The sequence below is a fragment of the Mytilus edulis genome, chromosome 1, assembly GCF_963676685.1.
Source record: "Mytilus edulis chromosome 1, xbMytEdul2.2, whole genome shotgun sequence".
Lineage (NCBI taxonomy): Eukaryota > Metazoa > Mollusca > Bivalvia > Mytilida > Mytilidae > Mytilus > Mytilus edulis.
In genome coordinates, this window is record NC_092344.1 from 95,324,342 (window position 1) to 95,468,520 (window position 144,179).

The 144,179-nt window shown below is 32.3% G+C and overlaps 4 protein-coding genes across 9 annotated transcripts in view; 2 read left to right on the plus strand and 2 right to left on the minus strand.

The window, feature by feature from the left end:
* Positions 1 to 43,604: 43,604 nt before the first annotated feature.
* On the minus strand, positions 43,605 to 73,228 carry LOC139515802 (protein FAM91A1-like). Its single transcript, XM_071305503.1, has 21 exons — positions 73,045 to 73,228; positions 71,415 to 71,499; positions 70,463 to 70,672; positions 67,633 to 67,700; positions 67,175 to 67,291; positions 66,833 to 66,923; positions 66,532 to 66,594; positions 64,980 to 65,086; positions 62,253 to 62,291; positions 61,887 to 61,999; positions 61,525 to 61,643; positions 61,079 to 61,173; positions 59,118 to 59,204; positions 58,083 to 58,282; positions 51,979 to 52,066; positions 50,974 to 51,084; positions 50,511 to 50,624; positions 49,808 to 49,871; positions 47,191 to 47,749; positions 46,090 to 46,159; positions 43,605 to 45,572 (listed from the first exon to the last, which is right to left on the minus strand). The coding sequence occupies exons 1-21, from the start codon at positions 73,114 to 73,116 to the stop codon at positions 45,438 to 45,440; spliced, it is 2,607 nt and encodes an 868-aa protein (XP_071161604.1). The 5' UTR covers positions 73,117 to 73,228; the 3' UTR covers positions 43,605 to 45,437.
* Positions 73,229 to 73,252: 24 nt separating this feature from the next.
* LOC139515812 (calponin homology domain-containing protein DDB_G0272472-like) lies at positions 73,253 to 106,252 on the plus strand. 5 transcript variants are annotated; one of them, XM_071305515.1, is made up of 14 exons: positions 73,253 to 73,365; positions 80,999 to 81,167; positions 81,892 to 82,061; positions 82,608 to 82,789; positions 83,188 to 83,285; positions 83,645 to 83,696; positions 83,886 to 84,035; positions 96,079 to 96,116; positions 97,033 to 97,137; positions 99,127 to 99,175; positions 100,575 to 100,742; positions 102,997 to 103,277; positions 103,962 to 104,147; positions 104,717 to 106,252. In XM_071305515.1, the coding sequence occupies exons 2-14, from the start codon at positions 81,024 to 81,026 to the stop codon at positions 104,801 to 104,803; spliced, it is 1,710 nt and encodes a 569-aa protein (XP_071161616.1). In that variant the 5' UTR covers positions 73,253 to 73,365; positions 80,999 to 81,023; the 3' UTR covers positions 104,804 to 106,252. The 5 variants fall into 5 exon arrangements, with proteins under 5 accessions (XP_071161616.1, XP_071161642.1, XP_071161634.1 ...); XM_071305541.1 differs by lacking the exon at positions 83,886 to 84,035 and adding an exon at positions 87,298 to 87,321; XM_071305533.1 differs by lacking the exon at positions 83,886 to 84,035 and adding an exon at positions 93,731 to 93,781.
* A 15,033-nt stretch (positions 106,253 to 121,285) lies between these two features.
* On the plus strand, positions 121,286 to 127,559 carry LOC139495768 (growth/differentiation factor 8-like). Its single transcript, XM_071284151.1, has 3 exons — positions 121,286 to 122,204; positions 125,179 to 125,739; positions 126,343 to 127,559. The coding sequence occupies exons 1-3, from the start codon at positions 121,631 to 121,633 to the stop codon at positions 126,543 to 126,545; spliced, it is 1,338 nt and encodes a 445-aa protein (XP_071140252.1). The 5' UTR covers positions 121,286 to 121,630; the 3' UTR covers positions 126,546 to 127,559.
* Positions 127,560 to 134,596: 7,037 nt separating this feature from the next.
* LOC139495777 (uncharacterized) overlaps positions 134,597 to 144,179 on the minus strand; it is an 18,981-nt gene continuing 9,398 nt past the window's right edge. The window contains exons 10-16 of one of the 2 annotated variants that reach the window (XM_071284156.1): positions 143,369 to 143,525; positions 141,873 to 142,004; positions 141,304 to 141,462; positions 140,474 to 140,564; positions 139,733 to 139,826; positions 136,659 to 137,018; positions 134,597 to 135,581 (exon numbers count right to left, since the gene is read on the minus strand). In XM_071284156.1, the coding sequence (XP_071140257.1) occupies positions 134,871 to 135,581; positions 136,659 to 137,018; positions 139,733 to 139,826; positions 140,474 to 140,564; positions 141,304 to 141,462; positions 141,873 to 142,004; positions 143,369 to 143,525 (1,704 nt within the window). In that variant the 3' untranslated portion in view covers positions 134,597 to 134,870. The remainder of the gene's footprint in view (positions 135,582 to 136,658; positions 137,019 to 139,732; positions 139,827 to 140,473; positions 140,565 to 141,303; positions 141,463 to 141,872; positions 142,005 to 143,368; positions 143,526 to 144,179) is intronic. The other variant, XM_071284160.1, reaches the window with a different exon arrangement.

The window sequence follows — 144,179 nt, forward strand, 5'->3', positions numbered from 1 at the left end:
ATTAATTGAATGATTATTTATTTGGACTTCATTCACTTATGTATGTATTTGCCTTGATAGCTTGCTTTAACAAACTGACCAATAACTCATCAACTAAATGTATAATGAATATTTTTTATGCCCCACCTACGATAGTAGAGGGGCATTATGTTTTCTGGTCTGTGCGTCCGTTCGTCAGTCTGTCTGTCCGTTCGTCCGTCTGTCCCGCTCCAAGTTAAAGTTTTTGGTCAAGGTAGTTTTTGATGAAGTTGAAGTCCAATCGACTTCAAACTTACTACACATGTTCCCTATGATATGATCTTTCTAATTTTAATGCCAAATTAGAGTTTATACCCCAATTTCACGGTCCACTGAACATGGAAAATGATAGTGCTAGTGGGGCATTCGTGTACTGAGGACACATTCTTGTTTATGAATAAATGTGACTTGTGTTTATTTAAAAAGTGCTTTAAGATTAAAAATGTGATTCTTTTCTTTGAATCAAAGTCTTATATCTTTTGTGATGTGTATAGGTATACATATTTTAATGATGGGGATAAGTTTTTATTTTGATTTCCTATACAGATATTCAGAATACATCTTAACAAAACCAATTGGGGATAACCTACAATATGTTTGAAAAATAGAATTATTGGCTTTCCTTTTTCTCTAGGGGACATTTTTTTCTTCAACAACGATTTTGTGACGAAATAATGGCTTTTAAAGTAAATAGTGTAAATGATTTAAACTCTCACAGAGATGGTAAATATTTCTAAAATCAACAGTTTTTATCTTGAAAAAAAAAAACCCAACCGAACAATCAGGGTAGCTCCTTGATAGTTATTGCAATTCTTTCATTAAACTTTGAGAGGGAAAGTCAGATGTGTTGAATAGTCTGTAAAAAAATTCAACATGCACATTTGAGTATATTTCTTTATTAAGGTTGGAATAGTGTGATATTAAGAGACAGTATTAAGAAAATTGAAATGTAATTTCGGGGTCACTTTTTTTTGCCAAACAAAGCTTTTCATCTTTGTTACCACAATGTACAGGTCATACAGAAGTACATCTTGTGAATTTTCCTCTCACTTACCTCCCTTTTGTAAGGTATGCATTGAGTTGTATCAATTTTATTTCAACTGTCTTTTGTAGTTTAATGACTATATATATTGTTAAAACTGCTGTTGCCATATATTAATTGATGACAAAAAAAATAAATACAATTTTGCAAACTTAAATGTCCTTTACATGTCAAAACATCCGCTGCTTCAACTTTTCTACTCTTAATTTGTACTATTCAATTATTTCTAAATATATTGAATTTTGTGTTTTACAATTTATCACTTTTTCAATTCATATTACAAAATTGCAATGCAAAATCTTAGGCCATATTATCTATTGTGAACAATTAAATGAATATATGATTACCAATTGAAGTGAATTAGCCATCAGAGATACATAAGATGTGTTATGCAAAAATTCTTGAGATAAAAAAACAACCTGCATATGTGTCTTTATTTACAGAAATAGAAAAACTTAGTAAGGTGGGTAGGACCTTTATCAGGACTCCAGGATTGGTTGTTTTTAATCTCGGGATTTCGGGATGGACCCTTTCGTGTTCCGGGAATTATTTATTAAAAATTGCGGGATGTGGGGATTAAAATTTCTTTAAATTTCGGGACCTCAGAATTCCATGTTTTTAAGCCCGGGATTTTGGGATCAGGACCCCTCCAAACCCCCCTCTTAGATCCAAATGATAAATGATTAACTGTGGATGTTGTAATCCATGTTGACAAGTAGGAACACTTTCTCTACAAGACATTACACATTCTTAGGGTGAAGTTAAAAATCTGTCAATGTAGTCATATATCTATATAGATAATGGTAGGAGTGATGTACAATATTTTGTATCTTCTTGTTCACAGCTTGTGAATACTTGTATAATTTAGATTGTTTATATGTAGAAAATTTTAATACAATCAAATGGCTTTTATTTTTATAATTACAAATTAACATTTTATATTTGACGGCCATGAGAGGTTGTATAATTCATGTTTGAATTGAACACATCAGATAAATAGATTTGTTAGTCATTTTGGTTTATAAATAGAAGAAAGGATTTAGAATAACATGAAATTTTATAACAAAGTAATCTTTTCAGGTTTATTGATAAATACTATTGTAAAATATACTTCTGATATTGTACCTCATAATGAGGATTTTCTGTCTGCTTTGTTCTGTTTGTTTTGGTTTTTTTAGTCTCTCTCTTTGATGAGATTTTCCTAAAGTACAGATTCCCCCCCCCCCTCCTTATTGTCAAAGAGAGATAAAAGATAACCTGGTTATTGTTCTAATAAATGGTTAAGTAAAATTAGTTTGGCCATACAAAGAAAATAACATTATCAATATGGCATTATAGAAAAAGTAGAAATTACATGTATGGTGGGGCATTATATAAGAATTTAAAGGTCAACAGTTGATGCAAGCGAATGATGATTTGAGGCCACTGTTTTGTTTAAGTAATGTATAATTCCCTGAAGGCTATAAACCCAACATGTCTTCCTTTTTATGTTCAGTTCTTTATATTTTGCAGCTCAAATATTTCATAAATTAACGACTTAATTTCTTTAAAATGCACTAGTTACATCTTATTAAACATAACATTATTTTAAAAGACAAATATAATTACAAAATTGGAGAATATAGAAGTCAAATACAAGCTAAAAAAAATTTAGTCTTAATAAAAAAGACCAAAATGCAGTCACTTAGGTAATAAGACATATCATTCCAGAGTATGAAGGTTAATATCATTTGGAATCTTTGTACACATTATTACATCTATTATTTCGTCCCATAAAATCACTGGTCCAAATTTGGATTTTTTTTTCATTTTTTTTTATTTGTCAGGAAGAAGATTTGATTGAAGTGCTCAAAGTCTTTTTTATACATTTAGTTTATGTGACAGAATTTGTATGGCACACATAGATTGTAATAACACTGTTTTGCTACCATTCCAAATACCTCTCAACACTTCACTTCTTTTGTGCAATCAAAATCTGTCAGTATTAGGTCAGTTTATTATCTTGCCTTTGTGCCTTAATTGACGAGATTTTTTTGGTTTAGATAAGAAGCACATGTTTCTCAAAGTACTTATTAATCATTCTGGTGCAGATAGGAGTAGTTTTTAATATACAGAGTTACTGTCTCCTATTAGAAATTTCCTTAGTCTTTCCTTGTTTTACAAACGAGGTTATTGTTATATTGTTTGTCATTTATAAGTTTAAATTTGTATGAAGTGTATCATTAATCAGGACAATTTAAATTCATAGATGTTTTTACACAATTTGCATGAGAATTGTATATGGTTGCTAGTTGATTCTCTTTGTTACCAGGCAACAAAATTAAATTGTTTTGACAAGGGTAAATATTTACTCATGTTTATCATAATTGTCTTTGCTTCACCAATATGACGAAGCTGCAGCTGTTCACAAGAAATAAAAAAAAGATGCATTTTGAGTTATGCATATATTTAACCATTCTTATCTTATTTATTTTTGCCATATTATGAGTTTTTACTGTTCTTTTTCTAAAGGCTACATTTCTCTTAAAGCATGCATGTTTTTGTATTTGACTGCCTACAATTTTTATTTTGAGAACTTGGTTGAGTATATTCAAGAAAGTTGGAAACTTTGATCACATGTTTTAAAAAACTTCAACTTTTGATGTTGGACCAAGTTCTTGAGGGTTCCATCTGTCCAGTTTAAGCAACATCTGACATAATTCAATATATTAATAAGAAGATGTGGTATGATTGTACGTATCCTTACTACCTTATTTATTTAACATTTCATAAAGATACAGTTAGGTCTGCTTTATATGTCAATTCACATGTAGAAATTAATAAATTTCCTATCATGATTTCTGATAGAAGGCTCATGCCTATAATGAAGCTAGGGTTCAAAATGAGTAAATTGAAGCTTTCTGGTAGGTTGATTTCTTTGATTGTCATGAAAACTCTGGAGGTGGACCTTTGCTATGAAGTCAATGGTAGGGATGATTTGCTGGAAAAGGTCCCTATTTAAGCTCCATGATATGATGAGTGATGATTTAGATTGAATATGTATTTGATAAGGTTACTGATTATATTGTATGTATCGGAAACAACTAAATCAAATGTGCGTATTTATTAAAGATGTTCTAAATGCATCAGATATATATCTATATGTCTATTCTGCTAAAAATTTGTAACAGGATATGTATGTTTAAATATTTCCAATATATGATAAGTTGGGGATATTGATAGTATCAGCTGCTCACCATTACCACACACATATTGAAGTGCCTTCTTCCTCCTACTTACCGACTCCTTAAGGTCATCTACTTGTGATACTTAGACATTGAAAATCCACACAAGCTCCAGATTTAATTTCTGATCATTGTTTAGAGAATTTGTTTTCTTATCCTTATGAAATTGGATCGAATAGTAAATATCTTAAGTTGCTGTTGAATTCAGCATTTCAGTTGACTAGAAGAATTTAAGTGACCATTCCAGTCACATGTCCTATTCTCAAATAAACAGATGAATATATACTATGGTGCAGACTCCCTCCCGATGTATTGTTTTGAATTTGCTGCACTCAGTTGGGAAAAAAATGCTGACTTATTACTTTTGAGGTTTTTTTTTTAAACTGAGTGTGTTTCATGATGCTCCCCTCACCATATTTATATGAAAATGACGAGGAAGGGTTAATGAGTAGTAATGTGCAATTTCAGGGTATACATAAGATATTATGCGTCCGTTCTATCAGAAGAACAAAAACAAATACATCATGTTGAAATGGGTTGAAAAGATTCGAACTCTTCTTTTATTTCAACTATCTTGTGTTTAAATACTATGTACATCTTATCTTGACAATGTTGCCAGTCAATGTGAATGACTGGACTCTCTATTTTACATTTGGCTGTCAATGCAGTCAGAGCTGCACTACACTACAGAGAAAAAGATGATAAATAACAACATTTTCGTGAAGTTAAGATCGTAAGACCAAGATAACAAGCAATGAGCCGAACCCATGAGTGTAAAAGAAATGACCAGAATGTGTCCGTGCTGTAACTAGTGAACCGTTTAACCAAAACTTTTTTTTTAATATTTTGTTCCTGATAACAAATGGAGGTCAAGTTCAATATTGACGATTTTCACTTCACCATTCATCAGTTGTGGTTCTTGAAAGATAGAAAAAGAGTCTTCCAGTCGTGTCCTTGTAACTCGTGAACTGTTTAACCAAATAGTTATCAAAGGTACCAGGATTATATTTTTGTACGCCAGATGCGTGTTTCGTCTACATAAGACTCATCAGTGACGCTCATATAAAAGTTATTTGAGAATAAAAAAAATTCCAAAAAGTTGTGCTAAACACGGCTAAGGTAATCTTAGCCTGGGATAAGAAAATCATTTGTTTTTGGAAAATTCAAAGATTTGTAAACAGGAAATTTATAAAAATGACCACATAATTGATATTCATGTCAACACTGAAGTGCCGACTACTGGGCTGGTGATACCCTCGGGGACGAAACGTTCACTAACTAGCAGTGGCATCGACCAAAGCTTTTCAAATTTTGATGTTTTGTTACTGGTGACAACATGGAGACCAAGTTCAATATAAATGACTGTAACTTTTCCTGTCTAGGAGTTATGGTCCTTGTGATATTGAAAATGCCAGGACACAAATGTTAAAAAACGGTTTGAATTCACTCTGACAGTCTCTTTTTATAAAACTTAGCCCAGTGATAGGTTTTGTCGCAATCAATGAAAAAGTAAAAAGGTTAACGACCTGTTGTACTAATGTATGGTCATCTGATACAGGTGTCACATAACAGCCAGTAAAATCATCAGGATGTAGACTGTAAACCTTGCAATTTCCAAGGATGACTTCAAACCCTTTGCACTTCTAGTTCATTTGAATAGAGAAAGGACATCAATTTAATGGTTCCTTTCACAAGACATTTGTGTCTGCGTAGCCCATGATGTCATGAACCAAAGTAGGACATTCTTTCGATTTGTCTTTAAATCGAGTTTAGCAATACTGGTGTAAGGAAAAAGAAAAGTAGAAGTTTTATGCTGTCGCAAGAGGAGAGAGACTTAGATCGTTAGTATTCTTATGTTTTTTGTTTTAATTTATATATCAACATCAGATTCGCATCACCGAACAGGAGGTAGTTTCAGCGAATGGAGCCCGATTTCTGATCAAGTAAATGTTAATAATGTTGAAGATTCAACAGACTCGGTATTAATACGATATATAAAAACAGACATGTTCCTGTTGTCGTACCCACAATTCCGTCTCTTACTCAACTACGACATCACTTAACAGCTCTGTTCACAAATCTGCACTGACAAAGCACTGGATGCCACAACAGAACAGAACATTTAGTATTATCAACTTTTGCCGAGGAAGTTGCAGCCTTGAAAGAAGTTCACAAAAGCGATAAATAATTTTAGAATTGATGCCACTATAAAAGCACATTTGGTCTACACTTATACAGTTTTCAGACAGGTGAACTGTTCTAGTATGTACCCCTATATCATTTCATATGCTGCGGACACTTTATGCATTACTACCCTTTTTAAATGATAACACTTTTTTTTTCATAAGTATATTATTGTGCATTTGTAATAGATTTATCAGAGCAAGTGTATTTTGCAAAAATACCAATTAAAAAACTACTCTAATACTAGCCTTTAAAATTTGAACGCGTGACGCGCCTTTCGTTTACAAAAGACTAATAAGTCACGCTCGAATAAAAAAAGTTAACATGCCAAATAAAAGAATGAAGCTGAAGAGCATTGCGGACCAAACATTCCGAAAGTTTTGCCAAATACTGCTACGGTAATTTCTTCCTCAGGTAGAAATTCCTAAGTATTTTGAATATTTAAAAGTTTTATATAAAGTCAATTTTTTGATATCATCATTTCGATGGTAACTCATGTCAACACAGAGGTACTGACAACTTGGCCTGTGATACCTTTGGAGAAGTAACATCCACCACCAGTTATTATTAAAACAATCTAGCAATCATAGATACCAGAGTTATGCATAAAATCGCCAGCCACGCGTTTCGTAAAAGACACACCTGTGACGCTCGAAAAGTTAACATGTTAGATAAATTACGTAGATGAAGATCATTTAGGACGAACAATTCCGAAATGTTTTTCCAAATACAGCTAAGGTATTTTATCATTGGGACTGAATATCCTTGGTATTTCTAACAATTTAATGTTCTGTTAAACAGTTAATTTAGCTTTCATACCCTCTGCCTGTGTGTGTCCCTTTAAAACTTCGTAATTGAAGAACTGAATCTTCCAACACTATTGGATAACTAAACTACATTAGAGTCCTTACAAATAAAGGCAACAGTAGTATACCGCTGTTCAAAACTCATAAATCCATGGACAAATAACAAAATCGGGATAACAAACTAAAACCGAGGGAAACGCATTAAATATAAGAGGAGAACAACGACATAACACTAAAATGTAACACATATAGACAAAATCCCACGAGAAAAACAAATATAACATATATATATAACATCAAAACCAAATACATGAATTTGGGATAGACAAGTACCGTGACACGTCTTATCGCAATGTGAATTTACACTAAAAAATAAGAGAAAACAAACGACACAACGTTATAATGTAATACACACAGAAACGAATTATAATATAACAATGACCATATTCCTGACTTGGTACAGGGCATTTTTAAAGGAAAAAATGGTGGGTTGAACCTGCCAAACCTCGCACTTTTATGGCCATGTGAAATATAACATCAAAATGACAACACAGGACTACAATATAAATAAATTGGAGAACACAATAGACAAAGAATCACACGAACAACAGCCAACAAAAGGCAACAAGTTCAAAATTTTAATACGCCAGAAGTGTATTTTGTCCACACAAGACCTATGTGTGACGCACAGATACAAAAGTTTGAAAGCCGAAACGAGTACAAAGTTGAACAGCATCGAGGACCAAAAGATCAAAAAGGTTGTGCCAAAAACGGCAAGGGTTTTCCGTTAAGTTACCAGAAAATCCCTATAATTTAGAGTAATTTATACTTTTGCAAACAGTAAATTTAATAAAATGAATATTCAAAAGATGTACATGATTACAAAAAACGTTATATTGAAGGGTTTTCAAAGTGCTCGACGAAACCTCAATCTAAATTAGTTTTATCAGCAATTCAATTCGGGCTTCAAAGTTATTGCGAAACTCATATTCTAAAGGTGGCTTGAATCGGATGTGGATACTAAAAACTTCCAAAGATCTTTTAGAGTACATACAATCTAAAACTCTCTTATCTTGCAAAAGCAATAAAACATGTTTATTTTCCTACCCTTTACACAAGTATACCGCATTCCACTATAAAAAAACAATTGAAAGAGTTGGTCCTGCTTTGTTTCAGAAAAAAAGGAATTACAAAAGTAGAAACAAGTATCTTGTCTTAAGAAGTGATACAATGGTACTTTGTAAAAACGGCAAAATATTTTTTTACGTTTGGCGGACGTGTTTTTCGTTTTTGAACAAACAATCGGCATTGCCATGGGCACCACCTTTCTTCTCTATTTGTTTCATTTTTCATAGGACGCACACTTTATACAGAACCTACTCAGGAAAAGAAAAAGACGCGAGCAGTACCATTTAATTTCACTTTCAGCTATAAACATGAATTTTTGTCAGTAAATAATTTAAAATTTGGTAAAATTTGTTGTACGCATTTATTCCATCGAACTTTGGATAAAGGTTACAACAGATACATATCAGTCTGTCTAATAGTTTGACTTCGATCTAGAAATTGACAATGAGTATCAATTGAAAACAATACTTTATGAACAAAGAAATGATTTCAGCTTCCCAATTGTGAACATTCCATTTCTATGAAGCAACAGTCTAGAAACGCATTTATACGGAGTATATAGCTGTCAGTTAATACGATGTTCCAGGTGTCCATGCGTTACTGGATAAAGGATTGCTGCTTAAAAGGAAGCTAAAGAACGAAGAGTTCCAGAGGTGAAGTTACAATCGTCCATTCGTAAATTTTACTGACGCAATCATTAGTTGGTTGACAGTTATCGAATATCCGTTTCACAGATGAAAACGAATATGTTCTAATTGTCGTAAGTACTATCCCGTTCCACTTACCCCGAACGTGCTATTTCGTAAACTTATCAAAGGTTGTGTAATAACATGAGCACTACCTTCAACAACAAATAAAATCATGAGCATTATGACCATTCCAGAGCAACTAAGATCACCACCAGTATTTATTTGGGGGGGGGGGGGGGGAGGGGGGAGTCGTGTTGCCCAGTCTAGTTTTCTATGCTGTGTTGTATATGCTGTTGTTTGTCTGTTTTTTCTTTTCTTTTTGCCATGGCGTTGTCAATATACAAATAAGAAGATGTGGTATGATTGCTTCAGTCTATTTTCATCTTATGACCAGTTTCAATCCACTATTTTTTCTAAAAATTTCCTGTGCCAAGTCAGGAACATGGCAGTTGTAATCAAATAGTTCGTCTCTATGTATGTTGCATTGGCGTTTGTTTTTGTTGTTCCGTTGTTTTCTTCTTGTGGTTGGTGTGTTTCCCTCGGTTTTGGTTGGAAACACGGATTGGTTTACTTTCAATCGATTTATGACCATTGCACAGCGGTATACTACTGTTGTCTTTATTTATGAGATTGAATGTCCCTTTGGTATCCTTCGTTGTTTCTATTATACATTGCGATTGCGGATGGTTACACACTATTGACCTCTTTTACATCATTCTCCTCACACAAATACTGTTTCGACAGAGTTTTGAGCAAAAACGACCGAAGTAAGTATAATATTAGTTAACGGTCACCACCAATCATTTGGTTGTCCTTACGATATTTTAGTGTCTCAAATCTGTAGCGATGGGTTCCCACCATATTAGATTATTAGATACCAGAATAGTCGTCTGGTCTGTATTTTTACCTATTGTGTCCCATTCCTAATTGTACCATTTTTCTGATTGTGGGTTCGCATAGTAAGATCTAGTAAGTCTCGCTAACCTGATTGTTACCTGAATGTGTTTCTAAATCGATTTAAGAAATTGAACATCGACTAACTCCTTTTGCCCTAATAAAGAAGTTGTAGTAATATACATGGCAAAATTGTAACTGGAACAGAATCTATTTTAGTAGATTGTCAAATGAATATACAGGCTTAAACACAAAGTCACCACTCCAAATTCGTCGAGGCATTAACTTTTTATTTAGAAAGTTTCTTTTCTCTTATTGTTGTTGAAGGTAGTGAAAACAAATTAGATGGGAAATCAGAATAGTCAAACTAGTAACAAATATCCATAGACAAGACTCGACGTATAAAAAACATTCCAAGAAAATTTAACGACTAATATCATTTATATCTGTTAAAAATGTCAACATTTAATTTCATACTACTTAGTAGTTGACATAAAAAGCTTGGTACTTGATGACATTCAAACGATTCTGTGTGTTTTGTGGGATGGCAAAATAATTTTGGAATAGTGTTTATGCTATGACACAGAGTGTGTACTATAGGCAACGTGTTTAGCAATGTTCTGTGCCCAAAGAAAAACCAAAAATGTAGTACCATTTCAGTTCTAAGTCTCAGTGAAGTCAACAATTTAAGTGGTGTACGAATTTGTACAACAAAATTTTGTCCCTATCTCTGGTTTTCATGAATGACTACATAGTTAGCACAATTAAAGTTTTTATGAAATCAAGATAGGAAGTTTATTTCTAACTTTCTAATACATCCGATTTGCCAAAAAATAATAAGTTGTTCTTTTTAAAGATTATATATAATAAGACACAGCATTGTTTATGTAAGAAAAGTGAAAAATTAACTCATTGAATTTCAAAACCATTCAAAAAGAATGGGAGATTACTCGTGTCTATCAAATGAGAATTGGAAGTTAGGGTTGCATCCCGTGAAACAATTTCAAAATCTTTAACAAAAAATATACTACGGCAGATTTTCATTCAAAATCAATTTTAGGAGAACTGACTTATTATTTAAACAAGATTTTTTTTTGACTGAAACTATATAAAACAAATAAAAAACATCAATAAATCAATAGGTAATTAATATTATAAGTCTCAACCATCATCTGTTTTTACAAAATTATTTAACTACAAACAATTCAAAATTGAGATAACAGTCTTTAGGTAAGTGTAGTTCCTTTTGAATGTGCATTACTTGCAAAAAGTAAAATAACAAAAATGTCAAACTCCGAGGAAAACACGATATTCACCTGCTGCAGCTTCCGTTCCGGTAATACCAAGCACGATTTGTCAAGTTTTGTCATGTGGTAAAAAATCCAAATATGTACAAAGTTTTTATGTAGACGCTTGTTGTAAAATTAACAGTCCAGTCAAAGTAAAAAGTAAAATAATCAAACTCCGAAATCCTAGAAAATTCAAAACAGAAAGTCCGTAATCAAATGGCAAAATCACAAGCTCAAACTCATGAAACGAATGTATAACAAATGTCATACACATAAAAAGGTACAGGCATTTTCTTATGTAGGAAATGGTATATTAAACCTGATTTTATAGCCAGCTTAACCTCTCACTTGTATGACAGTCGCTCAAAATTTCATTTTATTGATAACGATGTTTGAACAAACCAAACAGACTTAATAGGTAAACAAGTCCCAATAAGGGGTACATCAGTCAACATTGTGTAATAACCTTAATCACAAAGATACCAAGTTTTATTCTGTTTGTAAACACTTGGTCGTTGTATCAAAAGTTAATTTTCCGTGAAATTATTTCGCACCAGGATTAGATTTCAGAGTCCTTAACATGCTATTTGAAAGCTTTTTTTTTATAAGTTTTAGAACACAAAATTAGTGATCGCATGGAAATTCAAAACAAAAACGAAAAAGTACCTTAAGAGTCTTTTACGTGCAATTTTGGTTCTGCATGGATAAAATATGTCCTGTATGGATTTTTAAAAAAGAATCTTTGAAGTACGATGTTTATTTTCTCATGTTCACTTGGTTTTATCAACTTCCTTATTTTGATTCTGCTAGATAAGAAATGGATTTGTTTTTCTTTTGAATGAAATTGTTTGACACCCTTTTAAGATATCACATCGAGTGAGCTTCGAAAATAGAGGCGGAAGATCCCAAAAGAATCGTCAAACTAATAAGTCGAAACTGACAACGCTCAAGGGAAAAAATAGACATAAATAAAAACATCAGTCTAAAAAGCAGCATAGAAAACTAAAAAAAACAATGAGGGGGTGAACTCCGATGCTCTGAAATGGTTAGCAGGTGCTGCTCCACCTGTGGCACTGGTCGTGTTGCACATACAAGTACAAATTTGGAGATATAAGGGACAAAAAGAACCTGGTTGTGTTTACGACAATAGAACTTATCTGTCATATGTGAAACAGATATTCCACAACGATCAATCAACTCGTGATGACGTCCTTAAAATTTTCGATTTGCATGACTTCAACTTCACCACTTTAAACTCAAAAGGAGTAGGTCCGGTAAGGGCCAATTTTTGCCTCAAATTTCAGGTTCATCTTACAAAAGATTTCTGACACTTTTTAAACATTTAAGTGTCTATTTCAATTGATTCAGTTAGTTTATGTGACAGATTTTAACTGAATAAGTCATTAAAACCCCTCCGATTCAAGCTAAAATATGCAAAATCTATCAAATATGCCAAAAATAGTCACTTTTCCGATGTTTTTTTTTTAAAATGAAAGTGTCCGCATCCATGTTCATCCTCAACCTTTATATATGTTATGTATTATCATCAAATGCAACTTACATTTCAATATTATGAATGAACACGAATGCGGCCACTTTCATTTAAGACGGAAAGCGTCTAAAATTTAACTAAAATGCTAAGATTGTGAAGATTTCAGTAATTTAGCATGCCTTAATGATGTTAGTACCCGATATATGTGCATTGTATTGTCAAAACAGCCCATATTTATGTAACAGAAACATTCTACTTTACAATAAATATCTTAAAGATTACATTTTCACAATTTTGCAAAACTGCTATATTTTGGGGCCGAAATAGGGTCTTACTGGACCAACTCATTTGATAGCTTCTTTGTAAGGAACAACTTCAAAAGATCAATGAACAACATTATAACATTGTTTTGAATATTGTTTTTTTTTTTTATTGTGGAGGATATCTGTCCTCTCCCGAATGAAGTTTAGTACCTCAGAAGACATTTCTTCGGCTTTTTTTTTAATACAAAAATTGGCGTTACTTCTATTTAGATTAAAAAATTATCAGTAATTAGGATACAACAGCTCTGATGTATAAGAATGATCATACCACAGTGGACAAAAATCTTGCTTGTTCTCCCTACATGTGGTTTAGATACATCTAGATACAATGCAATCACATTCGACTGACAAATAAACTCATCATAGATACCAGGATAACATTTTGTATTTACGCCAGACGCGCGTTTTGTCTACAAAAGACTCATCATTGACGCTCGAATCCAAAAAAGTTAAAAATGCTAAAAAAAGTACGAAGTTGAAGAGCATTGAGTACCTAAATCCAAAAGGTTTTGCCAAATACAGCTAAAATAATTTCTTCATGGGATAGAAAAGCCTTAGTATTTCAAAAAAAATAAATTTTGTAAACAGTTTAATTATAAACACGACTATATTCTTATTAAGAAAAAATTCACATCCCTAATTAACTGGGCATTTAAAAAGTCGGAATGCGAGTACATATGTTCAAACTCTTTTAGATCATTTTTTAGTAGCAATAAACAAAAGAACTATGTCAATTGGACATGCTTTGATACTATTTATGCACTTGAATTTTTACTTGATAACATTTTTGTTCGCTTTGGAGATTCCGTATATCGTCAAGTTATTGGAATTCTAATGGGGACTAACTGTGCACCACTTATTGCGGACCTGTTTTTGTATTGTTATGAGTTACAATTTATGACTAAAATTAGCAAAGACCCATCAAAACAATATTTGATACAAAAATTTAACAATACTTTTAGATATTTGGATGATATATTGGCTCTAAATAATGACGACTTCAGTATGTATACTAAAGAAATTTATCCTGTAGAACTTACTTTAAATAAAGCTAATGATAACAATGACCACTGCCCTTTCCTCGATCTTGATATCTATATCATAAACGGGAAGCTTAATACAAAAATTTATGATAAAAGAGATGATTTTTCATTTCCTATTGTTAATTATCCATTTTTAGATGGTGACGTTCCCTTGTCACCATCTTATGGTGTTTATATATCTCAACTTGTACGATTCGCTCGTGTATGTAACAATGTATTAGATTTTAGCGAGAGAAATTTATGTATTACTGAAAAATTATTACACCAGGGTTTTCGATATCACAAACTGGTCAAAACATTTACTAAATTTTATCACCGGTATAAGGAAATAATTCGTAAATATAACTCAACATGCAGACATCTTATACGTTCAGGTATTTCACATCCAAAATTTTATGGAAATATTCTTAATAAAGCACAAAAATGTCAGTATTCTCCTCAGAAACTAACAAAACCTTTAAATAGACTTATTAAAAGGGGATATAGTTACGATACTGTTGTCAGGTCATTAAAGATTGCATATTTTGGCTTTAACATTGATTCACTGATAGGGTCTTTGCATCGGAACTAAACACATTTATTTCTAAAAAAACAGTTGTTGGCATGACACGGGTTATGTTCTTCTCATATATTTTATGATAGTATGATACTAAACCCCTAACGGGAGGGATTGTACCTGATATTCATATGATGAAGACATAATCTTTCAATCAGTTTAATTGAGGTCTGGAGCTGGCATGTCAGTTAACTGCTAGTAGTCTGTTGTTATTTATGTATTATTGTCATTTTATTTATTTTCTTTTGTTACATCTTTTGACATCAGACTCGGACTTCTCTTGAACTGAATTTTAATGTGCGTATTGTTATTCTTTTACTTTTCTACATTGGCTAGAGGTATAGGGGGAGGGTTGAGATCTCATAAACATGTTTAACCCCGCCGCAATTTTGCGCCTGTCCCAAGTCAGGAGCCTCTGGCCTTTGTTAGTCTTGTATGATTTTAAATTTTAGTTTCTTGTGTATAATTCGGAGTTTAGTATGACGTCCATTATCACTGTACTATTATGCATATTTTAGGGGCCAGCTGAAGGACACCTACGGGTGCGGGAATTCTCGCTACATTGAAGACCCATTGGTTGCCTTCGGCTGTTGTTTGCTCTATGGTCGGGTGGTTGTCGCTTTGACATATTCACCATTTCCTTTCTCAATTTTATATCAATGATAATTCATGTCAGCACAGAAGTGTAGATTCATTACATTTAATTAGACTGACCTTTTTAACTATTTCCAAGGGACCAATATCAAGAACGGTTGTGGGTAATAATTGCAAACAAAATTTGACAATTTAAATCTGTTTTTTAAATATTCTTTTTTCAGTCCTTTGAATTAGGATCAACGGGTTAAATCCTTCAAGTTGGACTTGTTTTCAGAAAATTTGACGATTCTTTCTTTGATACGACGACCAGGCTCAAGCTAGCAGCCACTCGCTAGCAGCCACTACGCTACGACGTTGTTGTTTTTCTTTTACCTTTGATTTTTTTAATGTTGAACCTGTTTAACATAATTAAATGACTTTTTTATACTCTAATTTTTATTGTGCGTTCTTCTGTGTGCCATCTTTTGATCCAACGTATTTCACTTAATAGGCACCAATTGGCTACAATTTATGTTCAGATCTCGTAGATCTATTTTTAATATTCAAATTAAATGAAAACAGCTAAAGAAATCGAAAGTACTCATAAGGATAAAGACCGTGTTTTGGGAAAATGTAGGAACCTCCTGTATGCATAGCCCGCATTATCAATCTTAACTTGAAAAGTTAAAAAAAAAAAAACGATATCAAACAGGACACAATAGGATAATCTAAAAGTGTACTTTTCATTTGATTGTGAAAGAAAACGGTAGTTAAAATTAAATTAAAGTTTTCTGAAGAACATCTAGATGTTCCATGTCACACAGTAGTTTTTTTGTATTGTACTGAAAATGAGTTTGATATATCCTGATTTATCTATATTAGGCATGTTTCGCTAGTAACATATATTGTTATTATATAATCAGTATCGAATGGATGAACCTTTTATTGTTTCGCATGAATATGGACTTGCATTGAATGCAAGGACATCTAATGACAGCAAATAGACTATTGTAATTACAAAGCTATAATCATGTGTTGAACGAACATGCAGCAAAATATAAATAGGGATAAAAGACAATAGAGTGAAACGCTAAATAATAAATGGAAACGGCAAAAATATACCTGAGTAATAATACAGTCATCGCAGTGATGACGCTTTCATCTATGTTAATAAACCTCTACAAATCAATATGATGCCCCATTGAAGAGTAAAGTAATACAACAGACTAAACATTAAATGAATAAGTGCAACAACTATACAACAAGCACTATCGGATTGGTTGAATGATTGTTTAAAAATGTTTCTAAATACCAAGACTTTCACCGACAGAAACAAACAAACTTCTATTGTTTGAGTCTGTTCCAAATAAGAGTATTCATTAGTTCACTAGTGTCTTAATCTCGTAAATCCATTTTGAATATCTAAACCTAGAATTACAACTGAGAGAATCCAATGAAATTGGAAAAGAGCGACTGTCCGTGTAATAATACTAGTAACAAAATTGAACAGAACTAAATTCATAAAACATTAATCTGGATTATGTTTAGTAAATCGGTCATGACTGTAGAACAATTACTCGTAGACTAGTGTTGAACTAACTTTGGAGATTGACGAGTAAACTGTAACTATAACCAAGAGGACTCGAATTATGAAAATAAGCAAAGGTTGAACTGAAATGAAAACAGCATATTATAACTTTGCAAAAAGCAGATTGATCTAAAAACACACAAGCCACAATCTTATCTATATATAATTTGTCCATAAAATATAGCTTTACATTGCACATTTTCTGTTAGAGCTGAACACTTTAATTGACTTTCGTCGCTTAACCTTTCGGTTGCTAAAATTAAAGGCAACAGTAGTTTACTGATATTAAAATCACATCAATGTATTAGGACTATAAAAATGAAGGTAAAACATAAACACTGTGATAAATCGCATGAACTGAAAAACGAGCAATATCGGGTGCGTCAACAGGGCAAATACAGGCAACAGTAGTATACCGCTGTTAAAAGTCGAAAATCGATTAAGAGTAAACAGATCCAGGTTGCAACCTCAACCCGATCAATTATAAGAGGAAAACAATGGAACAACAGGAACACTGAACTACAACAAAAACAAACGCCAACTTACCCAGAAACGGACTATTTGATTAAAACTGCCATATTTCTGACATGGTACAGGGCATTTTTAAGAAAAGGTGGGTTTGTACTGGTTTTATGGTTAGTCAAACATATCGCTTATATGGCAATATTTAAAAAATACCGCTAAATTGACAACACTACTTGTCAAAAATACAGTACAAACAAACATAAGAATACACAGTAAAACATAAATAAAGTAAATAATAGTACATTACAACAAGCCTCTTAAGCAACGTATGCATTCACAATACTGAGTGTATATCTCCCAATCTGGAATAACACACTAACATTAAATTTTACAGATCAGACAACTGTTCTGATATCTACATATGTAACATCGCGAACACAATACCTATGTTTTATATATTTCAGTCGTTTATCCTCATATCTTTGTCGGAGGCGTTTTTGTGTCAGTTGTAGGATGTAATTAATAAAGTATATAAAACTTGAAAATGCACGAGCTTAACGTATAAATTGGGATAGGTTAACGCCATGAAATGGAACATTTGTTATGTTACTGCATAGACATGAGAAATCGACACGTTTGTCTTAGATGTATGTTTGAAGTCGTCTGTCTGGGTCAATATCGAGAACAAGACCTAGTTTCGATAATATCCTTAATCTTAAACTCACTGGGAGATATGAGATGCAAGTACTAGTACTCACTGAAATTGGGATTATTAAGTGACAGGACATCATCAATACATCTGAAAGTGAAATTCAAAATGTTTGCAAGATGATCATTCTGTTTGTCTTTGATAATGATCTATATATGTTCTGCTTCATATGATTACAAAATCAAGTCGTTCAGTAGGGGTGCACAATTAGTACTCATTGGAATACCAACAATCTAATGAAATATAAATCATCAAATACAACAAATATTTGTTATTAAAAAAAGTCCAGTATTTTTTCTGGTTATCTATGGAGAGTGTTGTTTGAAACAGTGTGGTTCTTCTCAAAGGAACAGGATCTGCTTACCCTTCCGGAGCACCTGAGATAACCCCTGGTTTTTGGTAAGGTTCGTGTTGCTTATTCTATAATTTTGTATGTTGGGTCATGTGTAATATTGTTTGTGTGTTGGTCTTTTTCATTTTTTGCCATGGCGTTGTCAGTTTATTTTCGATTTATGAGTTTGACTGTCCCTCTGGTATCATTCGTCCTTCTTTTAATGACTTAAAAGATACGGAACTCTTTTAGGGCCATGCTAATTTATTTTTTACAATTTTATATAACAAATTATTAATGATTAAAAGGCTTCCGTAAAAAGAACTTGTATCTGATATTCATTACGCTCTAAAAAATGAGAGATTGTGATTAGAGATTCCAGAATAAAACTTTATGATTTGAAAGAGTCAAGTTATGATTGACATCACTGATTGAATAAACATCATCACATGATTTCTGATTTCTGAAGGCCATCTTTTATGTAGATAGAATAGTAGTAACAACTTAAGAAAGATGTTTAGACGTCTGTAAACAGTTCTTTGTAAAACCTTTATATTTAGTATAATTACTGAAATTTCAATCGTTATGTGTTATGTTAAAACCAGAAGAACTAATTTGTGTGTTTTTTTTTTTTAATTTCGTCTTTCATGAATGATATAGGGTCTAGTGATAAATTTTGGATTCCCAGATTTGCTGTTAATGCCAATTTTTTTAGTTGCTATTTCAAATGATAATTTTTGCATATAAAAACCCACAATAGTTTTTTAGGCTTTGAAAGATAGGAACAAATATCAACAACCTTTAGCATTTAGAAATTGTCAGAAAGCAGAGTATACGTCGAATATTTTTATGCGCTTCTTATTGTTTAACTATTTACACCACCGGGTCGATGCCACTGCTGGTGGACGTTTCGTCCCCGAGAGTATCACCAGCCCAGTAGTCAACACTTCGGTGCTGACATGAATATCAATAATGTGGTCAGTTTTATAAATTTCCTGTATACAAAACTTTGAACTTTTTGAAAAACTAAGGATTTTCTTATCCCAGGCATAGATTACCTTAGCCGTATTTGGCACAACTTTTTGGAATTTTGGATCCTCAATGCTCTTCAACTTTGTACTTGTTTGGGTTTATAAATATTTTTGATTTGAGCGTCACTGATGAGTCTTATGTAGACGAAACGCGCGTCTGGAGTACTAAATTATAACCCTGGTACCTTTGATAACTATTAACACCACTGGGTCGATGCCACTGCTGGTGGACGTTTCGTCCCCGAGGGTATCACCAGCCCAGTAGTCAACACTTTGGTGCTGACATGAATATCAATAATGTGGTCAGTTTTATAAATTTCCTGTATACAAAACTTTGAACTTTTTGAAAAACTAAGGATTTTCTTATCCCAGGCATAGATTACCTTAGCCGTATTTGGCACAACTTTTTGGAATATTGGATCCTCAATGCTCTTCAACTTTGTACTTGTTTGGGTTTATAAATATTTTTGATTTGAGCGTCACTGATGAGTCTTATGTAGACGAAACGCGCGTCTGGAGTACTAAATTATAACCCTGGTACCTTTGATAACTATTAACGAAATGAATTGATTTATTCATTTAAAGTGTCCAGGTTTTTGGTTTATCGTGCTCGTGCTTAATACAATTTTTGGCATAATCCACAGCTTCATTAATAAACTATGTCATATGTAATACTTATTTGTGCCTTGTAGTCCTTTGAATGGCGTCTTCGCAGCTTTTCCAAGTTATTCCAATGTTGTAGATATTGCAATAATCATTGACGATTCGTTTGACTCTAAGTCTTTAATGATAGGAGCCCTTTTGTTACTGTTCCATCGTAGTTTCTTCTGTGCCTCTGAATGAATAATCCCAACGAACAGCTATGATCCATCTAGAAATAGTGTCAAGTTAAAGATCATCTTAGTCGCTCTTAACCCCTTTTCTGGCATAATCCTGTATCCATCAATAACCTTGAGTTCTTCTTCCAGTTGATTGACCAGGGAAATCTACAGTTCAGACATTGTCTTATGTAGATTTTAAGATACTCATTGGAACATCTACCCCATTCGGAATTAGTGTGTCCTTACTTGAAACATTAGCTTGACACATGTTTATCCTGCGCGACGTGTCTTTTAATCTATTTTTTGTTTTTGTCAATATTTTGGTGCCATTAATATGACATTTGGAAACATAGCGTGATGCTACTTTACCCTGCGCGACGGGTCTTTCAGTTTATCTTTTGTTGTCTACTCAGTTTTGATATGACTGTAAACTACTCGGCTGATAAAATCATTGAGAACAGGACTGTCCACCAATCGAACTTCCCGAGTCGGTGGTAGTCTGTAAAGGCAACACAAGTTTACTGATATTCAAATCTCATTAATTCTTTACATTAACATTGTGAATGAAAAACTGCAAACAGTGCAAACATAAGCATTTCTATAAGTGTTATGTGACGAGAATGCTAGTGACATGTCCGATTTTTAAACAAGTGGCTTTTCCTCGCATCGTGCAGCAATTCTAAAATTGCAATGCATATCACTGGTTATTTTTTAATGGAAAGCAAACTAACGTTTGAAATTGATGCACATATCCTCAATAAATTTCCTCCCAGAACCAGCTTTATACTATATCTCCGTTATCAAATATATGCACACATCTGAACTTTGCATCCAGTCATTGCATTATCTGCCATGGGGAGCAGGAATTGTCTACCCTTCTAGAGCACCTCATTTTTATCTTGTTGTATGCTATGGTCTCTTTTGATTGATAGTGAGTTGTGAGAATTGTTTTTGTTTATATTGTTAGCCACTTTTTTTTTGTCTCTCCTTTTAATACTTACAAATTATCTTTCCCGCTTGATATATTTGTTCTTTTTCACATATGTTCAGTATTGTCTCTATTGTATAAATCAGTCAATAACAAATATTTTATAGTATATTTACTTGGACTAACGATTTTTAGATCATACTTCAAGCGATCGAATATGGTCGACATCTACTGAAACAAGTACACCCGATAGCAACGAACTTTACACATGAAATATATATGTACTGTTTAAACCTGTCCTCTGGACAATAAACGCCCATCAAATACCCAAACTTCGATCTAAAGACTCAAACAATGAGTTTCTGGTCTGAGTAATAATGATAACATTTCATTCGTATTTTGAAATTGGAAACCAACAAACTACAGAAAAATAAAACACCTAAAATCAATTTCACAATCTTTTGTTCAAACAACAGAATATATTGATGAAATCGGATAAAAGCCCAAGTAAAGTGCATTGATATATTAACAAAAATGAAAGAAATATTGAATATTCAATCGTTTTACTCAACAATAGAAACGTTTATTCGTTCCCATTCATATATAATTTGAAATAATGTTCGGATATTTTCAAAGATAGTTTTTTAACTGTTAACTTGAATTTAAAATCGCTTTTCCCTGAAAATAGATTGAAAATGTATTCACCATTTATAAATGTAGATTCCGGCAATTTTCCATTGAAAATAATTCGTACTATAAATATAAAAGCAACTATCAGTTTTTCATTAGCTACTATTACCTACATTAGATGCTCCTGAACCCTTAAACTGTTCTTTATTCAGACAGAGAACCTTATTACAAATTATCATTTCATTATTCCACTTCGGTGGACCATGAATCTGACAACTTATGCCTCTTTAGCATAACATTTCTCTATAAGCAGTTTGTTTGGTTTGGCGCAATGTTGTTTAAATAAAATAAAAACAAAATCGCGCTGTTTTACTAGCTTGCAAGTCAATATAATTCAATTTCATTTGAAACTGACGGTATGCAACCTTTAATTGAACCGTATCTGGAGATGAGTTATCGTGCAGGTCATTTCGATGGTGCATTATATGGTGTCGAGTCTAATATACACACGCAATGCTGTTATATTATAACAAGTCCATGTAGGTTTTTTTTTTAACTTATTGTAATCTGGATATACATTGAGTATGTTATAAAGATCACCCCTAGTTTTTGGTGGGGTTCGTGTTGCTTATTCTTTAGTTTTCTATGTTGTGTCATGTGTACTATTGTTTGTCTGTTTGTCTTTTTTCATTTTTAGCCATGGCGTTGTCAGTTTATTACCGATTTATGAGTTTGATTGTCCCTCTGGTATCTTTCGTCTCTCTTTTATAAATCTAATATGGGAATTTATGTCAATTTCGTGATCATCAATTTCAAAGCTAATACTCCTTTACTCAAATAGATGCATTGACATTTGTCCATATTTTTTTAATTGTCTATTATTTCTATTCGAACATAATTGATAAACCACTAATCTTGAGACATAATACAGCCGTTTTGTTGTGTTATTTTGCTCATCTATATATTTTATATATAAACATCTAAATGCTGATTAGTTCAATCATATTTTTTTTGGTTATAATCTCTCTTTCTACAATTAAAAGAAACATTTAAAAAAGAAACATAAAAAAGAACCCCATTATTACTTGTAAAAAGTTTTATTATTTCAAACAGTTAACCATTAATGTCACCAAGCATGCAATTTGTTACAATATAGACTAATATTGATTTCACAACAAAAGTAATGGTAAATTTATTTTTAACTTGATATGGAATAAATTCAGGCACAACCTCGTCTAGATTGGTGCGTATGACTTTCTAATGTCTATTTTGTTTTCATTGTTTGGCTTTTGTCTCATTGATGCATTTCTCTTTTTATTCGTTATTGATGATTTTATGCTTCTTTTGGGATATTTTTCAAACATCAATTTTTTAATATTATCTCTGTAACCTCACAATGAGCTCATTTCTTTTTCAGCAATGGAAAAAATGCAACAAATCCATATCATCTTAAAGGATTTTTATGAAGATATATAAAGTCATATGTTTCCTATGTCCAAACAATAGAATCAAAATACTCTTTCAGTAGAACCTACATATTTTCTGGTGAAGTTCAATGTTTTTTATGAATAAAATTCAAGTATGGTAACAGCAACTCAACGACAAAAACAAACAAACAAAAACGACGAAAAGGGAGGTCAATATACGATCTTCGAAAACAAACATGTGTCTTTAAAATATGCCTAGCAATGAATCTTCCAAAATCCCCAATTAAGCAAAGATACCAGGCTAATAATTGGTACATAAAAGCACCAATAGTATACCGCTGTTCGAAATTCATCAATCGATTGAGAGAGAAAACAAATCCGGGTTACAAACTAAATCTGAGGGAAGCACATACAATGTAAGAGGAGAACTACGACACAACACTAAAATGTACAACACACAGAAACGAACTATAATACAACAATGGCCATTTTCCTGACTAGGTACAGGACATTTTAAGAAAAAAATGAAGGGTTGAACCTGGTTTTGTGGCTAACCAAACCTCCCGCTTTTATGGCAATGTTATATATAAAATTAATAAGACAACGTTACATGACAGGACTACAATACAAATAAATGGGAGAACATACAGGAAAGAGAAACACACAAATAATAGCTATCAAAAGGTATCATGCTTATAATTTAATACGCCAGACGCGCGTGTCGTCTACATAAGACTCACCACGTACGTGCATATACAAAAGTTCGAAAACCAATACCACAGGCGCTTGGGTATATAATACAGACAATTAAAATATTCAATTTTCTATATTTATAATACATATCTATCACTTCTGTGCATGTTTCATCTTGTTTCGAGTGATTTCTAAACCAGCACTTAAAAAGGCACAGCCGAGGTAGCCGAGTTATCAAATGTTACGGAGATGAAAAGCTTTAATAACCGAAAATTCCGAAGGGTTGTGATAAATACACTTATTTTTTTAAAACACATCTACCATCAACTTCACATTCGCTAAATGACAAAATCGTTCACATAGGTTAGTCATATGCTCATTTGGCGGGGTAACTTGTTTTAGCGAACACAAAACAAATTTTAAAGTTAATAACAAGATTGCTTTCTCATATTCGTCTTCCTACTAAGCGATAACAATTTTAGCCCATGGTCTCCAAACCGATTCTCTCATGAAAATAATATAGAATCTAATATGTTGTTATTGAAAATCATATCACAAATATTGATTTAGATAAAATTGAGAATGAAAATGGAGAATATGTCAAAGAGACAAAAAACAGACCAAGGAGCAGATAACTGCAGAAGGCCACCAACTGGTCTTCAACGCAGCGAGAAAATCCCGCAACCGGAGTTTGTCCTCAGCTAGCCCCTAAATAAAATTGTGTATTAGTTCAGTGAAAATGACGTCACACTAAACTCCAAAACATATAAACGAACAAAATTAAAAAAAAAAAAAAAAATCAAGACTAACAAAGGCTAGAGGCTCTTAGTGACAAGCGCAAAAATACGGCGGGGTTAAACATGTTTTGTGAGATCTCAACACTCCCCTATACCTCTAGATAATGCAGAATAAAGAAACACATAGCAATACGTAAAACTCAGTTTAAAAGAAATCCAAGTCCGATGTCAGAATAGGTAACAAAAGAAACTAAGCAAAATGACAATGATACATAAATGAACAAATGAGTCGACAACTAGCAGTTACTGACATGCCAGCTCCAGCTCAATTAAACGGATTGAAAGAGTTATGTCTTCATCATATGAAAATCAAGTACAATCCCTCTTTTGTATTATACATTCATAAAATGTATGAGAAGAACAAAACACGTATCATGCCAACAACTGGTTTTTGATCCTCAATGCTCTTCAACTTTGTACTTGTTTGGCTTAATAAATATTTCAATATGAGCGTCACTGATGAGTCTTATGTAGAAGAAACGTACTAAATTATAATCCTGGTACATTCGATAACTATTTAGAATAAATGTGTTTATTTCGATGCAAAGACCCTATGAGTAAATCATTGAGTTAAGTCTAAGCATGGTAATATATATACTGTCATTGAGTTAAGTCTAAGCATGGTAATATATATACTGTCATTGAGTTAAGTCTAAGCATGGTAATATATACTGTCATTGAGTTAAGTCTAAGCATGGTAATATATACTGTCATTGAGTTAAGTCTAAGCATGGTAATATATACTGTCATTGAGTTAAGTCTAAGCATGGTAATATATACTGTCATTGAGTTAAGTCTAAGCATGGTAATATATATACTGTCATTGAGTTTTTATTATCATAGTATAGATAATGTCACTGTTGTCACGGTAATAGATATTGTCACTGCGTTTTCCTTTTCACGGTAATGTTTATTGTCACTGTGTTTAGTCTGAGCAAGGTATCAAATATTGTCACGGAGTTAAGTTTCAGCATTCAGAAACAAACTGACACTGATTTTTTTTGCTCCAAAGTACTATACTAGTTAATATATTGTTGTTTTTTTTCTCTCTCAAAGGGTTCCCTTAAGGTACGTTTCAATCATAGCATTTCAAGTTCAACTCCATTGCAACATTATGTTCAAAATGACAGGATAAACATCCGACAACAATTGGCAATTCTAATGCAACAATGTTTGTAACGTTCATTTTGATTGGATAACGTCACTTTCTTACATGGCATCAATTGACAATTGATGCTTTGGGACGTACGCGCAAGCGCAGACGGCATATGACAGATTTTAAATACATGTTTTAACGTTGTTTTCTGTCAGTTTCATTAGAATGGAGATAACAATATTGTATTTTAAGCTCCGACGGCATCAATTTGGGATTTGATGGTCGCAAATACCCGTTTACTGTCTCCGCTAACGCGTCGCCGGTAAACTTAATTTGCGACCATCAAATCCCCAATTGATGCCGTCGAAGCTTAAAATACAATACAGTTATCTCCTAACTGGGAATGCTGAAAAAGTGTTGGAATACCCAGTGGTAGATGTGTACAAGATTTGACATTTTGGTTTAGTCAGCATTTCATATTGTTGATATATTGACTTTGACTATTTTTACCCGAACTGAATAGGGAAGTCGCATGAATGGGCTTGAATTTAGAAGGCTATTTTCAACCTTAATTAAATAGCTGATAATTTGTTAAGTTCTACAAAAGCACGGCCTCAAAACATTGAACAAACAGTATCCATTGGAAACGAAACAAAGTTTACTTTTAATTGTATAATCATTATTATATTAAATGGAAAATTAACAGATTGAATTTCGCTTGCTCAATTTAAATAAATATTTAACCATTTCTATTCTGAGTTTTAAATCGGTTCATGTTTATTCGTGTCCTTCTATGGATTAAAGAGGACCACAAATTACAAGTGGAAATATATGACAAATATACATTTTTCAATATTAAATGCGTTTGTAATTTTCTTTACTAATTTTTTGTCCTCTTTTTTCTAGTGTTTAATGAAGTTCGCAATGTTTATTGAAAAAAAAAATTCTTCAATTTTTAATGTACTCTTTGAAATATGTGGGCGTTTGGAAGTTTTGGGTTTCAATTTTCCGTCGTCTTTTTGAAACTGATATTTTTCAAGCTGTTTTTTGAAAGTAATAGCCATATGTTTTCCTGTCTATTTATTTTGATTAATAAGCGAAATTTGAGATTAAAACCACTTCAAACTTCTGCCGTTAATCTATTCATATCAAAATTCAGTACCTTGCCCGGCTTATGATTTAAACATATTATTTGCATGGCAGATTTACTTATTTTGTTCCTGTCCTTTTTAACTAGAGAATCAGTATAGTCCCCACAAGAAAAAAATGAAAAGATGCCACTCAAATTTATTTTTTTAACTGTCATACTTTACACAATTATTCCGATAGTTCAAATGTGACTACTATACTAGAAATGCAATAATTAAAAACAATTTGTTCAGTATTAAAATGTATGATATTAAACATGAGAACTTCGGCTGCTAAAACAGATATTTAAACTCCGACACTTATTGATATGTCCGCCAATCAAGGAACCTCATCAAAACTGTCTTTAGATATACCAAATTTTTCATTTGCAGATCTCAGATACTCTATTTTAATGTTTCCCATTATTTCCAGTCTGGTTTGGCCGTGATAATGCGTACATGGTCAGTATTCTAATATTATTCCGAAATTAGTGTGTAGCTGACATTTTGTTTTCCCTACAGCAACTACCAGGTATAATTCCTGAGAATAAGAGATGTTGGATTTGATGTCTGTTATTTCATTCCTCTAAGAGAGCGTCTTGTTTATCACTTTTTGGTTTTGTTTAGGGTATGATTATAAGTGCTTAGTTGGTATCTAATGTGATATATCAAAAACTAGATACGTTTTGTAGTTGTCTCGTTACTTATATGAACAAGCACTTTAACACACTGACATGCTTATTGCGCAAACCTATCTATGAATGCAGATTCATGCAACCCTTACTATAATAACATCCATTTTTCATCAATTATTTTGCAAAACACTTACGATTTTAACTTTTGTTGTCTGTTTGTTGATTTTTTTAGACCCAAAGGTGGCAATATGGGACACAGCTGAACATTTATAATGAGACTCAGCTATGCCAACATCTTGCCTAATCTGAGTCCAGATATCTAATCCATTGATTACTGCTGACCTTCTCATCTATAAAACAGAATATAGTTTTGTCATATTTAGTATGCAATCAATGTTAACTATTGAACGAACTAATTTTTTTGTCAAAGGAAACATAACAGACATGGAAAATAGATCTGAATTATACCATTTAACAGCACATGTTTTGTTTTCTATTTTAAACAAACTAGCTCTTACCTTTGTAGTCAGTTTGAAACAGCGTGTAAAATTACATGGCAAAATGTCAGCAATTTGTGGTTTTAAAAATGTTAATTGGTCAATAATTACTATTTTGAAAAGCAAACTTCAGTCTGAATGCATCTTTTGTGTTTAAACGTTCTACTAGGTTGTTCAAACATTCAAATCGATTTACTAAACATATGTAATTTTACATGGGAAATAATGAATATTGATAATCAGAAAAAATTGCCAGGATCGAATTACCGACATACATGTCAGTCAGATACAAGGTCTCAGTAATGGACCAGTCCAATTTCTAGATACTTTACTGTCCAAAGTTTTTCTAACGTTATTTGTAAAATTGTTTTTAGCGCTTGAAATAGATTGAATTTCTCGCTACATTGAAGACCTGTTGGTGACCCTCTGCTGTTGTTTTTTATTTGGTCGGGTTGTTGTCTCTTTGACACATTCCCCATTTCCATTCTCAATTTTATTTAATTATTTTTAAATTTTCAGTTTGCTTCTGCATGTGGTACATACATTAGTAGGAAAATATGTAAATCACTTAGTTTAATTTTCTTACCGCTAGACCTATATGACATGCAGCTCTTATTTCATGACGTAAATACCATAATATTTCATGTTTAAATACACAAACATAGGGCGACACTATTTTTTTGCAAGCAGTAATGAACATTTGAAAGGCATAATATACTAAATTATTATAATTTAAACATGATAAAGTAATTTTGCATTTCTATTTATCATGACATCAAAATTGGGACGATTTAATCAACTTCCGTCAACCAGTTTATATAGTTCCGGTACCATGAAAAAAAAATCAACCAACTTCTGTCATTTGGTTTATATAGACCCGGTTCCCTGTTCTAAAGACATTAATTTACATGTGGCAATATATTGGTTTGGTCCATCGACCAGAATTTTTTGTGGCAATAAATTTTAAGGAGAAAAAAAAAGAGGAGAAACGTTGATATGATTCTCTTAATATGATACAAGTAAAATCACACAAATACTAAACTCCGAGGGAAATTCAAAAAGGACTGTCCCTAATCAAATTTCCAAATCAAAAGCGCAAACACATCAAGGGAATGGATAAAACTGTCATATTCCTAATTTAGTACATTATCTTGTGTAGATGGTGGATGAAACCTTGTTTTATAGCCATAGTCTTACCGAAAATAATAAGTACTCATAAACCTAAATTACTATAGATATTCGAACTTTATATTTGATATTTCTCTATGAAACTTGAACCATAGGAATTCTTTATTTCACCATTTTGATTTTCAAAAACGGAAAGGCAAAACAAAACTCCGACAATATCTTTTTGGCATTAGATTGATAGTCTAGATTTTACTTTTTGTGGAAGTTTTTTTATAACTGAAATGGATGTGATAAGCACATCGGTAATATGTCAACAACTTATTAGTTTATAGCATGTTAGATAAAAAAACATGAACTTAAGAACAAATTAACCGAACAATATTTTAAACTGGACATTTTTTTAACATCACAGACATGGTGAAAGTGTTACCAACTGTTAAAAAAAAGAAATCTTCGTTACAAAGCGGCAAATAAAAAAATGACGGCATAAAGCAGTTTGTTAATTATTTCTTATATGCATTCTCATAAAAGTACCAATTTGGGTTTTTTTGTCGAAAAAAGTATGTACAATGGTCTAACTGAATAATAAATTTAACAATAATATAAATAATAATTCTGGAATAAAATAAATTAATTTTCAATACTTACATCGTGTAACTTCTATGTCTTTTAACACCTGAACTCCATATATCTGTCTGGGAAAACCATCTACCTGAATTCTGTAATATGGCTCGAGGGTCCAGATTAAAGCTGAGCAAACCTTGACGGATAATAGGCCCTTTCTACTTTGTAAACCAAACGATGAATGACAAATGTCAATATTTGAATTCGTTTTTAGAAAAGTTTGTTCTAACAAAAACGGGTTCTTACACCGCGTCCATTAGACCAGCTTTGTCATGTTTTGTTTAGCTAACGATTTTACTTAGTATTTCTCGATCAAGTTTGTTTAGTCCTTATTGTCAAGAATCTAGCACCTTTTAGTGAAATTTAGCATTTCGTAATAGTACATAACGAGACCATGAGGCAGAGAACTAACCTTTGTTTCACAAATCTTGAAAATATTTCAACTTCTTCCTACACCTTAGATAATTTACAAAGTTTATAATTATTTCTTCCAGTCATGTCAGAAACCTCAAAAGCACTCAACCCTCTACCAACCTTCAATGCAAATATGTCTACACGGTTTTCTTTTGAATAAAAACGATTTTTAATTTGAAAAGATTTCCTCAATTCGTGACAGAAGTTTACATAGACTCAAATTTAAATGATTGAAACGATTTTGAAATAAAATTGCTGTTTTTGTTCCCAAACTACAGGCGACCTTCAGTATAAAAAAGTGAGATATTATCTTCTTTAATTCTAAAGAAAATTAAATTGTCCAATCGGCACAAAACTTTTCCCTTTTAATAAGGAGATTATTTGACATAAAAAAAAATACTGAAAATTGTATATTATCTAATAAAATGAAGAATGATTGTCCATGTTTGTGACAAATCTTCAGACAAGATCTATAATATCTATTCCAGTGTTTATATCAAGTCTGTATTTAATGAAACATATTTTTTTTTAAATCCACACAAAACAAAGTGCTCTTTCTTTATAGTCTTACCACATAATTCTGGCGTTTCTTATGTGTCAAATGCAATTATTCGTAAAGCATTTTTTCTTCAGCAAATGTAATTTTATTCACTATAGTTAATTCCGTTTTTCACTAGACTGTATTTAATTTTAATCCTTTTTTTTTATATAGAAACAACAAAAGATTAATAAAAATATACCGCATTTACTTATATTAGATTTGGCTATGAAACTTATTACACAGTCAGAATAAAAAAAAACTAATCTTGCAATTGAGTTTAATATTTTTTTGTTCATTTGACTTTCCATGCAACTGGAATAATTACGTAATTTAGTAAAAGCTGGTTATCTATGCAGGATAGGGTAGGCACAATAAGCAATTTAATTTTTACTTGCATAAATTGGCGGAAAAAGAAAATTGCCTTTATGTGTTTGATTATTATCTGAGGTCATCTATCATATAAGCCTTGATTTACGATAAAATTAGTTTTTGGATCAAATGACGTGAAAAGAATGTATTCAAGTTATATATAGACAGTGATCTCCCGAGACACCCACGAGATCTGTGAATAATAAGGACAAGTTTCTCCCAATGACAAAGCTCGCTCAGTTACTGACATTTGAAGATCTTTCAGGATCCTTGTCGTATTTTACTAATTCAAGTTTTTTTTCTTTTCATAAAGTTACCATGGTTACGTTCGTATACATTATCTTTCATTAATTAAAATTAATCATAATGTTAATGTGGAAGAAAAGCGCAACTAGTGTCTTCTTCTAAATGTTTATTTTAGTTTTTTTCTGTGACATTTTTTAACGTTATTTGATGGGGAAAAAATCTTGAAATAACTCCATGAATAAATCACTCAATTATAAGGTCATCATAATCATTGCATGTTTTCCAATTATTTTGTTAAACCTAAAATTGATGGAATAATAGTTAAAATTTTCCAAGTGTATGGTAGAAGAAAGGTGATTTATATAGCGGTTTTTTTAATACTATATATACACACACATATTGCTTAATGCCCAATTCTCAAAGCAAATTACTATAATCTGTTCTGAAAACATAGTAAAATATTATCATGATCTAACATGCGTTAGCCAATTAAAAAGAATAATCTGTTGTGTCAACTAAAGGAAAGTGTTCAATGTTCATGATATTGGGCCAATTTAAGTGATATTTTTGAATTTTTGTTTATTATTTCGACTAGAAAAATACAACACACTGGAATATTACAATTGATATAATATAAAAATCACAATTCGAAATTAATGGAAAAGAACACCTTTTTAATTATATATATGCAGACGTAGAGATTAAAATATTTATTTTCACGGTACTATTAATTCTAGGTGCATTTGTCATTGTGGTATACTAATTCCCTGTTATTACAAAATTGTAAAGATGTCAAACCGTGAAAAATAATTTTAATTTGACAATTGCATTTAATATTTTGAATATTAAAATCATCAAATTCAAAGCATTTCAATCAAACTGCAATTTTATCTGATGTGTAATGAAAAAGAACATTATGAATTAATTCGTGTACAGTTGGATGCGCTCGACTTGGTTTTATTTACGCGGACAACCACCTTATTGCTTGTACTCACATGCACCAATTAAGAGATGTTGCGGTTCAACTGCTTAAGGAATACATGAAATTACAAACAAAACTGAAAATTCCACAATTTGACATGGCGAAGGTTTGAATGTGATCGTGCGTCGCAACATACCAAACAACAATGTCAACCACTCTGCGATTGGGTAATCTCAACATCAATATCATCTAAGCATAGATTTTTTTTTAATTTCGAAAAAGTAACATAAAATTGCGTAATATACATTTTGATTGATAATATCCTGTTCAAATTAAACCTGTTTTCAGTAATAAAATGTTTGAAATATGAAAAAAAAATATATGATATAATTCCAAGAAGAAAAAATATGTTTTCAAACCACAGCTATATATCTGATTTAATTCTGAAAATCCATCTCTTTAAAAATACCAACTTATATCGTAATTGTTAATTCATTGTTTTCAAATTGTCAAAAAACAAGAGTTTAAATGTGATATGACATCAAACCTGGTCCAACAATGACCTTTGAATATCCTTTTTTTTTTGTGTTCGGGGATTGTCTCATCGAAACGAACTTATTAAATAAGAACCAGGCAGATGTGTTTGAGTTTAATAATTATTTCATAGCATCAGTTGAAGTCTCGGTCCTAGTTTCACCAATTAACAATCGCGTTTTTTTTTAAATAACCATATACAATTACTTTTGGTGATTTATTGAAGTAAAGAGAACACGAAACCCATTGTTTGATACGGTCTGAATTACTCACGCTGAAAACTCAAATGTCGCGATGAAAAATGACACAGGGTCGGATGACATAGTACCAAATGAGGTGTTTCACCACGCGAACCATAAATTAAAGGCAAACGTTATAATAATAAACATTATAACGGAAATATCATAAATATTTCTTTTCTATTAATGTAAGTTCCTTCAAATTACCATTTCTTTTTAGTTGAAACAATATCCATTTGAATAAATCAGAACATGGTGAAAAACATAAAATTATACACCTGATAATACATGTACATGTAACATTATATTCGGAAATATACAAAATATAGAATATAAACTCGCAATTTGATTTAATAATCAATTTCATAATCAATTAGTGTGGCATACTCAGCAATAGCTATAAACATTTAATTTTTCTATCCCCCCCCCCGGCCCTGATTTACTCCAGTCGCTCTATACGTTGCTGAAATGGATTGTTGTCAGTAATAAGAATTACAAGATTTCATATGGATGACAAAACATAATGGAAATGTGCACGTAATATTCTTCCCTGTTTTGATATGAATGGTAGGTGGGTAATATCTCATAAAAGTTCTAACTGTACTTCCAATAAAAAAATCTTTCTCCAAAAATTGCCACCTATTAGGTACCTATTACTAGTAGTGTAATGATTCCAATGAAATACAGCAAACATTCAATCCCCGACGTCACCCTTATGTCTTGTCCAGGTCATCGAAATAGAAACTTAATGATTGTCATGATTTAAAAAAATATTTTTTATTCCTCGGAAAAAAGTCGTCATTTAGTAAACGCCAAAAATAGGCCGTGACTGAACTGAGATGGAAAAAAAGTCAATGTGTAAATGCTATTCAATGTGTATTGCTATTTACAGGCTTATTAATGATATTCATATTTCCATCGAACGATACACGCTTATTATACTTTCTTATCACGCCATGCATACCTTACATTTATATGACTTTTATTTAATTGATAAAAAATGAAATAATCTACTAACCTCTAAGTATTTTAAGTCTACCCTCCGTGGTATACCGAAGTCTGTCCTTTGGCTGTTTGAATGATGGATTTAAAATTAACTTAGAAAATTTTTGTCATCTCTTTTAAAAATACATTTGGCAGAATATTTAGTCAACGGATTTCGTTTTCTATTCACAACTATAAAGGGCGGTATTCGGATTATTGATGATTTTATGCACTAGCGAACATGAATTTAACACCTAGCTATTGAGTTTTCTTGTATTTTAAAACTTTCTATTCAACACAAATGACAGAATATGATAGACTAGGCCTATAGAAAACTATATTCTATTATATTTTACCCTTCAACCTAATACAACAAGCCATCTAGGGATAATTACAGCCGAAAGAATGATGGCAAATGCAAATATGAACACAGTAAATGAATTGGGAATATTTGTTAGGACGGGTGTTTGTATTAATTTCTTTTGTGTTCTTAAAGTTTAACAGTGGTTCCGTTCCCATCCAGATCATATTTGCATCCAGAAAGTTCATTGCTCTGAAATAAAGGAAAATAAGGGTAAAACATTACATACACGTAACCTTTTTAACTAAAGAGGGTCGACACATTAAAGATGTACTAATATGTCTGATATAGGGATAACTCTAAGATTTTCGTCAGGATCGTTCTGTACAGAGGTTAAAATGAACTGTGAACGTGTTATTCATATTTCATGACAGTTTTGTAAAATTGTCCTGAACATAATTTAAGAATTTAGATATGATTCAACCTCTGGGGAATAGAAGTATGGTCACAATTGGTCTTCCTCCGACCGGCAGTAAAACACTCACCCAAAGCGGAGCTTCCGTTTGGCTGTACGGGATGTACAAAGCAGTCACATCCGGTCAGATTGTGGACGTTAAATGCGATGTCTCGTGTGAAGAGATTACCACGCTATTTGCACGTTAATAATCCTTGCAACAACTCTTTCAGAGGTCCATAGGTGACCTGTTGCAAGGCAAAATTTCTATCCCTATCCAATATACCCACATTTCCCGTGGCAGTGTAAAGTTCTCCGACCTTTATCCCGACGCCTTTATTACACAACCGAAATATTGTATTTATAATTAGTTTGTTCTCGTCCTGAATATGCATGAAATATTTGCCACTGGACGTTAGGCAACCAAAAATGGAATTAATCAATAAAAATGATGTTCCGTTCCTGATTGTTAATATTCCTCTTTTCTACAGTGATGTTTCTTTAACTCTTCTTACGGTTTGTATATTTCACAACTTGTTCGCCATGCCCTTGTCTGCAGTTGCGTTACATTTCGATGAACGTCATTTATGTTTAAAACTAGAATTTTTTTTTTTAAGTTAGGGATTTCGTTACCACAAATGAATCAAAACCTTTGCCAAATTCTTTCATAGATACAACGTGTTTTTTAAGAAGTTTGGCTGTGCCTGTACCTCTTACTAAAAAAAGGGATATCACATCCGAATTTGAAGGAGATGTTGTTTATTGAGCCCGTACATTTAGATGCGATCCATATAAACTCAGTGATTCTTTGAATAAACTTGTTCTTAAAGGGTATTTGAATACTGTAGAAGGTACACAAATTTATTTTTTTATAAATTAAAACTTAATAAGATACATATATTATATGTATATATATATAGTTAATATAGTTAGGGGAACTTCTGATTCTGTTTATTTATATTTTGGCATTATACAAGGTCATGCGTTTTCCAAACTGTTTATAACATCTTTAAACTAAACCCATTGGATGTGTACTGATTGATATTTTATTCTGAGGGCACATGATTTATTTATTCGTTGTAATTGTCTTTTAGCTAGCTCTAAGTAACTATGGGTACTCTTATATAGGAGTTTTGTGTTTATTATATTTATTTTAGTGTTTGGGCGTCATACCAATCTTTTGAGTTAAGACAAATGCAACTTATTTTTACAGTTTGTTCTTATGTTGTGTTGTTACACCACTGTTATAGGGCAGGGGAAAGTTGAGCGCTCAGAAACATGTTCACCCCGCCACACTCAGTATGTGCATACACCTAGTCATATATGCTAGAACCTATAGTTCAGTGGTTAATGTTTCCATATTTGATTTTCGTATATATTTTTTTTGTAATAAATTAGGCTTTTGATTTTCTCGTTTGAATTGTTTTTCAATTCTTCATGTCGGGGGTTTTACAACCGACTTAACGGTATGGGTTATTCTCATTGTTGAAGGCCGTTCAGTGACATATAATTGCTAAAATCCACGTTTTGGTTGATAGTTTTTTTTTTGTCAATCTTACCACATCTCCCCATTTCTATATCTATAGGAGTATCATTGGAGAAAGAGTGTTATAACGTTCCTACGCTAAAATACAACCACAATAGGCCTTATGCTTTCATATATTGCCGAGTTTGCCGTGTCTCAGCGGCACTCTACCAATCCCATTGCCGTTTTTTTTTTGTGTATTATATCCCGTGTAATTTCTTAGTTATGACAACAAACAAAAACAAATGTCATTAATATTAGAGAAAAAAAACCATCAGAGGTTTGAATTAGTGCATGGACTTTCATATTTACAAAAAAGAACATCTGTGTCCAAAAGAAACATCATTCTTTTATTGAGACATGCAACACGCGTAAGCAACAATAAAACAGGGACGATGTAGCCAGTAAATATTTTAAATTTTGTTTTCACTTTATTTTTAGAAGCGAACAGTCTATAATTACAATTTTATTCAAACTTATGCGCACAAAGATAGGATAAATATTTTAGCATGTAGATGTGCTATATAGATATAAGAAGTTGTGTTTTGAGAACCAATGAGACAACTCTCCATCCAAGTCACAACAAATATTATCAAACTCATATCATTTAGGACGATACAAAAATTGTTTTCAAAAGATATAACAACTATGAAAAAGGCTAATCTGAAAATAAATGGCTGACCGAATCGTGGTTTGCGTTTGATTATAATTTTTAATTCCCCCACGCGTTGTCTATCGATGCAAGTCTATACGCAAAAAAATCCATTTGAAGGCCTTTGAAAAAGATCTAGTTATTCATTTCGAGAGCAAAAATAAATAGGTCCAAATATTGAATTGTAGAGTAATTATTGTGTGTTTTACTTTGTCCCTTTAATTTTTAATGTAAGTAGATCTGTGCAAATATTGTCACGGCGGCCATGGAAACAAGTTTAGACTGCCATTGAAACGTTTCTATTTATGGACAATCTTGACGTGAAGGAGGTGTATTAAATGTGACGTTATTGAAAGCATAAAGTATGCAAAGAAAGAAGAATGAGCCCATTTATAGTAGTTATATACATGTTGTTATAAATGCATATATATAGGTTTAATAAAGATAACATTTATATTGATTTGAGTGCAGTCTGCACTAATGCATGTCAGAGATAACAGCATAATGAAATCGTTTTTCCTGTCAGAGAAAGCTCGAGTTACGAGACGGCAGAACAATTAAAATAACAAAAGTTTAAGAAGTTGTCTTTGATGAGAGATACAAGTTCCGTTTTTCAGTTAGTTGCAACTGTTGATAAAACACACACATTATATTTTGTGACAGTTATCTTAAATCAAATGATACTGACAAAGATTCATGGTATGATAGCTTTATTGTTGTGTTTTGTATTTGCATTTACAGCAGTTTCTACATCGTGCACTGTAACGATCATACCACACGCATATGATGGAATCGTCATTTGAACGGTCTTGCATGTCACATTCGCCAAAATTATCAACTACTAGGGTTGTGTCCAACTACCTTGACTACCCATGAAGGTCACGGACGGGAGACTACTCTATTATCAAGGATGGATTGCTACGCTTAAATAAAGGCAACAGTAGTATACCGCTGTTCAAAACTCATAAATCCATGGACAAAAAACAAAATCGGGGTAACAAACTAAAACCGAGAGAAACGCATTAAATATAAGAGGAGAACAACGACATAACACTAAAATGTAACACACATAGACAAAATCCCACGAGAATAACAAATATAACATATATATATATAACATCAAAACCAAATACATGAATACAACGCGCTTCTTTGGCGTTCTATAAAAAAAGAAGATATGGTATGATTCCAATGAGACAACTCTCCACAAAAGACCAAATGACACAAAAATAAACAGCTATAGATCATCGTACGGCCTTCAACAATGAGCAAAGCCAATTCCGCATTATCAACTATAAAAGGCCTCGAAATCACCAATGTAAAACAATTCAAACGAAAAAACTAACGGCCTAATTAATGTACAAAAACTGGACGAAAAACAAATATGTAACACAGAAACAAACGGCAACCACTTAATTATAAGCTCCAGACTTAGGCCAGGCACATGCATACAAAATATGCCTTTCTGACGAATTTGATTTCTTGCTGTGTAAAAGCTCTATGTGTCCATTATTTCTGCTAACTTGTTGTGATGTTGTCAGTATCTGTATAAAACTTTAAATAAAAGAGGCAAAACAAACCATGTAGAATGCTGACACTGACGATAATGCAGAAGAAATAAGGATAACAAACAAAAAAAGGAGGAACTAGCGAATTGTTAAAACTAATGATACTCAAGACAACTCTAACAAAATACATTAAACTATGATTTTAAGTTGGCACCGACAAGAGTTGTAATGGAAAATTTACAATTTGAAAAATTAGTTCATTTTTTCAGAAGGTATATATCATAAGATTTCGATTGCATTCGAAAGAAAAAATATTATGTGAATTCAAGAAATCTTAAAACTAAGTGAATGTTATTGCGCAAGCAACTAAACAGTAAAGTAAGGGGACAACCAACATATTTTTCAAAAAATAACCATGGACGATGGATGAGCTTTGATATGAAATTAAATACACGTCTAGACAAGATCTGAATGGAATGCTGTAAGAAATGTGTTTGATTTATTTTAAAATACTTGAAGTTAATCTAATAGAATTAAGCAAACAAATATCAGTCAATTAGTCAAAATGAATAACGTTTGAATTATTTAACTTCTGTATGAATTCACTTTAAAATTTGATTTTAACTGGCCAGGAATACTTTAACCTACATTTAATGTTGTTGACTACATGTATTTAGGCCGTTGATGAACTCAGAAGCATCTTTACCTTAGATATGCTCCATTTTTAAGATTATATACTCATAGACATATTTCTCTTCGACTGTATTACCATTTATGTTAGTTCGATGAGTTTCTAAACCGAGAACGAATGCATTGAATTTATCTTACTTTTCAATTCATAATATATAGTGTTGCTGACTCTGAGTTTGTCCAATGCTAATATAATAAATAAATATTAACATTAGAAAAAAAAACCGCGCGAGTGGTCATTAAGCACTTCATTTTTTTAGGTTCTTGTACCACCTTGCCTTTCAAATATTCGACTTTGAGGGTTTCTGATGAAATTAAATCCAGAAATGCACTTCCGATGCATAACCCTTTATACATTGTTGTTTAATTATTTTTTTTGCTCAACTGGCACTTTGGGCCAAATAAGCTTTTCTCATACTTGTCGTCGTTGTTCGTTGACTTTTACAAGAATCTTCTCCTCCGAAACTACTGGACCAAACTTGCTGTAATAATTATTGTGGAATCTAGTATGAAAAATATGTCCAATAACCCCGCTTACCAAAACAAGCTGGTTGACATGGCTAAAAAAAGAGCATAGGGTGAACACTAAACAACAGAAACTCCTGTGACATGAATAAAACATGATCAGACCCAGTCGATCGAGTTTGACAAGAACCTACTCAGTAGAACTTGATCATTAGTCATGGTGTAGACTAGACCATATGAACTGCTGTGATACGAGTTTGACAAGAACCTACTCAGTAGAACTTGATCATTAGTCATGGTGTAGACTAGACAATATGAATTGCTGTGATACGAGTTTAACAAGAACCTACTCAGTAGAACTTGATCATTAGTCATGGTGTAGACTAGACAATATGAACTGCTGTGATACGAGTTTGACAAGAACCTACTCAGTAGAACTTGATCATAAGTCATGGTGTAGACTAGACAATATGAATTGCTGTGATACGAGTTTAACAAGAACCTACTCAGTAGAACTTGATCATTAGTCATGGTGTAGACTAGACAATATGAATTGCTGTGATACGAGTTTAATAAGAACCTACTCAGTAGAACTTGATCATTAGTCATGGTGTAGACTAGACCATATGAACTGCTGTGATACGAGTTTGACAAGAACCTACTCAGTAGAACTTGATCATTAGTCATGGTGTAGACTAGACCATATGAATTGCTGTGATACGAGTTTAACAAGAACCTACTCAGTAGAACTTGATCATTAGTCATGGTGTAGACTAGACCATATGAACTGCTGTGATACGAGTTTGACAAGAACCTACTCAGTAGAATTTGATCATTAGTCATGGTGTAGACTAGACAATATGAATTGCTGTGATACGAGTTTAACAAGAACCTACTCAGTAGAACTTGATCATTAGTCATGGTGTAGACTAGACCATATGAACTGCTGTGATTCGAGTTTGACAAGAACCTACTCAGTAGAACTTGATCATAAGTCATGGTGTAGACTAGACCATATGAACTGCTGTGATACGAGTTTGACAAGAAAGAACCTACTCAGTAGAACTTGATCATTAGTCATGGTGTAGACTAGACCATATGAACTGCTGTGATACGAGTTTGACAAGAACCTACTCAGTAGAACTTGATCATAAGTCATGGTGTAGACTAGACCATATGAACTGCTGTGATACGAGTTTGACAAGAACCTACTCAGTAGAATTTGATCATTAGTCATGGTGTAGACTAGACTATATGAACTGCTGTGATATGAGTTTGACAAGAACCTACCAAACATACCTTGATTTTTAGTTCTGATATAGACTGAACAGCAGAAAATGTGATATGAGTTAAACAAGAACCTACCAAGTAGACCTTGATCATAAGTCACGGTGAACTAGTACTGAACAATAGTTGTTGTGGTATGAATTAAACAAGAACCTATAAAGTAGACCTTGACCAATAGTCATTAAGTAGACTTAACTGTAGGGACTGCTGTAATGAGTTAAACAAGGAACACACCAAGTAGACCTGGATCATTAATTGAAGTGAAGACTGAACAGCAGGAACTTGTGAGATATGAATTAAACAAGAACCAATCATAAGTCATGGTGTAGACTAAACAACAGGAACTGCTGTGATAAGAGTTAAACAAGAACCTACCAAGCAGACCTTGATCATAAGTCATAGTGTAGACTGAACAAAAAATGTTGTGGTATGAATTAAACAAGAACCTATAAAGTAGACCATGCTCATTAGTTTTTTGTTCAGTCTTCACCATCACTTTATAGAAACTGCTGTGATAGGAGTAAAACAATAGCATACTTTGGCAACCTTGATCATTAGTCATGGTGAAGACTCTAGAGCCTGATAAGTCATGGTGAAGACTCTAGAACCCCATAAGTCATGGCGAAGACTCTAGAACCTCATAAGTCATGGTGAAGACTTTATAACCCCGTAAGTCATGGTGAAGACTCTATAACCCCATAAGTCATGGTGAAGACTTTATAACCCAATAAGTCATGGTGAAGACTTTATAACCCAATAAGTCATGGTGAAGACTCTATAACCTCATAAATCATGGTGAAGACTTTATAACCCAATAAGTCATGGTGAAGACTCTAGACCCTCATAAGTCATGGTGAAGACTCTATAACCCCATAAGTCATGGTGAAGACTCTATAACTCCATAAATCATGAAGACTCTAGAACCCCATAAGTCAAGGTGAAGACTCTAGAACCTCATAAGTCATGGTGAAGATTCTAGAACCCCATAAGTCATGGCGAAGACTCTAAAACCTCATAAGTCATGGTGAAGACTCTATAACCCCATAAGTCATGATGAAGACTCTAGAACCTTATAAGTCATGGTGAAGACTCTAGAACCTCATAAATCATGGTGAAGACTCTAGAACCTCATAAGTCATGGTGAAGATTCTAGAACCCTATAAGTCATGGCGAAGACTTTAGAACCTCATTAGTCATGGTGAAGACTCTAGAAACCCATAAGTCATGGTGAAGACTTTATTACCCCATAAGTCATGGTGAAGACTCTATAACCCCATAAGTCATGGTGAAGACTCTATAACCCCATAAGTCATGGTGAAGACTCTATAACCCCATAAGTCATGGTGAAGATTCTAGAACCCTATAAGTCATGGCGAAGACTTTAGAACCTCATTAGTCATGGTGAAGACTCTATAACCCCATAAGTCATGGTGAAGACTCTATAACCCCATAAGTCATGGTGAAGACTCTATAACCCCATAAGACATGGTGAAGACTCTGTAACCCATCAAGTCATGGTGAAGACTCTATAAAACCATAAGTCATGGTGAAGACTAAACAATTTACAACAGGAACTGGTGGTGATAAGAGTAAAAGAGTTAAACAAGATCTTTTCGAGTTGACCTTGCTCATAAGTCATGGTGCAACTGAACAACAGGAACTGCTGTGATATGAATTTAATAGGAACATACCCAATAGACCTTGCTCATAGGTCTAAGTGAAGACTGAACAACAGGATTGTATGACCATTATCCTGTCAAGGGCATATCTCATGAAAATATACACAGCAGAAAGTTCCAAGTACACGGATGCCCCGTCCTCACTACCATTTTCTATGTTCAGTGAACCGTGAAAACGGGATAAAATCTCTAATCTGGCATTAAAATTAGAAAGATCATATCATAGGGAACATGTTTACTAAGTTTTAAGTTGATCGGACTTCAACTTCATCAAAAACTACCTTGAACAAAAACTTTAACAAAAACTTTAACCTGAAACTGGACAGACTGACAAATGGACGGACAAACGAACAGACGAACAAACAGATGGACAGAGGCACAGACCAGAAAATATAATGCCCATAAATGGGACATAATAAAAAACAAGAATGTGTCCCTAGTACACGGATGCCCCACATGCACTATATTTTCTATGTTCAGTGGACCGTGAAATTGGGGTCAGAACTCTAATTTGACATTAAAATTAGAAAGATCATATCATAAGGAACATATATACATATACTAAGTTTCAGGTTGATTGGACTTCAAATTTATTAAAAACTACCTCGACCAAAAACTTTAACCTGAAACTGGACAGACAAACGAACGAACGGTACGATGGATGAATGGACAGACAGACACACCGACACACAGACCAAAAAACATAATGCACCTCTACTATCATAGGTGGGGCATAAAAAGGCACTCAAAATATTGTCAAAGATTCAAAATTAATCTTAAATACTCTTGCCTCCTGAGGATGAGAATATAGTCAGATACTAAAGATTGTTTCAGGTATCAATTTTCCAATGACATCTGAACCAAGAGATATATATGTATTAGATATCCATATATAAATGTTTACCTCATAGCTCAACAAAGTGATATTACTTGCTTTTAAATATCTATACAAACTATGCTGCATATCACAGGATTTATAAATGCACCAATGAAAGTTGTTAAGTCAACAAATATAATGTTTTTATTTGATAAATAACATAAAATATTAAATTCCATAAATTAACAGTTTCAAAGAATAAAATACCATGTAAGATTGGTAACAGCTAATTAACAGACTGTTTATGTTGTAATGTCTGCTTTTGAATCTAGTGCTCTTGGGACGTAATTGTGCAATCAATATAATATACTACAATTCTCATTGAGAAAGTATTTCTACCAATTGATATGATCAACAACTGTATTTCAACCTGAGGCACGATTACTTTGTTATATTGAAATTGTAAATTAAGAAATTCTTGCATGCATTTATTATTGCGATTTTGTCATTTTAGACTTCAATGCGATTTTAATTTTTACGATTTTGAGAAAAATCTTGTTTAATTCATATAAAATATTTTTTAAATGCGAGTTCAAATTATTGCCGTTCCAACTCTGTTGCATTTTTCGCAATAATAAAAAACCTCGCAATAATTTTTGAATTTAAAGTATATATAAGCAATTAGCTTGTGTTAGAGAATGGCTTTGGTTTAGAGACATTTTGGCTTTGAAATACAATAAAATCTTTCATTTACTCTTTCTTGTAATGTTCTTGACAGTATAAATAAATGATGAAACCATCCAAATGTAAAATCAAGTAAAATTGATGATTTAATATGAGATGATTTTTTTTTATGATTCCATTGCACTGCTAGCCTTTGCCAAGCCTAAAATAGTCTTCATGAAAGAAAATGCAATTTGATAACTAGTTGTAATATAACACATTTTTGCTTACACCAAATGGAAATTGTTAAATTCTATTTGATATTTTAATCACTTTATCTGTGGTCCCATGTTATTGCAGTCTAAATAGAACATTAAATACAATAATTATTCTTCTGTTGTGAAAATACAAAAGACCGATCCACAACTTCCTTACACATTTATGAAAGGTTAAAATATAGAACAATAAAAATACTTTGTGATATATGCCAACCAAGCTGATGGGAAAGAAAGCATTTACAAGTACAGCAATATTTGCTTAAATTGAGACCTTTTGTGACTAAAGACATGATTTAGATTTATTTTTTGTGCATTTCTTAACATTTTTTTAATGAACATATATTCTATGTATACAAGATTTACTTTCACAAGTTCTCTGACTTATATGAAGTTAGGTAATGAAAGAACTTCAAGCCTCCAAAATTACGAAATAGAAATCTACATTGATCATTTAATTATACAGATATTGTCAGAATCTACTTTACAATAAGGATTTCCTGTCGAAATTATGCAGATTAATATTATGATGAAATGAACAAGACTGACTAGGATTTTAGCTAGTGCATGTATATTCAGCACCTTGTATTAACATAGCCAGAAGATATTAAAAGCCTTACATAGCATAACCCCTTTCAGGTATCTGCATTTCATGCATTTCAGAGCAGCAAACGTAATACACATGACTGTACAATATGTTACATCATATCAACAAGTAATTGATCTCATAAGTCATCTATGCATATGTATTTTTGCCACCCCAAAAAATGAATGCAGATAATGTGATATCTTTTATCATGTAACAATTTCCACAAAAAAAACTGGAATGTGGAGAGTATATTTTACCATGTGACAACTTCAAAGATAACTTATTGAGACTACACAGTGTATTCATATCAGCTATTCACATCATACAGTCGCTTAAAGACTTGTGCTTTAAATTTTCAATTTTCGTAATATTTCTCTACCCTGTAATTGGTAAGGCTACCAAACTTTTAGATGTTTTACAACCAAATGAGCATACAACAAAACATGCTCTGAATTAATAATAAGAAAGGATTTCTATTGTTTTCAGTTTTTGTTATCTTCTGTTAAATCTCTCAGCCCAAATGTCCATTTGTCCATTATCAAACAACAGACTTTTGGTAGGGTATGGTGTACTATATTCACCACCAGAGGGCGTTGATGAATCCTGGACAACTTCACCTGAAACTGCCTGAAAGGAAAAAAGTGTAAAATTGATTATCTGAACTAGTATCAAAACTTTGCCATGCTAAAATATTATGAACTTATATCTACAGCGTATCTATTTTCACAAATTAAATGGTAGCTGTAAATAAATAAATTCTTGCAAATACTAATGCAGTTTATGTGTAGAAGAAACCCTTGAATTAAGAATTCATTTTATCTACAACTTGTGTAAAGTTCCCTCATTTTTATAAACAGAGTTGGAATTAGGGCCCCTTTTACAGGAAAAAATGGTTGATTATATAGGGAATAGCATAAGCATGAATAGATTGGGCCCCCTCTTAGGCAATCAGTGGGCCCCAAACTTGATCAACCTTATGAAAATCTGGGTTGATGAAAAATGTGAAAATTTTCATATCAAGTTAGATTTGTTTTTTTGACATTGTAGACAGTAATTGTAATTTGTCACACATTATAATTTTTCTTATGCATTAGAACAATCTAAAATAAAAAAAGAATAAAAAGACTTGATTCCTTTAAATTACCTGACATTCTGCTATAAAATCTAACAACATCAAAGTTAACTTTCTGTTGGAATGTAGTAATTCTTCTAGGCTAAAACAGAAGAAATAAAACTTAAAAAAAAAGGGTTATATAAAATTATCCATTTCTCAAAGAAAACATTTTTAAAATAACAGGAGAATGTGATTATTGAAGTCATTTTTTTTTTTAATAAAATTTAAAAACAAGATTGACATCTTACATACTCATGTATTTGACTCTGTAAGATAAGGATAATATTTTCAAGACATCTATTTCTGAAGCCCAAGTGGTCGTGTGGTCTAGAGCGCCGGTTACAGTGCAGGCGATATGGTGTCACGATATCTCAGTAGCATGGGTTCAAATCCCGGCAAGGGAAAAAAAATAAATTTGCTTTTTATCTAACATTGTTGGGTTGATGTTTAGACGAGTTGTATATATATATACAACTCGTCTGAACATCAACCCAACAATGTTAGATCTGTAAATTTGCTTTCGCAAATTTTTGGTTCTTCGTAGCCGGGAATCGAACCCATGCTACTGTGATATCGTGACACCAAATCGCCTGCACTGCAGCCGTCCCGCTAGACCACACGACCACCTGGGCTCTCAAATAAAGAGCTTTCGCTGGCCGTGTGTTACCTTTCCTCGTCAGTTTTAATCTAGCGGCGTACTACGGTACATGATATATAAGGCATGAAGATGTTATTGTTACAGATCAGCTAAATTATCTATAGTAAAGGATCCTACAAATTAATGTAATATACAGTCACAGAAAATAATTATATTTATAAGTACGTCTGAGTCAGTGACAACTCTACAACAGATGTATCCATCGGATTGCCATCAATGATGATGATACATGGCTGTGTACATAATGTATATACAACTCGTCTAAACATCAACCCAACAATGTTAGATCTGTAAATTTGCTTTCACAAATTTTTGGTTCTTCCCTCGCCGGGATTCGAACCCATGCTACTGTGATATCATGACACCAAATCGCCTGCCTTGCAGCCATCCCGCTAGACCACATATATATATATACCATTGTTCAATTTTTGTTATAAAACAAATTTACTGTTAAAAATAACAAGTTTACATACCTTTCGTTCTTAAAAATTTCATTTGAGACAATCTTGGCACATGTCTCCTTGTTCAGGTTAGGATCAAACAATGGAATGCCAAAGAAACAATCTAACAAAACCCAATCATGGGGTTTGGTAAAATAGTCACAGGACTTTTTCCGAGAATTTGAACAAGTGTCTGATTTCAAATCTAATGACATTGTTTGTTTTACATTTTTAACGTCTAAGTCATTTGATTTATGTGAAGAATCTGAGTCTAACATATCCAGTTCTGAAGCTAACATGTCAGCTAAAGCTTGGTCCTTTACACCATTACATGGATGGGATGGAGAGTTTTCACCATCTATTTTTAAAAAGTTATCTGCACTTGAAATACTAGAATTGTCTCCCTTGGCACTAAAATCATAACTAACATCATCGTAAAATTCATCATCATCTGAATCGTCTTTCCATACTGCTTTAGAATTTAGACCAGTATTGAGTAGAGAAACATAACCACATGAGTGCTGTAAGTCTATTTTCTCACAAAGGCATTGCACTGCTGGGTGATTCTGAATTAGATCTTTAGAAAAGGCACCTGAAAGATTGAATTTAAAATTAAATTATATAATCAAATTCTTAAAAGAAGAAAAAAAATACTCATAACTTACTATCAAGTGGCTTAATCTTATTTACTGAATTTATTCCCTTCAAAACCAATTTATTTATTTGTAGGAACGTTTCTTATGGGAATAAAATGAGAATTACAACCTACATGTACGTAATTGAAAACAAAAATGGCATACTGTGAAAGTACTTTAATTTGTGGGCATCAATTTTCTTGGTTTGAGCAATACATGTTTGTGGGTTTTTAAATTCCTGGATTTTAGTTTTCTAAAAAAAAATAATTAAAAAATTAAAGTCTTTAGAAACAAAGGTTACAGACAATATAGCCTGGATTAAAGGAAATTGCAAAGTAAACATTGATCCATGTAAATCATAGTGATAACACTAATTAACCCATGATAAAGTGATCAACAGATTAAAGACCATCAAAGGTGTTAATTAGGCCATAAACATGTCACATAAAGAAAACAGTAACATAAACAAATGCTATAAACGTATCTTGAATTGTCAAATAATTCTTATCAAAATCAAGCCCAGCATGAAATTATTATTTCCCATATGTACTAGAACTATGAGGATATAAAATGAACACTTTATCATACTAGCATATCAATACCGGAAATCTGACTTTCATCCATCAAGAATATTTTTTTATGAAAATTAAAAGATCAAAAGTTGTACAGTTTAGGTTATTAAAGATTAAATGGGTATAATCCTGCATGCAATTGTAGTTCTGTGACTGCTACTAAAGTACTCTCAGATTTGGCGATACTCAATATATTCTCTAGATAGTATCAGTAGTCAAACCTACCGATGGGGATCTTTCCATGTCTTAATTTGGACAATGGTTGTTTTATTTCGTTTGACACTTAATTTCGTGGATAAAGTCATCCACGAAAACCACGAAAATTGGTACCCCACGAATAAAAGTACTTTCACAGTACTATGATGGTAATATTTCAAATGGAGTAGATTTTTTACTATTTTGTGGTTCCCTCCAACCATGGAATTCAGTACCAGAAAAAATACATATCTTCTGTCTCAATGTGTTAATCTTAAAACAGTGAACTAATGTGTTTTAAAAAAACATTAAAATTGACACTAAAAAGAAAAGTGTCTACAGTAAGATTTTCACGGTTGTTTATAGTTCTTGTAACATTTTCTTCCAACTAAATTGTCTACTTACTGATGCATTTTAAAACCTCTCTAGGTATAAGGATTTTTTCATTAACATAAAATAGATTGAATTTGTTTGAAATTGAATGAAAAGGGATGTGAAATTCATGTTAATATGACCACAACTCAACAATATAAAATACTGAAAACCAGCATGTGAAGTCAAAGCACAGTCTACATCACAAGATAAGTCTATACCATATGTCATGCTCTAATTTAGACATGTTGTTTAATCATTTTATTGAATAGGTATTTTCAAATTTGTTATGTCGAAGTACAAACAGTAGCTTTACAAAACTTCATGTAACCTGTTCTGAACTATATAATTTTACTTGGGATCTAACGAAACCCGCTCAGAAGGTCACATGTGAGTGAACTAGTAGTTATGAATTTATAATGATATGCAAATGAGTTGACGACCTATTAATAAGCCAATCAAAAAAGTTTATGAACTATTTTGACTGACGATTTCGTCGTAAATAAAATGAGTTACATCCCTTCACCTTACGATAAACTTTCAAGATCGTGGAAGACTCAATTTCATTGGTCGAAAAAGACACACCTACGAGTTCACTCACATGTGACCTCAAAGTGGGTTTCGTTAGATCTCCCACGCGACATATCAGAAACAGGAGCAATGAGAGATCGATTTTTAATTAGATTGTTCTAACTTATTGCTAAATCTTACAGAAAAACTTAAAACAATTTACACTATTTGTTACTCAATACAAGTTAAGTTTGGTCTTATTCTGTTGGTCATGGTTGGTGTTTGGTCTGGGTTGGTTAAGTGTAGTCTTATCTAGTTGGTCATGGTTGGTTAAGCTTGGTTTTAATTTTCATATAAATGACTTACCATCTTCCTTTTTAAAAGGAAATGAAATATTGACAACCTTTCCTTTAGACTGCCAACCATGTGCCTAAAATGAAGTATATTTTTAATATCTTAATAAAATAAAATTTAAAAAATTCAGCACAACTCGTGTTTTCTTGATCAATAAGGAACTAACTGGAAGAAAACTATGTACATAATTTAAGTAACATATGGAAAAACAGGAAATATATTTTACAAAATTTCCTTCTAAATACAAGCTAAGTAAGCTGTTGATAATGAACAAGCTTCTGTCCAAGTTTGGTAGAAATCCAGGATAGTTTAAGAAAGTTATTGAAATTTTAAAAACTTTAACAACAGAGTGAATTTTATGTTAACTGGCAGAAAAACTGTCTGTTAATAAGTAAAATACAGATAAACAGGATTTTTTTTTTTACAAAAATTATTTTTGGGTACTATCTTATCATCATAAACAAGCTTCTGTCCAAGTTTGGTAGATATCAAGGATCGTTTAAGAAAGTTATTAATATTTCAAAAACTTTAAGCACAGAGTGAATATTTGTTGACGCCACCACCAATGAAATGTATGATCGCTATGTCTCGCTTTTGTGACAAAAGTCGCAGGCTCGACAATGATCAAGCAGAGAAGATATAAAATTTTAAAGTAAAGACTTGTGAAATAAATGGTATTCTGCTTAAGTATGTTATTCAAATATTGATTACTAACCTGAACTAAAACAGCCGAGTGAGTAAGAGCATCATTCAGTGTCACCAATATGTTTGAAGCTGCTATAACACCTGGGTCATGACCCCATGTAGTAACTAATAATTTTTCATATTCCTATTGAATAAAATTTAAAATCAGCATTCGTTTTAAAATATACATAAGTATACATAGCTACCAGGTAAACTAAGGTAGATAAATTCAATAAATGCATCTTTTTGTTTCATGCAGAAAAAAAAAATCTTCAATGCTCATAGCAAATTTTTAAGAAATGGTAATTTTGATACATAATATACTAAATATCAAATACTTACATATAAAGACAAATTAAAAAAAATCTTTTGGTAAATAGTTTTAAAGCATCTCTGATTTAAGGTTGGTGGCAAAAATTTCATGCAGATTCTGGACAAGAAAAGTGTCTGGACCAGAATGAAGACAATACATGTACTTATAAGATATATTTTACCTGAAATATACTGGGTAATCTTTGCAGACGTGTTCCCTTCACCAGTAACATAGATGGTGGACCATTTCCTGTTAACTTGTACATGAATAACTTAAACCATACAGAATTAGCCTGAAACAGAAATTGATTTTATATTAACTTATTAAAAATTTACATATGGATTTGGATCTTTCTCAGTTTTAAGGTAAATGTGTGCTCAAATCAGCTGTTAAAGTTCAGTTTTAAGGTAAATGTGTGCTCAAATCAGCTGTTAAAGTTCAGTTTTAAGGTAAATGTGTGCTCAAATCAGCTGGTAAAGTTCAGTTTTAAGGTAAATGTGTGCTCAAATCAGCTGTTAAAGTTCAGTTTTAAGGTAAATGTGTGCTCAAATCAGCTGGTAAAGTTCAGTTTTAAGGTAAATGTGTGCTCAAATCAGCTGTTAAAGTTCAGTTTTAAGGTAAATGTGTGCTCAAATCAGCTGGTAAAGTTCAGTTTTAAGGTAAATGTGTGCTCAAATCAGCTGGTAAAGTTCAGTTTTAAGGTAAATGTGTGCTCAAATCAGCTGGTAAAGTTCAGTTTTAAGGTAAATGTGTGCTCAAATCAGCTGGTAAAGTTCAGTTTTAAGGTAAATGTGTGCTCAAATCAGCTGGTAAAGTTCAGTTTTAAGGTAAATGTGTGCTCAAATCAGCTGGTAAAGTTCAGTTTTAAGGTAAATGTGTGCTCAAATCAGCTGTTAAACTAATACAGAAATAACAAGGAACACTTTTCAACCAACTGAATTGAAATTAAAAAAAATATATAACTGCAATCTGGTTTCTGTTATGCTGCTTGTCTTTTACTTTGTGGTTCATTATGTCATTTCTTATCCATTATTTTCATTAATAAAAAAGAGTTAAGTAACAGCACATTTCTTTGGCGATTTCTCACTTAATATAAATAATATAAACCATGTATGTTAATCTTTAATATATCACCAACTACACATTAACATCAGAAATAGGTGAAATAGTATTTTTTTAAATATACCTCAGCTATTGCAGGGCCTATATGTTGTGGTAAACAACTGGTTACTGGTTTAATTTCATAACTAAGTGGAGCCATGGATACTAGCAAACTACAAACATATATTTCTATATGTAACCATAAACAATTTTTTAATCACATATTTATTTAGTATAAAAACTTACAATGTCTATTATGTTTAATTTGTGTTTAGAGTTATTATATATAGTAGAACCACAGAACTATTACCACTTTATGACAGCAAAAATTAAAACAATACAAATTCACTGAATTAGCAGGTAAATTGCTATCGATTAAATGAGTGTTATGAAAATATCTTAAAAGTCTATAATTACATAGGTTAGGTTGAATAAAAACATATTATCATAGTATGGTTACTCGCAATTAGTTTTTTTTATTCACTTTGTCCACCAAAATGATGAAAGTGAATTAAGAGCCAGTCTGTGATAAAACCATGCAAAATGGTCCAAATCCAAAATATTCCAATCAGGCTGATATTTTGTATTTGAGATACCTCATATGTAATAACTATTTGTGCAAAATATTTTGAAAAAATATTCAGCCATTATTTGTGTATGCCGAACATTCGAAAATTGTCCATTTCTGTACTGACAAATGGCCATTTTAAGCCTATTTTAGGGTATTTTGACCTGATTTTTTTTGTTTTATAGAAAAAATTTAGCTTAATGATAACATATATCTTAACAAACAACTTAAAATGAAAGGAAATTATGATAATTCAAAAAGTTGTGAGATTTCTCAATACCCCTACTGACAGGTTGAAATTGCATGGTTTTGAAAAAGTGCCGATTCAGCAAAATTTGTATATTTTTAAAGGCTTGAATCTTGTAAGATCATGTTTTATTTTCAATAAAATGTAATATTTCATGAAGCTTATATATTCATCTACAAAATGCTAGAACATGGTGCTCGGCAAATGATACCTTATTACGATAAAATAATAATTAAAGATAGGCGTGATGGCCATTTTGCCGATTTTTGGATTTTTTGATCTGTTTCAATAGAAACTTTTCAAAAGTATGTGATAGTCAAAATATAAGAAAAATAATGACTGAACTAATGTTAACTGGTTATATTAATTGAATAAACCAAGTTCAACTAAGTTTAAATTAGAAAACATACTAAAGTAGTAAACCTGGGGAGACCGCTTTTTTGCATTTTTTTACCCTAAACTGAGCATTTTTACAATATGTTTAAAATATTAACCTATTCAAAAGAAAATAACTTTAGTAACTTAAAAATGGGCTGTTTTATTTACAATACTATGCACACTCATCAGGTAATATCACCATGAGTTCTTCACAAATTTAGCATTTTATAATAGTCTAGTTTTTAGACGCTTTTTGTCTAAATTCAAAGTGGCCACAATTGAGTTCAGTCTTAAATTTTTAAAACATGTTGTATTTGATAATGAATCATAAATGTGAAAGCCTTGTACATTCATGTAATTTATTTCCAGAAAAGACGAAAATTTAATAGTTTTGTGAATTTCATAGAATTGTGCCTCTTACCTAGAAAAGTGCTATATTTTCTATATTAGGATACAGCTTTATGCCAAATATAAAGAGACTACTCCTAGAAGTTCCTGATAAAACTGCAACTGAAACTTTGTGACGCTGACATGAACCAGATAGTTATCCCTATGTCAATTTTGGGAGAACAGTGGACATAACAGTAATGTTAAGTTTCCTCCTAGAATGTAATCTCTAGCAATTTGAGGCTTGGGAATAAGACATGTAAAATATAGTTGGCCTATTACTACCAGCTGAGACAAACACAAATATTTCAAATTGCAATAAAATTTATTTCATAACCACATGTAATAACCAGATACTCTGCAGGGCGCAGCTTTATACGACCGCAGAGATTGAACCCTGAACATTTGGGGCAAGTATGGACAGAACATTTAAGCTTGATATAGCTCTGAATTTGGTTTGGGATTAAATAGTTGACATAACACAATGAGTGTGGTCTAAGAACTTAAACTTAAAAACTTAAAAAAGTTTAATTTAACATTTACCTATTATGGTCCAATATCCAAAATCTAAATGCATGGTTATATTCAGCATATCATAGAACCCCAAGAATTCAATTTTTTGATGAAATCAAATAATTTTCAATTTTAGACCCTTAAGACCTCAATTTGGACCAATTGGATAACCGGTCCCAAATATTAAAAAACTAAATACATGGTTAGATTCAGCATATTGAAGAACCCCATATATTCAATTTTGTTGAAATCAAACAAAATTTAATTTTGGACCCCGATTTGGACCAACTTGAAAACTGGGCCCATAATACTTAAATCTTTTAAATCTTAGTACATTTTTAGATTCAGCATATCAAAGAACCCCAAGAATAAAATTTTTGTTAAAATCAAACTAAGTTTAATTTTGGACCCTCTGGACCTTGATGTAAACCAATTTGAAAACAGGACCAAAAATTAAGAATATAAATTCACTGTAAGATTTGGCATATCAAAGAACCCCAATAATTCATTTTTTTATGAAAGCAAACAGTTTAATTTTGGACCCTTTTTGGCCCCTAATTCCTAAACTGTTGGGACCAAAACTCCCAAAATCAATCCCAACCTTTCTTTTATGGTCATAAACCTTGTATTGAAATTTCATAGATTTCTATTTACTTATACTAAAGTTATAGTGCGAAAACCAAATGTCTTTGGATGACGACGACGATGACAACGACAACGTCATACCAATATAGGACCAATTTTTTTCAATTTTTGCGGTTTTATAAAAACAAATATACACAGATAAATGGTTAATTAGTTATCAATGGTACCAGGATTATAATTTAGTACGCCAGACGCGCGTTTCATCTACATAAGACTCATAAACTGTTGAGCAAACATACAATTACCCTACCACGTCCACTTGTATTTTTGTCCATCGGATGAGTTAAGCCATTTTCAACTGATTTTGATAGTTCGTTCTTATGATTTACTGTTATACCACTGTCCCTGGTTAGGGGGAGGGTTTGGATCCCGCTTACATGTTTAACCCCGCCACATTATTTATGTATGTGCCTGTCCCAAGTCAGGAGCCTGTAATTCAGTGGAAGTCGTTTGTTTATGTGTAACATATTTGTTTTTCGTTCATTTTTTATATACTTAAGGCCGTTAGTTTTCTCATTTGAATTGTTTTACATTGTCTTATCGGGGCCTTTTATAGCTGACTATGCAGTATTGGCTTTCCTCATTGTTGAAGGCCGTACAGTAACCTATAGTTGTTAATGTCTGTGTCATTTTGGTCTCTTAATTGTAGACAGTTGTCTCATTGGCAATCATACCACATCATCTTTTTTATATTGTCATTAAAATGGTAAGATTTTACTGTTCATATACATGTAATATTATTGTGGTCTACCGTAAAGAAAAACGTGCAAAATGGTCTAAATACAAGTTTTTAGTCATGAATGAACATGATGAAGGTATTAGCAAAAAAGAGTAAAAGTATGATAGATCTAAAAAAAAGTTTAACATAATAAAGTCATCAATATCTATTTTAACTAAATATTAAACAATTTTGCAGCATCAGAGTTGAACATTTTTTGATAAAAACAAGCATTCTGCGAGTAATACATGGCAATACATAGTCCCCAACCCGTTACAAATTCATTGTAATGGAACAAAAATTTGATCTATAATTTGTCATAATGTAAACTACATAAAAATATCTAGACAAAATCTTCCAGCAAAACGTAAAAACTTGTTGAATTCTGATTATCTCAGTGAATTTTCTATGTCCAAAGACAACAACTCTGCACACAGTTATCAGACTAAAAAAAAAGTGAATCACTAAATACCAAAGAAAAGAAAAAACATTCAAAATGTCATTTTGTCTTTAAAAAAATGAGTTATTTCCGTTTGAACAGAAGTCTTCTAATGAATAAGTATTTCATCAAAAATTTAATTCTAGAGAAAGGGCTTCAAATGAACAAAGAGAAAAGCTTAAAGCGTGAATAATGAATTTGACCTGTAACTTGTCATGATAAATCAAATCAAAATCTACAAGCACAAAAAAGTCTGATTTGCCGAACTGACAGATAGACAGACTGACAGACACGCAATGCAAACCTAAGTCCACTTAGACGTTAGCCGTTAGGGGACTGAAAATCAAAATCTCAAAGTATCAACAAACACGAAAGAGATGCTCTTTGGAGAGGGAACATTCAAGATAATTTTGGAAAAGCTTTCGATTTTTGAAGAAGTAGGGTTACCTTAAATGTCTTTCTTTTATCTTGATTTAATCTGAGATATAAATCAAAAACTTTTATATGGCACATTATATATGCAAACATAATCTTTTTTCGTAGATAAAAAAAAATGGCCACATTTTTTTTACATACATTCTAATAGACACAACTTTCTAATCAAGACACTCAAAGAGTGATTGGCCCTATAATTGGTTGCATTCCAATCAAAAGTTTCAAAGAGGAAGATTTTTTGAAGTACAAGTATGTTCACAACTCTGTTTCATATAACAAGCTTTTTAAAAGACTGTCATCAATTGAAAGTATGTGAAAACCAGGTGCTCCGCAGGGCGCAGCTTTATACAACCGCAGTGGGTGGACTCTGAACAGTTGGGGCAAATTAAATAATGGTCCCAATGTTCAAGCTTGATGCTGTCTGAATTTGAATTGTGATTGAATTTTTGACAAAAAAAAGGTTTTTGTTACAAAATAAATGTGGCCAAAGATCAACAAATCTATTGCACAATACTGTGCAATTGAAGATTTCTTCTTGAAAATTTTCAAAATTTGAAATTTGAAAAATAAAAAAAAAAGAAAGAAATCCCTTAATTTTTTTTAACAAATCCACCCCCCCCCCAACTTATTGAAACCCCCCTTTCAGCAATAACCCTTAAAAACAATCCCATCCTTTCCTTTTTAGTATAGAACCTTGTAGTACAATTACAGAGATATCCATATACATGTACTTAAACCCAAGTTATTGTTCGGAAACTAGAAATGTGCTTCTTTTCGGCCCTTTTTTAGCCCCTTATTCCTACATATTTTGGGTCATTAATCCAAAACTAAATCCCAGCCTCCCCTTTGTTATATGGAGTATTGTGGTACAGTTTGAAAGAGATCCATACAATTACACACAAGTTATCGTCTTGAAATAAGAAAAATGCTTGTTTTGGGCCCCTTTTTGGCCCTTTATTCCCAACTTTGATTCCATGACCCATTTAAAGGAATCCAAACCTTCTACTTGTTGTTTTTAACATTATGATACAATATCAGAGCAATTGAAATACTTATACACAAGTTATTATCCTTTAACTATAAAATGCTTGTTTTGGGCCCCTTTTGGGCCCTTAATTCCTAAACGTTAGGGACCATCATCCCCAAAATCGTTCCAAAGCTTCCTTTTGTGGTATTGAACCTTCTGATTAAAAATCATAAAGATCTATACACTTAAACTAAAGTTATTGTCCGAAATATAAGTCTACTTTGATCAGTTTTAGTTAAAATGTTAAGGGCCAAAAACTATTACAATAGTGCATTTTATAGATATTTGGGGGCATTTTTTTCTAACTTCCCATTATTTGCCAGGCTAAATTTTTTTACTTGTCTTAGAACTGATATGCACCTTTAAAAAAATCCTAAAAGTTTAAAAAAATAAATATGATCTTGAGAGAAAACACCTACTGAGTACATGTACTACATGCAAGTTATCTAATACATCTGTTGCACGAATCTCTCTGGCAACCTGCCAAAAGGTAAAAAGTATGTCAAAATGCATTTTTTCTTTTTTTTTTTATAATGTTCTTTGCAAAATATAACAAGATAATGCTATATTTAAGAGATATATCAATTATTCAGACCTTTAAAAAGTACCTAAATTTTGGTGATTTTTTTGCATTATTTTTTTATAATTCACAAATATGCAAATAAGGCTGTTAAATGGAAAATAGTGTGAATTAATCAAAATTTTTTTTATCTTAACTCCTAAATACCCAAAGATTTTGGAAATATATATAATGTTGCAAAGTTATTACTACCAATTTGGACGAAATTTGAGATTTTGCATGGTTTTATGGCAGACTGGCTCTTAATTGTACCTATAATTTCTGTTTAATACTCTAGCTCTAGTAGCATGATCTAATCCTAACAAACTTTCACATCTGATTAAATCAACAGCATTGCCATTGTCTGTGTCTATATTTAGATCTTTGTTGTATCTCAGGAACTTCAATGTATCTCTCAAGGTCAGGGCATGTTGGAAGTATCTTCTGGCTTCACCTTCAGCTTCAAAACCAACCTATGTTACATCAATATATATTATTGTTGTAGATATTTCTACATGTATTCCAAATTTTAGTTTGTTGGATAAATAAATGAACATTAAAAGTAAAGTATTCTACTGTGTTTATACTGCTCAAAGTAGACAAAATCTGAATTCAATTTAGAGTTAAACTTTATATAAACAAAACAGTATTGCTGTTTTTTTACAATGCCATGTCTTTGGATCATCCTAAATATGCTTGAAATAACTACCACTAACCAATATATAGCAAATAACCATCTATTATTCTTTAGAATATAGCTTCCATCATTCCTGCATTACATACATATTCAAAATAATCACAACTGTCATTTCTTTTAAAATTTTTGCTGTTATATAATAAAAATGGTGCCATAATTCTTCAAACATATATTGAAACAAATCTTGAGAACTAGAAGATTAATTTTTCCTCACAATTTCTTCCATTACTTCATTTTTGTCCATTGGCATTAAAAAATAAATGGGTAATGTCTACATGGGATACAGATGATGTCCCCACTTGCATACACAATTTTAAAGTGACATAACTCAAGAACACCAAAAATGATGCTATTCAAATTTGTACTTGATCTGTGGTAATAAGCATTGTGTTTATGTTTCATAACATTTGTTTGTCAAGGCAAACTTATGATTATAGAGAACAGAAACCAAAAATTCAGCAATTATTCGATTTGCAAAGGGACATAGCTGTAGAACAATGAAAGAAACTAAAGTTAGAAAATGGAATCAAATTTGGGATGTACAGACGGACAAGGGATACACTTAATGCCCCCTCCAATATGGCGGGGGGAAACATGCATTACAAGTATACCTTTCCAAGTTCTGTTAAAAAGCTATCCAATGATTCGTCACTCAACTTGCCAACCTCAAACATTGTAACAGCATGACTCTTTAATCCCTGTAAACAAACTTATAGTTATAAACAGCAGTTGTTAATCATTCTACTTAATCAAAGAGCTGAAGAGCTCTGAGGGAAAAGACGGCCATTGTTTCAATTTTTAGGGGGGTATCTTTTGATAGTCTACATACAAAAAATGAGCAAAAGAACAGCTAGAAAAATAGAAAGGCTAACAATAATGAAACTAATTGTTGTTTATTGTTATTTCATTTCCTTAGTCAAGAATTCATCATAGAGACAATTTGGACCAATGAGATCTGCACCTTCTAAATCAAAACATTTGATTAAAGTTGGGAGTTAATTATCTAAAATTCAATTGAATTTAACAACTACTACAATATATTTTAGAATTTTAATTATGTACAACTGAACATCAGGCTAAGACCATTCTCAATTTTTTTGTGACAGTATTCTCAAGAAAGTGAGGACTGAAAAATCTATTCAGTTTTAATTTTCCATTGATAAAGTTCCCAATACAACTCTCATCACAGGGATACATGTACAATCAAATATGATTGATATAAGCTGTGTGAAGTTTGTTTCCAGATCCCACATTTTGATATATCTGTAAAATTCATGAATAAATAGCTTTAAACTACAAAAAGCAATATTTAAAAAAAAAATGAAAAAAAAAATGACCACTACAATAATTATGTTGGTACGCAAAATTATTTTTTAATTGCTGACTACTTATCATATATATACTTAATGTGACATTTTTAGTGTTCAGATACATTAACTTTCATTTTAGTGGGTAATTACTCATCAATTGAGGTGTTCCTTAATTGGAGAAAGATTCTAAAAACATAATTTACAGAAAGAATGAAAACTGCAGTTGCTCTCCCCAATCTCAATAGGTATAAAATACAAAAAGCAACATTTAATTTTTTTTTTTTTTTTTTAACCATTTCAATAATTATGTTGGTACACAATTTTTTTTTAATAGAAGACTACTTATCATATACTAAATGTCACATTTTAAGTGTTCAGAAACATTTACTTTGATTTTAGTGTATAATTGCTCATCAATGGAGGTGCTCCTGAATTGGAGGAAGATTCTTAAAACAGAACTAAACAGAAACAATGAAAACTGTCGTTTCTCTCCCCAATCTCATGTATCCCCATTGACATTGTTTACCGCGAAAGTTGACCTACAAATTATCTGATTATAGCCTCAGATTAAAGCATTGCATGTTGGTGTGTGAATGATCTACACTACAGCAAACATCATTAGGTTTACATTTAACAAATACGGATTTTAAATTAGTATACAAATACTGTGACTGGTTTTTATAATGAATAAAGGATATCCCTGTGTGGCATTCCAACAATGACGTCACTAGGTTAGATATATATTTAGAATATTTCGTAATACTGATTTTTTCAGACTGTAAAAGAAACGTATATAGTGTAAGGGAAAGCTCAATATACGATAATTTCACGAGAAACAGAAGGGAAATGTTAAAAAATGTATTTAAAATCAATCTGTTCTCCTTGTCATCAATTTCAGTATGACATTTTGAGGGGGTTTCCAAACTATCAAAACAAAATGATTGACGTGAGGGAATGATACTCTGGCCAACCCCATTAGGGAATTGACGGCTTCAAGCCGTCTTTCCCCAAAAAAACACTGACTCTTATTTTCAAATTTATGTTTTCAGATAACAATAGATATAAGAAGGTGTGGTTTGAGTGCCAATGAGACAACTTTCCATCCAAATCACAGTTTGTAAAAAGTTAACCTTTATAGGTCAAAGTATAGGCTTTGATATGGAGCCCGGCTCAAACCTAACCTAAAAAGTAAGTTCACAAACTTGTGTCTTCCCTTATCTTCACTTTGTCTAATAATTCTACTACAGTACATAAATGCTTACTGGTGATAAATTTCCCATCATAAGGAAGGCAGTAAGAGTAGAGTCAAACAGAAAGGCTATTCTTTTACTTCCTCCACTGGTGGCACTTTCTTCCTCTACAATAGACAAAATATTAAGGTGTTTCCTAACACTACAGGGAGATAACTCTGTAAAATATATACAATGAAATTTTTCCAAGAAAGTGATTAGTTTAATTTTTTTTCCGTTTTTTTTTTCAAAGGGTCAAAGTAAATATTTTGTCAAAATTTTATGAAAATTAAACAAGCCAAATTAATTTTAGTCCAGAAATTGGGTACCACCTTAAAATCTATTATAGAATCAGGCTTTTAGGTGTCCAAAACTGATGTTTATTTCAGATTGCTCCATTTGTATAAAAGAAAAAGATGAATATGTTATTTCACACCAAGTTCAATCAATTTGGCTTATTATTTATTATACATACTAACCCATAGCCTTTTCTAGAGCACTGACATCTCTTTTTTCCTCCTGTACGGTTGTGTCTGCTAACTCCTTCAATTCTACTTTTTCTTCCTTCCATGTGACAATCAGCTGATCTGATGATGGTCTGAAAACGCAAGGATATCAAAAATATCTATATGATCTGATAGAAGGAATGTGAGAGGAAAGGAATGAATTCCAAATAACCTCCCACAAGCAATTTACTTTGTATTTTTAGTTAATTGGCATACATAATATTGACACTTAACAAAAGAGATATTTCATTTTATAGCGCAACCTGATATTACATAATATTTCAAACATTTAAATTAAGTCTCTCATACCTTCATTTTAATGGAATAACACTTACTTTTTAGATGCTTGTGTAACACTAGTCCATGAAGGATGAACATCATCTGAATTGATTGATTCTGCTCCTTTCTTCTTAGCAAAGCCAAGTCTACAGTACATAGAAACTGCATTCTGGAAAATATCATGGTATCATCACAACAAAAATATACACTACAGATGTTAAACTTTGAAAAATACTAAGGTAATTCAAAAGAAAAGTTACTGTTTGTTCAGTTTTATATTTTGATAATGAGGATATATGCTTTGTATTCTATGTTCACAAGTCAGACATAAGCTTTAAAACACACAAATATTTATAGGAAATATGTATTTTCACCCGATTTGCAATTTTTTTATTTTTTTTTTTACAAATAATATAAATTACCTTTACAAGTTCAAGGTCAATCTGGAGAACATTGGCCAGCTGAAAAAATAATTAGTATTATAAGTCAAGCATTCAATACTGATATTGAAGTTTATTAATTTAAAAATGTATGAAGTTGAAATGTTATATTCAAATTTAGTTCAATGAATATAGTTTTCCAAAAATGTATAGATTCTATTTTATGATTTTTTTTTGTTGATTTTTTTTTTGCAATTTGATAAAAACTATGTATACCCCACAAATCTATGGACAATGAAAACAGATTTGATTGTTTTCCTTAAGATGAAAGACTATGCCGACTATGTAATAGCAACGATGTTGAAAGTGAAAAACATTTTTTGTTGTTTTGCCCATTATATGACGATATTAGATTTGAATTGTTTGCTAAAGCTAGAACTTTAATTGATAGCTTCGATACTTTGGACATGGACAGTAAATTTATCGAAATAATGTCTTGTGAAGATATACAAACTTCTTTGTCATATGCAATTTTTAAATCTTTTCAGAGACGAAAACTATTTAGCACATGAGAATTTATCAAGCAAAAATATTTAATGTTTTTCTATTTATATTTATAAACAGTGATTTTAACTCAAATTATTTAGTCATTTTGGAAAAACTTTTACTTTTTTTTCAGTTTATCTGTGATAATTAATATTTTTCTATTGTTATTTCTTATTTTTAAAGCTCAGTATGAAGATAAGTTTATCTTTTTAAATCTTTTTAAAATTTTTAGAATTTGAATTTTTGAACATTTAGACTACAATGACTTGTTTAATGAAACCTTTTAACTTTTTGATTTTAGAAATGTTTGTACATAAGTGTCTCGTAAGTCTACATAAGGCTGGATATTTGATCTTTTTATTTTGTGTTGGTTATGAAATTGTGTATATATATGTCTGATCAAATATGTGACACTATAATAAAATAAATCATTATTATTATTATTATTTTACTTACTTTCTGGGTTAAGCAATCAAAGTGATGGATATCACTCATGGAAAGATTAGAAGAGTAGTTTGAATTATTTCATATTAAGGTATGTTGGGGAAAATGAACATTTATAAAACACTATTGCTGAAAATTGCATTTACAGCAGGTCTTTAGAAGGAAACTTGCTTTTCCAGTATGAGGATAAAATGAGCTCAAATTAAATAATATGAGTCTCTAAATTTGCACATATTATTTAAACTGCAGTTCATATCTAATCGAAATTATGTTGCCAGTTCTGAACATGTTTCAAAAAAACAAAAAAATGCAAATATTGTTCTAGTAAATGTTACCAAATATCCTTGTAAGACATAAATTTAGACCAACAGCTTAAAGCTTTAAAGTGCCAACAAAAATAATCTAAAAATGTTGTTTTGGGACATTTTGTAAGTTGGCATTGAAAATTAAAAGTTTTAGAGTGCCTTTTGATCAATTTTTTATGTATTTTTCAATTTATTTTTTCAACTTAAACTAATTTTATTGAAATGTGGATTCCTTCTTGATTGCAAAAATATACATTTACTTGTAATTAAAATTCAAATGACTAAAATAGACATAATGATTGATGAGAAATAAACTAAAAAACAATGGTTTGTTATAATTAAAAGTTTATAAATTTTAAAACTGTTTCAAGCCAATTCCTGATAAAAAAAAAAAGTGAACTAATCTAAATTGTTGATTAATTACAGATGATTATTGGAAATTTATCAAGTAAATTATAGGCCATACTTGAATACCTTTTATATATTAATATTTATATTCATATTTCATTTTTTTAAGATCTTGTTAATCCATTAATCATTTATCTTCAGATATAATTTACAGAATTACTTTATGTAATGTAGATCAAAAGTAATTGGCAATAAATAAATCTATCATCCTTATAAATATCAAACAAATAATACACACATTTGTGTAATCAGTTATGAGGTCAAATTCTTGTGTATTAAGAATAAGATGCATATTGGACTGGTCTGTATAATTATGTAAGACTGAGGTTGATAGGTAATGTGGTCAATTTGATTGGCAGTTTAGGAGGTGGGGCATTGTAATTAAAGGTCAACCTTGTCTCTTATTGTTTAGTGATAATGACAGTTGTCAATCATACTAGTTGAATCAATACCCACTTACCTAATCAAAATGTTTTTAAAAAAGCCTGCACATCAACACACTTTAATGACATACATTCTTGAATGAACTGCTCCAATAATATACCCAGTTTTTTTCAGTTTATTTGTGTATTATGTGCACATACATGAGAACTATAGGGAACTATATTTTAGTGTGAATACATTTAGTGACAGTAGCTAACCTGTCCTGTTGTTAGGGAGGGTGGTGCCTAAGTAAAGATTTAGAACCAGTTCTAATCTTTCCAAAAACAAACTAAATCAATAAATATGACACAAGAAATTATAATCTTACTTTTTTTTAAGCATTACTGATGAGCCTGTTGAAGACAAAAAGCGTGTCTGGCATAAACTTTTTTAAGCCTGGTATAAATGAGTTTATCTATATACCTTTGAAAACATTATATTTCCACACAATACAAAAATCCTGCTAAAATAAGAAGATACTTAAAAGATGACTTCTTAAAAAAAAAATTACCAATAGTTCACTCATGAAAGTACTCTGAGAAGATTTTTTATTTTTTAAGACTCAGTGTCTTGGAAACCCATTTTTTTTTAATTAGTTATTATCATGATTCCTCTAAAAAATATTCCTTAAGACAAAATTTACCTCAGACACAGTTGTATGTTCATCAATTGATACAAATATTTTGTACAACAATGTCTCAAAATAATCTCCTAAAACTCTATTCATCACAAATCCTTCTAACGGAGGCACTGAAAAACAACAAATCAGAGGAAACTATATCATCTATATAAAACCTCTTTTAATTCTTACTTATCTCCCCTGTACACATTTCAATCTATATAAGGCCAACTAAAATTAATTAGTAGATTTTCATCCAAAGTTTTGAAAAAAATGGGGCGGGTGGGAGGATTTTATTTTTTAAATTTTATTTAATATGAAACCTTCTTGTGACGTGAACTTTATATATATGCAAGTGTTTAATTAGCTAATACCATGTACATGTGTAAACATGTATAAAGAATCGGTGACATAATTTTTTAAATTCTTGAATAAATATCTCTGATTGGCAACGACTGTTCTACATGCAATTGCTACTTTAGAAACCTATTTCCAGTAGCAGTAAAATCATGGAGAAATTCTCTATTCAGTTGGACTACTTTTTAAGCGATGGTTTGTAGTCCCCATAAAATTATGCAAATGCAATGGTATGCAACACAAGTATTATGAATGAAATGAGAACTCAAACAGTGTTGGTAATAGTAGGGTTGTGCTTTTAAGAATCTCTAAGTTATTTAAGACTGAAGCAAATATAATTACAATGTAAAACATGAAGTTGTTTAATGACTCTTTTAAGGGTTTTGGTGTTTTTAAACAAAAACAATAGCCATGGGTAAATCTAAGGGCTTTCTATAACACAATGTGTATGTTTGCCGGGTCCAGTTATGTTTTTTCTACCAATGTGTTCCACAATTCTTGCACTTTTGAAATCTTTCAGAGCCCAAATTTGCTGACACAAAGTCAATGTTTTATTAAAAAAAATCCACGGTTTTCTAATGACAGAAATTTCCAATTTGTGACATACTGTGATTTGCGTTCTTGAACAAGGCACATTACTCGTAAGTTCGTAACCCGAATATATCATGCCCTTCTGGTAATCTATCTCTATTCCCCGTAGATGATATTGTCATCGTTGAGCAGCAGAATTCGTCAACATAATCCTTTTACAGTACTCGAAACAATAAATATGAAAACAGAAATTTGAAACAGGAAGTTCGAACGAAACGAAATTATTGATGGTTACCGGTAACGGAAATGAACAAAATCCGGAAAACGGAAATGAACAAAATCCGGAAATCAAAATTTTTTAAAATAAAAAAAATCGGGGCGGGCGGGGATGAAAATCTATCAATTAATTTTAATTGGCCTAAATGTATATTTCAATGATTTATTTTTAAGGTCATCTTAAAGCATAAAATAAATCTTTAAGAAATTGCTTTTTCGAAATTTTTTAAATAATAATAAATTTTCAGATTTTCTTCATGTACATTTTCCCAAACAATTCATGATGTAAAAAAATAAGTAACTAATCCAAAATCACTACTCACAAACTTGTCTGATAGAACACTACAAAGGTTCATGTAGATAAAACACAATGACAAGTTTCAAAGCAATAATTATCCTGACATATTATTACCTATGATACAATCATCATCATCTATGGGTACATCTACATATACATATCCTTTTCTATATAAAGCTGAAACAAAACAAAAAATATTATTAGATTTGCATAGAAAGTAAATCAATTATGGTGATTACTATTTATTCTTATTATTTTTCAAGATATTTAACAGAGCAGCAGAGACAGAAAACTAATGCAGATATGTTAAAAAGTTAATAATAGAGTGGCAACCACTGTACAGTAGGAATTTTTTTTTTTTTTTTTTCAAGGACAATACAGAGATTTTAATAACAAATATATCATCCGATCTTACCATGTAAGGCTTCATAGTCAATTTCTCCAGCAGTTTGAGTACCATTGTCTATGATTCTGTCAATTATCAATTTTTCTGTCTGTGAACATAACTATAAAATAAAATAAATAGTGATTTTAAAAATATATCAAAATGTGTCAATGAATCATTTGCAGGGCTCACACTACTTCAGAATCTTATGGTTAAGCTATTTCTTTTTTTGAAACTGAAATTTAAATTAAAGTTCAATGAGGAAACTATTCAGTTTATGATATTCATTGTTTCTCATTGAAAAATGTGTAAATTTTACATTTGTATCAAAATATACACTTGTAACTGACTATTCACTACAAAGATTTTTACCTTTATATCTTCTTCTGTAATATACCCTGTAGAGATGGTCCACCAATGATCGATAAGTAATGTATCTATTGGTTGGATAGGTAATAATTCTTTTGGATTTTTTTTTCTGAAAAATTTCTGTGGAAAAACAATAGAAACATAAACTGTTATCAAAGAAAAATGTTTTGCCTATTTGTTATTTATTTAAGTTTTAGAATTGTTGCTCTATTCCTCTCAAACTTCATTTTTTTTGTAAACATCTGATAAGTTGATTTCTTGTATGAAATGAATTTGAAAATATACTTTAGATATAAAAAGCAATTTTATATCCTTGTTAATTAATTGATATCTTACAAATGTACACATTTAAAAAAAATACATATTAAAAAAGAACTAGTGTTGACAAAATAATTTATTTAAATGTAAAAACTCATCTACTACCAGTAGTGTTGTTCATCCTAATGATAATTAATACTAACCTTGGAGGACCGACATTGATTCATTAAGTCAATATACTGATTTCTACCTATTCCTAGAAGTCTTAAACCTGAAATCAAATATTAAACCTTTATCAAAAACAATTTTTTTCACAAACTCTATTTTCATCCCCAAAACTGTCACAGGTTAAATTTGTCTTGCAAAACTCCTTTGAAATGGTAATTCTCACATGCTCTTATCATTTGTTGTTCATATACTTTAAGGCCTAAAAAACAAAATTGTCTGTGTCCTGTTTTCCAATTAACACTTATTTCTTGTGGCTGTTTTTCAGACCCTAACATTTTTATGAGATATAAACAACATAAATAACTTCAAGACAAAATTTTAGTTGTTCCAGAGATGGCGGAAGTTTTATTATAATGTCAAACTATCTGTGCCCTTCCCCCCTCTATTTTTAAGCAAAAACAAAAAATGTAGTTTGATTAAAATGTTATTGTGTGACCCTTAATTGAATTGAAAGTCACATCATTCCTTTCCAAATACCATCTTGTCATGATATTAGATATAACACTATGAACCTTTTAGTGCTGACAGACATAAAGAAATCAACAATAATCAAGACAAATTGTTTGTGAACATTTGTTTGTTAGTTAATTTATACTTTGCAATTAAAGCTCAGCTGACACACAAAAACTACATGTAGTCTAGAAAAAAACAAATAATGTTCAAAATTACTAATAAGGCCAACTAAAATTAATAAGTAGATTTTCATCCAAATTTTTGAAAAAAATGGGGCGGGTGGGAGGATTTTATTTTTTAAATTTTATTTCATATGAAACCTTCTTGTCATGTGTTATTTATATATGAAAGTGTTATAATAAGCTTATATCATGTAAATACATCCATAAGGTATCGTGTATCAGACAATAACAATCAAAACCAAGGAGTAACCAAAGACCCATAAAACCAAAAGACATTTACATCAACAGTTACAAATAATAAGTAGGAAACAATACGAACTCCACTAAAAACGAGGGGTGAAATCAGGTGCTCCGGAATGGTAAGCATTTCCTGCACAGCATACGGCACCCGTCGGGTTATTTCTTTGTTCAGTTCGGTAATGATGAAAGGTTGTTATGACTGAATCACTGAGACATGATTTCTGACACACTTTTGTCATAATGGCCAATCAGCTCATGATGGCGACCATTAAATTGCTTGAGTGATGACCTTAATTTGATTGATTCATAGCCCTGTCTTAGCAACTTTAAATTTGAGAAAGCAGTATTCCTCGTTCAACAAAATCAACGTACTTTGAGCTAGCTCTAGAGTAACGTATCAATTGAGACACATATACTCCATATGCTGGTTCCGCTTTCTCAAAATTATAAATATATATCTCTGATTGGAAACCACTGTTCTACATGTAATTGCCACTTTAGAAACCTATTTTATAGTAAAGCATGCAGCAGAAATGTGGAGAAATGCTCTAGCTCTTCAGTTGGACTACCTACATCAAATGCATTTTGCTTTCTTAATCTAAGCAATGTTTTGTTGTCCTAATAAAATGAAGCAAATGCATTGGTATGCAACACAAGTACGATAAGTACAGAATAAAATGAACTCAAACAGTGTTTAATTAATAGGGTTGGTCCTTAATGTGCAAGATGCAAACTTAATTACAATGTAGAACATAACGTTGTTTAATGACTCTATCGTGGGTATTGGGACAGAGGATATTTTCTCTATTTTTACAAAAAACGAAATAAAAGCTAAATCTGAATCTAAGAGCTTGCTATGAATTAATAAATTAAAAATGCGTATGTTTGTTGATTTTTTTTAATTCAATATACGGTCACCAATCTAAAAAGTTCATGCTTGTGTCAATTTCTTTATTCCAGTCTAATGTGTTCCACGATTTTAACACTTTTGGGTTTCATTCACAGTCCAAATTTCTTGACACAAAGTCATTGCATAAATAAAATAAATCCAAGGTGTTTTACTCACATACATTTGTGTCATTTGGGACATACGCTACGGCGATTTGCGTTCTTGGACACAGCGTATTACTCGTAACCCGAATATTTCACGCCCTTCTCGTAATCAATCTCTATTCTCGGTAAATGATGTTTTCATCATAGATCAGCAGAATATATCAACTTAATCATTCAGTAAGAATACTCTAAGAAATAAGAAAACCAAAATTTGAAACAGGAAGTTTTACATGAAACGAAATTATCGACGGTTACCGGTAACGGAAATGAACAAAATCCGGAAATCGTATTTTTTTCAAAAGTAAAAAAAATCGGGGCGGGAAGATTTCAGAGGTGCGGGCGGGGATGAAAATCTATCAATTAATTTTAATTGGCCTAAAAGTCCCATATCTCTTGAAAGACAAAAAAGAAAATCCTGAAAATACTAGTGCAACAATAAATGTTCAGGAAAAAGGATCACAACAAAATTATGTTGGAAAATGTCCAATTTTTAAATGTAAAAAGTCCAATAACTCTGGAATGACAAAAATGGAAATTGTCAAAATAGAAACAGAGCTTTTCTCTGTTAGTCTCAAAGTTGTTAAATTTTAAAGAGACTTTATTTAAACAGTAAAGCCCACACATTCCCTTACATTCAATGTACAAAATAAATGCCTGAAGGGATTTTTGAACAGTCTCACATTGTATTGACTCAAAAGAGGAGCTTTAATTCCTTGTCAAATTTCATACATATCAATATTGATTTTTAGTTTTTATGAATTTTAAGATAACTTCTTAGGCTTTAATCTTTTTGCATATTCCGAATATAAAAGCTGAAAATTGGAGTAAATTGAATAAATGATCAAATTTTTATAAAAGACAAACTGATGAAACTTACAATCAGCTGCAGTAAAGTTTGGTAAGGAGTCATAACTTTTCTCTTGTGACATGATATCAGACATCATATTAATATAGTATACAAATGGTGTAACTCTAAGTCCTTTGACGACTATGTCAGACAGATGATACGGGTATAACATCAGATGATCCTGGCTATACTGTAACATATCCATGTAATATCTCTTCTCATCTTTACGTATTGTCTTTACTACAAAAATAATTGTTATATAACAGTTTTAAATAATAAATACTTTAACAACTGACAATGCTTTTATATGTTTATAGCAAGTGCTTAATACTCAGTATTTTTTTGCTTGCAATATAGTGTAAAATGATTGATTATTTTTAATTGTACCCCAAGTTTTTAACTATCTCTATAGATTTGTAATTTCTGTGTGTACAGGACTGCACACAGGTAGGTAAAAGTATAAACAGATGAATTTAAGATGCATATGAACATTTTCTTCATAAAATGTTTCTTCATAAAACGTATCAAATAAATTTCAAAATTAAGATGACATTACAGTTTTAATATTCTGGTTTATTTACTATTTCTTTATTCATATAAATCTATTTCAGAATAAACAAATGAATATTTAAAAACATTTCTTAACAGTGTAAGTATGGAGAATTCTAACATATTTCTATGCTGCAAGTTTAACATATTTCTATGCTGAAAGTATAACATAAACAAGATTGATTAATTGGTGTCTCATGCTATTTTCAGCACTATTGATGACTGATTCATCTTAATTTGAGGTGGAAGTCTGGCCAGGAGAGAACCATAAACCTTTATAATCCTAGTCAATTAACTTTTGTGATTTCATACATTCTTTATGTATTTTAATTATAACTGTTTAAGATCTCATTTGATAGTGTTTTGCAATGGTGATTATCCTGATAGTGATTAGTTATAACATAGGGTTGTTGGTTTTATTTTGAATACATACCAATATTTGCTTTCCATCTTAACTGATTCTTTATACTAAAGGAAACAATGGCTTTGTCATACTCTCTCTGAGAATTTCCCAACACCTGAAAATATTTAACAGTATTTAAAAAAAATTGTTATTTTTGGTTGATTTTTGTACCAAATCATAAAGTAACAACTTATAGTGGAATAAATAAGATTTGTATTGAACACAATTTTTTTTTAATTTTTGCTGAAATTTTTGTAACCTTGAGCATCCCTAATCTTGCAGTGAATGATAAATTATAAAAAGTACTTCACAAAAACCTGTTACTGTTAGATTTTTTTTATAGAACCTGTCATTCAGATAGAAAATTTGTAAAAGATACTGTGATAAAAAATCTACTATGTGTTATTTGAGGTATGTATAATGAGAATCAAGTTTCTTTTTGTTAACTAAAATTTTCTTAATTCCATCAATATCATTCTTGACCTACAATTAATGTACTTAGAAGGACTGCTACAAATGATTCAAACAAATATGCATTTTATACACCATGCATATTGTAGATAGTTTAATGTAGATTAACATATGTAGCGGTTAATACTGTTGCAATTTACGCTAAGATATACCAACCTGTTCAGTCATAATTTTCAGTAGAAAAATCAATAAAAAAATTCGGCCCGAAATTTTCATTGTACTAATGAATTCAAAATCTTTAACTTTTTTTGTAGCTTTTTTTAATTCCTGCATTTGCGCAGAACGCAGAAATCGACTTCCTTTTCCGGTCTCATTGTCATGAGACTTTGAGTAGTCTAGTAAAATATAGGAACTCAAGGAATACAATACCAATTTCATTTTTATAATTCTTTGTCTTTGATATGAATAAACGTTACCTGATGATCGCGTTTCTTTATTTACATTGAACATGACGTCATAAGTAAAATCCCTAACAACAGAACCAAAATCAGAAACGTTACAGTATTTCCGTTTCCTTTTTAACAGATTTTGGAGTTACAAAAAAAGAATTCATTCAGACTTGGTCCCCTTTCACTGTTAATACCAGCCTCATATTTACAACAGATAAGCACCCATGCCAACTTCAACAATGGTATTGAACAAACTAAAAAAAAAACGACTTTAACAAGCGACAATATTGATATATCACATCAAAATAACAAGTTTCAGTGGGGCAGGCAGACAACTGCAAATGGAAGAGTAATTGTTGTATGATGTCAATAGTTAAAACGGCACAGATTTTCAAATCGCAATAAGGAGTATACACCTAATTGCTATTCCTGGCTGACCAGAGAATCTATCCCACTTGAACTATTGATGTCAAACAACAATCCCTTTTCCATTGTGGCGTCAGATATTTTGTATTATGCCGTCTAATTTCATGGGAACCTGTGTGATGTCCGGTAGTGGCGGACAAAAAGCGATAAGGTGTATTGTCATGGAACATTCTGACTGAACAGGTTAAGATATTATTTGCTTTATGAACAAAATGGTTCCACGAAAAAAGCACCAGTTGGAAGGTCAAGTGTGGGACCATATTTGGTAACTCAGTACATACTGATAAAATCCCTGTTTGTGACAGGAGGGTTTTTGGGACTCCATATATTTAGAAGATAAATTTACAAAAATATCATATGGTATTTTATCACACCTGCTTAAGATTTGGTGGCAATTTGGTCCATGGATGATTTTGGCGAATATTATTTTCAATGTCAGCATTCATCTTGATCGTTTAAAAATCAAGTCATCATGTACAAAATTAAATAATTAAATGACTGTTGAAAGACACCCCCATTTTTCTGCCATGTTGTTAAATTGACGGAAGAGATACTTTATTGTTACCGTCTTTTTAATTGGTCAATCTAAATCCTTAGAGCTAATCAAAATTGATTTTGCAGAATGGTCTTTCATTAGCGATTTGTTTACAAATGGCTGACGTTTTGACAGAATATTGAGAACATGGATTAGAAAGGTTGATATTACACAAATGTCAGCTCTTTTAAATTGTGAAAACAGTCATATATCTTAATTCATATTTAAATAGTATCTGTATATATTTTTTTTAAAGCTTTTGAGACGCTTCGGCCTCAAAAACTTCTTCGTCCACACTTGCCACAGACTCGGTCGTTTCGGCTAGAGCTGACATCGGAAGCGGCGATTTGGCCTCTTAATCCGTTCGGTCACAGTCGTTTGGACTGTTTTGGCCACAGATGAGTCCACTCTATTTCTATATGTAGCACTCTATTAAAAGTGCGATTTTGGATAGGTCAGTTTCGAGATGAAAAGTCACAGGACAAAAAGTCACAATTCATTTTTTTCTGAATATTTTCTTTGAATAAAAAATGCTTATTTCTACAAAAATATTTTTGTATTTGTCTTTAACTATTGTAAAAAATCTAACTTTGTAATAAAAAAAATATCCAAGTAAATCTAATAATTGTTAAAAAAAAAAAATGTCAGAGACAGAGTGGCTTGGCACTTAAATGGCTTCATGGTGCCAAGAAATCTTTCTTTTACATGATTAAAATTAAATAAATCTTCATTTTTTTAAGTATAATGACACATTTCCTAATCATTGTCATTAATATGAATATATATCCAGTGGAGTCCCTGGTGTCTGCACGGCCGGTGATACCGTGCATTAGCTGATTTCATCATATCAACAAAGTAACACAAATAAAATTGTTCTTGTTATTGTTTTAGCCCTCCAAAATCTTTCCTTTGTTCAAAATAAGCTATTTTTGGAAGGCATGCGAGAAATCGCCGGACATTCGAGGAACTCTCAGAACAGGGGTTTCCCTAATTTTGGACACACATTCCACAAAATCTGGAAGGTGAAACCATACAAACAGAAGATTTTATGAAATTAAAGTATGTTATGAATGTGTTCACACAATATTATCCAATTATTTGTTTTTATCAGTTGAATGGAGTGAACATGGACGTTACATGGTGAAGTCATAAGTCTTAGGTGTGTGGTTACACCGGACTGCACCGTTTTAGAAAGTAAATATTTCAAGATATTTCTCTTATATACAAATACAAATATTTTATTGGCACAAACTCAATTACAATAATTGGCAATGGCCCATACAACTAGTATACAAATAGTAATGATGCAGCATTTAAACAATACTACATAGAATATCGATAGGCATATTTCAGACAATGAAATGTGCAGTTATAAATATATCAATATATATAGGTTATTTCTCGCTACATTGAAGACCTGTTGGTGACCTTCTGCTGTTGTTTTTTTCTATGGTCGGGTTGTTGTCTCTTTGGCACATTCCCCATTTCCATTCTCAATTTTATAATTTATAAGAATAGACTACTGACATAAGTATATTGTATGTTATAGCTTCAAATTGTTCATATTACTCATTTATAAGGACATTTTTCCTTAATTCAAATGATTGATTAATAAAAGATGATATTAATCTAAGTGTTTTTATGCAGTTAAGCTGCATTATGCGAGCACCCTAGATTTGTGTTCTACCCAATAAATCCTGAAATACTTGCCATTGTTATTATCTAGCTTGCTACTATGTTATATATAACTAATTGAACACTTTTTTAATACTTTTTATTCTGGATTACAAAAATAATGACCAGAAAAACCTTAAATGATCGTCGATTTATCCAAAAGTTTTAAAGTTACACATAGGAAGTAGTGCTTATTAAGAATCCTTGTGTAGTTCATTATGACTTGTGCTTTTAGCTAAGATGTCAAAGAACAATTGTATGAAATATTTAATCGCCGAATATCTCTTAAGACAAGTAGTTTAGATTTCCCAAATGACAAAAGTCGTAGGAATACTGTTTGTCATCAAATACGTAGTACAACTACGTCAGTAGTCTATTATATAATAATTTCAACTGTTCATGCTGTTGGCGGCAATTTCAAATTAGAAAAAGAAATTTTCGTAGCTTTTCAATTTGGAGGCAGGTGTGCAAATTAGCGGTGGTCCGAGGTCCGCGACCTTCCACTTTTGCAAGCGGAATTTCGACTAGGATAGTTGGTTTCTAGCTACGCCCGACGTAGTCACCTTGAAAGAAAATAAGAAATTACTTTGCAAACCTTTTCACCATTTTCACCAAAGTCTCCAATTAAACGAGCTAAAAACTTATTTTTATCATTATTATTCATGATCATTCATGACGGCGATGTTCATTTTGTTCAACCGCTAGCTTTATACAGAAAATCGCCGACAAATATTGTATAAATTCGAGTAAAATCGTATCTGATTGACAAAAACAACATTGCAAACACATCACAATGGCGGCCGTGAAGACAAAATTTTACAAAATCGGATCCGATTCCGGAAGCGGATAAGGGTAATTCCGGGTTAGGCGATCATTTACAAAATAAATCCAAGCAGGTGAAAAATACATCTATGCATGGTAAATGAATATAAACACTAGTATTGTAAACCAAAAGAAATATGTAAAAGAAAGAAAAAGCAGAAAAATATTTTATTCAGAAACTCAAAATTACTTTTTGACAAATTTTAATTTAAAAATCCAATACAACGTGACAGCTGGGAACAGTATATCTAACAATATACATGTTCATGGTCACAGTCTAAATTTTCTTTATAAATGATAAATGATGATAATGCATGTGAGATGCTTTTAAAGTGTAAAGATTACTGCAATTTCGAGGAGTTATTTGTTTTTTCTCAATTTTGAAGGGTCAACTAAAGTAGCTGAAAGTTTCATTCTTTTTTTTTTCACTAATAATGCAACTATATTATATATACCTTAATGTAAGTAAATCATATGATATATAGGTGGCATTCTTTGGGCCACTCTACCCCCTCCTGTTTGATAACTTGGAAACGGTCGAGCTCCCCACCCCTAAACCATATGAGGGGGCAGATCCAGGATTTTAGGTTAGGAGGGGTGCAAACTTAAATTTTCGCTGAGCAGAGCGAGGCTAAAAAAAAATTGAGGTAAAATTCTCGGAATATTCTTTATTAAGCTGAGAACAACCCATGCTTTGGAAATTTGAGTCCGCCCCTGCATATATTCAAGTATAGGACAATATAATAAAGAAAAAATGAAATATAGGGGGAGTCCCTGGAGTTACCCCACCCCCTCCTGTTTGAGGACTTGGAAACGGTCGAGATCCACACCCCTTAACCATATATATATTCATGTTTGTGACAATATGAAAAATCAAATGAAATATAGGAAGAGTTGCTAGGGGTCACCCCACCCATCCTGTTTTAGAATTTAAAAATGGTCGAGATCCCCATCCCTAAACCATATATATTCATGTATGGGATAATATAACAAATCAGATGAAAGATAGGGGGAGTCACTGAGGTCACTGTTCACCCTCCTGTTTGAGAACTTGGAAATGGTCAAGATCCTTACCCCTAAACCATATATACTCATGTATGGGACAATATAACAAATCAAATGAAATATAGGGGAAGTCCCTGTGGTCATCCCAACCCTCCTGTTTGAGAACTTGGAAACGGTCGAGATCCCCACACCAAAACAATATATATTCATGTATGGATCAATATAACTAATTAAATGAAATATAGGGGGAGTCCCTTGGGTCACCCTACCCCTTCTGTTTGAGAACTTGGAAACCAATGAGATCCCCACCCCTAAACCATATATATTCATGTATGGGACAATATAACAAATAAAATGAAATGTAGGGGAAGTCCCTAGGGTCACCATACCCCCAGTGGCGGATCCAGACATTTTTATAAGTGGGGCCCACTAACTGACCTAAGAGGGGCCCGCTCCAGTCACGCTTCAGTGATTCCCTATATAAGCAACCAAATTTTTTCCAAAAAAGGGGGGCCGGGCCCCCTACCCCTACCTGTTTGAGAACTTGTAAACTGTTGAGATCCCCACCCCTAAATTATATATATTCATATGTATGGGACAAAATAACAAATCATTTACATTTACTATGGGCAGGTCAGTCAGACCTCACCTTTGATCCCTGTTGTAGTGAACATTTGTTTTCTTTCCAGGGAAACCAGTCCATTCATACTATTACATGTTCATACTAAGTCAAATTCAACTTCTAGCAGTCAAATAAAACCAAGGTTAACTACCAAGTAGAACAACTGCAATCATTGGGAACTTGTACCACTGCAGATTCACCATAAAAAATATACATTGATACCGTATATGCATTGCTTTTGAAACCTTGATAACATAAATTATTTGCCTTAATAAATAAATCATTAGATAAACATGAATGTACTATATATGAATGTTTAATGTTGAGGCAACATTGCCACAGTTTTCATAATTACGGTTGCCTTGGTTTTTGGTTAACTGCCTTCAGCGCTTACAGCGCTTTGATTCTACACTTGCTATTAAGTAGTAGTTTGATATATTCATCCTCAGTTTTGGATTGTTTGTCATAATTTTTAAAATTGTACAATTTTGATATAAGATCATTTATTTGTGATTCATATTTTGTGCAGTGCTAGATAAAATGTTTTTCATTTTCTATATTTTTTTATGACATAATTTGCACAACCTTTCTTCTCTGTAAACTTGCATGTATCTACCTCTTTAAATTTCAAGATTGTGTGCACTTAGCCTTAGTTTTGCCAAAGGTGCCCTATCTTTCAACATATTCAATTGGTCAACATAGTGTGCACGTTTATTTGAAAAACAAAAATGTTGAAAATTTGATAATTTTGATGATTCTGTAATATATGAATTCTGTTCTTATAAAATTTGGTTATGAATTCTGTTCTTGTAAAATTTGGTTATGAATTCGTTGTTTTATTTGAGCAAGAGTATAGGTGTAATAGGTACATTAAAAGATGTTAAATACGAGAAACCCAGATTATGGATACATTTCTTCATATTACTTGTCCATAGGTTGTTTTCTCTTGTTTGAATAAATATGTCAAAATTTTAGCTTTTAAGGGGAGTCTACCAAGCTCACTGCGACATGCATGGTTGGAAGTTTTACAGTGAACCCCAAGAATTTCTTTCAGAAATTTTATATGAAACTTTTCATATGGTTCATTCTCAGTATTTTTTTGAATTGATTCAATACCCCAAACTTCACTTCCATATAATAAAATTGGAAGTACCATTGTATCAAAAAGTTTTTCTAAAAGTCTACATGAATTGTTATGACTAAGAGATTTCTTTATTTTGAATAGAGCTTTTCTAGCCTTTTCCATCAATAAATTGGAGGCAAGATTAAATTTACCATTGCATTTTAAAGTTATCCCAAGGTAACAATATTTATCAACTGTCTCAATATAATATTTGTTGATAGTAAAAAAGTTTTGAAATAATTTGCCGTTAGAATTGAATATTAGGACTTTTGATTTTGTAGAATTTACTTCCAGCTTCCAATCTGTACAGAACTGAGCTAGAGTGTCAAGACTACATTGTAGTCCTTCTGGACTACTTGACAATAGTACCAAGTCATCGGCATATAACAAACAATGAATCTTATTATCACCAATTAGCACAGGGTCTGTGCTATTGTTTTTAAAATTTTCAACAATATTATTAATAAAAATATTAAATAGCAAAGGGCTTAGAACATTGCCTTGTTTGACACCTCTTTCAGATATGAAAGATGTACTTAAACCATCATTAAATTTTATTCTATTCTTTGTTTTGGTATACATTGAAAAAAACTATGTTAAAGATTTTCTTTGGAATACCATGTGTTAATAGTATATGGAATAATCCAATTCTCCATACCTTATCAAAGGTTTTTTTTAAATCAATAAATGCAGCATAAACTTTCCTATGTTTAGTCTTGTATTGTTCAATAATATTCAAACATTTGTCAACATATTATTTGTGACTTTTTGTCCTGTGACTTTTTGTCCTACCAAATTTGTGACTTTATATCCTGTGACTTTTTGTCCTGTGACTTTCTGTCCGTTTACCTTTCGTGATACGGTTTTCAGACGAATCTGTCTGACATGTGACTTCTGTCGCCATGTGACACAAATGCCTACATAGAAATTTCTAACACATTTTGAGCAAACGGGTGATTTTTAAAAATTTTATGCTGCACAAAATATTTGGGAAATTTTAATCTAAAAGTATGGTCACCCTCCCTCATTCATATAGCAATTACAATTATTTACTTACGGAACATTAATTATTTCTATACTATAGTACCCTACAGAATGACGATTATGAAAGTGCTGGAAACTTTTAACAAAGCAGGGATACAGGCGCGCCTTCTATCTGGTAAATGACGTCATAAAGGCATGCGAAAATGGCAATCTTTTTCGGTGAAAGACATGATTCCAGAAATGACCTATTCCTAAGCATAATGGTCAAACTAAAGTGCGACGGTCTACGCTAAAGTTTGATGGTCTGTGCACAGTGCTATATACCTTATTGCTATTTGTCCGCCATTACTGGATATCACACAGGTTCCCGTAAAATTTTGACGTCATAAAACAAAATATCTGACGCCACAATTGAAAAGTGATTGTTGTATGCGTCAAAAGTTCAAGAGGCCGGGTCAGCCTGGATAAGCGATAAACCACGCTAAAGTCAGAAAAAGTATGGGCGTTTGAAACGTTAAATATTATTATGACATAAAATGTTTGTACAAACAAAAATGAAAATGCTGGTAAAAGAGAATGCTTGTGCAGATGAATGTTACTAGACAAGAAAAAAGATACAAATGATCCCAATCTGAAACATATTTGGTCTTAGTTAGAGGAGTTGTATGTGGTGGAGTCAGTTACCCAAAAATCATTCACAGTATCCAAAACTTTGCTCCCAATGTGTTGACGGGGACAAACATGTTTCTCCGTTTATAAATGTTTAGGGGGCTCGTTGGCCAAGTGGTCTAATTAGTAACTACTGTAATCACTTCCTCCACCAATAAAAACTGACCGCCATGAAATAGCCTAAATGCTGTGCTTAAAAGTGGCGTTAAAACACTAAAAATCAAATTCATTATAAATGTTTAATTGCTTAAATTGAGAATGGAAATGGGGAATATGTCAAACAGACAACAACCTGACCAAAGAGAAGACAACAGCTGAAGGCCACCATTAGATCTTCAATGTAGCAAGAAAACAGGAGGTGGTCGTCAGCTGGCCCCTAAATAAAATTGTGTACTAGTTCAGTGAAAATGGATATCACACCAAACTCCAAAACATATAAATGAACTAAAATTAAAAAAACATGCAAGACTAACAAAGGCCAGAGGCTCCTGACTTGGGACAGGTGCAAAAATGTGGCAAGGTTCAACATGTTTTGTGAGATCTCAACCTTCCCCTATACCTCTAGCCAATGTAGAATAAAGAAACGCTTAGCAATATGCACAGTAAAACTCAGTTCGAAAGACTATGTTTTCATCATATAAAAATCAGTTACAATCTCTCCTGTTTGTGGTTAAGTATCATACCATCATAAAATATATGAGAAGAACATAACCCGTATCATGTCAACAACTGGTTTTAGAATAAATGTGTTTGTTTCCGATGCTAATACCTTATCAGTGAAACAATATCAATTACAAAAATATGCAATCCTTAACGACTTGACAACAGTATCGTAACTATATCCTTTCTGAATCATTTCGTTTAAAATTATTTTACTACATAATACATTTTCAGATAACAACTGTTAAAATTGATAAACATGGGTGAATTACTGACGAATAGGAGTGATGTTTTAAAGCAAGTGTTTAGTCAATATGACCATCATGCAAAAGATGAGTTAACACCTATCCAAGTACAGATGTTATATGGTGATCTAAGAATGGGAAGTGTCAGTTTACCACAGGTAATTTTAAAAATTGAAACTTTACTATTTAAATGTACCTTCAAATGCACTGTCAAGGAAGACCTCCCAACACATTTAAAATTTCTCAACATTTATTATTCTCTATCAAAATATAGGAAAACATCATCTTGAGAGCCAGTACAAATTTATCAAACAAATATAAACACTGTCCATATATGATATCATAAAACATGAATGTGATAATTATTATATCATGAGCTAAAAAATATAACTCTTCAATGAGAGAAACACAGTTGTTAGTACTATATTGTTTTAATAATTGCTCATGGTTACTAGAGGAAAGTTCTTAGCAATTAATTTACCAAAACAGCTTAAAAAAATTAATGTACTTGCATGAAGTACAAGTCTGTTTCCCCATGGATTTGAAAAATATTCCTAAAAAAAGTAGGGACAATTGTGAAGGGGTTAGTATGTCCAAGGGAAAAAAACAACAACATTAAACTTTGTATTTGTGTACCTTTACTACTAACTAAGCACCCGGGTGTAGAACAGAATCTAAATGTAAATGATTTGTATGTTGAAGAAATGTATATAGATATATGATGATGTGGTATGAGAGCCAATGAGACAACTCTCCATTCAAATTTGTAAAAGTAAACCATTATAGGTGAGTACTGTCTTCAACATAGAGCCTTGCCTCACACCAAACAGCAAGCTATAAAGGGCATGTTAACTCATTCGTCATTTTATAAACTGTCCACAGGTTGTTGCAGCAATGAAGTATGTGTGTGTCACTGGGAGCTGTGTTATGACAGAGCTTTACAACTTGTTGCAAGAGCTGGATCGACGTTACTTTCTACTCAATGACTTTAGATGGGAGTTCTCCATGTTAGACAGGAATCAAACAGATTGTATATCAGAGGATAAGGCCAGGTACATGTATGCTGTAATAGGGATTGAATGATTATACATTGCTAATCATTTCTCCTTGGCATAACAATAAACAATGGATTCTAATTTTATAGGGTTATTCTAATCAATTAGAAGTTAAGTCTATTTAGTATTGAAATTTTATCAAAGTTAACTGCTTAATGTCCAGTGGGAACTATTACATGCATATTTAAGATGATATCATGTTTTATATAGAGTGTAACTAATTTTTTGTCATATCCATTACTCCTTAAAATTTACCTTCAACATTCAGTATTCAAGGTTCTGAATATCTCCCATTATTGTGATATTCAGATACCAACTAAAAAGTAAAACTAATAAAGATAAATACTGCTATAATTAGTTATATCTGGCATCATTGCTATACAGAAAACACCTTATTCAGTTTAAGAATTTTCTTAAATACCATGAAAACAACCATATTCATGTGTTGTGATTGGTTGGATGAAATTCTAACAATTTTCAAATCTTTATGATGGTGAAATCAATTCTCCAAACCAGTGCTTTACATAAATTTCCTTGTTGTAGATGGATGGTGCAAGCAGTACATGGTAAATATTTCTCTAAAAGGAAATGGGAATATTTTGTTACCCATCGCCCAGCTCCAGGGAGTGGTGTATCATTTGCAGAGATAGAAGTTATGTTATGTGATATACCAAATCGTATGGAGACACTAGATGAACAGAATGAAGCTGAAAAGGAAAGAGATGGTAAGCAAAGGAAATTTTTGTTATGATTTCAGATTACTATATTTATGCTGTTTACAAAATCCCAAATTGAATTCTAAAAGGACAAAACAAAAAAAATACCAGTAAAAAATAACAGAAAATACAATTATCAAAAAGATACAAAGATACAAATAACAATCTACCAAATATACCACACAGAACATACCTCTTCCCACCAAAAAAAATGTGAATGCTCTGGAAATGTAAGCAGTGCTTAATCATCTAATGATGCATGAATTCAGCAAAGTAAAAATGTACTGTTTACATCCTAAAATTATATCTATAAATAAGTTACAATACCATTGTATACAATTTTAGTACCATCCAGATTAAAGTTAAGTATAAATGCAATTGATCGGTATTTGATTGTTTTTTTTAAGCTAAATTGAGGAGACAAAGATTGGCAGATGAAGAAATTGAAAGAGAGAAAGAGAGACTAAGGAAAGAAAGAGAAGAACAAAGAAGAAGAAAAGACGAGGTTTGATACACCATTATTAGTAATATGATTGTCAATAACAAATGGTATGTAAAGGTAACTGGCACTTTCTGTATCAAAAGCATAATCAACTAAATTCAGTTCATTGAGATGGTACTTGTTACATTTATTCTGTCTTCTTTAGTTAGCGTCCTCTTGAAGAGGTCATATATAATGACTCAGATTTTCAATTGATGAAATTATGTGTTACCTTATATTTTGTGATTAAGATTGCCTTTAATAAGGAACATATGTGTATAGAATGGTGCACATATTTTTAGCACATGTGTATTTAGAATATGTTATGTCATTGTTTGATGATAAATACTGTGTTTAATAGATAATTTTTACTTTCCTTGCAGGAAAACAAAAGATTAGAAGGAGAACGTATCAGGAAACTTAATGATGATGAAGGTAAGAACATAGAAGTAAAATATTGTGTATGTTTACATAGTTTTTTATACAATGTATTTAAACATTTGACTGACAAAGGGAAGTCATTGGAATTATTTTTTACAAGAGTTTCTCAATATAGTATTGAAATATCAACAAAATTGTAATACAGATAATTATTTTAAATCTGAAAGTTTTGGACAAATGTAGAAAAATCAAGGGCACTGTCTGCAGAAGCTGATTTAGATGAAGAGCTTGAGGCTGATGATGAAGTTGCTAAAATATTTGTCAATGCTGATGAAACTGATTTCAATCCTGAAGATAACAATGCTTCTGATGATGATGAGGTTTCTGAAAGAGGTTTGGATTGAGATTGTGACATAAAGGCTTATAGGGGAATGCATTAAAAGCTGGTGACACAAAGATATAGGAATTAAATCACCAAGCATGACTGTGTGTGATTGTGACAATGGCTATTCACTCTTATATAGTGATAAGGTTATCACAGAACACCATTACTGAAATTCTTGTGAAGCCAAGGACTGATGGAATGAATAATCTCACTTTATATTTGGATTTGATTTTCACAGATTTTATATAAGCTTTGTGGTTCTGCTATCATAGCTTGCAATTATAAGCACTAAGTTGAGAAACAAGTTAAAAAAAGTACATAATATGTCTCATATGCTAAGTAAAGATTGCGAGCATTTTTACTAACCCAGCATGATTTATTAGTCATTACTAAAATCTTAGTTTGGTTTAGTAAATAATAAAAAAAAACATATTTTAATTTCCAACTAACTAACAATTTTTCCATTGAAAAACACCATTTTCCACTACCTCCCTTTTAGCTCAAAGGTTTTTTTCAAAAATGAAAATTTAGATATAATATTTTTGGGCCTTATTCAACATAATCTAACATAATTTTGATGAAGTATTTTTTTTTTTTAAGTATTAGTAGTTTAGCTTTTATCTATACTATTAAACGAGAAGACCTCATTTTGTGTGTCGCTTCTCTTCTTTCCACAATAAATTAATCATTATGCTACTGTGTCCTATAGGTACAGTGCATAGTTGCATTTGTCATCCATTCATATGATTATTCAGATTGAGTTATTTTGGGAGAAAAACGAGAAAAAAGGCATCTGGATATTGTCCCGTCATTGGACTAAATTTTAAGTCAGATTAGACTTCCGGTTTGCGTTTTTCTGTATACTTTGAACATATTTATACTACGAATAAAGTGTATGTCCAGAATTTTATCTGCTATCATTTTCAAGATAACTATCCACGGCGGTCACAGAGTTTATTAAATAGAGAGGGTCTGTATACTATATCAATGACCACCATGAATCAATTAGTAAACTTAGATTTATTTTATGACTCCAGGGACTTAGAGATATAACCGAACGACTGAAATCCACAACTTAACAGAAGTAACCATGACATTGACGAACGACGGATACAGCAAGTGATGACTTATTCATTGTTAAGTCTGTTATCTATTTTCTGTGGTTCATTGATAATGATTCATGTACCTTGTTTAGCTGGTTGCCTCTTGTTTAGGTGTTCCTCATGATTCAGTAAACTGTGACCTTTTGAGAACTCCTCTTTTTAAGAGGTGTTCTGGGTGATTATTTTATACCCTGTATTTGTAGCTCTCTTGTTTAGGTGTTCTCTGGTGTTCTTTTATACCCTGTACTGTAACTTATTTCTTAACATACTCCTGAAGTGTTGACAAACTGACATTTAATGTGACCTTCAGACATAGACATCCCTATAAGATTGAAACCGAGAATCTAGTAAGACCAAACATTATATCAATGAGTTTGCTGCTGACAACAAGATTATTTAATTTCTATATTTTATTAATAAAACATATAAATAATTTGGCCCTTGGGAGTCAAGTACTCAGCTAAGGGAAATTTAGCTCCAGGCCCTGTCGACGACACTTGGTGTAGATGGACCAAGCCCCATGGACATGGACACTCCGTCAACCAACCGGAACCAGATGAGTTCCTATAAGGGTATGAAGCATTGCTCCATCTCATAGCAGGTGGCTACGATAAAGGGGGTTAGATTGACGGTGGAGAGAGAAATAAATGTAGATGTATTACATTTAATGACTTGGGGGAAATGAGAAATTAGACCAGTGGTCAATTTCGAAAGGGAGTTTTGAAATTGAAGAAAACCACTGGTTTGCTGAGACTGCTCCCATATACAGTGAGTAGTTGAAGTTGATTAAAGGGAGGTGGGTGGGTATTTTGTAACTTTATGACAACTTATGTTTGACTTTCCCTGTCAGCAGCAAAACTCAAAATGACCAACTACCTAGCATCCTTGTGAAATTTGAGAATGGAATGTATCACTCCTTGCCTTATAACCAAATAAGGAGTGATCATGTAGACTGTAGTCCAGGGGATTATCAGTACCAAAACCTGTGCTACACCCATGCAGATTATGATGTCATTAAATAAACAGCGCTTATATTTACATAATATAAGCTTCTAATTGAAAGTAAATACACTTTATTTATATAGTAATGAATGTTCATAATATACAGATAAGCGCTAAAATTATTCATGTGAACTTTTGATACCTTTTCTGAAATTCTCCAGTCATTATATTTTTACAAAATTCATTGATTTAAAAAAAAAGAAGATGTGGTATGATTGCCATGTTGAGACAACTCTCCACAAGAGACCAAAATGACACAGAAATTAACAACTATAGGTCACCGTACGGCCTTCAACAAAGAGCAAACCCCATACTGCATACTCAGCTTCAAAAGGCCCCGAAATGACAATGTTAAAGAATGCAAACGAGAAAACTAGCGGCCTTATTTATGTACAAAAAATGAACGAAAAACAAATATGTAACACATAAACAAAGACAACCACTGAATTACAGGCTCCTTACTTCAATGTTCATAACATACTAAATGTATATTCATATTGAAATTAATAGAAAACCAACTTTGGAAATAAAGGTGGAGGGATAAAAAAAACATTTTCCTGTCCCCAATAACCTATGACTTATGATACTTTTGCTGAAATTCTCCAGTCATTCAGTATTTTACAAAATTCTTCCATTAACACTTTACATACTTTAAACTACGCTCTGAATTCTGGCGATTTCATGGGTGTGTTCTAGTAAAGAATTAAAAGATGTGACATGATTGTAAATAAGACAACTATCTGCTGAAGACCAATGGACAACAAGAAAACCCTTACAGGTCTTGTCCTTAGATAATGAGCAAAACCGATTCCTTAATTTATATTATTTATTGGTGTTTAACACCACTTTCAAACTTATGTCTGTATCATGGCAACAGATGTTATCAGTGGAGGAAGCAGGAGAGAACAACATATCACCACAGATGCCCCCTTAGTTTATAGGAAAAAACAAAGTTTAGTGCTATGCTTTCCTGCTGGATACAATAATTGTAATGCATTGAATATATAAAGGATAGGAAAGATATTCTTACACTTGTTAAAAGGTTTTATCATGAAGTGCATATCTTTGGGCCTTTTTTTTTTTAGGTGTTTGATATTGATAAATATGTTAATTTATATATGTGTTACCTGTTGAATATACTAAAACTTGCATGTTTTGTTTTAAGATTACAATAGACAGATAGAAAAAGGTGTGGAGCATATAATTAGAGTATATCTTAGCTAGATGTTTGCTTGTCTATCTATAAAACTGATGTATTATTCTTACAACTGGCATATAAGGTCTTCAAACTCTTCAGTTCTTCAACTTTATTTCTAAATGAATTCTTAGGAATTTTTTAATTCAATTGTCTCATAACTTTTTTTGAAGCTGTATATGGGTTTTTTTCACAATTTCTATAAACTTTTTTATTTTGTTTGCAATATTAATTTCTTGGCAATATAAAACCTGGTTGATTTTATAGCTATAAATACGTTACCATCATAAATTCTGAGTGTAACCCCAATTGCGTCATAGGTCAGATGGAAAATCCCAACTAAAAATAAACGTACTCTCACTGGTCCGGACATATACCCCTGTTTGCCCATATTCTTCCATTCAATTTCCATCTGCGACATCGGTCACACGTGCACATCAAGTTTTACAGATTCAACAGAGAAGTGTTTAGTTTTTTGAATAGCTTAATTGCTTTTCATATATATTGTGTATTTTATTGGAAATATATTCCCTTGTTTTGTTTAAATTTCTAAACAAATTATTTGTGTTTTTGACTAAAGTAAAATTTATTATGGACTTAAATTTGAATAGTCCGTATGTAAGTATTCCTGGTTCGGACTATCTCTTAGATGGGTCACTACCTTTAAGTCCCCCCCAAACTACCAGTACATTGACCGGAGTTTCGACAACGGTGTCTGGTAATGCTACCTATCCGACCCTTTCACAAGGTTCGGCCATGTATTTTGGGGGGGTACCTACGTCAACTTCGGTGACTCATACTTTATCTAGGTCTGTTAATTCAGCGGGTACTATTAGTTCTGTCCCAGGTACAGCTATGGGCTTGAACTTGCCAGGTTCTAGACCCCCATTATCCTATTGTGGGTATATGCTTCCCAACACGGGCACACAACCTTTACCCTCATGGTCTCAGCCACCTTGGCCACAGTCTTACCCTTATGGTGGGTTTATGCCAAACCAACCTGGTTTTTGGCCTTATAGGGACAATTTCTATGGTCCCCCTTCTGGGGTAGCTACTGCACCACCTTTAGCTCCTGCTCTACCCGTAGCAGTATCTTTGACTTCTGCAGTAGCTCCTTCTACCACCGTACCTGACTCTCAAGCTTCTAGTTCTTCTCATGGTACTCAGGTTTCTGATCATGCATCACCTTTGGATGGTTTACAGAAGTTACTTTTAGACTTTGGTGAGTCTTTCAAGGCTGAATTTAGTACTCTATCCAGTCGTATGACTCTACTGGAAAATAGAGTTTCTTCTCATCAACCTTCTCCAGCTAAGTCTGTAGAATGTGATGAGAGGGAGGATGACGAGCTTTCTGTTTCCCCTGGGAGTCATGAAAGGGCTTTCCTCACTGATGAGGATGTTGAAAGTTCTTCTTCTCCCAAGGTATCGAAGACGGCCCCTGAGCCTTCTTCTAAGTCAGCTCAACAACCTCCCACCAAGGAGACTGAGGATCCTCCTTCCTTGAAGGATCTAAGGGATAAGGTGTATACCTTGATGAGGGATGAAGCACATATCCCTTTTCTCTCTCCTTCCAAGCCGAAGAAACCTTCTTCAACTTTTGAAGCTTCCTGTGGTATTTCTCAGGATACTGTGACTTCTCACAATTCTTTTCCTGAATCTGGCCATATGACTTTTGCTTTACAATTTATTAATGAAGGTATCGCTAATTCTGCTAGTGAAAAGGTTGCTAATAACAATATCTCAGGATTTGGAATGTCATCCTTTTCTGATCAGGTTAAGTACAAGGATTTTGATATCTTTGATTCTTCACTGGGTAGACTTGTTCCCAGTTGTGACAAATCTATGTCATCTTTATTGGGAAAAAAGCCAGTAGATGGTCTTCGTCTCACTCAACCTGTTTGGTCAAAGACTGAGAATCTCCTTCGTAGTGCTTCTCAAGTTCTTGGCACAGCCGAACATTTTCTAGCTGCAACCGGACATTTGCTTAACAGCAAAGATTCGGTTGTTCCAGCAGAAGTACGATCCTTCTTACTTCAACTGGATAAAGCTTTAGGTTCATCTCAGTTGCTTTTAATGGGTTCTATTGCTAATTGCACCCTATCTAAAAGAGCAGAGTTTCTTGAAAACATTTCTATCGCTGAGCCTTTGAAAGATTCTTTACTGAAATCTCCACTCTCTGACAAGATGTTTGGTTTACCCTTACAGCGGGTTCAAGAGGAACTCAGCAAAAACCCTCCTCCAGTCAAAGTTAGTGTACAAGTTACTAATGGCAAGAGGTCGGTTAATGCTACATCTAGTTCTAATAGTACTTCTGCTTCAGGTGGTCCTCCTTCTTCTGCTAAGAAAAGGAAGAATAACTACGGCAAACCGCAGAACAAACCCAATAACTCAGGAAAAAGCTCAGGTAAGCCTTCTGGTGGTTTTAAGGGTTCCAAGAAACCTGGGTCTAGTACCTAGGTTCTTGCCCCCTCGTACGTTATTGACAGCTTCCCCAGGGGAAAATTTACAACAAGTTCCTCAAAAATCAATACCAGTAGGGGGGAGGTTAAGTTTTTTCCTAAATCAGTGGAAGAAAATTACCTCAGACTGTCAATAATTCGAGGGGGATTAACACTTCAGTTCAAGAACCCACCTCCTCTATCTGCAGTTCCAATAAGTTTGTCTCATACACAAGACCCAGTCAAGTGTCAACTTCTATCAGTAGAAGTGGACACTATGTTACAAAAAGCTGCAATAGAGGAGGTGTCGATCTTAACTCTGTCTCCGGGATTTTATTCCCGTCTTTTTCTGGTTCCAAAGAAGACTGGAGGAATGAGGCCAGTCATAGACCTATCTATTCTGAACAAATTTCTTATTGTTCCCCACTTCAAAATGGAAACAAACAGATCCATCAGGGCTTCAATCCTTCCAGGAATGTGGACTACTTCTCTGGATCTTTCAGACGCGTATTTCCACATTCCCATTTCCAAAACTTACAGGAAATACCTTCGCTTCGTTTGGAACAACAAAGTTTTCCAGTTCAAGGCTCTCCCTTTTGGCCTGTCTACAGCCCCTTTGGCTTTTACCAAAATCATGCAGGCAGCTATAGCTCACCTACATTCCCTGTCTATTCAGATTCATTCCTATCTGGACGATTCCCTTCTCAAGGAATTTTGCCCAATCAAATTGAGGGTTCAGACAGACTTGGTCATCAATTGTTTTCTGTCCCTAGGCTTCCTTATCTCTTGGAAAAAGTCAGAGATAATTCCGTCTCAAGACTTTGTTTTCCTGGGAGAACATTTCCTAACCAGTGTAGGCCTAGTCCTCCCACCAGAGGAGAAATTTACAAAACTATGTCAGAAAATACATTTATTCCTGATGGTTCAATCAGTCACAGCACATCAATTCTTGCAACTTCTGGGTCTATTGAACTCTCTGGCAGATGTAATTCCATTGGGACGACTTCACATTCGTCCGCTTCAGTTTTATCTGCACAAGTTATGGATTGCAGCTTCACAAGAATGGGAAGCATTGATTCCAATCACTCAGCCTTTATTTCCACACCTTCAATGGTGGTTAGTACGGGAAAATGTAATGAGGGGCCTATGTCTGTCCCCTCAAGTTCCCAGTCTAACATTATTCACAGATGCCTCCACCCTCGGTTGGGGAGCATATCTGGAGGGGCTTACAATCTCGGGAGTCTGGAGTCCAGATCTTTTGGAAGAGCATATCAATGTATTGGAAATGAAAGCAGTTCTGTTTGCACTGAATCATTTCCAAATGTCTCTAAAGAATCAGTCTGTCATTCTGGCCACGGACAACACAACAGTTGTAGCTTATCTCAAGAATCAGGGAGGAACTCATTCACCTTCTCTTTATCAGATAGCCAGAGACATTCTCCTTCTGTGTTTTCAACTCCAGGTTCATCTAGTGGTGAGACATATTGCGGTGCACCTCAATATTCTAGCCGACACTCTATCCAGATCCCTTGCTCCAGTAAACACGGAGTGGGAACTACTTCAAGTAGTTTTCAAAGCTGTGACTCTTCATTGGGGGTCACCTCAGATAGATCTGTTTGCGACCAGTCTCAATCACAAACTTCTAACATTTGTGTCTCCGGTTCCAGATCCAAAATCTTTTGCGGTAGACGCAATGAGCCTATCTTGGAAAGGAATGTTCGGGTACGCCTTCCCTCCTTTCAGGTTTCTCTCCCCAGTACTTCAGAAAATAGCAGAGGAAAATTGCAAGATCATAGTTATTGCTCCAGCATGGCCAAAACAGTCTTGGTTTCCAGACCTTCTGCGCCTATCATGTGCTTGTCCTCTAGTTCTACCTCTGAGACCAGACCTTCTGTCTCAAATCAAGGGCAAGGTTCTTTATCAAAATCCAGAAAAACTTCATCTACACGCCTGGCTTCTCTCAGGGTTAGCCTCAGAAAGAGAGGTTTTTCTGAAGGAGCAACCAAGCATCTCACAAAGTCTGTCAGAGACTCCACTAGCATTGTCTATGATGCAAAATGGTCAATCTTCTCAGATTGGTGTAGTGAGCGGGAAATTGATCCTTTCCAAGTTACTGTACAACAATTAGCAGACTTTCTAGTTTTTCTTTTTGAATCCAAAGGATTATGTCCCTCTACTATTAAGGGATATAGATCAGCTATCTCAAGAACTATTCATATTTCTGGTGGCCCAGATTTTGGAATCAATGAGCATATTTCTCTTTTGGTTCGTAGTTTTAGTCTTGAAAGACCAAGACAAAAAACTTTAGTTCCTAAGTGGGACCTTGGACTAGTTTTATCCTTTTTAAAACTTCCTCCTTTTGAACCAGCAGAAACAATAGATTTAAGGTTTCTTTCCTATAAATGCTGTTTTCTTTTAGCTTTGGCTTCTGGACGGAGAAGGAGTGAAATCCATGCCTTCTCTATTTCTGATGCTTGCCTTCGATTTAACAGGGATAAATCTTCTGTTACTCTTTTAACGGATCCTGCTTTTTTGGCAAAGAATCAGATTCCAGATAAGGGTGCAGAACCAGTTGTGATTCCTGCACTCCCTAGCGATTCTATTTCTGTACTTTTATGTCCAGTAAGAATCCTATCTATTTATCTGGAAAGAACGTGTAGTTTACGTTCTGTTTCTAACTCAAGACTCTTTATTCCTATTAAAAAAGGAATCTCAGATCTTTCTGTTAAAACTATTTCTACTTGGATATGCAAATGCATATCTTTAGCTTATGGTTCTTCTAAGGCAGAACTTTTAAATAGTTTTAATGTTAAAGCTCATGATGTTAGGGGTATCTCTACATCCTGGGCTCTGTTTAACAGTGCATCTTTAGAAGAGGTACTGTCTGCAGGTTTCTGGAGAAATGAGAACTCTTTTATATCTCACTACCTCCAATCTATGGCTACTTTTGCCGAAAGTTTATACTCTCTTGGACCTATAGTTTCAGCACAAAGATTGAACTTTCCTCCTGTTTCTTCTGTTACAGGGGATTCAGCTTTACGTTAGATTCTGTTACTCAGAATTTATGATGGTAACGTATTTATAGCTATAAAATATTCAAATTTTAAAGTAAATTTGGATTTTATTAGATAAATACTTACCATCATAAATTATAGGTCCCACCCACCTCCCCTTCATCCCCTTTCCTTATGTTTCTGTCTTGAGGAAATTGAATGGAAGAATATGGGCAAACAGGGGTATATGTCCGGACCAGTGAGAGTACGTTTATTTTTAGTTGGGATTTTCCATCTGACCTATGACGCAATTGGGGTTACACTCAGAATTTATGATGGTAAGTATTTATCTAATAAAATCCAAATTTACTTTAAAATTTGAATAATTTCATACTTTTCAAGCTTACAACATTATTTTAAACAAACATTCATAGACAGAAAAATATGTTTTAGTTTATTTTTGCAGATTTTTTATCATGAATATTTGTTTAAAGATATGATATAGTAGCATTACAGAAGACTATTTGATCTGCATCTTTAGACAATAGTTCACTTAAGACAGGTTTTTGATTTACAGTTTTAGGAATGATCATGTATGGATAGGTTTCACTGTTTTAGCCTAAATACTAAATTTGGATGAAAAATTAAAAAAAAACCATGAAAATTTCAATCGACCAGTATTTGCCGGTGTTGACCACTTTGGGAGTATTTCGAACCAGTAAATACCACTGGTAAATATTTGGGGTGGTATTTATTGCCCACCCTTGGTTTTAGGTATGATCAGGTATGGATAGGTTTCACAGTTTTAGGTATTATCAGGTGTGGTTTTTGCTGATAAATTATCAATCAAACATTTTTACATTATAAGTTTTCTTTCAGTTTTCTAATACCATATTTATCTATTCTTTGTTCCTGCAATTCCCAGCATATTTATGGTTCTTATTTATACATGTACTAATTATTATTCCATAGACAAGCATGACATACAGTTAGAAGAAGGAATAGTAGTACAACATGATATAGGTTCAGTACCAATGCAGTGATTTTACATGCATGTCTGTGCAAATTGTCATGGGTGTACAGTTTTTCAATGTTCTGATTATTGTGATCGTTGGCACTAAATTTGATGTAAATTAATGCTTTAAAAATGACATTTATCAGTCAGCAAAATAGGTATTACATTAAATCTTTGATTTCTCTGATTAAAAATCTCTTTGTTGGTTGTGCTATTTCTTAAAACTACTATTATTAACCGGGGCCAAATTTTTTATGTGTTTATTTAATTTTTACATTTTATTTGTGGCTTTTACTTTGAATAATTTTTAACTAATATTTTTTAAATTGTTTTCATGTTCTTACTTCTCTCAGTCAGTAAAAAAAATATATGTAATTATTTGGTATATTTATTTTAAACATAAACATTAATAACTGAAAATTGAATCCATCTTTGTCACAATTCAGACTACTCAAATTTGTCTAACAGCTAAAGTCAAAATTCCCAAATTGCACCCATTCAGCAAACAAAGCAGGGGAAATCTTACAAGTTTTCTCTGAGACTGAACAATTTAAGATTATTATTTGACATTATGTACGTCTTTAAACATTGCTATATATACCTAAATATACACAAAACATTCACAGTATATATCAACATATTAAGGGCATACGATATAGTTTTGATCCCGTATTTACAGTTTGATGAAAATTTCCATATGGACTTTTTTTTGCCTGATTAAATCAAATATGTTATAAAAAATATACCTTCATGTGCTACTTTTTGAGTTAAATGAGGTCGAAATTTTGTATATTTGCTTAAAATTCGGATTTGTGGCCGTATTTTTCCTTTCGAAAGAAAGACATAACTTTTTTGTTTTAAAAGATATACACAAATTGTTTTTTGTTAAATAATTTGTAATTTCTGTATTGTATAAGTATCCTAAAAATTTTTGCATTTTTAATTCAGAAATAACTCATATTTATCAAATGGTCATGAATTGAGAAAAAACGTCATATTTTTGCTGTATATTTATCAAAATTAAAAAAAATGCACTATTTACAGTTTTATAAAATTTGGTCCACATAATCTCCCTATAAAATGAAACAAAATGTCTTTTTAAAAAATAGGGGTCCATGCACTCGTTTTCAAATTAAATCAATTTGAATGGTAAAAATCAGTTGAAAAATGCATATTTTCCAGATAAGTCATAGTTTGACGTCGCGAAAATAACATTTTACGTTAGCAATGTCATTACCTCCCCTGTAACTGTATCGTATGCCCTTAAGTGTTCACTTGGAAAAGTAAAAGGTGTGGAAACGTCACCATGTGATGTCCACAAAAAGTCAACTTTTATGCATAGATTCATTTTGGGAACTCCTTATTACAAAATCATAGATTGTTTGGAGGTAGGTTCAGACCCATTTTTCTATGATTCCTAATAAATTATAAATTAAATTGGTGGAACAATATAAGATAAGATAAGATAAGATAAATTTTTATTTTCCAAATTAGGTCCCCAGGGGGACATATACACATAACATATATAATTGATACAACATACAGTATTTTACATAACATTGTAAAATAAACTATTGAAATCGTCATACAGGTATTATTTGTTAAATAAAAAAGTATTTGAGAGTTGCTACTCCAGAGATGTGGCAAACCCCATTTATTTATTTACTTTTTTTCTCTCACTTGATTTACCAGAAAAAAATAAGGATACATCTTCAAAATAAACACGTTCCAATGGAAGCTTTTGTCTGTGCCATAAACAAATGTAGGTTAAAAACTGTCAAAATAGGTGCATATTGATTACCCTCAGTAACATTTGAAATTTGTATAATAAGAGATATAAACACCAAAGAACCAGCAACATGACAATACAGGTTTAAAGCTTTCAATAAGATATTTTTGTTAAACATGTGTTCTCACAATAGCCATATTTTCAGCTAAAGACACAGATAAATTCAACTAGAAGCAAGTCTACCTTGCATAATTTCAGTTCAACTTACTTTTCTGTGTGCATGCTATTATCTTAATTTTGCATTACTAAAAAGACATTTGGAAAGATTATCATGATGTTGTAATCATATTAAATAACTATTTTAACATTTAAATTAAACATTTTAGATTTGAGATCCATGTCAAATGAAAACAAGTATCATGGTAAAATAACTTTATTTATAAGTTACGCCTTGAGATATTATTCTTTGAACAGTATTTGAATGAAAATATTATATACATTGATCATTTTGTCAGGGATTTCTTGACTAAATTTTTGTTTAATTTAACTGAGTGGTCTTTTGAAATATTTTTATAGAAAGAAGGAAGGAAGAAGAAAGACTAAGAGAAGAGGAGGTAAATGTTTTGATAAACAAAAGAATAATTGCATGTCATTTCTTATTTGCTCATTTATTGTGTTACATGAACCCATTTTGAAATGCTATTCATGGTTTTTCTTCACCCAATGTTTAAACAAAATCATTTATCAAATCAGTTGCTATTTGTAGTTGCCCTTCAGTTCTTTATCTGATTTTATAATGTTCTCTTATACCTTCAGTTCATATATCTGATTTTATTTGAACGTGTTTTAGCTGGTTTGCTTAAATTTTGTGTTTGTTTCTTAAGAAGCTATGAAGGTATACCAAAGATTTTTTATTATTCCTGTGTAATATAATATACGAAACAAACTTTCAATCCCAAGGGGTTATTTGTCAATTTTTATGAATTTATAAATATAAAACATGTTTAAAATGAGCAACAAACACACAACATAAGTTAAAAAAAGATGTTCTATCAATAATTGAATATACCATGTAATAACCCTAAATTGACCCCAGTTTATGCAAGACTGTAACAAATTGAACAGAAATTACCAATATCATCAAATGAATAAATCAGCATTTATTTAAAAATCATCAAATGAATAAAACCGACAATATTCAAAAGAATGCTCACAGTTACTGAAAGCAAACTCAAAGTACATTTTACATTTATTTGGATTTTTTTTAAAACTCTTATATGGCTTTTATTATTCTATTGCCTTTCTTATAACTTTCATATTGCAGCTTCAGTATTAGGCAAGAAAGAGCTTTATTGTTCTTTTATTTATAAACCACAGTTATTTTATTGCTACACTGAGACTAACAATTTGTGTTAAATGAACTTATGTTAAGATTTGAAATTATGGATATATCTCCTCAACTGTTTTAGAATGCTGCATTTATTATTGGATATTTGATACAACCAATTCATTAGATTTTTATAATTTCAGGAATTGAGACGATTGAAAGAGTTGGAAGAAAAGCAAAGGTTAGAGAGGGAAAGAAGACAGAAGGAAGAAGAAGAATTATATAAAGATGTGGAAAAACTTGCAAGAGTAAGTCAGCATTTTCATACAATTTACATCAACAATCTTCATTAATTTGTGTTGACAATTTTTACAATAATGATAATATATATCAGAAAGTCTTTATTTAGAGTTACAACACATAAGTTCCTCACTTGCAATACAATCAAATACAGATACCAGTATTTATCTGTCAGATGATTATAACTTGTGTACTATATATAAAAATATCTATATTTCCCTATATTAGCATTGCATGTTTTCAAACAAAGTATCTTTCATACAACTTCAATTCAAATATAGTTGACAGATTATTTTGATGTTTAAAAATATGGCTGATATTGATCTAAGGAATTGTGGCACCACTTGCTTGTTTCAGTAGATTCAATAGTTTTTAAGTCCATGAGAATTTGATCTTTACTGATTTTGATGCAATTTGGGCATTTTTAGCTCACCTGGCCCGAAGGGCCAAGTGAGCTTTTCTCATCACTTGGCGTCCGTCGTCCGTCGTCTGTCGTCGTCCGGCGTCGTTAACTTTTACAAAAATCTTCTCCTCTGAAACTACTTGGCCAAATTTAACCAAACTTGGCCATAATCATCATTGGGGTATCTAGTTTAAAAAATGTGTCCGGTGACCCGGCCAACCAACCAAGATGGCCGCCATGGCTAAAAATAGAACATAGGGGTAAAATGCAGTTTTTGGCTTATAACTCAAAAACCAAAGCATTTAGAGCAAATCTGACATGGGGTAATATTGTTCATCAGGTCAAGATCTATCTGCCCTGAAATTTTCAGATGAATCGGACATTCCGTTGTTGGGTTGCTGCCCCTGAAATTGTAATTTTAAGGAAATTTTGCTGTTTTTGGTTATTATCTTGAATATTATTATAGATAGAGATACACTTTAAACAGCAATAATGTTCAGCAAAGTAAGATGTACAAATAAGTCAACATGACCAAAATGGTCAGTTGACCACTTTAGGAGTTATTGCCCTTTATAGTCAATTTTTAACCATTTTTCGTAAATCTTAGTAATCTTTTAGAAAAATCTTCTCCTCTGAAACTACTGGGCCAAATTTAACCAAACTTAGCCATAATCATCATTGGGGTATCTAGTTAAAAAAATGTGTCCAGTAACTCGACCAACAAGCCAAGATGGCCGCCATGGCTAAAAATAGAACATGGGGTAAAATGCAGTTTTTGGCTTATAACTCAAAAACCAAAGCATTAAGAGCAAATCTGACAGGAAGTAAAATTGTTGATCAGGTCACGATCTATCTGCCCTGGAATTTTCAGATGAATCGGATAATCGGTTGTTAGGTTGCTGCCCCTGAATTGGTAATTTTGAGGAAATTTTGCTGTTTTTTTGTTATTATCTTGAATATTATTATAGATAGAGATAAACTGTAAACAGCAATAATGTACAGCAAAGTAAGAACTAAAAATAAGTCAGTATGACCAAAATAATCAATTGACCCCCTAAGGAGTTATTGCCTTTCATAGTCAATTTTTAACAATTTTCTTAATATTTGAAGATTTTCAATAACATTTCCACAGAAAGTACTGTTATAGATAGAGATAATTGTAAGCAACAACAATGTTTAGTAAAGTAAGATCTACAAACACATCACCATCACCAAAACACAATTTTGTCATGAATCCATTTGTGTCCATTGTTTAATATTCACATAGACCAAGGTGAGCGACACAGGCTCTTTAGAGCCTCTAGTTTATAACAGTCCCTGTCTTAAAGCTGTTTCTAGATTTGACACAACTATACAATTTTTGGAATAAAAAGGGTCAAATTTAGGTAATCTCGAAAAAAACATCAACTTTATCATTTTTGATTTTTATTGTTTTTTTCTTGAAAATTCTGTGAATGCTGGTGATAGCACTTTAAGTTGTTGAACTATATGGTTTCATTAGTGATATTAAAATGTCTTATCACTTAAATAGCTCAGGATTTATTTTATAATTTTTTTATAAGAGCTTTTCAACAGATGTACAATTATTTTTTAGGATGCCAAGGAAGAGGAGAAGAATGCCAAGAATGAAGAGGATCAGAGACGTAAGAAATCATCAGGGTTGTTAATAATGGGTTTCATGGAAGTCTATTGCTAGTGGACTATTTAGAACTGCCAAACAGTAGTCTGCTTGGGTTCTTCTTATCACAAAGTATCCTACTTTCCCCAATTTTAACCTGGTTGTTAATGTGATCACATCTTAAAATGCATTATTTGTCTGATATCTTAAACCCTCTTGTTTATAATGGAGACTTTTCAGCCTATCCTTGGGAAATATATTGAAATATATTAGTTCAGTCTTTTTTTAAATGTAAGTTGTACCTTCTTGGTAGTCAAATTATCCTAATGGGGCTTAGCAGTAGTATATATAAAATCATATGTATATTCAAGGTGGATAAATGAGACCATAGTCTTCAGTGGAGCAATGGTCTTTGAAAAAAAATCATATTTTTTTATTCAATATGTTTTATTCATTAGAAGAACCATTAGAACTGGCATAGAGATGCTTTTCTGGTTGACTATTGGACATATCTCCTTTTATTTTAATATTCAGTTACAGATTAAGATTAAGTAAAAAGGGACCGATATTCCAGCTAGGCCGTTTTCAAAGGGCGATGCGCTCGCCCTATTTTCAGTTGCGCTGGCATCAACAATGTATTAGTTTGTGATTAGGTCAGTTTATGGTGACCATAAGTGGTAGGTCAATGATATTTGGTATGTAGTTGTATAAGCATTGGCATATCTCATTTCCATGGAGATAATTTGGCCCTGCCCCCTCAGTCATGGTCTATTGACTTTGAAAATTTTTGTAAGTTATCATGTATTAGTTTGTGATTAGGTCAGTTCAAGGGAAACCATTAGTGGTAGGCCAATGTTAATTGATATTCAGTTGTATAAGCATTGGCACATCTCATTTCCATTGAGAATAATTGGCCTCGCCCCTCAGTCACAATCTAATGACTTTGACACTTATCTTAGTTTGCATGTATTAGTTTGTGATTAGATCAGTTTAAGATGAACTGCTAATGTTAAATCAATGATATTTGGTATGCAAATTTTCAAGTATTGTTTCCATGGAGATTATATATATAGCCCCACCTCCTCTTCATGTTTCATTGACTTTGAAACTTTTACATAGTTTACAAGTTAATTTTTGTATTTAGATTTGGGAACGACTTATAATAAGTCAATGGTATTTGGTATGCAGTTGTATTAGAATTGGCACATCTCATTTACATGGAGATTATTTAGCCATGTATCTCAGTCATGGTTCATTGACTTTGAATGTTCGCATAACTTGTGTAAAATGTGAAGGTATTGCTATTTTGATTTCAACATTTGCATAATCAAAATTACAAAAAGGTGAGACATATCTCTGTGATAACAGTTTATTTAAAAATATCATAAGCCATAAATGCATGTTGTAGCTTATGTTTTATCCAGGTTTACGTCACAAGAGAATACGATATGACTTGAAAGTGGCTATGAAAACAAGAGACACATACAAACTTAAGTACACCATTAATGAGTTTAAGACTGAAAAAGTGGAAGATAAAGACATGGATCTTATAAAAGCTGAAAAACTATTGAAGGAGATAGGTTGTAGAGATGGTATGTACAATACTAGGATAACAGACATAATACTTACATAAGATTTTGGTCACTTGATGCCTCAGAGAGAAAGGCCAAAATTAAACATGAAAATAAAATGTAAAGCAGGGACCGTGCTGTGCGTCGCCAATGTCGCAATTTACGATTTTTCATTTCATCTGTCGACAAAAAACAGCTGCTGGCGATATTTATGGCGCCAACATTTTCCTATATCAAAATTTTCATTTCTTGACAATATCGATCTTCATTTTAATTGGTAAAAGTTAAAAAAATAAATTGTAGAAAATTTTACCTGGCGACAAGTTTATGACTTTGTTTATGACCCCAAGCTAATCAACGGTTACAACAGGTGTCATAATCTGTTGTTACAGGTAATCCATTTATCGGATGGGTCATTAATGATCAACATTAATTAATTCAAATAGAATTGGTCAGTCGGCATTTTGTGTATTAATTTCATTTAAAGAAATGTTCTTACGACAACGCAATTTGCAATGTTTACCGTAGTTGTATGAAGAAAGCGTAACTGACAGGAAGTCGAAAACGATAATCAACTTTTTAAAAAACATCGTTTTACTTGCTTTCCGTTTAAAAATAACCAATTCAGACGAAATTTGTCTTTAACTGCTTTCCGCTATGATCAGCTATGATACGAAATTTCAAAACCGGCCGCCATTGATCATATTTACTTCTTCTGCGTACTGTATATTCTCCTCCAAAAAAGGAGCACACCCAAATAAAGAAAGATAACTCAATTTTACTTTTCTCTATCATTGAGATACCTACATTAGACATGTCTAAGATATGTCTACATAATTCTGGCTTTAGAATTTATAGGTTAAGGTCTTTTGAGTTATGGAAAGAGTTAAAGAGGGTCTTAGTAGCAGTATGGATAGGATGCCTGTTGTCATCTTTTTCTGTATTCTTTTTCTGTATTCTTTATTTTTAATACCAATTTTTCACTATTCTGTAAATTTAAACACCTCTTATTTTGTTTTCTTCGTTCAATTACCATAATTACCCATTTGTTTCTATTCTTCATATTTTAATTAAAGGACATTTTCTCTATTCTGTAGCATATAAAATAGCTAATTTATGAAATACTGACAAAAGAATATAAAGTAAATGTACACATGTTGTTTTGTTGTATGTATATAAACCCTATGCAATAACTTACATAGTATTACATGTTAAATAATGTAAAGTGCAGGCTTAGTGCATAAGAAATTTAGATTGAACATGTTTAAGTTTTAGTAGAAGAAATAAAGACTGTAGCTGGTTGTAAAGTTTTCATAACTGGCAACAAAATATAGGAGCTGGCGATTTTTCTGGCTCCAACTTTTTGGGAGCCAGAGCAGCCCCTGGTTAAGTGATCAAGCAAGATTTTCAATAATGAAGAGAACAAAATTATAAGCGAAGATAATGACTAAAAATTATAAAAAGTGCTCATATACATGCAAAATGAAATACATTGAATGAGATGAAAAAAAGAAAACAATTACACTAATTATATTATAGTATATAATAAGTAGAGGCTGTTTGAGATTTAAATGCATGGTGTATGGGAGGTGCACAAAAAGTTGTGTGTTTTTGCCATTTTTCTTAGAACTTTGTAAGAATTATAAATCAAATGAAAATTTATATCACAAGTTGTTGAGTTATCAAAAAAACCTCTTCAATCTTTTCATGCCTTTAAATCTGGAACAGCATTAAAATACCCGCATCAGAAGTTGTCCAAATTTAATTACCCCTTTTTCTTGATAAACAAAATAAGAGTATTGTAACAACACTAAGATTAAATAAATGTAGCTTTAATTGGTCTGCTGTCAGTTTTATGTTAAATTATTTTGATTACTACACTATAGATTTTAGATGAATTCTTTCAAATTTCATAATGGTGTTAAATGTTTTATATTGTGCTCTATTTCATTTGTCAAAACAATATAAAGTTTATTAACCTAATTAAATGACATCCTGTCATTTATATGTTTTGGAGTTTAGTGTGGCATCCATTCCCCTTAAATAGTACATCTGATTGTTAAGTTGTCAGCTGAAGCCTGTCTTGGATGCAGACTTTTCTTGCAGAGTTGAAGACTCATTGGTGGCCTTTGGCTGGTTTTTGCTCTATGATCGGGGTTGTTGTCTCTTTGACTAATTCCCTATTTCAATTCTCAATTCTATTTAAACTTTTATTGTGAAGGGGTTTCTGTCAAAATTATGAATATAAAGTAGTCACTTTATTGTCTATTTATAGATTTGAAGAGAGCAATGACACACCGTGAACTTGAAGAACTTGCCAGAGCAATAGAAACTGTGAAAAAACATGGATTTGAAGTGGAATTGTCTAAAGAGCTCCTGGAAGCTAATCAATTACTTACCAGACTTAGAAGATTGGAGCGTATAAGACATGAAATCCTCCAATTGAAACAATCCACAGTAGCAGAAATAAGAAGTTACCAAAGTCCACCTCAAGTCGTCCATACTGTGATGACATCCACATTTCTGTTACTAGGTCACAAAGAAAAGGAAACCAAGGTACTTTTGTTAATAAGATTTTTCCTGAAAATGTGTGATAAAAATTTTGGCAATAATCTATATATGGGACTTTAATATGAAGCCAATGTATGTATACTTGCAATTTATGTACAAAGATTAAATTTCCTTCTAATTTCCACCAAAATTATCACATCACAGATTAGGTAATGAAAAATGGGGTATGATTTATCAATTCTTCACTGTATGCACACATAAAAAAACTTCTGGTGCTTTTATTTCTGTTACTTGTTTCAAAGTCTCAGTGAGGCTACAAAATTGGAGCAATAACTCACTGCAGTTTCACTTAAGTTTCTATATCTAAATTAATATGTAAACTATTGCTTTATAAAATCATCGTTAGAAACACATGTTTGTCGGACAGAAATCATCTTTTTTTAAATTTGTTTTCAGAGCTAAGTAGTTTAATTTAAAATTCTCAATTACTGTTGTTTGTCCATTGTTTGATTACACTGTCAACCTATGATGTTAAATTCACATACTTCAAACTATTATTGATAATCAGATTATATTGAATTTGACCTTGTCCTGAACATGCATGAACTATTTGACACTGGGCATTAGACAAACAACAAACAATCAATCAATTTTGACAAAGAGACATATGACAATAAAAAAATAAATGCCTTAATACACTTTATTCAATGTTTAAAACACTTTTTGAAGATATGGAAGACAGTACAGGCCTTGGTTGGTAAGACTGGTAAAGAGGGATTGAAGAGGAGATGTATTGAATGTAAACCTGATAAGATTAATGTTACTGATGCTAAACGAGCTCAAGCATTAATGGAGAAGTATGAACTAGATGAAATCAGGGATGTGTCAGCTGGTGCAGCTACATTTTATGTTTGGGTAAGATTTACTTATAGTCTAAAGTAATGGTTTTAAATGTTTCAATGAAGTAAAAGGGGACAAATGGAGTTCCCTCAGTGTCCATATCCATGTTGGTGTGCATGTCCATATCTATGTCCTTAGAAACTGGTAAACATACAGCTATATAGTTAGGTCCCTGCCTAGTAGCAGGTCCCCATTAGTGATCAGTATGTCTGTTTGTCTGTAACAACTTGTGTCCACTCTATATCTTGAGAACCGTTATAATATCATACTTTATACTTGACATGTATATTAACCAACAGAGGGTGTGTAATAATGTTAGTACAACTTCCTAGGTCAAAATTCAAGGTTAAAAACTTTGGTTTCAGTTGACCACCCCATGTCCTATGGTAAAAATCAACATTTTATGAACATTTCACATGGGTTGATACTGCTTTCATCTCATTAGCTACTTTTTGCTTAAGTTTTGTGTTGAACATTCAAAATGTTTTAAAATAACTTTTAGTTTATTTTAAAACAGCATTGAATAATTGCATATTGATTATAATAGTCGATAGTAGTCATGATAGTACTGTTTCTATTTTTAGTCCATCACAATGATAGAAGAGTTGATGGATATCATTGCAAGAAAAGAGGAGGCGGCAGCAGCCAAACAAACAGAAGAAACATCATAGAATAATCTCAATGAGAGTTGGATCCTATTGTTTGTGGACATATGTTACTATTTTTATTTATGCTTAGTTCTTTTAGCTCCTCATAAGGGTTCTAGAATATAAATCATTCTGTATATTTACAGGATAAAATGGATATTTTACCAAACAATAACATGTACAGGACATATATACCAATCACAAGAATAAATTCAAAATTTTAGAGATTTTTGAAATCTTTTGTTAATCTATAAATTATACGTGTTGTAAATTGATTTATATATCTTAGTTTTCATATGATTTTTATATATTCATTTTTAGTAGAACACTTTTATTAATACTGCAAACAAATTTGATCTAATTACAGTAACAAATTTAGATATTTTTGTACATACTTATTTTTTATGTTTCACCCTTTCTAAACTTAATGATGATTTAATTTTGGAATTGTCTTAGTTTGTTGAGTCATTTATATAATAGAGGATCTAAGTTTGATATTCAGAATTTATATTTGTGTCATTTTGTAGTTCGTAGTTGCATCTGATTTATAGTATATAATTTAGAATTTTCTATCTGTGACAACACTTTGAGCTAATTTTTTACTTTTCAAAACTTTTTTTTACCTTTTGTCAATGAAACATTCCAATTACAGTCCTCTTTTTAAAGCAGATCTGATGAAATCTTTTTCAAAGGTGTAGCCTTTATTAGGTCTTATCAATAAAATTAATATCTTTAACTTGCAATGATTGTTCTTGTTGTACTATATATGTAAAGGAGACTTTAAGAGTTGGTAAAGTTGGTGTCTTATCCTTTTTATCTTTGAGAATATAAAACGTGTTATGAAGCAAACTATCAGTGAACAGCTACTTTAATATATGAAATATCCCAAGGTTATATTTAAAAGTTGAAAAATACTGTAGCTAAGTCAAAATAAGTTTATCTGGTAGCAGTGCAACACTTAGAGTATGAAGCTGTGAAACTACTTTTTCAACATTTCTTAATCATTTAAAAACTTGGTATGATACATACATTGAATAGTAAAGTTTATTCATCTTTGACTATATATCATGTGAGCACTCCATATACAAAAGTTCAAAAGTTAGTTCATAGTTTGTAAACTTCGGTTTTAGTAAAATAAGTCATTACAGTGTTATGTAAAACAATTTACAGAAGTAATCATATTAGTTCGCTATCCAATACATCAGTAGAAATATCTATTGTTAAATGTCTTTTATATTAAACATACTCATAGTTTCATGATTTTTTTCATTCTATTTAACTGTTCCTTGACCTTGCATACTTAATATTGATCTATTAGTATTCTTGTATTATTTATTTACTAAATACATGTATTTTGTAAAAATAACTTTACTGTTGACAGTAAACAATTGTATTGTTTATACATTTTCTGGGCTGGCCCAAACAGCATTTATTAATGCATAGTTTATATTTTAATAAAAATGTACATTTAAATGTATGTTATTAATTTTGTGTTTTCCCCTATATTGATGATGAGTTGTTGAATCAGCCATAAAGCTTTATTATGTCCCCATCATTGATGATGAGTTGTTGAATCAGCCATAAAGCTTTATTATGTCCCCTGTATTGATGATGAGTTGTTGAATCAGCCATAAAGCTTTATTATGTCCCCTATATTGATGATGAGTTGTTGAATCAGCCATAAAGCTTTATTATGTCCCCTACATTGATGATGAGTTGTTGAATCAGCCATAAAGCTTTATTATGTCCTCTATATTGATGATGAGTTGTTGAATCAGCCATAAAGCTTTATTATGTCCCCTATATTGATGATGAGTTGTTGAATCAGCCATAAAGCTTTATTATGTCCCCTATATTGATGATGAGTTGTTGAATCAGCCATACAGCTTTATTATGTCCCCTGTATTGATGATGAGTTGTTGAATCAGCCATAGAGATTTATTATGTCCCCTATATTGATGATGAGTTGTTGAATCAGCCATACAGCTTTATTATGTCCCCTGTATTGATGATGAGTTGTTGAATCAGCCATAAAGCTTTATTATGTCCCCTATATTGATGATGAGTTGTTGAATCAGCCATACAGCTTTATTATGTCCCCTGTATTGATGATGAGTTGTTGAATCAGCCATAGAGATTTATTATGTCCCCTATATTGATGATGAGTTGTTGAATCAGCCATAACGCTTTATTATGTCCCCTATATTGATGATGAGTTGTTGAATCAGCCATAGAGCTTTATTATGTCCCCTATATTGATGATAAGTTGTTGAACCAGCCATAAAGCTTGATTATGTCCCCTATATTGATGATGAGTTGTTGAACCAGCCATAAAGCTTTATTATGTCCCCTATATTGATGATGAGTTGTTGAATCAGCCATAGAGCTTTATTATGTCCCCTATATTGATGATAAGTTGTTGAATCAGCCATAAAGCTTTATTATGTCCCCTATATTGATGATAAGTTGTTGAATCAGCCATAAAGCTTTATTATGTCCTCTATATTGATGATGAGTTGTTGAATCAGCCATAAAGCTTTATTATGTCCTCTATATTGATGATGAGTTGTTGAATCAGCCATAAAGCTTTATTATGTCCCCTATATTGATGATGAGTTGTTGAATCAGCCATAAAGCTTTATTATGTCCCCTATATTGATGATAAGTTGTTGAATCAGCCATAAAGATTTATTATGTCCCTTATATTGATGATAAGTTGTTGAATCAGCCATAACGCTTGATTATGTCCCCTATATTGATGATGAGTTGTTGAATCAGCCATAAAGCTTTATTATGTCCCCTATATTGATGATGAGTTGTTGAATCAGCCATAAAGCTTTATTATGTCCCCTATATTGATGATAAGTTGTTGAATCAGCCATAAAGCTTTATTATGTCCTCTATATTGATGATGAGTTGTTGAATCAGCCATAAAGCTTTATTATGTCCTCTATATTGATGATGAGTTGTTGAATCAGCCATAAAGCTTTATTATGTCCCCTATATTGATGATGAGTTGTTGAATCAGCCATAAAGCTTTATTATGTCCCCTATATTGATGATAAGTTGTTGAATCAGCCATAAAGCTTTATTATGTCCATCTATATTGATGATGAGTTGTTGAATCAGCCATAAAGCTTTATTATGTCCATCTATATTGATGATGAGTTGTTGAACAAGCCATAAAGCTTTATTATGTCCCTTATATTGATGATGAGTTGTCGAATCAGCCATAAAGCTTTATTATGTCTATCTATATTGATGATGAGTTGTTGAATCAGCCATAAAGCTTGATTATGTCCCCTATATTGATGATCAGTTGTTGAACCAGCCATAAAGCTTTATTATGTCCCCTATATCGATGATGAGTTGTTGAATCAGCCATAAAGCTTGATTATGTCCCCTATATTGATGATGAGTTGTTGAATCAGCCATAAAGCTTTATTATGTCCCCTATATTGATGATAAGTTGTTGAATCAGCCATAAAGCTTGATTATGTCCCCATTATTGATGATGAGTTGTTGAATCAGCCATAAAGCTTGATTATGTCCCCTATATTGATGATAAGTTGTTGAACCAGCCATAAAGCTTTATTATGTCCCCTATATTGATGATGAGTTGTTGAATCAGCCATAAAGCTTGATTATGTCCCCAATATTGATGATCAGTTGTTGAGCCAGCCATAAAGCTTTATTATGTCCCCTATATTGATGATGAGTTGTTGAATCAGCCATAAAGCTTGATTATGTCCCCTATATTGATGATGAATTGTTGAATCAGCCATAAAGCTTTATTATGTCCCCTATATCGATGATGAGTTGTTGAATCAGCCATAAAGCTTGATTATGTCCCCTATATTGATGATGAGTTGTTGAATCAGCCATAAAGCTTTATTATGTCCCCTATATTAATGATAAGTTGTTGAATCAGCCATAAAGCTTTATTATGTCCCCTATATTGATGATGAGTTGTTGAATCAGCCATAAAGCTTGATTATGTCCCCTATATTGATGATAAGTTGTTGAACCAGCCATAATGCTTTATTATGTCCCCTATATTGATGATGAGTTGTTGAACCAGCCATAATGCTTTATTATGTCCCCTATATTGATGATGAGTTGTTGAATCAGCCATAAAGCTTGATTATGTCCCCTATATTGATGATGAGTTGTTGAATCAGCCATACAGCTTTATTATGTCCCCTATATTGATGATGAGTTGTTGAATCAGCCATAAAGCTTTATTATGTCCCCTTCATTGATGATGAGTTGTTGAATCAGCCATAAAGCTTTATTATGTCCTCTATATTGATGATGAGTTGTTGAATCAGCCATAAAGCTTTATTATGTCCCCTATATTGATGATGAGTTGTTGAATCAGCCATACAGCTTTATTATGTCCCCTGTATTGATGATGAGTTGTTGAATCAGCCATAGAGATTTATTATGTCCCCTATATTGATGATGAGTTGTTGAATCAGCCATACAGCTTTATTATGTCCCCTGTATTGATGATGAGTTGTTGAATCAGCCATAAAGCTTTATTATGTCCCCTATATTGATGATGAGTTGTTGAATCAGCCATACAGCTTTATTATGTCCCCTGTATTGATGATGAGTTGTTGAATCAGCCATAGAGATTTATTATGTCCCCTATATTGATGATGAGTTGTTGAATCAGCCATAAAGCTTTATTATGTCCCCTATATTGATGATGAGTTGTTGAATCAGCCATAGAGCTTTATTATGTCCCCTATATTGATGATAAGTTGTTGAACCAGCCATAAAGCTTGATTATGTCCCCTATATTGATGATGAGTTGTTGAACCAGCCATAAAGCTTTATTATGTCCCCTATATTGATGATGAGTTGTTGAATCAGCCATAGAGCTTTATTATGTCCCCTATATTGATGATAAGTTGTTGAATCAGCCATAAAGCTTTATTATGTCCCCTATATTGATGATGAGTTGTTGAACCAGCCATAAAGCTTTATTATGTCCCCTATATTGATGATGAGTTGTTGAACCAGCCATAAAGCTTTATTATGTCCCTTATATTGATGATAAGTTGTTGAATCAGCCATAACGCTTGATTATGTCCCCTATATTGATGATGAGTTGTTGAATCAGCCATAAAGCTTTATTATGTCCCCTATATTGATGATGAGTTGTTGAATCAGCCATAAAGCTTTATTATGTCCCCTATATTGATGATAAGTTGTTGAATCAGCCATAAAGCTTTATTATGTCCTCTATATTGATGATGAGTTGTTGAATCAGCCATAAAGCTTTATTATGTCCTCTATATTGATGATGAGTTGTTGAATCAGCCATAAAGCTTTATTATGTCCCCTATATTGATGATGAGTTGTTGAATCAGCCATAAAGCTTTATTATGTCCCCTATATTGATGATAAGTTGTTGAATCAGCCATAAAGCTTTATTATGTCCATCTATATTGATGATGAGTTGTTGAATCAGCCATAAAGCTTTATTATGTCCATCTATATTGATGATGAGTTGTTGAACAAGCCATAAAGCTTTATTATGTCCCTTATATTGATGATGAGTTGTCGAATCAGCCATAAAGCTTTATTATGTCTATCTATATTGATGATGAGTTGTTGAATCAGCCATAAAGCTTGATTATGTCCCCTATATTGATGATCAGTTGTTGAACCAGCCATAAAGCTTTATTATGTCCCCTATATCGATGATGAGTTGTTGAATCAGCCATAAAGCTTGATTATGTCCCCTATATTGATGATGAGTTGTTGAATCAGCCATAAAGCTTTATTATGTCCCCTATATTGATGATAACTTGTTGAATCAGCCATAAAGCTTTATTATGTCCCCATTATTGATGATGAGTTGTTGAATCAGCCATAAAGCTTGATTATGTCCCCTATATTGATGATAAGTTGTTGAACCAGCCATAAAGCTTTATTATGTCCCCTATATTGATGATGAGTTGTTGAATCAGCCATAAAGCTTGATTATGTCCCCAATATTGATGATCAGTTGTTGAGCCAGCCATAAAGCTTTATTATGTCCCCTATATTGATGATGAGTTGTTGAATCAGCCATAAAGCTTGATTATGTCCCCTATATTGATGATGAGTTGTTGAATCAGCCATAAAGCTTTATTATGTCCCCTATATCGATGATGAGTTGTTGAATCAGCCATAAAGCTTGATTATGTCCCCTATATTGATGATGAGTTGTTGAATCAGCCATAAAGCTTTATTATGTCCCCTATATTAATGATAAGTTGTTGAATCAGCCATAAAGCTTTATTATGTCCCCTATATTGATGATGAGTTGTTGAATCAGCCATAAAGCTTGATTATGTCCCCTATATTGATGATAAGTTGTTGAACCAGCCATAATGCTTTATTATGTCCCCTATATTGATGATGAGTTGTTGAACCAGCCATAATGCTTTATTATGTCCCCTATATTGATGATGAGTTGTTGAATCAGCCATACAGCTTTATTATGTCCCCTATATTGATGATAAGTTGTTGAATTAGCCATAAAGCTTTATTATGTCCCCTATATTGATGATAAGTTGTTGAATCAGCCATAAAGCTTTATTATGTCCCCTATATTGATGATGAGTTGTTGAATCAGCCATAAAGCTTTATTATGTCCCCTATATTGATGATAAGTTGTTGAACCAGCCATAAAGCTTTATTATGTCCCCTATATTGATGATGAGTTGTCGAATCAGCCATAACGCTTGATTATGTCCCCTATATTGATGATGAGTTGTTGAATCAGCCATAAAGCTTTATTATGTCCCCTATATTGATGATAAAATGTTGAATTAGCCATAAAGCTTTATTATGTCCCCTATATTGATGATGAGTTGTTGACCCAGCCATAAAGCTTTATTATGTCCCCTATATTGATGATAAGTTGTTGAATCAGCCATAAAGCTTTATTATGTCCATCTATATTGATGATGAGTTGTTGAATCAGCCATAAAGCTTTATTATGTCCATCTATATTGATGATGAGTTGTTGAACAAGCCATAAAGCTTTATTATGTCCCTTATATTGATGAGGAGTTGTCGAATCAGCCATAAAGCTTTATTATGTCCCCTATATTGATGATGAGTTGTTGAACCAGCCATAAAGCTTTATTATGTCCCCTATATTGATGATGAGTTGTTGAATCAGCCATAAAGCTTTATTATGTCCATCTATATTGATGATGAGTTGTTGAACCAGCCATAAAGCTTTATTATGTCCCCTATATTAATGATGAGTTGTTGAACCAGCCATAAAGCTTTATTATGTCCCCTATATTGATGATGAGTTGTTGAATCAGCCATAAAGCTTTATTATGTCCCCTATATTGATGATGAGTTGTTGAACCAGCCATAAAGCTTTATTATGTCCCCTATATTGATGATGAGTTGTTGAATCAGCCATAAAGCTTTATTATGTCCCCTATATTGATGATGAGTTGTTGAATCAGCCATAAAGCTTTATTATGTCCCCTATATTGATGATAAGTTGTTGAATCAGCCATAAAGCTTGATTATGTCCCCTATATTGATGATGAGTTGTTGAATCAGCCATAAAGCTTGATTATGTCCCCTATATTGATGATAAGTTGTTGAACCAGCCAAAAAGCTTTATTATGTCCCCTATATTGATGATGAGTTGTTGAATCAGCCATAAAGCTTTATTATGTCCCCTATATTGATGATGAGTTGTTGAATCAGCCATAAAGCTTTATTTTGTCCCCTATATTGATGATGAGTTGTTGAATCAGCCATAAAGCTTTATTATGTACATCTATACATTCATCTGTCACAATTGTGGCTTCTATATGAAAAGTAAAGTACTGCTGGACCAATTATTTGAAAATTTTGAAAAAAAATGCCATGGACCATAAAATAATGTTATTCTATATGTGCCTGTCTGTAGTCAGGAACCTGTGTTTCAGTGTTGTTGTTGGTTACAGTCAGCTACCACATTTTTTTTTCATTCATTATTTTGTACATAAATTAGGCCATTATCTTTCTTGTTTGAATTGTTTTTCATTTGTCATTTCTGGGCCTATTATTTATATTGTGTATGGGATTGGCTTCTTGTTGAAGACCTACAGTGACCTATAGCTGTTAATTTCTGTGTCATTTGGTCTCTTGTGAAGAGTTGTCTCATTGGCAATCATACCACATCTTCCTTTTTAGCTCACCTGGCCCGAAGGGCCAAGTGAGCTTTTCCCATCACTTGGCGTCCGTCGTCCGTCGTCGTCGTCGTCGTCGTCGTCCGTCGTCGTTAACTTTTACAAAAATCTTCTTCTCTGAAACTACTGGGCCAAAGTAAACCAAACTTGGCCACAATCATCATTGGGGTATTTAGTTTAAAAAATGTGTGGCGTGACCCGGCCAACCAACCAAGATGGCCGCCATGGCTAAAAATAGAACATAGGGGTAAAATGCAGTTTTTGGCTTATAACTAAAAAACCAAAGCATTTAGAGCAAATCTGACAGGGTAAAGTTGTTTATCAGGTCAAGATCTATCTGCCCTCATATTTTCAGATGAATCTGATAACCCGTTGTTGGGTTGCTGCCCCTGCATTGGTAATTTTAGGGAATTTTTGCTGTTTTTTGGTTATTATCTTGAATATTATTATAGATAGAGATAAACTGTAAACAGCAATCATGTTTTGCAAAGTAAGATTTACAAATAAGTCATCATGACCAAAATGGTGAGTTGACCCCTTTAGGAGTTACTGCCCTTTATAGTCAATTTTTAACCATTTTTCGTAAATCTTAGTAATCTTTTACAAAAATCTTCTCCTCTGAAACTACTGGGCCAAATTAATCCAAACTTGGTCACAATCATCTCTGGTGTATTTAGTTTAAAAAATGTGTGGCGTGATCCGGCCAACCAACCAAGATGGCCGCCATGGCTAAAAATAGAACATAGGGGTAAAATGCAGTTTTTGGCTTATAACTCAAAAACCAAAGCATTTAGAGCAAATCTGACTGGAGTCAAATTGTTTATCAGGTCAAGATCTAAATGGACAACCCGTTGTTAGGTTGCTGCCCCTGAATTGGGTAATTTCAAGGAAATTTTGCTGTTTTTTGTTATTATTTTGAATATTATTATAGATAGAGATAAACTGTAAAGAGCAATAATGTACAGCAAAGTAAGACCTTAAAATTAGTCCACATGACCAAAATGGTCAATTGACCCCCTAAGGAGTTATTGTCCTTTATAGTCAATTTTTAACAATTTTCATAAAATTTGTAAATTTTTACTAACATTTTCCACTGAAACTACTGAGCCAAGTTCATTATAGATAGAGATAATTGTAAGCAGCAAGAATCTTGAGTAAAGTAAGATGTACAAACACATCACCATCACCAAAACACAATTTTGTCATGAATCCATCTGCGACCTTTGTTTAATATTCACATAGACCAAGGTGAGCAACATAGGCTCTTTAGAGCCTCTAGTTTTTTTTTATATCTATTTAAATTTTGAAAGAGTAATTCCTCTTAGTTACCTTAGAATTTAGGTTCTTTGATTTCAAGATAAAATGAAAATACCATTTTACAAATTCTTTTGACACTGTCGTGGACCATGAAATAAGGTTAAGTTTAATTTTGATAGTTTGCCATTTGTGGTTCAAGAGTTTTGCCATTAGATAGTATACATGATACAAGATTGTTTTCCAAATGATAATTGTACTTCTTGAACAATTCTTAAAATTTTAGCCAAATGTCATGAACAATAAAATACATGTCAGGTTTGACTTTGATGGTTTTGAAATTTACTGTTCAATAGCCATTACCCTTAGTTACCTTAAAAATTGCAGTTTTCATCATTTTTAGGATGTAAATTAAAATACAGTACTACTAGACTGATACATTGAACACTTGAAGACACTATCATGGACAATAAAAACAGGTCAAGTTCAATTTTGATGGGTTTGACATTTGCCTTTAAAGACTTATGGTGCCTGTTTATCACAAGTTTGGTTTCAGGGTGATTAAGAATAATGTCATGGACCATAATATACAGATAGAGTTTGACAGTATTGTCCTTTACAATTCAAGATTTATGCCCCTTATTTACCTTATTTTTTTTCTTTTCTGACTGCTGTTTGAAGTACCACTTCAACAGGTCTACATGTCTGTCAGACAAGATTTACCTTACCTTGACTTCATTTCATGGATCATAGATACACAAATTAGATGTTGTCTAGCCTGAGATGAAATTAAAAGTATGCAAGACATATGGATTTCATTCCGGTGGTGGCAGCATATACTATGTTTCTATAACTACATAATGTAGAGGGTAGAAGACCAGGAGTTTTAAAATACCTAGATGCCATTTATAAGAAGTGTTTGTCCTTTGTCCTTGACCTTATTTCATGGTTCAAGGACTACTTGAAAAATGTATAGTTTTTATTCCCTTGCCGTAACAGAGGGGGTATTAAGTTTTAGCCTTGATTGTCTGTACGTCCCGAAATTGGTGTCCATTCTCTAATTTTATTTTACCTCAACCAAATGTTTTTGAATCTATAACAATGATTATTACCACAAAAAACAGATACAATTTTAATTTTGGTGGTGCCAAGTTCATTATAGATAGAGATAATTGTAGCATCAAAAATGTTCAGTAAAGTAAGATCTACAAACACATCACCATCGCCAAAACTCAATTTTATCATGAATTTATCTGTGTCCATTGTTTAATATGCACAAAGACCAAGGTGAGCGACACAGGCTCTTGAGAGCCTCTAGTTGGTTATTATCTTGAACATTATTATAGATAGAGATAAACTGTAAACAGCAATAATGTTCAACAAAGTAAGATTTACAAATAAGTCAACATGACCGAAATGATCAGTTGACCCCTTTAGGAGTTATTGCCCTTTAAAGTCAATTTTTAACCATTTTTCGTAAATCTTAGTAATCTTTTACAAAATTATGCGTCTTTGATACTACTGGCCCAAATTGATCCAAACTTGGCCACAATCATCATTGGGGTATCTAGTTTATAAAATGTGTGGCGTGACCCTGCCAACAAACCAAGATGGCTGCTAAGCCCAAAGCATTTAGAGCAAATCTGACATGGGTAAAATAATCTATTAGGTCAAGATCTATCTGCCATGAAATTTTCAGACAAATCGGACAACCCGTTGTTGGGTTGCTGCCCCAGAATTAGTAATTTTAAGGAATTTTTGCAGTTTTTGGTTATTATCTTGAATATTATAATAGATAGAGATAAACTGGAAACTGCAATAATATTCAGCAAAGTAAGATCTACAAATAAGTCAACAAGACCAAAATTGTCAGTTTACCCCTTAAGGAGTTATTGCCCTTTATAGTCATTTTTTAACAATTTTCATACATTTTTGTAAATTTTTGTAAATTTTTAGAATATATTTTCCACTGTTATTACTGGGCCAAGTTCATTATAGATAGAGATAATTGTAGCAACAAGAATGTACAGTAAAATAAGATCTACAAACACATCACGATCACCAAAACACAATTTCGTCATGAATTTATCTGCGTCCGGCATTGTTTAATATGCACCAAGGTGAGCGACACAGGCTCTTGAGAGCCTCTATTTTCATTACACATTTTATTTATTACACTATTAGTTGTTACATTATGATATGGTACAAAAATCAACCATAAAAATCTATTCGTTTTGGCCCAAGATGACTTTTTAAATGTTATGTCATTGAAAGCTACAAATTATCTTCCATTAAAATTGAAATAACTGTTATAACTCATCGGTGACCTATTTTTTATTTTTTTTTTCAAATAAACTGTACTTAAACTAAACTATTGTAAAATATAAGCGATTTCTGTAATTTAGTTCGTTTTAGCTCACCTGGCCCAAATGGCCAAGTGAGCTTTTCTCATCACTTAGCGTCCGTCGTAGTCGTTCGTCGTCGTTAACTTTTACAAAAATCTTCTCCTCTGAAACTACTGGGCCAAATTTAACCAAACTTAGCCACAATCATCATTTGGGTATCTAGTTTAAAAAATGTGTCCGGTGAACCGACCAACCAACCAAGATGGGAGCAATGGCTAAAAATAGAACATAGGGGTAAAATGTAGTTTTGGCTAATAACTCTGAAACCGAAGCATTTAGAGCAAATCTGACGGACTTAAATTGTTAATTAAGTCAAGATCTATCTGCCCTGAAATTTTCAGACGAATCTGACAACCGGTTGTTGGGTTGCTGCCCCTGAATTGGTAATTTTTAAGGAAATTTTGCTGTTTTGGTTATTATCTTGAACATATTATAAATAGAGCTAAACTGTAATGTTCAGCAAAGTAAGATCTACAAATAAGTCTACATGGACAAAATGGTCAGTTGACACTTTAAGGAGTTATTGCCCTTTATAGTCAATTTTTAACAATTTTCATAAATTTTGCAAATTTTTGTAAATTTTAACAAAATATTTTCCTCTGTAACTAATGGGCAAAGTTCATTATAGATAGAGATAATTGTAAGAAGCAAGAATGTTTAATAAAGTAAGATCTACAAACACATCACCATCACCAAAACACAATTTTGTCATTAATCCTTCGGTGTTCTTTGTTTAATATGCATATAGACCAAGGTGAACGACACAGGCTCTTAAGAGCCTCTAGTTTTATTTCGATATTACTTTTTTTTCTCCTATTAGTTCAACAGAAAAAAGTACCTTAACAAAAATGTATGCCTCTTTCAAAGGCAGATTGTGAGCTTAAATGAACAGTGACCCCATATTTTTATTTCATTTTTCCATTAAGTATAGGACAAAGTTTATTTACATAATTTTTTTTTAGCGAATTCCTATATTTAAAAAAAAAAAGATTTATACCCGCGAGCCGCCTTAATTAAGAGTAAAACGTCGTCATTTCAGGGTGATAACTAATAATTGGTCAGGTAATTGTTTTGATTATATTCAGTTGTTTGTTGATATTGTTTACCGGATTGTTTTATGCTGTTTGAAGTTTCAACTAATCTACTATACTTTTCACGATAATTGGTCAAAAAATGATTTTTTCCTAAATCCTAAAAAATAATCGAAATTTCAGGGTTATCCAATCGTCCTGTGAAGATTTTTTGGTCTCTTGCTGAGAGTTTTCTCATTGGTAGTTTAATATACCATAAATTGCATGCTTATATTGGTGATTTTGAATCTGTTCAAAGTTTTGATTTTTCTACCCTGTATACCACATTGCCTCACATTCTCATTAAGAAAAAATTCACACAACTAATTAAATGGGCATTCAAAAAATCAGAATGTGAATATATATGTTCAAACTCTTTTAGGTCATTTTTTAGTAGCAATAAACAAAAAAACTATGTTAATTTGACATGCTTTGATACTATATATGCCCTTGAATTTTTACTAGATAACATTTTTGTTCGCTTTGGGGATTCCGTATATCGTCAGATTATCGGAATTCCAATGGGGACTAACTGTGCACCACTTATTGCGGACCTTTTTTTGTATTGTTATGAGTTACAATTTATGACAAAAATAAGCAAAGACCCATCGAAACAACATCTGATAAACAAATTTAATAATACTTTTAGATATTTGGATGATATTTTGGCTCTCAATAATGACGACTTCAGTATGTATATTAATGAAATTTATCCTGTTGAACTTACTTTAAATAAAGCTAATACTAACAATGACCACTGCCCTTTTCTCGATCTTGATATATATATCACTAATGGAAAGCTGAATACTAAAATTTATGATAAAAGGGATGATTTTTCATTTCCTATCGTTAATTATCCGTTTTTAGATGGTGACGTTCCCGTGTCACCATCTTACGGTGTTTATATATCTCAACTTGTACGATTCGCTCGTGTATGTAACAATGTTTTAGATTTTAACGAGAGAAATTTATGTATTACTGAAAAATTATTACACCAGGGTTTTCGATATCACAAACTAGTCAAAACATTTACTAAATTTTATCATCGGTATAAAGACATCATTCGTAAATATAGCTCAACATGCAGACTTCTAATACGTTCAGGCATTTCACATCCAATTTTTTATGGAAATATTCTTTATAAAGCACAAAGGTGTCAGTATTCACCTCAGAAACTTACAAAACCTTTGAATAGACTTATTAAGAAAGGATATAATTACGATACTGTTGTCAAGTCATTAAAGATTGCATATTTTGGCGTTAATATTGAGTCACTGATACGGTCTTTGCATCGGAACTAAACACATTTATTCTAAAAACAGTTATTGGCATGACACGGGTTATGTTCCTCTCATATATGTTATGATGGTATGATACTAAACCCCTAACTGGAAGGATTGTGCCTGATGTTCATATGATGAAATCATAATCTTTCAGTCAGTTTAATTGAAGTCTGGAGCTGGCATGTCAGTTAACTGCTGGTAGTCTGTTGTTATTTATGTATTATTGTCATTTTGTTTATTTTCTTTGGTTACATCTTCTGACATCAGACTCGGACTTCTCTTGAACTGAATTTTAATGTGCGTATTGTTATGCGTTTACTTTTCTACATTGGTTAGAGGTATAGGGGGAGGGTTGAGATCTCACAAACATGTTTAACCCCGCCGCATTTTTGCGCCTGTCCCAAGTCAGGAGCCTCTGGCCTTTGTTAGTCTTGTATTATTTTAATTTTAGTTTCTTGTGTACAATTTGGAAATTAGTATGGCGTTCATTATCACTGGACTAGTATATATTTGTTTAGGGGCCAGCTGAGGAACGCCTCCGGGTGCGGGAATTTCTCGCTAAATTGAAGACCTGTTGGTGACCCTCTGCTGTTGTTTTTTATTTGGTCGGGTTGTTGTCTCTTTGACACATTCCCCATTTCCATTCTCAATTTTATTTCATATTTTCATTTTTTTAAATTTTATATTATTAGCATTTTTGAAACGTCAGATTTTATCTTTTATGGTTTTCGAGACATAATATCACTACTGCATTTTACCCAAATGTCATTTTTTAGCTATGGCATCCATGTTTGATGACTAACCGGAAAAATACAATCTTTATACATGATACCCAAAGAATCATCCTTTTTGTTGTTGAAAGTGGTATTAAAAAAGCAAGTTAAAACGGTATTTTTGGTTGAAAAGAGCAGAAATTCCGAGAAATTGAAGAATTGACTGAAATGGATGACTCCAAGCTGCAAATACTACATTCACATTCAGGTCAAAGAAAACCTTTACCACAAGCCGTTCCATTCATTGACAGGGATAACTGACATGTTAAAAGGGTACTAGGTGTCAAATGCATGTTAAGCGATTTGATTAAAATTCTCATAATCGACTTAAAACAGACTAAAACGAATATCCAAATAAAAAAATAATTATTTAACTACTTCACTTTTGTTAAAGACTGAATAAGAAACAAATATCATATTTTATTGTTTTCTATATCTCGTAGCTTGTGACCTTTTAACAAATACATAGACATAGCTTATTCCGAAATTACGATTTTAGAGTGTCATGATAATAACAGGGATGCATAAAGTTAAAAGAACTGTACAGTAGTTTGATAACTAACTTGAATCAGAAGATATAGTTTGCTCACTTTCAGAATCCCACTCAGAAACCTGTACATAGCGAACACAAATAGGTATGTTCGTTTTATAGCACTCAGAAACGGATCCGGGATTTTGAAAAGGGGGAACCAAACTAGGCAACGTTAAGAACTAAATAATTTATGTTAAAATTATACTGAATTATCTATATATATATATATATATATATGTATGAAGCTCCATAGAACGGGCCCGTGCTCCTTGTGAGCTCCATAAAATCCACCTCTTAAACACCGATGTCTTTATATATTTTACAAACCAAATCCTTATGTTCCATCTAGCTGTTATGTAATAAACATTTTAATGAATGCGAACAAACGTTGCATGATGTTTACGTCGCGACTGGTGCAGTTGTCCTTGTTGCCCTTACACACAACAATGCATGTTTTTTCTTTAAATTAATTCGATCTAAAGGTCAATGCCGCTTGAAAAATTATGCCGTTGGACTTTGTACCTTCCCTGCAAGCTTGGTGTGATCAGGTAATGATTTGACAAAAAGCAAATGTAATGATCTAATTAAAAATCTTTAATGAATACCGTTATATATCATATTATGCTGTCTATAGCAAAAATTGCATATCAAGAAAATCCTCTATTCAGACTAAGTTGGTATTAAAATGCATGTTTTAACAATTATAATTTAATAACCAAAACTAAATTAAATTCATAGATTGAATCAACTAATAATGTTGGTTCCTTCATGTATAGTTTTTTTAAAATTAATATAATAATTATACCCTCTATTAAAACAGAAAAAAAGTTAATACAAAATCGTCGCTTCTTCCGGTTAAATAACATCCCCCCTAAGTTATAAATTGATGACAAAGGCATATTTTGTGAATTACTTTGTTATTCGATTATCCTGGATTAGGTCAAGGTTTTATAATTGAAAAGATTTATTAACAAAGAATAAAGTTAATCTCGGATTTTCCAGATTGTTTACTACTTGCGCTCTCTAAGGGTGCACTGCTGATCGTAGCGTGTAATTGCATCATCAGCAGTTTTCCTGAGTTCAGTAAATAAGCGTCACTGTAAATATATGATGCAATTCATAAGTTTACAGTTATATATATATATGTAGCGGGTTTTCGAGTATGCTTAAATTCATTGGCTTAGATTGACACACCCCCAGTTCCCCACATGTGCATTCAAGCAAATCGCTATTGACACTGCTTAACCTTCTTTAAAAACTAACAGTAGATATAATATTGAAACTTGCGGTTTAATTCAGTTTAATTTATAATTTAACCGCAAAATTAAAAATGGGACACACAGTAATGTGCGTTTGTACAGTGTATTTTACTGCTATTGTCGGATGTGCATTTTCTTCCCCAAGACTGACATCAGGAGAAAATCAACAAGATGATTCTACGGAACAAAATTCCCAAAAGGAAGTCGAACATGCAGTAAACGCAGCCGTGTATGTCCAAGATGTTGATTCAGAAAACAAAAGCGATAAAAAAATCCAGGAAAATAACATAAATGACACTGGGGGTGGACTACCTCCCGAAAATGTAACTCTTCCTGAAAATTTTCCTCCGATCATAGATTCAGAAACAAAACACATAAACGATACGGATAGTACAACGATGAAACCCTTTGTGAAGTCAAAGCAAATTCAGGATTTAGTCAAAAGCAGACATTTAGAAGAGATAAAGGAACAACTTCTGGCAAAACTTCGATTGTCGTTTCCACTTAAACTACGCGAACCTATGCCACAACTCCCTATGGATGAGATACAAAAGGTATTTTTTGCCACCAGTAATGATGAAAGTTACAGAAGAACTTCTCACTTTTATGCTAAAACTGTTCGTAAATTTATTGTTGGAACAGATGGTAAGTCAATAATCACTTTCTCAGATATTTTACGTTTATTTACTTATCATTCATAATGATTTGTTTTTGCAACATATATATAAACACTTGTTTATTACGCAGGAAATCCAATATAATGATACAAATCGAACAAATATTGATTTCTTTTGGCTGTCTTTATATTACAAGTGTTCTATAGCTCATCAAATGTTATTTGAAACGAATGATTGAAATTGTTAACCGTCCAGTGGCAAATAAGTCAAGCATTGTTCATGACGAGAACATTTTAACAATGGATACATTTAGTAAGTTCTTATTGGTAGGATCTATAATAAAGGGTGGAAAATTTTCGCTGCAACTGAAAAAAATAGGTTATAGTAAAAGCCCCGTACTGACCACTCTGAGAGTGGTTGCAAGGCTTCTTTAACGTATGTGAGAACACGGCATTGAACCCTCACGATGCATAATATTTTATATATCTGTTCTGACATGACATGACTGCGTACTTTTCATCTCACTTAAGCAAAGTGGGAGAAATTGAAAGTAAAAGGATGAACAAACTTCGATACCACTGAGGTCAACCCTTGTGGTAAATAAAGTTTGAAATAAAATTTTAGCCAATTTTATGGTCTTTCTACTAAATCATAGCACAGCAAATGCCCCTCATGTTTTGCTCGCACCATGTCGAGTTTTTGAAGGTTGGCTATAGTAAACTTATGATCATTAGGGAAAAGCAGCCATGTCCAGGTGACATTTCTGAATTATTTTTAAGTCGATAAGTTACTTATCGATATATGCCACATTTTGGTTCGTTAACTTATGTGCAGACTTTCTAAAACCTATACATTATCAGTAGTAAAGTACAATTTCATGTGATGTCTCGGACTTTTTTACAACCTAGTTATATTCGTGTTTTTTAACCGATTTCGTAATAAGTCATATGACAGCCCCCACCTAAAATTGTTTGAAGCAATCATGCTGTTTGTAAAAGATAAGTCTCCCCTTAATATCGAGAAGTTGTTGCAGAATTTCGTTTTAGAGGATATGTGTACCTGGAGATCATCAATTTTCCTATTCCAATAGAAAACAGCCCAAAATAATTGAAACATACATAATCATCTATGAGCGTTTACGTATCCAAACCTACAACTTTAAAGTGGAAGACGATGCATGAAAAGCAGATAAATCTTAAATGCGTCCTTTTTCGCAATATCGAAAATACGAAATGTTTGAGCGAAAACGTGAAATCTAAAGCGCGAAAACGCCAATTCTAAAGTACAAAAACGTGAAACCGGAAACGGGAGATTAAAGTAATTTCTTGATTTCTCGATCTTGTTTTTGTGTTTGCCAATCACGTACCACTATTGTCAACTATCTCGTATCACCACTATTGTCAACTATCTCGTATCTCTAATCTTCAATCTGATTGGATAATAATGGACAACTTGGCGATAATGTGACTGAATTCCATTCGCCTTTCGCTATTGCGGTTTCTCGTTTTTGCGATTTTTTTCTGATGACATGCAGGAATAAAAAATATTCATGAAACTATTAATGTTTTTCCTTTAGCTCAAAGGAAACTTACTGTTTTTTTTACTTCGTTTTCTTACACATTTTTTTTCTCAAGAAATTTAGAAGCAAACAATTTATTTCAAAAATGCCCACCAAAGATAAATGGTTGGTGCTTAATGCATTTTGATTTGGTCTCAGCTCTTAACAAACCTTTAATAATTGGAACAGCCACGAAGAAATGGGAAACGAGGCTAAACTTGTATTAATTTTTAAACCTAATTTAATCGTTTCAAGTGCAAATAAAGTTCGAGGTTAGATCATGAAGATTTCCGTGTTAAGTTATTTAAAAACCCGATGTCCTTGATGATGATCGAATTAACTCCGTTTTTAGCTCATCTTAGCAGCCCGTGTCGTCTTTCCAACATGACTACTGTAATTACAACTATAACATAGAGCTTAAATGCAAATAGTTGTAAATTTTTCTAAAGTTATGTAAATAAAATGAATGTTAAAATTATAAAACAACACGTTTAATAATTTATTGCGTCCGAAGCGCTTTTCTGGATTTACCTTCATCAGGAACGCTCAAAGCCAAACATTTGAAATCCGAAGATGTATAAGTACCGAAAATCGTCGAAGAGCTATATGTTAAAAATACCTAAAATAAATAGCCAAATTCATCTAAAGCCAACTTTGCCTGAGGGAGTTGAAACCTTAGTTTCATAATAATTTCAAAATTTATAAACGGACAATTTTAGTAAAGTTTGTTTAATCATGTCAGTACCGAAGCACTGACTACTGAGCTGATGATACCCTCGGGGACTGATAGTCCACCAGCAGAGGTATCGACCCCGTGATGTAAAAATATAAAACAACACGTTTAATAATTTATTGCGTCCGAATCGCTTTTCTGGATGATTAAAATAGGTCTCTTATAGTGACCCTTTGAAATATATATACCGTAATTTCATATTATTAGTACATATTATTATTTTAGCCAGTGTTCCTATATATGCATTTGACAATTCGTATATTATTTACAGATCTATAATTCGTATATTATTTACAGATCTATAAATACTTGAACGTGATAGGTCCGTTAGATTTTCCTCCCTGGTTTACTATTCGATAGGTAATGTTGCTGACACTTCTTTCGTTACTATTTAACAGTACTCTATGTTGATTTCGTTGTGATATGTTTATTAACGATACACATGCATGGATTTATGTGGTTCTCAAAAAAAGATGAAACTGAAAATTTTCTTGATGTCATCTTATTGCTGTGTAAACTGGGCTGCAAACTGACAAACTTAACATAAAAGTTCAAAACTTTATTTTTCCAGATTGCGAGTTAATCGCCCTAGTTTATACACATCGATAACTTTATACTTCCTTGTTCATCAATCTTGCGAAGGGGTTTTACTTATTGTTTCCTTTTTTTTTTATTCTGATCATCATTTAAAAGATCTCTCTATGATTTCAGTAACACACAGGTGCTTCAAGAAGAGGTCTGCCGGATGCTATTACTTTGACCTTCGGGGACGAGTTGATCCATCAGAAGTACAGTCAGTTCAGCTGTGGATATATAAACTATTCAACCATAACGATCATTATATGACGACATACGTTGTTTCCGAACTAGAAGAAACCAAAAGACGAAAAAATAATTTGCGAATAAAAAATCTTGTTGAAAGGTATGAAACAACTCAAAAGTATGGATGGCTGAAAATTGATGTCACAAAGACTGCAATGAAATGGTTGTTAAAACCAAGGTTGAATCATGGGATGGCAGTAATATGTAAAGATTGTCAACGTAAAAACTACAGAACTATTTACAGTACAAAAGCAGATTCCCGTCCATTTTTAGTGGTGACAACACGTAAATCACACGCACGGGCAAAAAGAAGTTTTAACAACGAATGTACAGATACATCAACAGAATGCTGCTTAATGCCATTTACAGTAAATTTTAGAGACATTGGCTGGGATTCCATTGCACACCCTCAGTCCATACAGGCTAATTTTTGTACAGGAAGCTGTCATGGTAAGATTACTTGACGACTTTCTATCACTATATATGTAAGAAGCTTGGGTTCGAATCCTGCTGTGGGAAAATAAAAAATCGACCTCATTGTTGCAGATCTGATATTGTTGGGTTTAATAAATGTATGATGACGTATACATAAGTTGAAGTGTTGCTCTACCATAACCCTGTATTATCCGACGAAAACCATCCGCAGTTAACATGTCGCGTACAAAGAATTCTTTACTTGCGAGTTTTCGCTACTTATTTCATATAAAAATTAAAAAAAAAAATATTATACTAGTATATCTTTCATGAATGATTTTTTATTAACCTGGTACTACTGAAAAGAGAACTGTCGTTAACGTGCAGATGCCACTCTCTACACGAAGCTTTTGATTTAGTGCCCCATTCTGACCAGACGTGGCAGTGTACTTTTACATCCCACACAGCAAAAAAAACCCCACCAAAGCACCATTTTGTAAAGTGTATTCCGTGTCTTCTTCTGTAAACAATAGTTTCTTCTATGTTTGCCTTTGTTAACGTTTTCAAGCTTTAACAAATAACCATTCTAGTGAAAAGTTAAATTTGAGGCAACTATAATCTATTATTATTTCATTTCAGCCCGTTATGCCATGACAACAAATCATACCAGTTTGATACAAGAATACCGTTGGACAAAAGCAACAGAGAAGCAAATGGATGCGCTGACGCCATGTTGTGCACCAATTTCATATAGACCACAGTCAATATTGTATTTTGATGGCGACAAAGTTCAAGAAACACGAATACCAAATATAGCCGTAACAGCATGTGGCTGTGTGTAGCTTAGCTCAGAACTTTTGTGTAATAAAACATTGAAGCCAATAATCAGATACTCGAAATGACTGTTTGATAACCCTAGTTTTTCTTCTTTCTATACAAAATGGGTTTCACTATAAAACATTTAAACTTTTCTCAGTACAGATCGCTAAACAGTAGTTATTATTTGGGGTTATTGTATTTATAGACAATATCAATTAAGGGTGTAAAGTAAAGGATATTTTACAGTACAAAGGTACTTCGCATTTAAAAGTAATTTGCGTCATTAATCTGTGTAAATAACCCAACATAAAAGAATCATTAGCGATTTTGCAATCAAAATAATAACCGAGTCGTTCCAGTATTAACCGAATAATAACTTAGCCTTCACTTTATTTACTCTAGTTAATAAAGGTCAGTGTTATATTTGCGCTTTTACTTAACCCTATATGACTAAGCAAATTAATCTAACACACTTTAAAAAAATTAATTGGAAACTTCAAATATTGTCACTATTGTGTGGAAAAGTAAAGTATACTATTGCTACTTTATGTATAAATGTTTAATTAACAGTATCAATACAAATGATCTTTATAAATATCAATTTGAATATGAACTTTTTCGTTTAAATGATCTAAATTTCAATAGGATTTGAATATAATGTAAATGATTTTAATATCAATGCAAATGATCTAAATTTCAATGAACATGATTTAAATATTATAATGTAAATTATCCAAATTGAAATGCAAATGAACTTAATAAGTTTAATGTAAAATATCTAAATTTCAATGTGAATGAACATTATCATTGCAGATGAACTTTATTTATTCAATGCAAATGTATATAATCAATAGAAATATTACCAACTTGATCAATGCAATAGTGTTGTTTGTCAATGGGGAAGAATTTATTTTGTGAATGTAATTTAAGCGTCTCAATGCAATTGAACTTTATCAATGCAAATGAACATTATCAATGCAAAATGTACGAAATGTATGTATTTTATACCTCATAATTTTAGTAAATCATTAAATGAGTTTCTTTATTTTTTAAAAATGTTTATCTAGAACCTTCATTGATCTGAATTTTTCGATGGAAACTAAAAATAAAAAAAAGCATACAATATTGATTGATAGGGAAAAGCAGAAGATGAAATGATGTGATGAAACACTTTTTGCACATTTGTATTTGGTATTCATGTCTTTGTTACTTCTAAAATTTGACGAATGACAAATGACACAACAGTGAGTCAATATTCCTTTCGTCTTCTTGTCTTGGGCCTTTTTTTCCTGGTCTGTGCGTCCGTGCGTCCTTCCGTTCGTCCATCCTTCCTTCCGTCCGTTCGTTCGTTCGTTCAGGTTAAAGTTTTTGGTCAAGGTAGTTTTTGATGAAGTTGAAGTCTAATCAACTTCAAACTTAGTACACATGTTCCCTATGATATGATCTTTCTAATTTAAATGCAAAATAATATTTTTTATCCCAAATTTCACGGTCCACTGAACATAGAAAATGATAATGGGAGTGGGGCATCTGTGTACTATGGACACATTCTTGTTTTTTTTTATTTTTATCTTGACTCCATTATTGTATTCAATTATATCTGAGCGGGATTTGCATTTACCATCCTCGCCATAAAGAATTTACAAATGAACGTGCATTTTTTTTCTAGTACTTCACAATCAAAATAAGTCGAATTGTAGATATAAAACATATTACAAAAATAAGGTATTATAATAACAGTTCTCAGTTTGCAATGTAGATTTTGTCTTAGAAGAATGGTTAAATTTAATGTTCTGCAAATTAAACAATGCAAACATTACCTAGTTTTCCTGTATTATCTAAGGATTACTTTATTGTTCTCTTAGTTTTAATTTGTAATTAAAGACCGAGGAAACCAAATAGGGTCAGACAGAAGAAACACAAGGGATAGCACTCATAAATCGAAAACAAACAATGTCATGGCAAGAAAACGAAAAATTACCAGTGACGCTCGAATAAAAGTTAAAAGGGCCAAATAAAGTACAAAGTTGAAGAGCACTGATGACTACAAATTCTTAAAGGTGCCAAATAAAGCTAAGGTTATAATTTCCTGAGGTAGAAATGAATTAATATTTAAAAAATGTAAAACTTTGTAAATAGTTTATTTAAAATAATGACCATATCCATTGTTATCAGTGGCGGACCCAGAAATTTTCATAAGTGGGGGCCCACTGACTGACCTAAGAGGGGGCCCGCTCCAGTCACGCTTCAGTGATTCCCTATATAAGCAACCAAATTTTTTCCCAAAAAGGGGGGCCCGGGCCCCCTGCCCCCTAAATCCGCCTGGTTATTCACGTCAACACAGAAGTGCGGACTACAAAGACAATCAAAAGTTCATGGCTAACATTACAAATAACACTCTTAAAAACAAAGTTAGGGGTAAAGTCACGAGTATAAAACAGATTTCGTTTGAAATTGAAGGTTATGAAGTTGATGTTTCAATAAATCTTTCATTTGTAGTAAAAGTATGTCACCAACTTTACTTGTTCTTAGAATTAATTTACCGTAAGTGTGGTTTGTTTACTATACAGATATCGTAATACAAGGATTGCATTACGCTGTTTATGCAGCCAATGAATGAACATGCTAAAATAAACCAAGTAAGCACGTGGCAGCTATCAAGTTCAACTGCTTATTGTCAATCAGAAACGCCCATTAAAGACAGACCAATCAAGTTATAATTGAGTATCTGGAGTCGTAACCATTATGCATGTTATATGAATGAAATAAAGAAAGAAAGGGAGAGATAAAAAAAAAAAAAAAAACCCAAACAAGCATATATTTGAATCTTTGTTTTCACATTGATAAAAATGTGTTTTTTTTAATAAATATTCGGTTTGTTATAGGCTAAGACTGCCATAAATATACATTAAATAATATTCACAAGAAATCTAAATTGTAAATAAATAGATCAGTTATATTAATGTACCTATGACAGATGTGTCTTAAAAAAAGGACTAAGTTCGTTACATTTGTTTTCTAACAATGTTCAAATTATTGAACGGATAACATATTTGACTTGATAGTGTGACTATCTTCAATGGATATGAGCCAGATACATGAGATAAATAGAGACAGAATGTCGGACTTGTTTGAAATAATTTGCATCATGATTTACTTTCTAGAAACACAGTTTTGATTAATCTTATGCGTTGAGTTTAACCGATTTTCAATCCTATATTTTAGACATACATCGATTACTGAGATTCATGACCTCATTTAAAACGAAAGACAACACATTTCGAGGAGAGTAATTAACACTGTGAACATGCTTATAAAAAAATACGTGCAATCGGATAAAAAAAAAGATTTTTCATTTTGATTCGTTAAATTTGTTTTAATTGATGTTAATCGGACTGACATAATTTATTTTTTACATCCAATGCCTTAAAATCAACTCTTTTGATTAGTGAACTTACATTATCATTTAGACTGCTTTTTTTTTTAACTGTTTACAAAACGTTATAGTGTTTAAAATACTAAGGATTTTCGACCCCAGGAATAGATAATGGTATTTAACAAAACTTTTCAAAAATTGGATTCTCAATGCGCTTCAACTTCTTACATTATATTGCCTTTGTTACCTTTTTTATTCTAGCGTCACCGATGAGTCTTTTGTAGACGAAAAGTGCGTCTCGTGTACAAAAATTGAAAACAAAATATACAAAATTTTAGTCATGGTATCTATGATGAGTTTATTTACAACCATTGGGTCGATGCCTCTGCATGTGGAGGTTTCCTGACTGAGGGTATCACAAACACAATAGTCCGCCCTTCTGCTTTGACATGTATACTGACCGACTAGAAACGCAACACTAGTTTATTCTTTTTTTTTTAAATTTTTTAATTAATTTGTCACGTCAATAGCAACGACTGCCTGTAACAAAAGCCACAATGATTGTCAGAAAGGTCAATCAATTCTGTTCTACATGTTTTGGATTCTGTTTAACACCTTCTGATTTTGCCTTTGTACCACCCATTACCATTGGTTTTGGCAATTATGGGGTTGAAATTTTGGGGCTTTAAATGTTTTTCTTCAGTCGATTCTTGAGCAGTTCAGTTGATGGTAAACATTTATGGCATGAATCTCTGAGCAATGGCATTAGGCTATTTGATTAGCAGTTGACGTTGCGGTCGTAAACATGTCTCGCAAATGGCGTTGCTTTATCAAATTCTATTGACGTTCCATTGTCACTACATGTTGATCTGGTCATTGATGGTCAGCAACAAATCCCGTCTACCTGGATCGTTGTCGGAAGGACAGTAAGACGAGTTTCTGAAGTCAATCTGTATGTTTGCCGCACGTTTAAGTTTCCTGTTTGCAGTATTCTTATGGGCTGATTCTGTTTTTTATTCCTCAGTCTTGGCAATATGGAGATGCAACATTTTTAACTGATTCAAGTGTGGCCAAGGATTGAAAGAACTGTTTCATGTAGCAAAAAAAACCCCAGAAAAATCTTTTATGGGTTCCAAATTTCGCTTTAAGAAATTCATGCGGCTTTAAATATCCGGTATGTTCAATAGATACAGGTAATGTCAGATTTTGATTTTTTTTTAAAGAGAAAAAAAAAGAAGTATGGTAAGCATGAATAGCAGTTTTTTTTATGAGAATCAAACATGATTTTGTAAAAAAAATCAACGAAATGAGTGTTGCGTTTTTAAAGTCAGTCAGTATATTATCATTGATATGGTCATAGTATTAAATAAACTGTTTTCGAAATACTAAAGATTTTCTACCTCAAGAATTTTGGAGAAACTTTCGAAATTTTGGGTTTTTAAACGCTCTTTAACTTCGTACTTTTTGCCTTTTAAACGCGCATTTGGCGTACACTACTTTAAGGCTGGTATCTTTGAAGAGTTTATTTCCATTGCGTAAACATAACGAATAGTATAACCTCTAAGAATAACTAAGATGCTGTATGATTTAAATCCTCTTATTATGATAGACACCTATTTCAATAATTTAAAAAGGCATGATTTAAGCTGTTTGCATTTTGAATTTACAAAACAAAATTGTATTCCTTCAACGGACTAATATAACTAACAGACCTTTACAAAATAATTTCAACAGACTGGGTGTCTATTAATTACATGTCAATTAAGAAGTAATGTCAATGGAAAAATACGCTATTTATGACACTATATCATAACAATATGCTGAAATAGTAAGAAAAATGATTACATAGCAGGTTTGTATCAAGTTGATGTACTAAACATGCATTTTACCTTCACCAGATAGAAGTGCATTTGACCTTTGCAGAGAGAAGTGAAAAAAACATGTCATTCATTATGTTTCACGTTATACATAACAAACAAGTGAGTAAGACTAGGTAAACATTTTAAGAATAATGTTTCTACTAGAGCTTGTTCATGGTTACTTAAATGATATAATTAGTTATAAAAGGTACCAGGATTATAATTTAGTAAACAATTGCTAGTTTAATAATAAGAAAAACACCAGTGCAATGGTCCCCCCGCTCATTTATAACGTTGTTACTTTGAACTTTAACTAATAATTTACAAACTAACCAACACAACAAAACAAAACAAATGCATTAACGTTTGAACAAACGTGAATGATTATCTTTTAATAACGAGAAAATGATGTTGAAAAAAAGTTTGCCCAACAACTAGTTCCCCGACAAATATTAAACGTCTGCACATCTTGTACAGCCGAATGTTTGTTCTCTTCCCATTTCACGCTGGGACGTCTCAGTTGAATGACAATTTTTCATCATTCATTTCATGTTCAACGTCAGAAATAATCTTTTTATTTACTTTTGGGAATACATATAGGGAGGTATCTTTTCGCTGCTCAATACCTGTGGCATTCATCTAAATCATCAAGATACCTGCATTAAAACATTAACACAACAAGAGGACGGAAGAAGGTGAATTCCTTAAAACAACCTTTACTCTTTCTAAAAAGTCAATATGAAAAGAAGGTTTGAAAAACATTTGTTTAATCCACGAATTTTATTAAGCTGATAAAGAATTAAGGCCAAATTGTAAAGGTAATTGCGTTTCTCTATCGCCTCTTTTTTGCTTTGAATTTCTCTTTAGTTCGGTACTTTTGTTATACTTGACTTTTTTCGTTACCCGAAAAATGTTTTTATTTCTATAATTTAATAGTTTGTCCGGGAGAACTGTAAAAGAATATGCGGTCTTTTCTTGATTTTTGTAAAAATAAGCATAACAAAAATACCGAACTCTCAGGAAAATTCAAAACGGAAAGTCCGTAATCAAATGGTAAAATCGAAAGCCTAAACACATCAAATTAAGGTATAACAACTATTATATTCCTGATTTTGTACATGCATTTTCTTTTGTAGAAAATGGTTGATTAAACCTGGTTTTATAGCTAGCTTAACCTCTCACTTGAACGACAGTCGCATAAAATTCCATTATAATGACAACGATGTGTGAAAATTGTAACATACATTATAGGAAAAATATCAAAAATAGGGGTACAGCAGTCAACATTGTGTTATACTCAACACATCAAACAAACACATATATCAACAGAATAAAAAAGTCAAATAGACAAAACACAAAGTAAAAAGAAAGGTAAAAGAGAGGCGAAAAGTGTATACATGAGAGGGAGGACAGGGGTAAGGGAGACAGGGAGAAAGGGGGTAAGGGAGACAGGGAGAAAGGGGGTAGGAGAAAGGAGAAAGGGGTGGGAGAAAGGAGAGGAAGGCTGGGAGAAAGGAGAAAAAGTTGGAGAAAGGAGAAAAAATAAATATCTCCTTTTAAAAAAATTTCTAATATTTCAAGAAAAAATATCTCAAAAGGAGATGTTTTATTCTAATGGGAGAAAGGAGAACGGGGGTAGGAGAAAGGAGAAAAGGGGTGGGAGAAGGGAGAAGGGTACCCCCCTGTCCTCCCCCTCATACATGTATGCAAAATACAACATAATAAACATAGAAAACTAAAGACCGAGCAACACATACCCTACTATGAATTTGGTTAAGATTATACGTAAACTTTCATAGGTAACAAGCGCAATTGTCCAGTAAGTTTAGTTCAGGTGTTTAAAGTTTAAAGTGCAAAGTGTAGATAGTGTCTTTGGCGGAAATGTCTGCTGTGTTACAGGTACAAATGTGCAAATGTCCTGCGCCCGTTTTTGTCGGATGATGTCTGTTATATATGTATTTGTTTTTCGTTCATTGTTGTAATACTATTCAGAATGTCGATGTTCTTTTATGAATCAATTCACAGTTCGTCAAAGATGACCCTTATGTATCTTACCATAGATATAATCTATTATATACCATACATATAATCTAATTTATCTATGATTTTACTACTAGTATCCGGTATACTATGTTCTCATTGTTCAAAGCCGTACGGTGAATTGTTTTTTTTTTTATTCTATACTGAAGCCTTTATGAATAGCGCATTTGTTTAGCAATCAAAACACCACTTTATAATTTGCATATGATGTGTGTAAAAAGGTTAACAGTCTTTTAAAAGATACAATATATCGTTTCATTTTGCTATGCCATCTGTTAAACCGATATCTTTGAAATGAATCATTTTTCTGGGCGGATTCTCGTTTTCCCCTTTTGTTATTCCATCGACCGAAAAAAACGTCAAAACACTGAAAAACTATTACACTCATAATCTTCAATCTTAAAACTGAAAAACTGTCAGATCAGTGTTTTTGGTTTTAAGCTAATTTCCATCTAGAAATTGTGAATATCCTTGGTACAGAAGGTTGATTCAGTTACAACGTGACCATGTAGATTCAAGCCGATTTAACATATGGTATTTATCGTGATAACTAAAAATCTACTTTACTTCTTACTGTATCTTTCAGCATTGATTTGTATATATTGTTTCGAATGCCTGTACCAAATCAGGAATATGACAGTTGATTTCCATTCTTTAGATGTGTTTGAGATTTTGATTTTTGCAATTTTATTAAGGACTTTCTGTTCTGAATTTGTCTTGCAGCTTGTTATTTTTTGTAATTCTACATTTTCTGTTGTTTCATTGAAATTTGTCTCACAACATCGTTTAAACAAAATCAACAAATATGTTATCAATTTAATAAAAAGCAAATATTATATTACAACTACACAGTAAAAACAATTGCTATGAATTTACACCAAAGTGATTCAATATAGCGAGTAGGACTACAATACATGCATTTAACTAAGCTTAAATATGACATAGAAAACCAACGGTCAATTTTCAATGTAGCATCAGAATATCTTCTTTTTACCATGAAATGACATGAAACTTGTGACCTGAAATTAATTATCTAATTTCTCACTTAAAAGTAAAAGTTTATTAAAAAAATGTTAGCCGAGGTTGTTTAATTTCTCATGTGAAATGTACCCTGAATTTGACTGAAAGCCTGAATCAGTTTGATCGTGTAATGAGCTACTGTCGTTTGTTGGTTGAGAGTGATGATTGAGCGATTCCGATGAAACGTCATTGGATTCATCCGCCTTTATCTCCTGTACAAGAGGCGAATCCTGAATGTCTTGATTGTTCGGCAGTAATTCTGTAAGGGAGTATAAAATATCATCCACATTTTGTTGAGGAAGATACTTCTGCAAATCTTCTGTGTAGACACAAGTAGAGAAAGAATCCATAGTTTGACAATATGGTGTCTTTGACAAGTTTTCAGTGCCTTTGTGTGAGGGGACATATCTCAAATCTATATTTTGCAAATCTTCTGAATGAACGTACGAGGAGGCATTATTAACATCTTGCTGGTTTTGAAAATTTTCAATGCGCAAGTCTTCTGTACGTACATATGAGGAAACATGGTCCGTATCTTGCTGATTTTTCAATACATTAACTTCATCATTTTGGTTAGATCTTCTGTCTATATCATTGTCTAGGGGTTCTTCTAAATACCCCGTGCAGTCGTTTGCTAAATTAAGTTTTATATTGTCTTCCGGATAATATGAATTTTCCTGAACTTTGCAATTTCGGCCTGCTTCTTTGTCAATATTTTCATCATTTACCTGTTGACACCATCTTACCTGAACAACACACCTAGTCTGAAACAAATATAGAATGTTAAAACCATGGTAGTTTATGAAAATCACAAAATAGAAAGGCAACTATTTCAGAAAGAAGATAATAATATTTGTAACTCTTTTAATAACATTATATCTATTATTTTTAAACGGACACATCAGTTTTGAAGAAGTTATTCTAAGCTATACTGTAGTGAAATACATCTTGCCGAGTCTGGAAAATTAGCAAAAGCCTTATACTGTAAGATTTGCCAACAGCACCAAATGTAATAAAATACAACAATGATGTGTAACTAAAGATAACCACTGACCATGTTTCTTATTGAAAACTGGCATATGAACGTATGGTGGCAATGAGCTGGGTTTTGGTAAATTAACTTTATTTTTGGTACCAAGCAATGAAAAAAAAAACCAGTAAGATTTAAAATTAAAAGAAAAATATCGTGCATTGGCCGATAAGATATTACAGTTTTGAAGAAGAGACTAAAGTGCTATAAAGATTTGAAAATTTTAAGATTATAATAGATGAAACCAATCAAAATGCAACAAAATCGAGTAACTACCGTAGTAAAGAAAATGCTTAGTCTTAAAATAGTTTTATCTGTATAGCACTAATGCCAGATTTAACTTTTCATCTTACATGATTTGTATAGTGTGTGTTTTTCTTTTTGCGAATTTTTTTAGGTGACCCGTAATACGTATAGTGATTCCATGGGAAGACTTGCATCGTTATTTTTCACATAAACAATGAAAAAAATAAATAATATGTAAAAAGAAGTTGAACGTCTTCATTCTGTGTGCGACCATTGTGCACAATTACAATGATGTTTAAAGAAAACCGTTGGAGCTGCATATGACATATGACACAAACTGGTTACTTCCCTATTAGTGTTTTGAATTGATGAAATTACTGATGTTTGGAGCAGCTACAGAACCAAATTTCGCCTCGGTGGATGTAGGTAAAATAAAAATGTTTCCCATTAACCAGCATACTTACTTGAAATATTTAATGGTGAACTTGAACACCCATGGTGTAATTTATGTTCTTTGACTCTAGATTTGATATTAAAGATTTTTTGAAAGTAATGTTTTACTCACATCTGAGTTTTCCGGCAATACACTAGGCACTTCAAAAACGTCGCTCTGAACATAAGAATCAACAGAATGTACAAGGCATTCATTTATATCTCTCGTCTGATCTTCTTCAACAATCAGATCTGAATGACACTCATTTACAGGAACTGAAGTGCTTTCCAATTTGTTTTGAGAATGCAAACACTTTCCCATTGATGTTTCAAGCAATGGGCATCCTGAATTTGAAGCATCATCAGACATGCCTGAACTATTGGAATGATTACTATTCGTTGTACCAAATACATGTACTTTAACGTAGCCGTTATTTTCAGGCATATTGTCATTTTCATCCTCATCCACTTTATCATTGCTTACTTCTAGTTCCTACATATGTATATATCAAAGCTTTTATTTGACATATATATTGATATAATCCAACTATTCAATATTAATGAATCAAAATAATGTAATCTAAATAATAGCTGATATATATATCTTATATTTTTATTAAGAAACTACCTCCTTAAAACGGGGTCAGGATACCTACAAATGCGTCTAAGAGCACATAAAATGATTAATGTACAATGAAATAAAATGCACATAAGACAATTTCATAGTAAAGAATTGAAACCTTTTAAAACAAGTCACCTTTCATGACAGACATAACAGCATTATAGATAGATAGATTGATTTGATTTTTGGTGTTTTACCGCCACTTTTAAGCACCGCATTTAGGCTATTTCGTGGCGTCCAGGTTTTATTTGTGGAGGAAGCCTGAGTGCCATTATAAAACCACCGACCTTCGATAGGAAAACTGACATTACTAATCAATTAAGATTGAAGTCGAGTGCATCCACACGAGCGGGGGTTCGAACTCGGGGGTAGTAACTACTTAGATCACTCGGCCACCGAGGCCCCCTAGATAGATAGATATATGTTTTTATTGTAAAGTACAATTAGTACATATGAATGAAATATTATACAATATATAACAAATTTAATCATATGCAGTCAATAAACATGAATATTTATACCAAACAGCCTTTGGGAGACTAATAATGTACTGTCATTTATGTACGAAATATTATATGAATAATTTCAAATTCATATATACAGATAAAATCTCAAGGTTTAGAGATCACTTCAATTAAATTGCACACGCAAATCATATTAAGCTTCATTTTCAAAATTCGAAGACTTGTAATTGAACATTTCACCCAACATCTTTTTACTAAAAGTGTAAGTGAAGGAATGTCATTCACTGTAAATCCTGAAATTTTTGCGATGTTTTATTATTGCGAAAATTATGACGAGATATGTTTTACAAGAATAAAAAAATAAGATTTTGATAGTATTGATTGTATTAAACATTCTTAGATCGCTATAATTAACAAAACAAGCTTGTCTGTTGTGTAATTATCGCAATTATGAAATAAACGCAATAATGTATGAGTTACAATAGTCTTACATTAGAAAATGTCCCTTTAAAATATATTTTTTTAATTTACATGTATAATCAATTGTTTACTAGTACTAAAATTAACAAACGGAATTAGATTCTTCGTCTGCAAGTGCAAGTTTCACAAATAAAAATCTTGATATCAATTCACATGCACACAACGTGTCAACAGTAATACCCTTTTATCAAATGCTTTAAAACTAAAGTCTGAAAAGCAACTACAATTAATTGGGAATGCATCAACACAGTATCACATTATTGCTATACAAGCAAAAACTGTCAAATTGTGACTATAGTCAGAAAGTGATTCCCGCTTTTCCAATCCCGCTTTTTCCAATGTGAAAAATTTAATTTGTCGTATGAAACACATAATAAGCAAACCTTTCTTAGAACACCGGGTAACGATTCCGGTTGTGATATCTTCAATTAAAAAATCACAAAAAGACTAAGCTCTGTGGAAAATTAAAAATAGAAAGTCCATTATCGAATGGCAAAATCAAAAGCTCAAACACATCCAACGAATGGATAACAACTGTAATATTCCTGACTTGGTACAGACATTTTCTTATGTAGAAAATGGTGGGTTAAACCGGGTTTTATAGCTAGCTAAACCTCTCACTTTTATAACAATCAATTATATTGACAACGATGTGTGAACAAAACAAACTGAAACAATAGGTAAAAATGTCGATAATAGGGGTACAGCAGTCAAACAATGTAAAACAAAGCGTTTTATTTGTATAATCGCTACTTGAATACACCAATTCTTTGGCATGCGAAGATATATACATATTCATATTTTCAGTCATAATCCCGATTGTGACATGTTGACCAAGTGTCGATACGCATGGATTGTACTGATTTCATAGCAGCATGATTGGAAACGTTTACCCTTCCGACGTACATAGTCCCCCTCCTTGCGGAGTTCATGCGATTCACTCGTTCATTGTTTGGTAACTTAATTTGTCTTCTAATTCGAGTTCGATCATTAAACTATTTTCCCTTTAGATAAATATGTTTAAAAGAGGACGAAATATATGTAAAGAGACATTCAATTTCATGAGTCGAAAATAAACTAACAACTCCATGGCTGAAAAACGAAAATGACAACGAACAACAGACAAACATTTTAAAATTACATACATGTACTATCATTAGAAGAAATACAAACTAATTATGAAGTTATTACAAATATTGCAATAAGCACTTACATTTATTTTGCCATTTGCTTATGTATTTTCCCTTTGAAATATTTTTCGGCGTTCGGTATTTTTGTTATTTAACTTTTTATTCATGTAGGAATTTTTAGAATAACGTAAGAAGTCACGTACATTCATTTTCAGTTATACCAATAACGGTTCAAATTCTACTGCACCAGATACCATTTTCCACAATAAATGGCTTTTCAGTGAGTCCAATAAAAAAACTGATTAAAAGATTGAATGGCTGATAAAATAAAAAGGACAACATATTAAACAAGAACGGAGTTCGATATCGGAGCATTGCATATTGGATTATATTCCTTAAGTTAAGTAGTGTCCATAACACAATATATGTATGTTCATGTCAGTACCGAAGTACATTCTACTATGCTGGTAATACCCCCGGGGACTAACAGTACACATACAGATAATCTTACCTGTCTTGAAATGGTATTGATGGGTATGGTTGGCGGTTCTATGTCAGGTTTATAACACAAACATTTGAAGATGTCTTTCAATTTATCTTTAAATCTAAAATAGAGATTTTCATTACTGAATAATGAATGATCAACTAAATTATTTCTAAATAAGACAAAGACATGTGTGAAAGACTATTTAGTTTACAACCTAAAGGAAACGGGACACAGAATTACTTTCTACTTTTGATTTGTTTTAATCTTTTTTTAACCTTATATGGTCACTACGTTGGCCATGATCATGATTTCCTGTCTTCATAAGGTGTATGATTTTAGATTTACAGATGTAGTGTTCCATTTTTTTTTATGAATGTTGAAAGTATTTCCTTCCATATTTTATGATATCAAAGCGGTCAATATATTTATCGAAAGTAACTTCCAGCGCTTTTTATTCAATTTACCATTATAAACAACACGACCTATCGGTTCCAGTGGTTATACATCTTTCATTTCCGACTTTCCCAAACTAGTGTTGATATGGAGCTTGTCATATGGTTTAATATTGACCAAGGTTTAAGACTGAAAATTGGCATCCAGATATCAGTTTTTAGTTGCTATTCCAGTGTTCGCAAATTGCTAGACATATCAACGTATACTGACAAGTGTCTTTTCTTTAAAACAACGTGGAAAGACGCTTTGTTCATGATTTAATAAAACTTAATATTTCCTTACATTTATGATAAATAAATAAGATTATTATACCTGACTGCTAAAAGTACACATCCAACAAGACCTACAGCAAGACAGGTAACCAAGATAACAACGCTATTCGATACCGCTGAGTCCTTCGTTTCTTTACATACAAAATATAAAATCATTCGTTTTACACGTAGTGTTGTCATTTTAGCGATATTTTTTAGCATTGCCAAATAAGCAGGAGGTTTGGCTAGCCTTACAACAAGGTTCTACCTACAATGCTTTCTCAAAATACCATGTGCCAATTCAGTAATATGGTAGTTGTTATGAAATAGTCCGTTCCTATTTACGTTGGCGTTAGTTTTTGATGCATTTCAGTGTTTCTGCTGTTCCGTTGTCTTCCTCTTATAGTTGATGTCTTTCCCTCGGTCTGAGTTTTTAATTATAATTTGTTTTCTCTCAATCGATTTATGAGTTTTAAAAAGCGGTATACTACTATTGCCTTTATTATTCAAAACTATCAGAATGTACAATACTAGAAAATGTAAAACATTTTTTTTACAAATCTCTCGCTCTCTTCCGGTCTTTAATATGTATATCCATTTTATGTATCTCTTTATATATCACTCTATATCAATCAATCGTTGTCTCAAACAACCGATGCCTCAAACAATCCCTCCATTCATGCAACATACATACTTCGCGTTCTTTCAGTATGTAATGAAATAAGTATATAATGCAATGTATTCAATTTCCATATTTCAAAATCAAACAAGGCTGTTTATTTGATTTTTTCTAATCACCTGTCCCTACACTATAGTAATACACAATGTTCAGCACTTCTTCACTTAAAAGGGTAAATAGTATAAGGAATTCAGTTGTTTATATTTATGTACCTGTTAATGTTGTCACAGTGAAAGTAACTGGAAGGTTTGTTCCGTAATTATATTCTGTGCTGTAGACCAGTTTATAGACATAATTTGACTTCAGCCCGTCAATAGTTATGTTGTTTCTTGTACTGGAAGCTTTCCATGTTGTTTTATTTGTCACACGGTCTAAAAAGATAAAGGTCAGATTATCTCAAATATATTCAATAACAAAGTTTGTAGACATGACTTGTTTATACACTTTGTACTTGAATAATTTTCAAATATTATCGACTTAAGAAAGGTCTTTGGAGTTTAGCCATTGAGCGCATGTATATTCCCCAAACTGTTCACACGAAAGTTATCGCAGTAGCAATTCTCGCTGTTTTACATTATTGGTTGAAAGTTGTATGGTGAATAGATTGTGGCTATACATATATAGGTTGATAGTGGCGACTTTTTAAATTTGCTTTTAAATTTAGGCATTCCTTGCACCTTCTTTGTAGGCAAAAGCTCTAAGTACTCTATATAATTCCATGAACATACACATCGATCCACTGATGTATAATTCGTTTAAGGAATGAAAACGAAACACTTACTATTTAAGAGTCCGTATTGAACAGAGTACTGTAATGGTCTGTATCCATTTGGCTGACAGAAACTTCTTGGAATCATTAACATGATAAAGGTGGTACCAATTTTGTTAATTGTCGGTTTTAAATTTCTATTATCTGAAATGATAAATTATATTTGGGTTACATTAGAATACACTTAATTTTAAACTCTTTTATTGAGATTCACATGAAAAGGGCAGGGGTTTTAATATAAGTCTTGCTCTAGATTTAAACAAGTCACGAAAACGACACAAGGATGTATATATACATGTAAACTTATGTAAAAAAAAAATATAATGTTACTAGTTTGACTGAAAAAAAGGTTTCAATACATGATTAGTAGAAACGATATGAGTTTCATATCGCCACAATTGTACTACACCTTCAAATTCATCGAAGAGTTTGTTACAGGTAATTCGCACCACCAATTTTTAGTATTTTCCTAATTCATCCTCGTGAAATTTTTTAGAAATCATTGCAGTACCTCAATACTGACTACTGAGCTATTGATACACTTGGTGGGAATAACAGTCAACCTGCAGAAGTATAGATCCAGTACTGGTAAATGAAAATAAAATGTATAAATTTTGTGCGTTCGAAAGGTATTTCACTTTAATCAAGAACACTCAAACCAAAGTATTTAAAAAACAGATATAAATATGAATGAATTTTAGGAGTTAAACTACCAAATGTGACATTTAGAGAATAATGAAATTTATCTGTGGCCAGTTTTGCTTGTGGTAGTCGTGACCTTATGTTCTTGGTGTTTTCTTAATTTATCAACGGTTGGTTTAAAAAAAATATGCTATAAATCGTTGCTGTCAAAATTTATAAACCAATGAATAATTGCTATTTTCTTCTTTAAAAAAATAGATTCAAGCCGATAATCTTAGATTATCTACCTTCAGATACAACTAAAGTGGTAAACATTAGACTAACTATAGAAAACATCGGAATTGATGGACAAATAGAAATCAAAGGTACCAGGCTAATAATTTAATACGCCAGACGCGCGTTTCGTCTACATAAGACCAATCTGTGACGCTCAGATCAAAATAGTTAGAAAGCCAAAAAAAAAATACAAAGTTGAAGAGCATTTATGACCCTAATTTTTTAAAAGTTATGCCAAATATGGCTAAGGTTATCTATGCCTGGGATAAGAAAATCCTTAGTATTTCGAATAATTCATACTTTTGAAACAGAAAATTATCAAAATGACCACATAATTGATATTCATGTTAATACCGAAGTGGCGACTACTTTACAGGTAATATCCCCGGGAGCGAAACGCCCACCAACAAAGAGGGATTCGTCGGCATCAAAGGATTTCCAGAAAAAGTGATTTTTTTTCTCCGAAATCTACCCCCGCTATTAGTTGATAAATAAAAAATTTGCAACGGAGAAAGTTGATTTTAACAAGGTACATGGATATTTATTAAGAATAAGGATAATGAGAATGCATGCGACAGATAAAGACATACCTCTTTCTGTCGGATGAAATATACAATTTTCCCATTCGATGCCAGAATCTTTTTTGTTCGTTGAAATAGACATTCCAAAATGCCAACGATCACTGAACTGAGTATCCAGTATTCCAGTTAACTTTTCATCTGTAGAATATTTCCAGTTAACATCTTCCTTAAATACAAGTAGTAAAGTTCTTGTAATACACCATAAATCGTTTTACTTATAACAACTTATTTCTTCAAAATGTCAAACACATAAATCGAAAAAAAACTGACAACGCCATGGCTAAAAATGAAAAGACAAACAGACAAATAATTGTTAACAAGAAACAACATGGAAAACTGAATTTTAAACATATTTTATTCATTAAGATATGAAAAGGATTGAGCAACAGGCACAGCCTATAAAAGCTCTCTCCATATTACATGTTCAAGGTATAATTCAATTATAACAACTGTATTAAAATAATGCAATATACATATAGTGGAACATGCATGCTACTTATGAGCACACACGAGCAAATATATATGTTTACAGTGTTACTTACTAAATGCAAAGTATATTTAAGTATATAGGCAATTACTCATCATGTATTCAAGAACCTTGAAACATGCAAATATCCTTTATAATTCATTAGAAATATATATATATGGTTTGAAAGAGACACTAAGCTTGCTTAGTGGATTAAATGAATTAATGTTTAAGTGGAGGAAAAAAAATAAAAAATAAAACTAAATGAAACAAAAAATAAGTTAGTTTCAAACAAAACGTTGAGTGTCACTGATATATTTATGAAAAATAGCAATATTCATATCATATGAAAAG

What these genes read in the sequence shown, in the direction of transcription:
- LOC139515812 (XM_071305515.1), top strand. Translation starts at nt 81,024, where the DNA reads ATGGGTGAATTACTGACGAATAGGAGTGATGTTTTAAAGCAAGTGTTT. An exon ending in AGCTGAAAAGGAAAGAGATG is followed by an intron (nt 82,790 to 83,187) that starts GTAAGCAAAGGA and finishes GTTTTTTTTAAG; the next exon opens with CTAAATTGAGGAGACAAAGA. An exon ending in AAAGACTAAGAGAAGAGGAG is followed by an intron (nt 96,117 to 97,032) that starts GTAAATGTTTTG and finishes TTATAATTTCAG; the next exon opens with GAATTGAGACGATTGAAAGA.
- LOC139515802 (XM_071305503.1), bottom strand. Translation starts at nt 73,116, where the DNA reads ATGAATGCTGACATTGAAAATAATATTCGCCAAAATCATCCATGGACC. An exon ending in ACTCGGCTGTTTTAGTTCAG is followed by an intron (nt 49,872 to 50,510) that starts GTTAGTAATCAA and finishes ACTTCATTTTAG; the next exon opens with GCACATGGTTGGCAGTCTAA. An exon ending in ATTTTATAGCAGAATGTCAG is followed by an intron (nt 45,573 to 46,089) that starts GTAATTTAAAGG and finishes TTTTCCTTTCAG; the next exon opens with GCAGTTTCAGGTGAAGTTGT.
- LOC139495768 (XM_071284151.1), top strand. Translation starts at nt 121,631, where the DNA reads ATGGGACACACAGTAATGTGCGTTTGTACAGTGTATTTTACTGCTATT. An exon ending in ATTTATTGTTGGAACAGATG is followed by an intron (nt 122,205 to 125,178) that starts GTAAGTCAATAA and finishes CTATGATTTCAG; the next exon opens with TAACACACAGGTGCTTCAAG. An exon ending in TTGTACAGGAAGCTGTCATG is followed by an intron (nt 125,740 to 126,342) that starts GTAAGATTACTT and finishes ATTTCATTTCAG; the next exon opens with CCCGTTATGCCATGACAACA.